Source organism: Eretmochelys imbricata, chromosome 2 (genome assembly GCF_965152235.1).
Source record: "Eretmochelys imbricata isolate rEreImb1 chromosome 2, rEreImb1.hap1, whole genome shotgun sequence".
Classification (NCBI taxonomy): Eukaryota; Metazoa; Chordata; order Testudines; family Cheloniidae; genus Eretmochelys; species Eretmochelys imbricata.
The window spans coordinates 188,682,643-188,826,322 of record NC_135573.1 but is presented as its reverse complement, the minus strand read 5'-3'; the positions used below and the strand labels follow the sequence as shown (position 1 = coordinate 188,826,322).

The window sequence follows — 143,680 nt, the reverse complement described above, 5'->3', positions numbered from 1 at the left end:
AAATGAAAATAAATACCCCCGCTTGCTACGTGTCCCAGAAATGCTGCCGAGGCAGCAGTGTGAGAACTGCCAAACATGACACAAATAGCTAAGAGCCAACAGGATCCGATTCCCACGCAAGGGTAACGGATGTATTTCTCAGTGAACAGCTGGATCCTAGATCTTTCTGAAAAAAATTCCATGCAGCAATCAGTCCTGGAGCCTGAAGCAACTGACTGTAGCATCAAAGATATGAGAGTCTGGGGCATGGAGACAAGGGAAGAAGAAGGTGAAGGAATTCTCTCCAAGTGAGTCTTCCAGTGTGGGGGTAGGCAGATTTGTCATAGCGTTTAAGGTCAGAAGGGATCATTAGATCACCTAGTCTGACCTTCCCTATATCACAGGTCACCAACCCCAGTCAGCACTGGGCACGCTAAACCCAACGTGTGTTAGCTGGGCTCGCACTAGCATGGTAAAAATAACGGTGTCAACAACATTGTGGCACTGGTGGAGGCTCAGACCCACCCTACCCCCTTTGTCCAAACTCAATGGCTAGCCCAAGCCTCAACTTGTGCTGTAGCTATTTTTAGTGCACAAGTGTGAGCCCCGCTAGCTGTCTACCTGGGCTGGGAGGCTCGCTCCCAGCTGCAGTGTAGACATACTCTAAGACTTTTGTGGGCCAGATCTGCAGCTGGGGTAAGCCAGTATAACTCCACTGAAGTCAGTAGCCAAACTCAAGAAATCAGAAGTCAGCGGTGCTACAAGAGTTCATCCCAGTTGAGGATCTGGCCCTGTAACTTTGTCTATACGTACACCTCAGGCTTCACCTTTCCATCAACCTCTTACAAGCCCACAGCCAGCAGAGCAGCATACTCGGCAGCCCAAGGTCTCATGCAACGTCTGCATATTGTTTTAATAGCAGGTGCTGCCACAAATGTTACTAAAATCCGAAGCTCTTAGCTGAAATGTAACTTCCACAATCATTTTACTAGGAAAGAGCAGAGATCTGTGTCTGTTCGCGAGTGCGCCTCTGGTTAAAACTGAGCGTGGTGAACAACAGATGTCTTCTATCAGTTTGGGTGTAAGTACCGTCACACAGCTGAGGAAAGATCAAAAGGGGATGTGTGCATCAACTCCCAGCAGATGGAATACATCTGTTTTGGACAGTTGCCATTAAGCGATTCTCAGTGCAGCCAGGCTTCATGCTTTAAAGTGATCTTGGGGTATTTCATGTAAGCACAGAATCCTGGGCTGGCCTCAGAAATTAGTGACAACGGCCCAGCTCCACAAAGGGATATAGGTGTTGCAACTCTCAGCATCACAGCAGAATCACAGGAACAGCACTGGGATTCACGAAGTCTGAGTTAGGCAGCTGGGCTCCCTATACAGTGAATGGGGGGAGAGAGGCACCTTAGAAGGCAATCCACAAAAGCCTGCAGGCTGGGTGGGAGGCAGCTGAGCTATATGCCAATCAGAGGGGCATAGGCGATGCATATAAGAGGCTTGGGGAGGCTCCCCAAAAGCGGTTGGCAATGCAGAAGAGCAAATGCTATGGATGCCCCGCGAGTCACTTCCCTTTGGAGGCACGCCAGCCCACTACTTTAAGAGTGCTGGAAGCGAAGCTCCTTAAAAGTGTGGGCAGGGGACACCAGCCACAATCTGCCCTGCCCCTGCTCTGCATCTTTCCTCTAGGTGCAGCCTGCCCGCCACTCGCTCCTCTCTGCCACTCCTCTGCTTCCTCTCAGGGGAAGAGGCGGAGTGGGGGCAGGGCCTTGGGGGGAGGAGCCATGGTCTATGCACTGGTGGCCCCCCACTTCTAGGGAGCTTCTGGCGCTCGCATATAAGCCTCCCCCAATGGAAGACATATGTGCCACCTATGCAGAGGGGGAGGGGGATGTAGCTCCTCCCCTGTCTCAGAGATAGGTGCCCATCTCTGCTAGCCATCCACGAGTGAGAACCAGCTGCCCGGAGTGAGGCAACTTAGGCATCTAAGTTGTTTCTTGGGGGAATGAATTAGTCACCTGTCTTTCACCACATAAAATGTCTGGAGGAGGAGGTGGTGATACCCACCTTTTAACCCAGTGGTTAGAGCATTCAGGCAGGAGACCCCTGTTCAAATCCTCCCTCCCCCCCACCCCCCCAGGTAGAGAAGGAAATTGAACCTGCATCTGCCACGCTCCCAGCTGTGTGCTCTAACCACTGGGCTAAAAGCTATAAGGTGGGCTCCTCCAGCAGTGACCAAATTTTGAATGGGTCCTGATCCTACCAGCTTGGGTCCTGCACACGACGTAGGGGCCGAATGCTTGTCTTCCCAGGCTGTGTGAATTGATCCGGGGCTTAGGCAAGCGATAGGCATCTGGATACCTAGAGAGAGGCAGTAGGATGTCCACAGGCAGAAACATAGGTGCCTAGGGACCTTTTACCCTCATAATTTAGTCGCTAAGTGAGTTTAGGCGCCTACAGGGTTTGGCAGGAGTTTTGTGGGATGACAATGGAGCCTAAAACTGGGACTTAGAGACCTAAACCCCAGATTTTGGCACCTAAATACCTTTGTGGATCAGGGCCAAAGTGCCATCAGTGCGACGTTGCTTCTCATCCTCGCTCTTTCCCTCCATCAGTTTTCCATTGCATTTGGAGACACTGGTGGAAGCTCCGTCAGCCGTGCGAACACGAATCATCTCAAGGAGAAGAGGAGGAGAGAGAGGGCCAAAGAAAGGTTGGGAACCTCAGGAATGTCCACACGTCCACCTCTTAGAGCTCAATGACAAACAGCCTTTCGATTGGTGATGTAAAGGGCTTGTCTGGGCCGTTTTAAAGCTCACAATTCAGCAAGTAGTAAAGGTTAGAAAAATAATAAAGCCACAAATAGAGCTATCAAAACCCAGGGCCAGTCCTGGCATCTTACACCCAAATATGGGAAGAGAGAAATATTTTTGGCTTTCAAAAGGCAATATATTTGTGAAGTATGATTTCTTTATGCTAGTATAGCATGCATGCATGCATATGTATGTGTATAGGGAGAGAGAGAGGCGGTGAATTTACTGAGAGGAGCTTATTATCCTGTAGATTTTCACTTCTCTATCTCCTGTGCTCACACACTTTTGGCATCTTCCGTGGCAATTTTTTAAACTTTGCACTCCAAGCAGACAGATGCGCCAAGCCATAAAGTTCAGAACTTTCCCAGAGCTTGCAGTTGTTTGCATCTGGAGCCAAGGGTTTCATTTTTTCCATGTCCAGTTCCAAGGCTCCTTTTTAAAAGACCTAAATTAATTTCCCTGATCATAAATCTGGGCCTGAAGACTTGTCACTTGCATTCAGTCAGGGATCAAGTAAGTTAGCCTTCAAAACATGGACAGTATGTGTGGGTGCGGGTGTCCGAATATCAAGGGAGCAAGCTAAGTCCGACTGTATACAGTGGGGTCACTTATACTGAAGCTGCTTTATAGGGCCTGAGCTTGAGCCATGGTGAGGGTTCTCAGGATCTTGCCCATAATTAAGTTCTAGACTGCTTCAGTGCTCTTGGTAGACTTTCACTCCTCTTGCAGTAAATGGACTTAACTCTATTTTTAGTGAAGTTTTACATCCCCATGCTGTGACCGATACGGCAACTTCCTGCAATATCTTTGCAACTACTCTATTAAGTAGTTATGTATCATTGTGGCCCAGGAATTGTATGTAATGCCATGGGGGAGGGTGACCACAGCTCCTTCAGGAGCTAAGAACAGGTTAGGGCAATTAAGCAAATTCACTTAAGCTGTAACATCTCCAGAGAAATACTGCCACCTGAAGAGGTTCACATTTACTGGTTCAGACTGGGGTCTCCAGAGAGGAACAGACAGACAAAGGACTTTTGGCTAAATAACTTGAGTTTAAGCTGACGCAGGGCCTGCTTTCTGATCCAGAAAACAGACAGGACCTTCGGTCCAAGGAGGGCCTCAATCTGTCATAGGAAAGACTGGAAGGACTGTGGCCTACTGAGGCCCCATCAGACTGAGGGGTGACCTCTGGGAAGCTTTTAACAAGTGTATGGGAACTTTTTTTCTGTAATGTTTTCATGTTAACAATAAATGTGCTTGCTTATAAAGAGCTGTGCGATGCCATAACCTTCGAAGGGAAAGAAAAGTGCAGACTTTGGCCTTTAAGGCAGTCTGGCTTGCTGGGGATAGGCAGGGAACTGTGAAGCCTGGTAAAACCCCGGTCAGGAGGGAGAGAAACATTGATCTTTGCCCAGGAGAGGTGATGGCTGAGGAGCAAGATGCCTAAGTGGATGCCCTCAAGGGGGAGTACAGATGTGCCCTGAACTGTGACACATGCTACTCCCGTTGGCAGTGCAGCAGTTGTTGCCCACCAGGCAGGTGTTCAGTTCTGCATTCTAAGGCGGAATGTTGTCTCTTCTCCACTCAGCTGGAGGAAGGGGAGAAGGAAGCAGCCACTGCCCTAGGAGGGGGAAGCACCAGGAGGAAGTGTTGGTTCCCATTGTTTGCTGCAGCAACTCCCAGTGTGGAAGGAAGAGGAGTTGGCCTTGATAGGGCTGCACCCTCTTTACAGTGAAGACATAGCCTTCCAGAAGCCCCCAGCCAAAGCTACCAGTGCCTCTTGTGACCAGAGGCCCTGCCACCACTCCTGGGGGTGGGTGAGGAGAGAGGAGATAGGTCTTTTGCCGGCAGGCCTTTCTATTGGAGTAAAACTTCTCTTATGGTAAGGGAAGGAAATCCCAGTTTGCTATAAAAGGGTTCACTGAATGTATCCCTGTCTTTGTGCATGTGAAATATATAGTATGTGTATATAGCCTGATAACATGAGAGAATCCTGCAAACCATGCCATGTAATAGGGTTTTTTCAATCTTTAATGTCTCTGATCCTCACACTGGTCTGGGGAGCGGCTCTGAAAGGAAACGCTAGCAGCTGGAGAAGAAAGCATTCCATTAAAATCAATTGACTTTATTCTCTGAGCAAAGCTATATAGATTTATTTTATAGTCATGTGAACAGCAGAAAGTTTGGCAGTAATGGTAGGCTCAGAAGTATGCACTGTCTTCCTGTTTGGCCCTCCTGCTATCAATTCTGAAAGACACCCAGCTCATGTTGTTTATAAACAAAGCAGTGACTTGAAATATTTCTCCAATGGGCTTTAGAAGAACATGTTACATCTGAGGCCTTTGCATGACAGTGCAAGGAATAAGTAACCTCAACTAAATGGGTTATCATCAAGCACAGCAGTCTTAAAGAATCAATGATACATTTCAGCAAACTCTAAGAAAAACAATTTTATCAAAACCTCATTAAACTGTCATGGTCCAGGCCTGCCATTATTTTTCCATCATTGCTTCTTTAAAACAAATATGTCTACTGAAATGTAATCCTCTTCCTGGAAAACAAATACCGAGACCAGATTTTCAGCTGATATCAATCATTATAGCTCCTTTGAAGCCAGGGGAGCAAACAAAGCTACACTGATTGACACCAGCTGAAACTCTGGCCCTGAGTGGAGAGGACATTAAACAAAAGCAACAGATACGAGAGCATTTCAGTTATGCAATCAGATGACAAGAGTCAGCTAGGGCAACACAGTCCATTGCTAAAATAGATCACATGATCCTTAAAGAGGCTAAATCTGATTTTCTTGGGATTCAATTATCTTTTATACCGCTACTATTCCGAAAGAGCCTAGCTAATGGCCATCTTATCAAACTATATTTTAATGAATGAGTTAGTAAATAATCAGTACTTTCTCCAAAATAAAGCTTCCCGGTGGGATTTTTCAGAAGCACCTGGATTAACCACTCCCATTGAAATCAATTTACTTTAGGTCAACTCTGAGTTCTGAAAATCCCACTCTTCTTCTTTATAGATCAGTCTACTTCTTTCTAATTCGCATGAGGATGTCCTATTATCAGAGGGCTCAACCCTGCCAATGTCTCAGTAGTACTTTACTCTGCAAGTAGTCTCTATTGTAAGTGTCAAAGTCAGGCAAGAAGAACTGGCCCTACTGTTTGGAACAACATGTTCATCAGCATGAAACTGACTCTGATCTTGATTATACTGGATTCTGATTTCACTGAATGAAAGCTCAGACTGTCTCTCCTGACTCCAGACTCCCAGAGTAAGGGGATCAGGATTGGGCCATGAATCGGCAGGAGGAAAATATTTGATTAGTTCATGGATAGCTTGATAAAATCAGCAATAATGGAAAGGGAATTGCAGGAAAAGTATCTACAGCAACAATTTAATGAGGCTTACGTAACCTAGTCTATGATATGCAAAGTTGGAGTGTTGCACTGGTTCTTTATTAAATCACATAAGCCATCCTAATAAGTTTCTGATGTAAAAAAATATATCTATAAATCATGCCTTAGTAAGGAACAATGCAGCTGCTACAGAGTTGGAAGTAGCTTTTAGCCAATTAAAATGCAGCATAGATCTAACATGCTCTAATGCATTACCAGGCCATGATGACTTTATTTGCAAACAGTTTATCTATTTGTGTGTGTATATATATATATATATATATATATATATATATATATATATAATGTATTTATGTGCAAATAGATAAACTATTTATATATATTCCTGATGCCAAACAGAATAACCTGGCCTACATGTCAGCAGTAGGAGCCCTGCTGTTACACAATCATGAACTGACACACGTACGGCAATTTATCTTTGCATTTCTTGTCAAACCACTTGCCAATGGCAACCCCTGACAAGGCTGCACAGTTCTCCAGTTTGCCACCATCCGGCTGGGTAGTGATCTCAGTCTCCCAGTTCCGGTAGCGGATGCTGCTGCCTGTCATGTCCACCCATTTGCCCTCAGCTGCCAGGTCATTGACGCCAAGCCAGACATCTGCTTCTGACCCAATACTCTTCCTCATGTACTCGTAGAGCGCGTCGTTTTCATCTCCGTTCTGGGGGGTGCTGAGGGTGCCGCCCTGGGAGATGCAGTCTTCACTGGCCTCGTGATATGTCTTGGTGTCAGAAAACGCAAGGAAGCACTTGAGGTGAATTTTAGTGCCCTTCAAACACACTAAGAAATGACAAAAAGACCAGGTACAAACAGAAAAAGAACATGTTGTAAAGACAGTGCCTGAGAGGGGGTCATCAGTAGCAAATGTTACAGTCGAATTCAAAATTTTATTCTCACACCCTGTATAGGAATTGGGTAGTAGTGTATCACTGACAGCCCCTGGTCATCGTCAGGGGAGTCCAACCTGGGACCTCTGGAGCTAAATGCATGAGCCTCGCTGCTTGAGCTTAAAGCCACATTGCTCTTAGTTAAGGCTGTAGCAGACTCATTAATCTCTAGATGACCTAGGTACCACTAGAGGGCACCACGCCCAGTAGGCATGGGTTACAGTAGCCCTTTAAATAGTTTGGAAGCCCTATAATGGGCCACCCTGTCTTCTATACCCTGTCAGAGCAGCAGTGTATGTATGTCGCGAAGCCTTGTATGGTTGTATATAATTAGTAAACATGGTTATGTGGAACCCCAGCTGTGTCCATGTGCCTTCCAAATTTGAATAGAAAGCAAGAACTCAAATCCCCATTCCCCTTGTTTTAAGTTGCTCCTAAACTTTCCCAAATAAATTCCTTGTGGGCTAAACTTTTTCATCCTTGGTCTCGGCACAACATTGCAGAGTTCTGGAAAACTTGTGCATATTTGCTGCAGCTGTTTGAGTTATGCAAGCATGAAAGAGACTCCCTTTTTCACAGGTTTTGATCAGAAATGTTGCACTTGAATAACTTAAGCTCTTCAGAAAAATTTCCTCCTTGCCCCATTGCTAAGAATTTTTAAACTTTCTACTCTCTCACAATGATATAGTTGTTAGTAGAAATTACACATTTTTAAAGTTTTAAGCACTGAAAGCCTCTGGGCACCTTATTTAAAAACAAACAAACCCTAATAGGAGCCATGTATGAATATTCAAACTGTTTTTTAAAGTCCCATTGAACCTGGACTTGTGTCTGAAATCTAAATTTAATCCATATTCTTTTTCAAAGAAGATCATTAGATATGGGACAAAATTCTCCTCTTTAAGCCACACTGTGGGTCTCAGGTCTATTGCATGATCTGCCAACACACCTTCTACTGATGTCTGTGGAAGTTCTTCACATGATACTAGTGTGGAATACATAGATTGTAAACACTTTGGAACAGGGACCATCTTTTGCTATGTGTCCTAGCACACCAGGACTCTGAGCCCTGATTTGGGTCCCTGATTTGAGGCAATAATGTATTACAAACAATAATAATAGAATATGCTAACGTGATCTGATTGCAATGCGGTTCAGACAGAAGGGTGATGGCTGGCTGCACAGCAAAGAGAAAACTGTGGGAAATATTAAAGTACAGCATCCCGTATACTCTACCCTTCTGACCGATGAAGAAAAAATGACCGTCTGAGTTAGCTTTCTGTGTTATTGTAGCCGTGTTGGTCCCTGGATATTAGAGGGACAAGGTGGGGGAGGTAATATCTTTTATTGGGTCAACTTCTGTTGGTGAGAGAGACCAGCTTTTGAGCTACACAGATCTCAAGAATTGCTCTGTGACATTCAAAAGCTTGTCTTTCTCGCCAACAGAAGCTGATCCAATAAACGATACTACCTCACTGATCTTGTCCGTCTGATTTAGTGCCACTGTAAAACTCTCAATATTTCTAATGAGAAGTTCCAGCATATAAAGAATTATTGAGCCACGTACTGTACAGTTAATGCCATTAAAAGTCTGAGCAGCTCCATCTGTCTGAAAATGTTGTGAAAATACCACACATAGCATTAATCTAATTATGAATGCATTATTAATGATGGAATTCTAACCCAAATACACCAGGACCTCTCTTCACACCCTTGTCAACGTGTACAGAGAGATTGTAACCACGTTTTAATTAGCACCGATCTCAAAGCAATAACTGTGTATTCAACAATGAGCTCTTTACCTGTCTGAAGTGCTTGCTTTTCTTTCAGTAAAGCCACCTCCTGGGAGATGTTGTCAATCAGAGCCTTAAGATCTTCAATCATTTTGAGGCTCACACCATCTGTGGAACAAATCAAGAGATGAACGCAAACATTTCATGTACATCTAATGAATGCAATTGAGGTTATTAGTGTCACCAGAGCTCCTTCTCTCTCCTCCTTCAAAAACTCCTGAAAAGACACTGGTTCCGCAGTGCATTCTTTTTGCAGGCTGACCACCTGCCACTGCATTTATATTATAGTGGCCTATACACTACCACCTTGTGCCTGTACATCATTCCCCTACTGGGGTATGGACTGTGTTACTACTTTGGGACAGTAAAGGGGCAGTTTGTGGAACTATGGACCCGATCCAAAGCCCACTGAAGTCAATAAGAGTCCTTCCATTGATTTCAATGAACTTTGGATCAATTTTCTGGATCAATAATACAAACAGAAGGGAATTGTCGAAGAAGTCCTTAACAGAGTTCTTCTGGCTCTGTCCGTACTCTTTAAAGAATTATTTGATTTGTATGTAATCCTTGAGACACCAAAGGATTAATATGTTCCCAGAAGCTTCTGAGCAAGTGTTCTCTGCCCACTGACAGCATGTTCTAATGGTGTAATGCTTCTCAAGTATGTCTTTTTTGGCAGAGCATATCAGGCTTCAATATCCTTGATGGAGTTGCTTAGAACCACCTGGAATGGGTTCCTCCTGCTTAGAGAACACTGGTTCCTGCTTGTGTGGTTGAGTTGAATCTATTACTAAAACTCATGTATTCTGTTATGTGTTTCACTCTTCAGACTCTTAAAAACTGTTTACTCCATACACTACAACTCTAGTAGGGGAATAGTAAGGTCATACCGAAGTTTGAGTGAGACACCATGGTTACATATGTAGTTAAAGAAACTGAAGAATCCACAAAGTTTTCCAATGAGTGAGAATGAACAAAACTTTCAGGTAGCGAATTCCACACAGCAAAGATTCTTAGGGGAAGAATGGATTTTGGAAACAGTCATTGTGTTCAGTAGGGTCCCTGTAATAGTTTTATCTATGCTTAAGAATCCGTTTTTCTCCCACTGTTGATGGAGTACTGGATGCTCACCAGAGGCCATCAGCACTGTTCTCTGCTTCCATTGCTGGAGAAGAATATGAAGCACTCAGTCCCACTCCACCCCATCTCTGGAGTCGAGTGCAATTTCCCTGCAGCACTCCTAGGAGCCCTGGGCAAGGTTAGATTCTCTCTCTCTTTCTCCTTCCCCACCCCTCTGCCAACTAGTTTATTTTATCTAGTGATCTCTATCTATATACTTCCTGAGCCCCTCCAAACTACTGAACCCTCCCCTTCCAAATCTTGTGCTCTTGCTTTTTTCCCATAGGGACAATGGCTTAGTTTATTTTCTTGAAGTGGGGTGTGAAGAACTTTTTGAGAGAGAGGCAAGTCAGAGAGATGAGTTTTGCATTTAGTCGTGAAGAGACTGAGGCCCGTAATGGTTGTTGTCTCTTGCAAGCCTGGTCTGTAGCTTTGGTCCAGCTCCTGGGAGAGTTTCCCCTGTCACCCGTGATCATGCGCTGCCTCCAACCCCATTGGATGGCACTTCTGTTGCCAGGGCCGGCTCTAGGTTTTTTGTCGCCCTAAGCAAAAGATTTGCCACCCCACGCTCCGAGAGCGCAACTGCCCAAGAAAAAAGAAGAAAAAAAAAGGGTGGCTGGAATGCTGTCCCTGGAATTGTGCCGCCCCACGCACGTGCTTGCTTTGCTGGTGCCTAGAGCCGGTCCTGTCCATTGCTCCAGTGGAGAGCAGTTCTTCCGATAGGTCCTGCTCATGCTGGGAGAGAGGCCTCACTGGTAGCGAGGGCCAGTCCCATTAAGGGCTTTGAATGTCATGACAGAGACCATGAACGGGACTTCGTATTCAGTAGGAAGCCTGTGTCATCGTGTCTTCACTGCTGTTTTTAGAATGTGAGCCTGATTAAAGCTAACTGGAGTATGCCTCCCCAAGCTGCAAATCTCACCTTCAGCTGCTGTGTGGACATACCCAGAGAAGGGCAATTTTCTAGTAGTGGTGGCTCTGCAGGAGCTGGCCTGCCAGAGAGGGGGGAGGGAGCAAGAAGCTATGAGGTCTCCACAGGGATGGCCCCTGTCTTCGGTGGCCCCCTAGCGATCCGTGAGTTTCTTGGATTTGAAGACCAGAAGGGACTGTGACGAACAGCTGGTCTGATCACTGTTCCGGATGGTTACTGGCCCTCACTGTTAAAAATGGGAAGTCTGTTTTTGGAGACAAGATCATTTGGTCCATCTATGCAGATTATATACTTCACTCTCACCAAAGAAGTGATCCAGTGGAGACTCCATGAGGTTTCCCTCCTGATTTTCTGTACCTTATGTGGGGTTTTCTGGGGGTGGGGGTGATCTGGCCTTTAGGAGTGATAAGATTATAAAACAATATTTAGTTCTTCTTTGGTACTCTCCTATCACTCTATTGAAGCCATTTCCCATGTAATTAAATGTGCCATTACCACTAATGTCACTGATCTATGGCTTAGTTAGAGTAATTGCAACTTCTGTAACCAGCTACTAATTGGTACTCTGGTTACTCTCATTTAGAAATAATTGAGCTTTTATCCCTTTGATGTTGCAGCAAACAGGACAATAACGGGGTGGTATTCACTGTATCTATACAGCTGCTCCCAAGAAACTATTTCTATACCTATCCTGCCATAAATGTGGTGGTGTTTCTATGGGGGAACCTAATGTAGTGAAAGCAAATGTGACAATTTACGCATGCAGACCTTAGGCCAGGTCTATCCTGGAAATGCTGGCTCTGGTGAATTGATTAAGTAAGCAGAGTTACTACATGAGATCAGTTGGAAAGCAACATTGAAAGCCCTATAAAAGACGAGCGGTGAAGATTATAACGTGTCATGAATAGGAAACAAAAGCATCAAGAGGAGTGTATTAAACTGCTTTAATCATTGCTCAATTAACTTTAATGGGTTCCGTTAACACTGAAGCATTAGTTATTATTTTGGTACCTTTGAGGAAAACACATTGTGGGAAACTTCTCATTAATACAGCTGCTATTGTAAGGGAGCCTTCCTAGCAATGAAAAGGCTAGTAGCCTTAACCCAACATACTACGACGGAAAGAGGAAGGATGGTTTTATGGCTAAAGCACAAGAGTTCTGGCGTCTGTTCCTGGCTCTGCCACAAACACTGTGTGTGGTTCTTGGGAAACTTACTTGTCTTAACCCTTCTGTGCCTCACTTCCCCCATCTGCCAAGGGTGACAGCAATTCTCCCTGCAGTCATGAGCACTGAGCACCTCTGCAAATCTGGCACCAAGAAAATGAGGAACACTAAACTGGCAGCCAACTGTGAAAAGTTTGGTTTAAGTGACTTGCCCAGCATCACACAGGAACTCTGTGGCAGAGGCAGGGTTAGCATCCAATTCTCCAAGGCACCATTCAACTTCTTTAACAACGGGACCTTCACTTCTCTTCCCGCAATCTTCTGCCTCGTTCACTACGTGCCTTTCCAACTTCTGTAAAAAATAAGGCCCAGACCACAGCCACATTCATTACACAACCCTGATTCAGCCACAGTGCACCATCATCCTCTGTGCTGAATGAGGCAGAGGTCAATAATGTCATTCATAAATGGAAGGGGGAAACTCCGTCAAGGAAGAAAGACTGTGTAGCTAAGGTACTGCAGTGGGAAGCAGGAGGTATGGGTTAAATTCCCAATTCTGGTACTGATCTCCTATGTGAACCTGAGAGAGCTTACTCTCTCTGTGCCTCAATTCCCCATTTGAAAATAGGGATAAGAACTATTCTCTATCTCACAGTGCTGTTGTGAGGATTAATTTGTGTCTCAAAGATAGACAGAGCCTATGGACATCATAGTAAAGCCTATACATTGTTTAAAAAGCGGTCACAGTAACTGCAAACGTTGGTAGAACTTTCCCCATTCCCCTGCCCAAATATCTGTGATAAGCCGTTTCTATGGAACCTGTGTATAATTGAACAGTGAAGACAACCTGTAATACACTCATCTGAACTGAACCCCATGAAGAAATCCATTAAGATTCAGATGGAGACTATTCCTGTTCAGTTGTTTGTCTTTAAATAATCTATCCTGATTTATAGCATAAATAGCATATAACATAACTTATACCGAAGTAAGTGGTAGTGTAGACAATGGCTAAGGGTATGTCTTCACTGCAAAGGGGGGTGTGGTTAAAGCTCAGGTAGGCATAGCCACGCAACCTTTAATCTAGCTACCACAGCTTGAAGCTGTTTCCATCCTATACAGGGTTTAGAGTTTGGTACAATGGCTCTCGGCACCCCCACTATACAAATTGTTCCAGTGTCCCTGAGTGTAGAGTTGATTGGTCATGAATTTTCACTTCCCTCCCTCATTGTTTCAGTTTTGTAACTTTTTTTCCTCCCCTTTCTTTGCTGAAATCTGAAAAATGCTGGCCACTCTTATTAGTGGGGAAAACTTTCCAGAGAGGCCTGGACCTCCAGCTTGCCACTGCTGAAGAGTCGAGCTGGTTGGTAAATGGGTTGGTATTTTTCTGTGGAGAATTTCAACTTTTCATTGAAAATCAAAAAACTCTTGGGCTGAAAAGTGCCAGAGGCTGAAACAATGTTGTGGTTTTGGCCAAAAAGTTTTGGAGCGTGGATGAAAATTTTGGAGGCAAGCAGACATTTTCAGTGAACATTTTCATTCCATTGAGGAAAAGTGTGATGGAAACTTTTTAACCAATCCTACTGAAGAGCCCAGTTGTCAGCAAACAATTACAAAGAGAAAAATTCCATTGCTATAATGAGTGAAGCAAAATTCCTCTGAGAAACACAAATGCACCGGCTGGTACAAGTTGGGGGGGGGGGGGTTGCACACCCCAACTTGTACCAGCAGGTGCACACACACACACACACACACACACTGCACCAGAGGAGGTGAGTGAGTGTTTTGGACCCTTACTGCAATATTTTTTTAAAAATAAACATGATTAGGGACTTCACTGAAAGACCAAGCACAAGGAAAAGCTCATTCAAATACAAACTTCTGAGGAAAAATAACCAAACTGGGAAGAGACTACAGAAAATGACTGCCCAAGTAAATGGTTTGTTTAAACATCTTCTTTCAGGTTTGCTCCAAGATGAAAATTCCATGTTTAAAAGGAATTCAAATATCTGGAGGAACAGTCTGATACAGCTGTGAAACTGTCTTCCCCAAAGTATTGCCCCACAAATTCTAAGGGCTGGAGTGAGCTCACAGTGGTCATCAGTTACTCACCCAAGTCGTCCTTCAATTATTTGCACTGTGCAGAAACAGGGACGGGTGAGTAAACCCCAGTGCATTTATTTTTCTATACACTATCTGCTAATGACAGGTTTCAGAGTAAAAGCCGTGTTAGTCTGTATTCGCAAAAAGAAAAGGAGGACTTGTGGCACCTTAGAGACTAACCAGTTTATTTGAGCATAAGCTTTCGTGAGCTACAGCTCACTTCATACTTCACGGTATGCATCCGATGAAGTGAGCTGTAGCTCACGAAAGCTTATGCTCAAATAAATTGGTTAGTCTCTAAGGTGCCACAAGTACTCCTTTTCTATCTGCTAATGATTACTCTTCACTAGATGTATCTGGAGTACAACTTAATATACACTTGAGGCAAATATTTTAAAATAGGATTTGGAGACCACTGCTGATATTTGTTAATAAAGTTATATAATCATAGAAATTATGTACTTCCTCTATTTCTTGGAGTAAATATTCTGTCTACTCTGTCTCAGAATTTACATCAACTCTTTCCCTTCTGTCATTTTATTTTCCTCTTAAAATGGGATGGGGGAAATTAAGGATCATTAAAATGAGATTTTTATACAGGAAAAAATGGTAGAAACATAGAGATAATATATATAGTATGTTGCTATCTGAATTTTAGAACAAATGGTTCATTATGAGGACATCCCATACAACTCAATAGAAGAAAATAACTTTGGGAGGATTTTTTTTTTAAACAAGCAATAGAATTTAAATTTCCTTGTTATAGAATTCTACAGGATGGTCCAAAAATCCTGTAGGAAAAAAAGCTGATGGTCTGTTAAAGTCTATATGTTTTTAGAATAATTTTGATAAAATGCTGTTAAATACAGGCCCACCTAATGAACCTTCCCAGCTCCCTACCTTTCTTGGAGCCCGCTGTCCTTTGCTTGGATGTGGAGGCTTGCTGGACTGTAACCTGCACAAGGCAAAAGAGGCACAGAAGCAAGCAGGCGCCTCGAAACTTCATTCTGCTGCTGCTCCTGACCGAGTGGATTTGGAGTGGCGTTGATCTGCCCTGAGCCAGCCTTCTTAACACAGGCTTTAATCAAAAATGTCTGTCCAAGAAATCCTTCCAGACTCGCTCACAGCGTTCCAGGGACGAGAGGGAGAGAGAATTCCACTGAGGGCTGGGACAAATGCAGTATCCTGGGCTTAGAGAAAGTTCAAAGAATTCCAGTGGACAAAGGAAAAAAGGGATGATTCTTTTATTTCTTAGGATGTTTGTTTTAAGCATGAGGCAAATTAACCTGGTTAGTGATTTAAAAATATAGATGTTTATTGTGCCCTGAATTATTTCCTGTGGATTTCAGTAAAGCTGTAAGGGATTGATCCTGTGTTCCTGATACATCCCAGACTCCCATTGGAATCACTGGGAGTTTGGGATGCCAAATGAGTGTAAAATTGGCTCCTAAGACTATAGCTGGGACCCCAGATTGTCCCCTCCCATGAGGATCCCCCACAGGGTTCCTTTCAGCAGGAAAACATCAGGAGGGTCTCATCATGGTATTTTCTCCAAATTGTTTGGCATGGGCTGCCCCTTGCCTGCAATAAAGTGAGGGCTTTGGACCCCGGACATTGCAGATTCCCTGATACTAGAGGCCAGGGCCATTCACGTGGAAACCCACTGCCTCCATGTTGTCCATCTCTCCCCTTTCAGCTCTCTCCAACTCTCTGCCATGGCTTTCCCTGCAGGCTGAAACCCTTGGTTGCCATGAGAAATGGGAGTTAGAGGAGAATAGTGGAGAACAAGTATTGTTCCATCTCCTCAGTCCTGGGAACCATCTCAGAAGTTAATATAGTTGGACCAGCTTCTGAGGGATGGGATTCCCCAGGGGGTGGAGGGGAGGAACAATGTGTTTCCATCATCCTTTCCTCTCCTGATCCCACCCCTTACACATGCTGGCTCACTATGTCCTGGAAGAATGGGAGATAATACCATGAAGGGGGCTGGTCCCTTTTCCCCTTCGTTTGGGCCAGAGGAGCCTGCAGCTGCACAAGGTCTGATCTGGCTGTAGGGCATTTAGTATAATTTTCAACATAGTTTTGTATTGGTAAATGATAAAATCATAGAAATGTAGCTCTGTAATGGACCTCAATAGGTCATACGTTCCAGTCCCCTGCAGGGAAGCGGGACTAAGTATTATTCTAGACCATCCCTGACAGGTGTTTTTCTAACTGTTCTTAAAAACCTCCAGTGACACAGATTTCACAACCTCCCTAGGTAATTTGTTCCAGAGCTTAAGTACCCTGACAGGTAGAAAACTTTTCCTAATGTTTAACCTAAATCTCCCTTGCTGCAATTTAAGCCCATTGCTTCTTCTCCTATCCCCAATGGATAAGGAGAACAATTATCACCCTCCTCTTTATAACATCCTTTTATATCCCCCCTCAGTCTTCTCTTTCCCAGACTAAACAACCCCAATTTTATTCAATCTGTCCTCACAGGTCATGTTTTCTAGACCTTTAATCATACCTGTTGCTTTTCTCTGGACTTTCTCCAATTTGTCCATGTCTTTCCCAAAGGGGCCTTATCAGTGCTGATTAGAGCGGAAGAATTACTTCCTGTGTCTTGCTTACACTTGTTAAGACATCCCAGACTGATGTTCACTTTGTTTTGCAAACATGCGTTACGTTGTTGACTCATATTTAGTTTGTGATCCATGAAAAACCCCAGATCCTTTTCTGCAGTGCTACATCCTAGGCAGTCATTTCCCATTTTGTATTTGTGCAATTGATTGTTCCTTCCTAAGTGGAGTACTTTAAATTTGTCCTTATTGGATTTCATCCTATTTATTTCAGACAATCTTCCCAGTTTGTCTAGATCATTTTTAATTCTAATCCTGTCCTCAAAGCATTTGCAACCCCTCCCAGCTTGATGTCCTCTGAAAACTTTATAAGTGTCCTCTCTCTGCTATTATCCATAATTATTTATGAAAATATTGAATAGACCCAAACCCAGGACAGATCTCTATGGGGTCCCACTTGATATGCCAGGGGTGGGCAAGCTACGGCCCACGGGCTGGATCTGGCCCCTCAGGGCTTTGGATCTGGCCCGCGGGATTGCCCCCCGTTGCCACAAGCCCTGCGCCGCTCTCAGAAGCGGCCAGTACCATGTCCCTGGGACCCCAGGACAGGGGGCAGAGGGCTCCGTGCATTGCCCTTGCCTCCAGGCACCGCCCCCCGCAGCTCCCATTGGCCGGGAATGGGGAACCGTGGCCAATGGGAGCTTCGGGGGAGGTACCTGGAGGCGTGGCAAGGGCAGCATGCAGAGCCCTGTGCCCCTCCTTCTCCCAGGGGCCACGCAGGGACGTGGTTCCGGCCGCTTCCCGGAGTGGCGTGGGGCCAGGGCAGGTAGGCAGGGAGCCTGTTCTGGCCCCAGTGCGTGCCGCTGCCACCCTGGAGCCGCTTTAGGTAAGCGGCGCTGGGCTGGAACCTAAACCCGTCCTGCACCTTGCCCCCCAACTCCCTGCCTGCACCTTACACCCCTCATGCACCTCAACTCTCTGCCCAGAGCCCCCAGCTGCACTCTGCACTCCCGTGCACCCCAACTCCCTGCCCTGAGCCCCCTGTTGGACACCGCACCCCTCCTGCACCCCTGCCCTGATCCCCCTCCTGCACTCTGCACCCCTCCTGCACCCCAACCCCCTTCCCTGAGCCCCCTCATATACTCCACACCCCTCCTCTGCCCCAATCCCTTTCTCTGAGCCTGTTCCTGCACACTGCACCCCCTCCCACACCCAGAACTCCCTCCCGCACACACAACCCCCTGCCCGGCCCTGCATACAATTTCCCCACCCAGATGTGGCCCTTGGCCCAAAAAGTTTGCCCACCCTGGATATGCCCTTCCAACTTGATTGTAAATAATTGATAACTATTCTCTGAGTATGTTTTTTCCAACCAGTTGAGTACCACCTTGTACTAGGTTTGTTTAGACTATATTTCCCTATGGTTATGAGAAGCTCATGTGAGACAGTATCAAAAGCCTTACTAAAGTCAAGGTATATCACATCTACTGCTCCCCCCTATGGACAAGTCAAAGAAGGACATTATATCTCTTCAGCCAGTTTCTCAAGTATTCTAGGATGTATTTCATCAGGCCCTGCCAACTTGAAGACATCTAACTTGTTTAAGTAATTCTTAATTTCTTGTTTCCCTATTTTAGCTTCAGATCTTGTCCCATTTACAATGAAGTTCACTATGTTAATTGTCTGATCACTGCTAACTTTTTTTTTGGTGAAAACAGAAACCAAAAGGGCATGTAACACCTTGTCTTTCCCTCCTCATTGAGTAATAGGCCTACTCTGCTTGGTCTTCCTCTTGCTTCTGATGTATTTGTAAAATGTTTTCTCGTTGCCCATCATGTCCCCAGCTAGTTTAATCTCATTTTGTGCCTTGGCCTTTCTAATTTTGTCCCTACATGCTTGTCCCTCTATTGATCCTTTGTAATTTGACCTAGTTTCCACTTTTTGTATGACTCTCTTTTGAGTTTCAGGTCACTGAGGGTCTCTTGGTTAAGCCAGGGTGATCTCTTACCATACCTCCTAGCATCAAAGGAAGTGGAATGCCAAGCGTTCTTTGTGGCTCGGTGCTCGTACAGCACTGTTATGCTGCTGTCTGACCAAAGAGAACCATTTTCTAGCTTGTACATTGGTAATGATTTTCCTCTGTTTGTTTCTTAAATAATTGCTAGTCCAGGACCCAACCTTACACCTCCTGAATTCAACTGGAGTTTTTGACAGTGACGTCAAAAGCAGCAGGACTGGGCCTATGCGTTTCACCGACCAAAAAGACAGATCAGTGTTGTAAACAGCAGCCTCCTAGTGCACTTTACTGGATCCTCACAATTGTCTAGCTTCTGTACTCCAGACCAGATATTGATCCTAGGCTACAGGTTCCGTGTGGCTGCTTTGGGTCTTTTTGTGTCAGGTATTTTCATTGTGAGCCCTTAACGTTAAACAGGAGAGGAGCCCACACAGAGGACAGAACCCAGCTGCAAAGTGGCTGGCAGACTGGAGCAATTGCAGCTGCAGAGAATGAGGAGATTAGCTGCTAAAAAATATAAAGCCTTAGAGGGAGGAACAGGCTATCAGTAGCATACATTCAAAGTGGAGAATGGAATCCCCCAGACAAAGCTTTGTAGAAAAGGTGAGCTTGTTTTGGTTTTGACTCTTTAATAATGTTTCCACAGGTGCTGGCAGGAAAGGTGTAGCAGTAGGAAGGAATGTGGTCTGGAAATAGCTCAATTTAAGAAGTAGCCCACAGTAAATAAAATGTTTGAGACCCCCAGGCCTGTGAGCATGAGTCTCAGCACAGTTCTTAGTAGACAAGTGCTCAAATCGCCCCAAACCAATGCCGTGATCAGCACTGGTGGTGGTTACTCTTGTCTCTGCTGAGCCTGACTACTTACAGGGTGACTTTTAAGGCAGGCTTGAAGGGCAATGTGGGTGGAGCTTTTGCTGGTGCTGCTAATACTGTTCCCTTTCTGTGCACAGGTGACATCAGTCTTCAAGGCTGTCAGTCTGATACCTGCCGCAGGAACAAGACTTTTTCTGTGTAGACTCAAAGGCTCAACTCTCCCAATGCCTCTAGACTATATGGCACCTGTCAGCGTCCCAGACAGACTTACTGTGTCTTACGAGTATCACAAGGATCTGAAACCTGTGATCCCTTCTGATTATTTATATTGTACCTCTGATGATCTCTGAGCCTATTACAAAAATAGGTAATTAATGTTACACCTCACGATATGGAAACTAAATTACAGAAAGAGAGAGAAGGACCCTAGCTAGACTGAAAATTATAGCCAGAGTATGGCTTTTGATGAGAATTTTACAAGGAACCCTACATGTTTCCTTTCAAGACTATTTTTTTCTGATTGCTTTAAAGCCAGCTAAAAGTGTTCGTAAAGCACTAATAGGCATTGGAAATGTATTAACAGTTGTATTTGTCTTATTGTTAATTCCTTATGCTGATTCCTTAGTCCAAGCCATTTTGACTGCTGGCTGCATTTAGTACAGAAATTAAATCAATCATGAAAGAAGCCACCTGTCCAAAATTCATCACAGCTCAATGATTCAATCAAGCTCTCAGGCAAAACCAGGACATGCAGTCATCTCTATTCAGCTGTGAACAGGCCCAGGGCCCACACCAGCAGGAATAATTTACTTGAAATGTATGGGGGAGGAGGGATAGCTCAGTGGTTTGAGCATTGGGCTGCTAAACCCAGCAGGCTTGTGAGCTCAATCCTTGAGGGGGCCATTTAGGGATCTTGGGCAAAAATTGGGGATTGGTCCTGCTTTGAGCAAGGGGGTTGGACTAGATGACGACCTGAGGTCCTTTCCAACCCTGATATTCTATTATTTGCTTTTGCAGCTCTGCCGTTCTGTTCCACAGGATCAGAAATCAAACAATAGCTCTGCATTCTATAATTAACACTGAAAGTTATTAATTGAAATACAATTCAGTGCAGGAAACTGGAGAGAACAACCGATTAACCCTTTCTATTGCGTTGGGTTGAGGATAGAAATGTTGCGCTCTGGCTCACGCTGCCCAAGAGTAGGAAGTAAAAAATCTTGCCTTCATCTCTTTTATTTATGTCTTGACCTAAGAACTGATCAGAGAAGCAGCCAGTAGGCCATAAAGAACCACACTGCTAAACAAAACCAAAATGAAGTGTTTTATGAAAACCCATGTTTGTCCCTTTACACCCTTTGTCCCAAAACACTCTTTTGACCATTGTCTGTTGCCTTGACCTGTATGTTACTGCATCAGTGGCAAGAACATCCAAGACAAAGATGAACGATGAAAAGAGCCTAGAAAATATTCTACCCTCTATTGAAACAGTCTCTCTCTCTCTGAGGATGCTGTTATATCTCTATTCCACAAATATTAAATTCCCAGAATGGCACTGAAACTGCTTTCCTCCTGAGGATAGTGTAGTTCATGACAGTAATAAGCATATCTCTTAAAATCAGCAAATAGAACAGTTTGTTTGGTTTACACACAGGTGAATCCATACCATGGTGTGTATAGCTATGAAACAGTGACGTTTGTTTTTTGTGTACTGCAGCTTTCAGCTCTGAAGGGCGCAGCTGGTCTGCAGAGACAGCACCCATCTTATTCTTAGAGCTGCTGCAGCCTGTTACAGCAGAGAGAGGTGCATGATCTGTGCTCTCTGATGAAGCCTTAAATTTTGGTTTTGTTTTTCTTATTCTGTAATAAAAGTCACTTTAGACTGAAAATATAGGGGTGCTCTCTGTGTCTAGCAAAACACTGCACATAAGGTTTTCATTCAATTTTAATAATATATAGACCAATGACGTCTTATGGGATTAGCTGATTCTTTGGCCCAGACATAAAGTCAGTGAGACCATTATGATCCATACTTTAATACGTGAGCCCTTTCCAGAGATATAATGCCAAGTCTGCTGGTCAAATACTTGGTGACCAACAACAGAGAAAGTGTGGTCTGAGATGAAAAATAGAATTAAGTGAAAAATAAAATGTCTGTGTAGAAAGTGTTCCAGGGCAGGATGAAATGAATAAAGCAATTGGGAGAGAGTGTGTGGGGGTGAGAGAGGACTCGGTAAATAGACCAGGATGCTGAATTTGGAGGGATAGCAAGATAATGACTGGAATAAGACCTATGAAAGGAGGTTAAAGAGTTCTGGTGATGGTAGACGCCTGTGATGTCATGCCCAGCCAGGTTAGGAAACGGGCAGTGAGATCAGAGGCTATTTTGAGCTTAGCCCTAGGAAAGGAGCAGGTATGGATGAGCCAATACGTGATAGAGTGCATCTGGCTGAACAGCAGTAGGGTGAACTAGATGAGTCAAAGATTGGTAACCAGGTAGGGAGTTAATTAGCACAGTTGCTGGTACTCTGAACCAAAATGGAAAGACCTGCATGGGTGTGGAGACTAGGAGAAGAAGAGAGAGAGACAGTCTTTTCGGCACAGTGCTGGGCCAGCGTGAAGAAGCTTGCACTTCGAATCTGCTCTGGGGATAAACAGGATTTCTGTCTCAACAGCACAACATTGCAGAGAGAGAAGTTGCAGCAGACATTCCAAACCAGACAGTGATGAAATAGATTAGGGGAAAATCACTAGAATCGACCATTGTCTGAGCTAAGCTAATGCTGTTGTGTTCTATTGATTGCAATCAGTGGAACTCTTGATTTATACGGCTGCAAGTAAGATCAAGCCCAAAGACAGAGGATTTGAAAATAGGGCAGCTGGGTAGATTATATAAACATAGAATTTAAAGCCGGGGGGGAGGGAGGATTAAATCTGAAGATAAGTTGAACTCCTAAGTGCTGCCCCAATGGGAGAAGACATCTTAAAAAGTATAAATGCAACAGTGTTAAGGTAAATGGGTGGTCTCTGTGAATGATGGTGGAAGATCTGACGTTCTGGTACTTAGTCCAAAACTCTATCCCCAGTCTGAAGGATCTGCCTTGGTGCTGGGGAGCTCTGCAGGCGGGAAGGAATCCTTCTCTATAAATCCTGGAGCAAGCAGTGAAGCCACTCCTGGGCTTCTATTCCAACTAACGGTTGGAGCAGTTTCTATAGCCTACCTATCTCCATTCTCAAACAGGCAAAGGTCAAAAGGATCTGGGCAGAGGGGAAACCTCAGTTCCTAAACTGGACCCACTCATACACTGCCCACAGGGATTCTGCATAGAGCTGGAATCTGCAAAGCACAAGATCTCTGCAACCTCTCAATTCTCCTTGCTTCCAAAGGAGCTGAGCTGATGGAATCCCGCCCCCATTCCTGTGGTGAGGAAGCAAGTTTGTTCTTTCTGCATTATCCTTCCCCTCCTTTATGTGCCTGCTCACCATGTCCTAAAGCTAACAGAAAGCTGCAGTCAGATTTTCTTTTTTTAAAGTCCAACTCTCAAACCCTGGGGAAGCTTGTAGGTTTGAGACACCACTGGAACAGTTAGCCAGGCCTACGATAAAATTCTGTCTCAACATCAGCATAGCCAAATCGTTATCTAAACAAAAATCGACGCCTGAGGCAGAGACCTGGGCCACACCATCACCAACTCAACATCTTAGTATGAGTCTCTCAATACTTGGGGGAGAGGGGGTTCTGCTTAAAGCCCCAGCTGCTGGAGTCAAAAGATGGCAGGAGAATCCCAGCTTTCCATTAAAAATAAAAGTAAGTTTCCAGCCCTTGTGATTATAAAGTCAAGCTTGAAAATGTGACCTAAGTTTCCCCCCCCCCCCCCCCCCCGAAAGTCTCAGAAACCAGAAGGAAAACAAACTTGGAAAAACCCCTCCCAACATGTATTTTTAAAAGCTCATGATTCTGGAGATAAAGGGGGCTGAATCCCAATTTAGTTTTGAACGCTTGGGCTTGGCAATGCTGGTACTATCAAACAAAACATTCTCCCAAATATAGAGAGAGACGCTTTATTTTAATAGGGTCTGGTGTTCATGGGGGTGTACCTGGTGAACTAGCCTGGTGAAAGAACCGGCTCTCCCTTGTGATCCAATAGAGACCCAATGAAAGGGGTCTGTCTTTGACATCCCCAGAAAGCTTACAATGGTTTTGGTTTTCAAGCTGTGGCATTTGAAGCTTTTCTAATAAACAATTGTTATGCCTCAGACAAAACATCAAATCTTAGATGGAATCAATTGATTTGCACAAATGCAAATATGGCCTGACATCTTCTGGGTGTCCATATGGTCCATCTCTTCTCTTTCTGAAGCAGGATGATGGGAGCCGTCAATGAGAGGTGTACATAGAGCTTAGAGGATAACCCTGTACTTATTAAAATGTTCCAGTGGATGGAACTGTGGTTGAAAAATGTCATTTGGGAATCATTAGCAGCTGAATAGTTGAGCGTTGGCATCTTTTTGCAAGGACAGCAAGGATTTCCTTGTTGTTCAATATTCAGAAGCCCGGCTGACTGACAAAAATAGACAGAGCCTAAATTTCCAAAGGTTCAGATCTGGGTACCTAGCTGAAAGTGGTCTCCCTCTCAAATCCCCCTGAAATCAATAGCATCTGCTGATATGGGTACTTCTGAAAACCAGTTACCTAACTATGGATTCAGGAACCTAACTTTTGACTCTGCAGCCTGAAAATGGTTCCCATTTTACCAGCCCTGGAATATTAATTCTTCTTCTTCTTTTTTTTTTTTTTATTAAATGGGATCAATTAGCTAACTTCCTCATTCCCTGAGGTAACCAAATGAGCCCCTTACTATAGGTGTGGTGCCCCTAAGAGGGAAAGCGTGTGGTGTGATTTATTATAGGTGCAGTAGGACTCAATGACCTCTTAAGAAAATTGCAGTCTAGGTTCCAGATTTCCTTTGACATTAGGACCACACTAGTCAAGGTTGTTGCTTCAGTGAATAAGGGACTTTTCTCGTAGGTCTGGACGGCCCTTCAGTGTTTCCAATTCTGCCTTGAAGATAAGATCCAGTCAGTAGTTACAGACAATTGTGGTCTGTCACTGAGGGATTTGAACTTGATCTAGCTTAACTCCCATGTTGTTTAGCATAGGTGACAGGCCTCCTGGTGACTTGACTTGACTTTAATTAGAGTTGTGGGTGCATTGTGTCTTTCAGTAGGCCATAAAGACCTAGACCCATGTGTGTCTAGCTCCTCCATTTGGCTTCAATTACCCAAGTGGTGATTCTCTGCAGAATACAGATTTAATCTTGATTCTGTTTTCAGAAACAGATCGCTCTACCAGCATAGCTACTAGCTAGCAATAAGAAATGTGTGCATGCACTAGCTGATCTGATGTTCTGGTCTGCAGGGTATCTATGACGGGCTCCCCGGGGTGCAACCTGGGACCAGGGCCGCCCAGAGTGGGGGGCAAGTGGGGCAATTTGCCCAAGGGCCCCCACGAGAGTTTTCAGTGGCACTTCAGCGGCGGGGGTCCTTCATTGCCGCCGAATACACCCGGAGTGAAGGACCCACCACTGCTTCTTCCGCTCCGGGTCTTCGGTGGCAATTTTGCGGCGGGGGGTCCTTCCACTCCATGTCTTCGGCGAAGTGCCCCGAAGACCCCAGGCCCCCTGAATCCCCTGGGCGGCCCTGCCTGGGACTGTGGGACCACTGTAGCCCCTTAACTGTCTCCAACCTGGGCTGTCTCTCTCACAATGCCTTGCTAGTGACAAGCAGCAAGCCCCTCCAGGTGCCGTTATCACTCAGCACAACCACATGAGGAGCCCCACACCCAGCTAGTTTGCATGAATGCTCCCAGAGCCACTCATGAATCACACAGGGAAAGGCACCAGCCATCTCCCCATCTCCTTGCGCTACCTCAGGAATATACCATCTTGCACTGCTCAAGATTAGCAATGCAAATGTATTAATTGGTTCACCACTTCATCAATGGAAAATGGATATACACCAGCCTTTGCAAACCTGAGCAGATTTGCCCCACACTTCATATGAACTTACTGGTAAAGATAAACAGTTAAACAAATTTATTGACTGAAAAAATAGATTTTAAGTGATAGGCAAAAAGTCAGTTAGTTACCAAAAGAAATAAAATATAAGCACGCAGTCTAAACTCTCAACCCTATTAGACTGGGCAACCTCTAGATTAAGCAGTTTTTCTCACCTCTCTGGATATTGCAATTCATAGTACACAGATTTCACCCTTGAAAGCTGGGCCAGTCTCCTCTGTTGGAGTCTTAAGTCTTCTCAGTGTCCTTGTTGCTTGCAGCGTAGGTGGGGGCAGGAGAAAGGCCAAGCATGTGGCCCAGGTGTCTGTTTTATACCCTCAGCCCCCTGTGCTTGGGGAGCACAAGGCCAGGCATGTCTGGGGTGCATTGCTGAGTCTCCAGGTAAGGTTGAGAATTCCCCTAGTGCGGCCTCATGCAGGTGAGTCATTGCATTGTAGCTCCCTAGCTGGACAATGGCTGTTGATGGGTTGTTTGACACCCCGCCTGGGAGTTGGTTACTTTCTTTGCTGTTGCCTCTGGGGAGCTAATATCCAGCTGATTCCCCAATATACAGCATGTTTTAGTGACAGCCATACAACACAATTCTCTATCCATATTGTATATCATTAATGCATATGAAGTTATGAGAAATGATTTTCAGCAGATCATAACCTTTCCCCGATACCTCACCTGACCTGCTTTATATGCAAGATCACAATTATATATAAATGAGGAATATGGGGGTTACAGGGCACTCCCCCAAGGTCTAGAATGTCACAATACCCATGGTCTCCAAGGGTAGGAGTCTCATTATCCACAGTTCTGATTGTTTAACAGTAGGTCCAGTTGGATCTAAAGGATCATCAATGTTAATAAAAGGACAGATGGGAAAACAAATTTTCCTGTCCCTCTAGGCTATATTGCTCCATAAGGGTGACAAAAAATGTATACCATGGCATATCTATATCCATGATTTAATGTGCAGTCTGCCTAGTTATTTTGAGGAGTACACCCACCTATCTATAGATTTTTCTGGATTGGTTATTCTGAAGTTAGTATCACAGAAACCCTGATGGTGTTGAAGCACATGCTTCACTTCAAGCACATGGAATGCCATTACTTTCAATGAGATTATCTGTATGCTTAAAGTTAGGCATGTGAATAAGCACCGTGCTGAATCAGGGTCAAAGTTCTTGGTGTTCCAGTTCCTGAGCTCCCACCAGGGAATTCAGGGGGCCTGGGGTCTTCGGCGGCGGGAGTCCTTCCGCTCCAGGTCTTCAGGGCACTTCACCGAAGACATGGAGCGGAAGGACCCCCGCTGCCGAAGTGCCGCTAAAAACTCTTGTGGGGGCCCCTGAAAACTCTCGTGGTGTCAGGTAGTGGGTGAGGACAGCATCCGGTTAAAAGAACTGGTGAAATAGTCTATTAAGGCCCAGATCTTCAAAGGTATTTAGGCATCTAACTCTCACGGACTTCAATGGGAATTCGGTACCTGAATACCTTTGAGGCACTGGGCCTAAAATGCAATGATTACTCTCAGTTTGGAAACATGTCAAGGTTCCTCCCCCACTCTGAACTCTAGGGTACAGATGTGGGGACCTGCATGAAAAACCTCCTAAGCTTATCTTTACCAGCTTAGGTCAAAACTTCCCCAAGGTACAAAGTATTCCACCCGTGGTCCTTGGAATGGCCACTACCACCACCAAACTAATACTGGTTACTGGGGAAGAGCTGTTTGGACGCGTCCTTCCCCCCAAAATACTTCCCAAAACCCTGCACCCCACTTCCTGGACAAGGTTTGGTAAAAAGCCTCACCAATTTGCATAGGTGACCACAGACCCAAACCCTTGGATCTGAGAACAATGAAAAAGCATTCAGTTTTTTACAAGAAGACTTTTAATAGAAAATAGAAGTAAATAGAAATAAAGAAATCCCCCCTGTAAAATCAGGATGGTAGATATCTTACAGGGTAATTAGATTCAAAAACATAGAGAACCCCTCTAGGCAAAACCTTAAGTTACAAAAAAGATACACAGACAGAAATAGTTATTCTATTCAGCACAATTCTTTTCTCAGCCATTTAAAGAAATCATAATCTAACACATACCTAGCTAGATTACTTACTAAAAGTTCTAAGACTCCATTCCTATTCTGTCCCTGGCAAAAGCAGCATACAGACAGACACAGACCCTTTGTTTCTCTCCCTCCTCCCAGCTTTTGAAAGTATCTTGTCTCCTCATTGGTCATTTTGGTCAGGTGCCAGCGAGGTTACCTTTAGCTTCTTAACCCTTTACAGGTGAGAGGAGCTTTCCCCTGGCCAGGAGGAATTTCAAAGGTGTTTACCCTTCCCCTTATATTTATGACACGCCCCCCAAATCTCAGCTAGGGTGAAACACTGGCTGGGATTTCTTCCTGGAGCTCTAGGAAAAACAGAGTTAATAAGACACATGCATCTCTAAATATACTACCAAGTACATAAAGACTAACAATATTTTCCACATCTTAAGGACGATTTTAACCAGTTGATTCTGGGAAACTTTCACGGGAGAGTGCATCAGCCACTTTGTTAGAAGCTCCTGAGATGTGTTGGATGTCGAAATCAAAATCTTGGAGAGCTAAACTCCACCGAAGAAGTTTTTTGTTAGTTTCTTTGACGGTGTGAAGCCACTTCAGTGCAGCATGGTCGGTTTGCAGGTGGAAACGCCGTCCCCAAACATATGGGCGTAGCTTTTCCAGAGCGTAGACAATGGCATAACATTCTTTTTCAGTGACTGACCAGTTGCTTTCCCTCTCAGACAGTTTTTTGCTGAGAAACACTACAGGGTGGAATTCTTGATCAGGTCCTTTCTGCATTAAAACTGCTCCCACACCACGCTCGGATGCATCTGTGGTTACTAGGAACGGTTTGTCAAAGTCTGGGGCCCTTAGTACAGGGTCAGACATGAGTGTCGCTTTAAGCTTGTTAAAGGCCTTCTGACACTTTCCGGTCCACTGAACAGCATTTGGCTGTTTCTTTTTGGTTAGGTCTGTCAGTGGGGCAGCGATTTGGCTGTAGTGCGGTACAAATCGTCTGTAATAACCAGCCAAGCCTAAGAAGGATTGAACCTGTTTCTTTGACTTTGGGACAGGCCACTTTTGGATAGCATCCACTTTGGCCTGTAGGGGGCTGATAGTTCCTTGACCCACCTGGTGTCCAAGGTAAGTCACTCTGTTTAGGCCTATTTGACACTTCTTAGCCTTAACAGTTAGTCCTGCCTCCCTTATGCGCTCAAGGACTTTTTGTAGATGTTCCAGGTGGTCTGCCCAGGAATCCGAAAATATGGCCACATCATCAAGGTAGGCGACTGCATATTCTCCTAATCCCGCTAGGAGACCATCTACAAGTCTTTGGAAAGTGGCGGGTGCATTTCGCAGCCCGAAAGGGAGTACATTAAATTCATACAGCCCGAGATGTGTGATGAAGGCTGACCTTTCCTTGGCAGATTCATCTAGCGGTACCTGCCAGTACCCCTTTGTTAAGTCCAAGGTAGAGATGAACTGGGCCCGTCCCAGTTTCTCTAACAGTTCATCTGTGCGTGGCATTGGATAGTTGTCTGGGCGAGTTACAGCATTTAGCTTACGGTAGTCCACGCAAAAACGTATTTCCCCATCTGGTTTGGGAACTAGAACCACTGGAGATGCCCATGCACTTTCAGAGGGGCGGATTACACCCATCTGTAACATATCCTGGATCTCCCGTTCTATAGCAGTTTTAGCTTGAGGAGACACCCGGTAAGGTTGGACCCTAATTGGGTGAGCATTACCTGTGTCAATGGAGTGGTATGCCCGTTCAGTCAGTCCTGGGGTGGCTGAGAACGTTGGCGCGTAGCTAGTGCACAGCTCCTGGATCTGCTGTCGCTGCATACGCCCAAGGGTCATGGAGAGGTTCACCTCTTCCACACCACCAGCACATTTCCCTTCGTAGTAGACACCTTCAGGCCACTCAGCATCATCTTCTCCCTGGGCTGTAAACTGACAAACCTTTAATTCTCTGGAATAAAAGGGCTTTAGAGAATTAATATGGTACACCTTAGGCTTTCGGTTGGAGGTGGGGAATGCTATGAGATAATTAACAGCTCCCAGGCGCTCCTGGACCGTGAATGGCCCTTCCCACGATGCTTCCATTTTATGGGCCTGGAGCGCCCTTAAGACCATGACCTGGTCTCCTACTTTGAAGGAACGCTCTCTGGCATGTTTATCATACCAGGCTTTTTGCTCTTTTTGAGCATCCTGTAAGTTTTCTTTAGCAAGGGCTAAAGAGGTTCGGAGGGTGTTTTGTAGGTTGGTTACAAAGTCCAGAATGTTAGTTCCTGGAGAAGGTGTAAATCCCTCCCATTGCTGCTTCACCAACTGCAATGGCCCCTTAACCTCACGGCCATATACAAGTTCAAATGGGGAAAACCCTAAACTGGGATGTGGTACAGCTCTGTAGGCAAAGAGCAACTGCTGCAACACTAGGTCCCAATCATTGGAGTGCTCATTTACGAATTTACGTATCATGGCCCCCAAAGTTCCATTAAACTTCTCCACCATGCCATTTGTTTGATGGTGGTAAGGAGTGGCAACCAAGTGATTTACCCCATGAGCTTCCCAAAGGTTTTTCATAGTTCCTGCCAGGAAATTAGTCCCTGCATCTGTGAGGATGTCGGAGGGCCAACCTACCCTGGCAAAAATGTCTGCTAGTGCCTGGCATACACTTTTAGCCCTGGTGTTGCTTAGAGCTACTGCTTCCGGCCATCGGGTGGCAAAATCCATGAAAGTCAGTATGTACTGCTTTCCTCTGGCTGTCTTTTTCGGAAAAGGACCCAGAATATCCACAGCTACTCGCTGAAATGGAACTTCAATGATGGGGAGTGGTTGTAGAGGGGCTTTGACCTGGTCTTGGGATTTTCCCACTCTCTGGCACACCTCACAAGACTGGACATAGGTAGAAACATCCTTGCCCATTCCCTCCCAGTGGAATGACCCCCCCAAACGGTCTTTGGTCCTGTTCACCCCAGCATGGCCACTAGGGTGATCGTGGGCTAAGCTCAAGAGCTTGGCCCGGTATTTAGTTGGAACTACCAACTGTCTCTGAGGATGCCAGTCTTCCTGGTGTCCACCAGAAAGAGTTTCCTTGTATAAAAGTCCTCTTTCTACAACAAACCTGGATCGATTAGAAGAGCTGAGAGGCGGTGGGTTGCTCCGTGCCGCCGTCCAAGCTCTCTGGAGGCTTTCATCTGCTTCCTGTTCGGTCTGGAACTGTTCCCTTGATGCTGGAGACATCAGTCCCTCATTGGATTGTGGACCTAGGCTTGGTCCCTCTGGAAGCGATATAGGGAATGGAGCTGTTTCTGTTGACTGTGCACCGCTCTCCGCTGGTGCGCTATGTTGGGATTCAGGCTCCGGCTGAGCCTCTTGTGTTGGGTTATCAGCTGCTGCCAGTTCAGGGTCGGTGGGGCCCTCTGGTGTTGAGGTTGCAAGTACTGGATTCAGTGCTGACACAGGGTCTGGTGTTGGTTGTTCGGCTGGTTCCGGTTCTGGGACTGGTTCCGTCTGGGTCTCTGGGACTGGATCCACTACTGCTGTTGCAGACATTGGCCTAAGGTCCAGGTCCATCACCTCTGACTGGGTCCTGATAGCAGTTTCCGGAACAGAGCTAGGCCTCACGGCTTGTTTAGCCTGGCTGCGGGTGACCATTCCCACCCTCTTGGCCTGCTTCACATGATTGGCCAAGTCTTCCCCCAACAGCATGGGGATGGGATAATCATCATAGACTGCAAAAGTCCACATTCCTGACCAGCCCTTGTACTGGACAGGCAACTTGGCTGTAGGCAAATTGAAAGAGTTGGACTTGAAGGGTTGAATCGTCACTTGGATCTCTGGGTTGATTAAATTGGGGTCCACTAAGGAAGCATGGATAGCTGACACTTGTGCTCCGGTGTCCCTCCACGCGGTGACCTTCTTCCCGCCCACACTCACAGTTTCCCTCCGCTCTAAGGGTATCTGGGAAGTATCTGGGCCTGTGGACCTCTGGTGTGATTCCGGTGCAATGAACTGTAATCTGTTGGGGTTCTTGGGGCAGTTGGCCTTTACATGCCCCAGCTCGTTACATTTAAAACATCGTCCAGCTGACGGGTCACTGGGGCGAGGAGGGTTGCTGGAGAACGGGGTGGCAGGACGATAAGGGGTCTGGAGGGTTCTTTGGGAGGTAGGTGGGGCCTTGGGCGGCCCCCGGTAATAGGGTGTGGTCTGGGGTGGTCCCTTCTGGTCTCCGCTCCAACTGCGACCAGTTTTCTTCTTCTCTGCCACCTCCACCCATCTGGCTCCAATCTTTCCTGCCTCGATTACAGTTTTGGGTTTCCCATCTAGGATGTATCTTTCTATTTCCTCAGGAACACCCTCTAAGAACTGTTCCATTTGCATTAGGAAGGGCAAATTTACTGGAGATTCAACACTTGCTCCTGATATCCAGGCATCCCAATGTTTCACAATGTGGTAGGCATGTCGGGTAAATGACATGTCTGGTTTCCACCTTAGGGCTCTGAACCTCCGACGAGACTGCTCGGGTGTTATCCCCATTCTGACTCTCGCCTTGGATTTAAACAGTTCATACTTGTTCATGTGTTCTTTAGGCATTTCAGCTGCCACCTCAGCTAAGGGTCCACTGAGCTGCGGCCTCAGCTCTACCATGTACTGGTCAGTAGAGAGGTTGTATCCAAGGCAGGCCCTTTCAAAGTTTTCTAGGAAGGCCTCAGTATCATCGCCTGCCTTGTAGGTGGGGAACTTTCTGGGATGGGAAGTGGTACTTGGAGAAGGATTACTAGGGTTTGTTGGGATATTCTGCTGAGCCTTTATCTTCTCCATCTCCTCCACATACTTCCTCTCTTTTTCCTTCTCCTCCAGTTCTTTGTCCCTCGCTTCCATAGCTCTCCTGTGAGCAGCCGCTTGGTGTTGTTCTGCCTCCCTTTCTTGTTCCTTCTTCAGCCGCATGAGTTCTATCTGTCTTTCATGTTCCCTTTGTCTTTCCTCAGCCTGAAATTTGGCTAATTCCAGCTGTAGTCGAGCTGAGGATTTGGTCATTCTAACCTCTCTGTTTTTAACTAACTTTACACCCGAGGTTTAGAAATAAACAAACAAAACTTGGCTGTAAAATTTTGTTGTGCTGGAATAGAATACCTATTCTCTGATAGTGATTGTCAGCCTACAGAAAAAGACAATTCCCTTGTCTCTGCTCTGGGCCCAACTTAAAGCAAAAAACCTCCAACTACTTGGAAACCTGCTTACCCAGCCCAAAGAAAAAGCAAATGGGTAGAACACACACCCCCTATTTACTTTTAGGAAGAAAAGAAAAAAAAAAACCTCTGGGTTGGAAGACTGTGAATTTCCCTGCAGGAGTTAAGTACCCTGCCTCCAGGCAAAGAAAACCTGCAATTCACAAGATAATCCCCTTTTGTCTCTGCTTGGCCACAAAGCAGACAAAACAATCTGCTTTCAGTTTCAACTGCTTTCTGGACTTCCTTTCCAAAGGAAAAAATAATTTCTTTTTAAAATCTGTATTTCTAGTTCAAAAAATCTCAACTGGATCTCAAAATGATTTCAGGTTAATCCCACCACTATGCCACCATGTCAAGGTTCCTCCCCCACTCTGAACTCTAGGGTACAGATGTGGGGACCTGCATGAAAAACCTCCTAAGCTTATCTTTACCAGCTTAGGTCAAAACTTCCCCAAGGTACAAAGTATTCCACCCGTGGTCCTTGGAATGGCCGCTACCACCACCAAACTAATACTGGTTACTGGGGAAGAGCTGTTTGGACGCGTCCTTCCCCCCAAAATACTTCCCAAAACCCTGCACCCCACTTCCTGGACAAGGTTTGGTAAAAAGCCTCACCAATTTGCATAGGTGACCACAGACCCAAACCCTTGGATCTGAGAACAATGAAAAAGCATTCAGTTTTTTACAAGAAGACTTTTAATAGAAAATAGAAGTAAATAGAAATAAAGAAATCCCCCCTGTAAAATCAGGATGGTAGATATCTTACAGGGTAATTAGATTCAAAAACATAGAGAACCCCTCTAGGCAAAACCTTAAGTTACAAAAAAGATACACAGACAGAAATAGTTATTCTATTCAGCACAATTCTTTTCTCAGCCATTTAAAGAAATCATAATCTAACACATACCTAGCTAGATTACTTACTAAAAGTTCTAAGACTCCATTCCTGTTCTGTCCCTGGCAAAAGCAGCATACAGACAGACACAGACCCTTTGTTTCTCTCCCTCCTCCCAGCTTTTGAAAGTATCTTGTCTCCTCATTGGTCATTTTGGTCAGGTGCCAGCGAGGTTACCTTTAGCTTCTTAACCCTTTACAGGTGAGAGGAGCTTTCCCCTGGCCAGGAGGAATTTCAAAGGTGTTTACCCTTCCCCTTATATTTATGACAGAAACCTTCTGCAGGCAAAACTCCCGTTAATGTTAATGCAGAAGGATTTCAGGATGAAGCCCTAAACTAACCCGCACGCCACCTAGGTGCTGTCTCTGTAGACAGTGGTGCTGTCTGTCTATTTTGTAATAAATTAAGGGTTTAGAGGCCCTAATCAAGTTTAGGACCCTATTGTACTAGGGACTGTAGAAGAGGAAGCTAAGTTGAAACAGCTTTAACAAAACCTAACTCTGCCATTAACTACCACAAAAAGGGTTCATGACCCTGGAGCTGCTACTCTAGGTGAGTCTACTATATATGTACTTTATACCTGTATATGCACAGACATAGAAGCATGGAAATATCAAACCACTCCCTGTTCCACCAAGCCAAAACAAAGAACACTTTCACAGCATTATTGACCTACATTAGGCCCCTCTTCTTTGCTTCAGTGGGATGGCCCCCATGACCTAAAAATCCACACAAGAGAGGTGTGATTTCTAAAGCACACCAACATGCTGGATGCTAACTGGCACATGCAGAGCTTGCTGGCATGCACTAAAAGTTCCCTACTGCAAATAGCACTATGTTAATGAGCACTAGGGAATTTTTAGTGTGCTTCAGCAGGGTCCACACTGGCCAGGTGGTGTCAAGCACATCTACATGCTTTAGAAATGACCTCTCGAGTGTGCAGTAGTATTAGGGTTGCCAACCCTCCACGATTGTCCTGGAGTCTCCGGGAATTAAAGATTAATCTTTAATTATGTCATGTGACGAAACCTCCAGGACTACATCCAAACAAAACTGGCAACCCTACGTGGTATGCTGTGTAGACAAGCCCCAACACTATGCTTGGAGATGGACATTAGATTGGAATACACAGCAGCAGAAAAACAAGGGTCAGCTATTTACAAGGAGAGAGATTGTTTTGTTTTTATTTTACTCATTTATTTTTGGCCCAACCTATGAGGTGCTATTAGAATCCTCTGTTCTAATATGCAGCTTATGGACCATCTACACTCTGAGCAACGGCAATTAAAACTTTCTGGGACAAACACTAACCTCTCCTGCTCCCCAGATGTTTCCTTTTAGTGCTACTGGATTCCTGTCAATGAAAACGTGGCAATATCTGCACAGCAACAGATTGAACTTTCCATCAACCCACATGGCAACTGGCGTTTGTATGAAGAAAATGACTGCTAGTTGGGTTAGGGTGGTGTTTTGTTTTTGTTAAATACATGCCTCAAAAACTGAAGTTGGCAGGAGAGTCAAATCTCTGCAAGGTGTGTGAGGACAAGAGTGCCATGAAGATCTGCAGGAAGAAGTTGCATCCATTGGGGGGTGACATAGGCTAAATATGTCTTTCTGGCTCTCCCCAGTAAGTAAGAAATGTGGTGGTCCATTTGGGATATGACTTTGTACCAGCAAATCTCCAAGGGCAGCAAGGACAATTGGCAGCTGTTTGTAATGCTTTTAGCTATAGTCACTTCCACCCCTTATTTTTGTAGGTAAGGATGTGTCACTGATGCACTGCCTCCAATGAATGTGAATGAACAATTATTCTGTGTGGGGTGTGATTGAATCATAGAATATCAGGGTTGGAAGGGACCTCAGGAGATCATCTAATCCTACCCCCTTATTCACAAAAGCAAAGCCTTTATCAGAGCAGCTCCTTAAAATACTATCTTGGCCTTTAATTTTTAATACAATTTCAAACTTGGGCACCGACACTTGGGAGGAGGTGTGGGGTTTTTTTGTTTAAAAAGGTACCTGAATAAGTGGCCTGATGGTCAAAAGTGCTGAGCTCCTGTCATTCCCATTGAAGTAAACTTGGATTTAGGTATCTAACTTTTAGACAATTTTTCCACAGATGGGTGCCTAAAGTTTCTATTGCTAAGATTCTGAACAGTACCATGTATGGAAACTTTATTCTCTTCTCCAGTACATACTGATCGAAGATGCAAGGACCTGACAACTGTGGAGCCTTGTACACAAGTGACCTGCTGCATTGACCCCTTAGTGCCTGTAAAGCATGTTGAGATGCTACATAACTGCAGACTATCACCGCCAGATTACAAAATTCACTCTGAAAATACCTGTGGGCAACTTTTTGGTACCTTACTATTAATCAGTAGCATAATGGGCCAGTTAGACCAATTGCTGCTGTCATGCTGGTGGCGTGAAAAGTTTGCAGCTAGATTTAGATGCTTGCTGTCGTGTGTATAGCATGGGGCTTTTGTTTTTGAAACCTATTATGCAATACGAACATGGACTAACTGTTTCCCCACCCCTTGTATTTTCCTTCCTACCACCTATAGAATATTCTAGCTTGCAGGCTAAGGAATATGCTATAGCTGCTACTCAGGTCAAATAAATCTTTGCACAAAATAAACCTGCAACTGAATTGTTCTGTCAATGGACTTCATTAATCATGTGTCATAAATTGTAGTATAAGGCAGAGCAATGAGATGAAACATTGTTCTTGTGTTGTCAGGAGTCACTTTTCTTATCATAATCTTCTGCTATCAGGTATTGAAAGCCTGAATGTTATGCTGAACCTGTGTTCTTCAGCCCATTGGGGGGGGGGGCTCAATTTTTACCATCCCAGAACTTCTCTTACAGCTGAATTTCAGTGGACTAAAGAGGCAGCATGTGTGCTAGGGCTGCATTTATATTTATTTTGAGAAGAACTCTTATCCAACAATGGGGAGGCGGGGGGTGGGAAACACAGATATACTGTAAAGGATTCATGGAGCCTTGAAAGTGTGTGTGTGTTTTTTTTTTTTTCCTCCCCTAATCACTTAGATAACAGATATGAATTCTAATTTAACATGGTGGTCTGCAAAAGAACCTACAGCCCACCTCCCCTGAAAGAAACCTCTCTTTCAGTTCTTAATTCTGAGATGTTACACTAAAAATGTTAGGAAGCTTAAATAATGGAAACTGGAAAAAAAGCAACTTGGATGACATGCCCCAAAGCATGTTAATTGCTTTCTGGAGGACAGCGGCCTCAATGTTTATGCAAAAGGATCATTCCAAACAGCTGTATGCTTTTGGCTAAAATATTCAGCTTCTTCAAATTATTTATTTAAACTTTTCCCTCCAGCTTTCTCTTCCTCCTCTCTGTTGAATGCAGCACATCTCATTCTTTTAGCTATGTGTGCTAACAGAAGCTGCACATACATTGTCCAAACTACTCTGACTTAAAGGTTGACGTTGTCCTATACAATTTTATCCTGCATCTACTCTCCTATATGCAGCTGAGTTTTGAGAACTTCAACTAAGGAGTGAAATCAAAACTTATGAACTGATGTCTTAACTTCCTACAAAACCTACTTTAGAGCAGATTCTGCTTTATGAGATCATCATGTAGGGATGAGGAATGTTAGATGTCAAGTGAAGAGTAAAATGCAAAGTTTTCACACTATACAAAGTTAAATCTCTCAAAACTGGGAGAGAATGGACAACAAAATGGCAGATGAAATTTGAATATTATGTGCTAAGTAATGCACCCTGGAAAAAAATAATCCCAGCTACACATATATGGTGAAGGATTCTAAATTAGCTGTCACCACCCAAAAACAATCTTCAGAGAACTTTTGAACATGAGGCCAAATCTTCTGCTCAAGGTGCAGCGGCAGTCAAAAAAGGTTAACACTATGTTAGGAACAGGATAGAAAAATATCGTGTCACTACATAAATCCATGGTGCACCCACACCTTGAATAGTGTCCAGCTCTGGTTACCTCTTCTCAACAAGATACCTGTACAGTGCAACTGGAAAAAGTTCACAGAAGGGAAACAACAATGATCAATGGTTTGGAAATAGTTCCATACAAGGAGAGACTAGCATTGTTCTTCAGGAGTTACACCGTTGCATCAACTGGTGCTGCCTGGTGCAGTGTTAACTCGGACTGGCAGTCTGACAAGCTATTCAGGGGGGAGCAGCAGTTAAACTCCCACTTCACACCTCAGTTTCACATTTGGAGCTTTGGCAGGGGGTGTAGAAAGGAGAAAAGCCAGTCAGAGCTGGAAGCTAAATTTGACACTTCTCTTCACATTAGAAAAGGGGGGAAATAGGACTCTAAAGGTTAAACTAACTTTGGTCTTAAATGCAAATTAGGAATTTACATTTCAGCTATTGTTCATAAGCACAGAGCTAGATATCCAGTTCAAACTAGCTCATGAAATCAAACGTTCTTTGATTAGATAATCCCCTATTACTTCAATTTGTGTTATCTGCATAGTGAATAAAGCAACTTCTACAGCCAAATGCTGACTTCCAGTGTGCAACTGCTCTTGTTTTGTAGAGATGGAAATTTTTTTTTGGCCACACAAACTAATTTAGAAGTGTCCACACAAGGTAGCTGTATTGACTGTTAGATTAGTGCAATTCCTGGGTACAATTCAGAAGTCAGTCTGAAGCATTTCAAATTAATTTATTTTCATTTAAGACTTAGTTAAGTTTCCTTAGGTTTTGCTAACTGCATTTTAAAAACCTCTTCAACGTGGTTAGGACACATGACAACATTAAAACCAAAAATATCCTTTATTTCACATACAAATTGACAAGATCATGCTTTGAAAAATAACTTGAAAATTTATATCTGCATTGATGAAACTCATCATCCTAGGAATCCAACCTTCTGTCGTGTTGTCCCCAGACTCTCTTCTTTGTCTAAGATCTTCTGTAGGGAAGCGTGCAATGTTTTGCCTACCCGTTTTCCTGTCTGTAATGCAAAGAAGGCAAGACAAAGCTGAGGCATCCAACTAACAGGAAGAGAATTTATGTGGAACACTTCCCCTTCTGTCAACTATTTTTTCCCTTAATGAGTAATATACACCAGCTGTTGTAAAGGGCATAGCTGAACTAAGACAAACAGCATGTGGGGGACTTTTAACTTGATCAAAAGTTTTGGAAAAAACCCTCCAAAGCAAAATTGTTCAAACCAGGGGCAAGTGTGCCAATTCATCAAAAACTCAGTGGGCCAGATTCCCTAGTATGAGCTTGCCACAGGCAGGAGCCTCACAGGGGCTAGATTTGGTCTGTAAATGGCTAGGAGAAAATTTTCTTTGCAGCAGGGAACTCTCCAATGGCATAAACACAGAGAAGCAACTCCTGCACCAGCCTCCTCCCCAATATCTCTAGTATAGAGACATATTGAAAGAAAACACACCTGGGAGGAGAGCCTGCACCCACCCTCTGCTGGCAAAGATCTCTTAGGTATCTTATGGCAGTGGTGTAGATCAGAACTTCCCCTACGCCTGGCTGGCACAGGATCATGGAACCATAAGATTTCCTGAGCAGAGAGGAACCCAGCTCACTGTCCTTAAAAGGTCAATGGGCAGCTCAAGCTGTGGGTATTGAATAGAAACTATGGCCAAGTTGTCTGAAGAAAGCTGCTCCTCAATTTTATAACTAGAGACCCATAAAACTAACTACCATTTAATTGGGGCAAGACCAAGCTCTACATGGGGGCATGAAACCATAAAATGAAGCAAATGCTCTGATCAAGGAGCCAGGCTATTGAGAAGGATTCTACAACTCCCCCAGCGCCTTCTCGTTCAGTAATGTTCTGTAGCCTCAAGAAGAGCATTTGGGGCAAGCCTGGGAGAGATGGGGTGGTATAGGACTATGTGGATCCACTGACCAAAACTCCTCATGTAAGGAAGGTGCAGAAGTTGTTACAATCAATGGGCTGGGGTAACGCTGCAGCCCCAGGGGGTAAGATGAAGTATTCTGCTCCACTCCCACACCAGATGTCTAGCCCAGCTATCTCCAACACAAGGCTCCTTTACCCTTGCTTGGTGCACAGGTCCTGCCTTTCGCCCACTGTCATCTCAGTTATTTCTGCCTGACTCCCTCATAGAGGACTTTAATCCAGTAAGAGGTGTAGCTTTGGCACCTTTCCAAAGCTGAGCAGTCATGCTGTTTTCCTAAAAGCGATGTGCTGGCTGGAATGTCTGTTCACCCCAAGGCTGAATGTTTTCTGGGCTGGAGTCAATCCACTGGAGGATATAAGTGTGTCAAGCAACAGTTCTGAAACTGTTCCATTTCACAGACCCTGTGCTTTTGGCTTTGTTCGGTCCATCCGTTCCCCAAACAGGCTGCTGTGTTGGGAACAGGACCAGTCAGACCCCCAGCCAAAGAAAGAATTCTTTGCTTCCCCCCAAAGCCTTGTCTTGTTTATTTCAGTGAAATGCATCATCACTTAAGGAGGAGAGATTTCTTTAAAACAGTGAGGGGCAACATAACATAGTGGGCTACTGAGTTAAGTTTTAACTCTTAGGTTGTCACAGGAGTCAATACTTGTTTGTACAGTAACATTTAGGAGCTTTTGTAAATCTGGCCTTAAGTAAGTTAGGTGCCTAATTGCCTTTTTTCCAATGGGACTTAGGTGCTTCACCTGCTTATGTGTTTTTGAAAATCCCATTAGGCTCCTATCTCCATCATTAGGTGCTAAATACCTGTGAAATATAGTATCTGACCCTTGGAGCATACGCCTTTAAATGTTCAAAGCTCTGGACCAACAGATCCTGAGAGCACACCTGTGAGGCAGGCTAGAAAATACTATTTTCATTTTACAAATGGGTACACTAAGGCACAGAGGTGAAATTACTTTTTCCAGAGCAAACAGGAGCTCAATGGTAGAGCCAAGATTAACATCCAGGCTTTAAATTACATCAAGAGAAAGTGAAGTGTCATGCGTGCTTAGCATGTCATTTCCACTTTAACCAGTTGCTTTCACACCTGGCTCCAATTTCTGCATTCCTCACTACAGCTGGTGAGGAATTTGACAAAAACATTGTTTCGCTGGAAAATGCCTATTTGTCAAAATAAACGTTTTGCAGGAACATACTAGTTTTGACAATAGTTTCAGGTCCAGCATGTAACTGGGAGAGAGAATCCCAAGAATAGTTAAAAGCCTTGTGGTTAAAGCACTCGCCTCGATGTGGAAAACCCAGGTTCAAGTCTCTGCTCTACCTGATTCAGAGCATAGACTTGAACCCGAGTCTCTTACATACCAGCCGCGTGCCCTAGCCACCGAGCTATTAATTCTGGAGCTGGCGTCCCTCTGCTTTCTCATCAATGCTTCTAAAAAGGTATGTTTCATCCCAATGCAAAAGGGGAAAGGTTTTTGAAATCTCAAATTTTCACACGATGGGGAAACCATTTCTGACCTAGCTCTATTTCTCACTAGGGCCATGTTTATGCCAAATGTGAAGGTTTTCAGAAACAAAGCCAATTTTGAATTAAAGTGCAAAGGAAATACACAAAGCTTGTGTACAAATTTCATTTGTATATACTGGGCATGAGAAAGTCTGGGCATGAGAAATTTCATACCAAAGGGAAGCTTCTGAGAGAGGACTAAAGAAGGATTTAAAGTGAAATTCCCAAGTCAACTTGAACTGCAGCCAGCTACCACAGTATTTCTTTATAAATATTTTTATAGAAAGGGAAGAAGATCACATCAGTAAAAGGGACAGATACAAAGATATTAAAACAAAATGTGAAAAGTAAAGTCCTATGATTGTAACGATTACTAGCTAAATAAGTTAATTTAAAAACATGAAAAACAAGCTATGAAAATTAAAAAATATGTGAAGTACCAGTTCACAAGTTCCAGTTCTGTTCTGTGGTAACTGCTGTATGTTAAAGAAGTTTTGTTTTCCTTTGAGTTTCAAAGAGAAATTATCAGACTTGAAACATGTTCTTTATGAATCATAGACTTTAAGCTCAGAAGGGATTTGTAAATATAGGATTTGTAAATAATGTTAGTCACCTTAACTTTGAAGAAGTTTTGCTAGTATGGCACTACTATATAAAAGAAAACCCAGATTATCGCAGTGTCAGAGGGGTCTGCATAAGCGAAATTCATTCCATAGGTATTTCAGATTCCTTGGAAGCTGTCTGGGACCTTCCACAAGTCACTTTTTGCACCTAAGTAAGTTTTCAGTATCCCTTTAATTATGCCCACACTGCAATTTTTCATATGCGCAAGATCCACTTCTCCATTTTGTGAGCAGAAGTTGCGAGTCAGCACTTCTTACCTCCATCATCTCAAAGATACTCTCTGGATCAAGACTACCGTTCCCCAATTTCTTCATACATGTGAAGGTACCTCTGCTGGTCACAGAAAGGAGCAGGCTGGCCAAAGAGCAAGCTTCTTCCTGAAGGGTAGCATCAACCACATGCCGACAACCAATCTGCAGAACCAAGGACATATTTTACTTTTGGATTTTTAAAAACTGTGTGTCCAGCTAATTATGAAAAAGCTCCTTACTGGGTGATGGAATTAAGAGCATTGGAGGTAATGCCACCAAACCACTAACCTGTCAGTTTAACTGTATGCTACAATCCTAAGAAATAAAAATATTGTCTGGTCATTGGTTTTGCTCATGTCCTAAGTCACTGCAGATGTGTCAGTAATTAAATATAGCCCCTTGATATAGAGCATTGTAACTGCTGACAGTGCAACGTTACTGTGTGTGCATGCTTATAAACATACTATGTACATAGGATAAATATGCACCTTTGGCCACTTTACCTACATTCTGACTCTTAATTCATCCACATGGAACTTAGTTTAACATTCCAAACACCTGGCAATAGCGAGAAGCTCCTTTAAAATTTTATACACATTTTTTAAAAAGGATCAACTTTTCACCCCAACTGTGGAATTTTATCCACAAAAGTTACCCATGCCTGAGGCTCAGGAGAGGTGAGATTCAGTCTCTGACTCAGTGACAGCTTTTATTATTATTTATGTAACACGTAGAAAACAGAATAATTTGCATGACAGCATGCAAGCTGTCTCACGACCAAGCCAAGAAGGACAGCTGACACTATGGCAATTGCTGTGTGGCTGGAAAGGTTGAAGAGATGGGCAGATAATTCACTGTTAGAAAAGAAAGTGATGCAAGTGGGATATCCAACACCCAAACAGAATGCAACTGACTTTACAGAATTACAGAAAATAAAGATACTGAGAGGGAGAGTAGACTTGACAGCTATGAACAAGGAGTTCTGCTTCCTGCTCTGAGTCCCTGCTGTGTGTAGGTCACTTAGCTTCTCTGTGCCTTAGTCCCTCTATTTGAGGAACGATGGCAATAATTAGGGCCCTACCAAATTCACAGCCATGAAAAATGCGTCACAGACCGTGAAATCTGATCTCCCACCGTGAAATCTGGTGTGGTGTGCTTTTACCCTATATTATACAGAGTTCACTGGGAGACCAGCGATTCTCAAATTGGGGGTCCTGACCCAAAAGGGAGTTGCAGGGGGGTTGAAAGGTTATTTTAGGGGGATCGTGGTATTGCCATGCTTACGTCTGCGCTGCCTTCACAGCTGGGTGGCCAGAAAGCAGGGGCTGTTGGCCAGGTGCCCAGCTCTGAAGGAGCACCGCCACCAGCAGCAGCGCAGAAGGAAGGGTGGCAATACCAGACCAAGTCCACCCTTGATTCTGCTCTCCTGCCTTCTGAGCTGGGTGGCTGGAGAGTGGTGGCTGCTGATTGAGGGCCCCGCTCTGCCTTCAAAGCTGGGCTCCCGACCAGAAGCTGCCGCTGGCCAGCTCTGAAGGCAGGGCCGCTGCCGGCAGCAGCGCAGAAGTAAGGGTAGCAGTACCGCAACCCCCCCCTACAATAACCTTACAATCCTCCCACAACTCCTTTTTGGGCCAGGACCCCTAGAGGCACAACACTGTGAAACTTCAGATTCAAGTAGCTGAAATCATGAAATTTACTCTGTTAAAAATCCTATGACTGTGAAATTGACCAAAATGGACGGTAAATTTGGTAGGGCCCTAGCAATAACGCTTACCTGTCTCACGGGGTGTTGGTGGGCACGAGGTGAGCTCCATCAACAAAGTTTCTGTTTCTTCAGTGGCTCACCAAATAGGTTTGCAACATTCTAAATGGCTAACAGATATTATGTTAGCATATTGGAGAAACCAATGCTAGTGTCCACTTCACTATGAGCAAGCAGCTGATGGATGGATAGGTAATTGTTCCAGGCCAAGAATACAGCAGGATTAGCTACTGCAGATTTCCACTCCACCGAGACACACAACTAGAGAGGGAGATGGAACACTCTTTCCACAAAGATTTCCTTTCCCGCCTCCCAAGTCAAAAAATAAATTCAAGGATGGAAGCTAAGAACTTATTTTTAGTATGGGGGTATCTCATGGCTCTGGTCATCAAAGAAAAGATGGTTTCTCCCAACCCACAGTGGCAGGTCAATTCCTGTAGCCAAAGTCTATAGAAGAGTCACAAGCTAAATAATTTACAAACTTCTACAGGCTTACTTTGCTTAATGTGATGATACAGGGTACATTATCCACATTAAGTCGAATACAGTCATAAGGGTCATCAGAGAGCTCAATCTCTTTTGATCCTTCTTCATCCTCCAAAACACGCACTTTGGGTATCCTATTGAAACAGAAGCATATGCAAAACTTACTGGATATTACTTTACCACTCTCCAATCTGTTACGTAGGCCTGCCCCATTCCTAGAGAAAATAAAGCTGTTAAGCGTTGTAAAGATAACTTTTCCATGCTTCTTTTTAAAGAAAGAGAATGCAGATGAAAGACTACTAAAAAACACCAAAAACAAACATGCCCGTTTTTAGCACTGAAGGATTTTAGCCTTAATTCTAAAGAATGCTTCTGATCTCCATAGTCACATCAGTTAATGATAAAATGCTTTTTGTTTAAACATACCAGCAAGTAAGTGATCAGCTATACATTGTCAGGGCTCAGGGGAGAAACCAGTGCTTACATGGCAAGAATTAGTTCTTACAAAAATCCATTTCTTCAGAATTTAGATTAATTTAAATACTAAAGCTTCTTGTTGTTACAGTTACACAACTATGCTATGAAGTAATTGTCAAGTGATGCAATGTTGTCATCTAGGGTCTGCGGATGGCAACTTCTTGGGTTCTGCTGCTTCTGCGTATAGTTTAAACAAGCAGGAACAGAGTTAAGCTAACAAAGCTCTGATCTTGTTTCAGTGCTACAATCCATAATCCTGTGAGTGGCAGTGAAACTCGTGCCAATTTTGTGTTGCTGCTAATGCTGGGAAAAGCTATGACCAGAAGCAGACATAAGCACTAATGTTATTCAAGGAGGAAGGAGACTAACTACTGGGGGAAGGCTAGAGTGGCAGAATGCTTTCCTCACCAGTTGAGAGATTCTCCCCCTTCTACAGTAGGGCCTCCTGGCAGCTAGTAGAGGTAGATATGAAAAACAGAGCCATCAAGCAGGGTCCCAAGAGAAGCTTCAGTAGAAATGCCAGCATCCTCCATAAAAGCTGGGATGTCAGAGGGCTGGACCTCTCACAAAGGTGCTAGTTTGACTCTCAACCTTCAAATTTCACGTCTACCTCTGGCTCACAGGTTTAGGCCTTCAACTAGTGTCAAGAAGCATGCAGTCAATTTTTCAGTCCCTGTGCTAGACATCTGCCAAACGGAAATTACCCCCTCACATTCTTGATCAATTCCATTATTCCTATCAGCCACAGCAATGAAAATCAAGAGGCACAAGTTCGGAGAAGTATATAGGATGGGATAACCTTGTATAGGTGAATGTTTTAGGACACATTCCCCACTTAGGAGGAGTCTAATCAAGAGAAAGAAATGAATTCTTTAGACATCTTCATCCAGAACAGATATTACACTTTAACAAAGAAGGATTATATATACTTTTCCCAAACCCTTTGTTCAACAATGCCTGAGACCTTCAATTTCACATATTACTTAAAATGTGAATGTGAAGGATAAGTCTCTATATTTTAAAATTTGTCAGACTTATAGGACATAGTTGGCCATATTATATGCACAGTATGTATAAATTCCATGGAAATTTAAAAAAAGATGAACTTAACATTCTTATGGTAATGAATAAAAGATCAGTTGGAACAGTTTCCAAATAATCACTTGCTTTATTTTTCCTGCCCATAATGTGAAGGCCATGTTCGGCCCTGGTGCAATTCTGATGGAGTCCACTGGTGTGAGAAGGCTGCTTCCCCTCAGGGATGAATATAGCATGAAAGCTCTTATTTTGTAGGCCAGTAAAAAGAAAAGAGATCTCCCATGTCTGTGCACTTTCCTTGAAGATATAACACACCTCAGTGCATCTCTGAAAAATTAGCTTTGGTAACTGGATGACAACTAACAGCAATATTTGTTTATATTAATACTTTTACAGCACAGTGTCGTGTGTGTTACAAATTAGACTCGAGAGACTTATTCTATGCATTCTGTAACATCTTTTAAAGTAAAATATCTGGACAGCTTTAATGAACATTTTTTCCTTACAGGAGCAAAGTGTTTTCTTTTGTTTTTTTAATCCCTGGAAACTATTTTAGTTGCAGTTCATACAGAGTCCTAATGGCAAGTGCTTCGTAACAGCTTAGACATCTGCAGAGAGAAAAGGCATATTCCCTGCATAATACTGACCAACCAAAACAAAAATCTTTTAAAATAAACAGAATGCATCTATTTTGTATAGTCTTACATAACTGCATCTAAAGCACTTTGTAGTTTTATATAGGATGTTTTCAGCTGAAAATTAACAACACTTTATTTACAACTGAGAGGGCAAGACAGTTAGCTGGTTACACATAGGCTGATACAAGATGACATGTTATAAAGGAGAAGGCTCTTGAGCCAACAGCGACAAGGTTGTTTGGAGGAACAGAATCAGAGCAGTGTGCGAGACAAGCAGAGAGGCTAAAAGAAGGCTAAAATCAAGCCCATAGAAAGCAATCTTTAACCCCTTTTCTGAATTGCATAGGAAGTGGAAAGCAATGTACACAGAAGGCAGCAAGTAGTAATGCATCTCCATATGCTGCAGTTGCAAGAGCTAGTATTTGGAAAGTCCCTAGAGGAAGGAGTTGCAGTACTCAAGGCAAGAGGAGATGAAGTCATGGACAAGAACAAACATCTACTAAGACAAGAGGGGACAGCATGAGCTGGGCAGACAGAGAAAAATATTAGTAGCATGAAAGAAGTGGGAAGGTGATTACAGCCACCTTGGTAAATAAGCAAGAAGTAGAAATAGATTTTTGCAGGATCAAGGGCATTCCTGGAAAGCATCAGATTCCCCATCTCTTGTGAAAAGCCTTCTCTCCAGAACCCAGACTAAGCAAATTGTAAATCTAATCATTCTATTTTTGTGCACTGTACTTATTTGTTGAGGTCCCACAATAGTGTTAAAACCTGCAGAAGGTTCATCACTGCAGCAAATGCAAAGCCAGCACATGAGTACCCAGTTGCACACCAGCAATGCTCTCAATTCAGTGCAGGAGGTCTAGAACTGCCACCTGCAAAACTAGCTTTACATCTGCAAGTGGTCTCTACTGGTGCCCCACGGGGGGGAGGAGAAGTGGGGGAGTCCATCACTACCCTGTTATTGAGTAAGGGGCAGAGTGACATCTAATGTTGATATAGTGACTATTTTCAGTTACAAGTGCCTAAAGTCACAATCTATCTAGCTTTTGCCAGAGTTACAATTATACATATGCCATAATAGTTTAATATGCTAAACCACAGCACTGTATTTGCACATTTATGCAATAACTTGAGGAATGTTGTTCCAGGCCCCAACATACAGAGGTTTGTGTTCCAAAACACAACACTGGATATACAATGGGGCAAATTCAGCCCTGGCATATATACAGCTCCACTAAAATACAGATTTCTACTACAGCTGAATGTGCCCTAAGTGCCTTTAGATACCTACTTAGTACTAGAACTGAAGGAATACTATTCAGTTAGTATTCGGTGAGTCATTTAAAGCTGTCTAAACAATGCAATATTTATTAATTAAATATGCCATCATATTAGGTCACCATCTTGGATTCCTTGAAGCCTAAAGAAAGGATTGCCCATAGCTATGATGGAAGCTATACAAGCTTGGTTCTAAGGATAAAATTATTGCTCTACAAGGCTCAGATAGGCATTTGAGAACTAAATGCTTCAAAAACATGGCAGCCAGAACACACTAATTTGGATTCCAGGTTTCAAGCAAGAGCTGGTCTTTTTAAAGCTGATATAAACACCTTTGAAAACAGGTTTATAATGGAAACTTGGTCACGAAATTACTATGAAGGAAAAGTAATATAGCTATAAGAGACAAGTTCAGGACAGTTAGATTTGAATTGTCTGGCATTGATAAAAATACTGAAGTTAGTTTTTAAATGGACTAACATGATTGAAGTGATATTTTTCTGGTGGGCTAGTAGCTGTTGTAGGAAACTTCAAAGTAGTCTGTAAAGAAGTAAATATCTGGAACTAAGAAAAGGGGAAGGAAAGAATGACTAGATTGCATAGTGGATTAGTGCCTTTCACCTCTGAAGGACAGAGCTCAAGTTCTTAGTTCACAAATAAAAGTGAGTTTGGTGGTTTCTTCACGTTCCTCACAACAATAGCTCTTCCCAGTTCATACTTGAGCAGAGAATGCCAGTTGTGCTAAAGTGAAATAAGCAAGAATCTTGTAGGTCAAAACTGAAAGAAGGTACTGGCAGTGGCTTTGGAGAAGCTTAGACAGTGTTTGCCCACACTAGTCCAAACTCAAGCCATTAGTCTCTCACTCTCATAAGTGCAATGAAGCTAACTCAAATGCTAGATGAAAGATATCTAGTTTAAAATGCACTGTTTTTGAAAGAACTATTAAAGCAAGCACGGCACGCATCATGTCCTCCAGTGTTAGCTTGCAATAAGTTTTTCCTAACACAGTGCTGTTCTGTTTTAGTTTTTATATTTTCTTTATATACAGTATCCTTCAAAATAGGACTTCTGTTTAAACTACATTTCAAAAAGCCCAGATATCTTGTACATAAAGCACAAACAAGTGATCTAAAAAAGAACCATGGAACAGCAGCTGTTACAAACTAAACTTAGAATTTAGACTAACAGCATCCAGGCAGCTTTCCCATAAAATCGTTTTGCAACATTTTTTCACCCTTAGCAAGTTCGCAAGTCTTTGGCAGCTTCCCAATGTGTAAGAATATAACTTTTAATGGATTCCACATTACAGGAACACTTTACTCCTTTAAAAAAGCCACCATGGAGATGATTAAAACAGGAGACTGTTCAGTAAAATACCAACAGGAATGAAGTATAGCAGAGTTATTGTCTCAACCTCTCTCCCACACCAGGACTAGAGGGGTGTTAACACATTTCAAGGGACTAATCAAGGTAACTACTTATGCTAAACAACCTGTTCCACCTTATATTTAGCTGTGACACTCTGAATATGCTCCCCAGATCTAAAGAAGAGCTCTGTGTAAGCTTGAAAGCTGGTCTCTCTCGCCAATAGAAGTTGGCCCAATAAAAGATATTACCTCACCCATCTTGTCTCTCTCAATCTCAAGAGACTTTCTTCATGTCTGAACAAACAGATTTTAACAACCTGATATACGTCTTCAAAACCATGCTTTTTTCCTTGTATGATGCTTTTCAACCATAGAGCTGCAATCGGATTGCACTCTGGCATAACTCAGGAGTAACTACTGAAGCCAATGGAGTTTCACTACACTGCTGTAGAACAGTTTGAGATCACCTTCAGATCTCTTGCGCTTGCAACAAACTTTAACTTTTGGAAAGCTATTCTGGAGTCTCACTATGCAACATTTGGCAACTTTTGTTCACAAGATCACTCATCACACTCTTGTTGGAAAGAATTTGCTGCAAAGGTTTATTGACAAACTAGAAATGTAACATTTGCCTATTGGGGACTTTCTTCATCTGGTTGTACATAGAACCTACCCATTCAGCTGAAGTATTGGCTAACTTACTCCTGTAAGTGTGAATCCATGTTGCCAAATTTAGCTATCGCTAGCAGGCAGATGAAGAAATGGCATGGAAAGTGCCTCTGCTCCAGACTCCCTGCCTTCCACCACGCAGAGTAGGTAGCAAAGCAAAATTGATGGTTTTGTTAATGACATTGCACTTGCGCAAAGGTTTGCTGAGCTCTGGCACTCACCGACACTTTCCTTCTCTCAGTCAACAGTTCTGTGAAGAAACTATGAACCAGAATTCATGTTGTTTAATGCAAAAGAAAAAACTCCATTTTTTTTATACAGGAATTTAGAGCTGGTGACAGTCTGACAGCCCTATTGACAGAGGAAGTGATTTTCAGAGGTGCCAAGCACCTGCAGCCTCCATGGGCTTCAGCCTGTCTGGAAATTAGGACATGAAGGTCTTTATAATTATACACTGCCGCCAAAAAATAAGCTTTTTCTGAAGTTGGCCATGTTTAAAGGGGTGACAAGGGTTACCACGCTCATTCAATCTTTCAACGCTTTGCTAATAAGCATCCTTGTCATGAAGGAGGATGCTTGCCCAACAGAAACTGGACCGAAATCACTAATTCATTTCAGCTGGATGTAAATGTTCAGTTTTGTATCTGGATGCAAGTTGACCTAGACAGCCAATCCCTTAATTTTTGTTTTAATGTTTAAGCTTTAAAAAAGTGCTCAGAAAGTATTTATTCTCCCAAGAAAATTAAGAACTGTGCCTTACCTTGTATTAAAGAGAGCTGCCTTCACTGCAATAGAGATTGCATCGAAGAGGTTGCCACCACATTCCAATAACTGAGGTAAAAACACAAAACCCATAAACTATTATAAGAAAATCAAAATATTCCCTAAATTGTTGTGACACTGAAACACTAAAAAACTTTCTATATTTAAAATATACTCAAAGTCACAGCCAACTATACTAGATCAGTTTCTTTCCAAAATTGCACTTTAAAGTGAATGCTTTCAACTTCAATTTTAAAACCATCAAATATAGGCAGCACAGTGCACAGCATAGTGATCACAAAAATGCAGCGGTAAAGATTATTTTTAGAAGAGCATTCGTTACCACTACAGCTACTTGAAAAACTCTAAAACTTTCAGTGAAAATTGAAGGGGTATAAGTTGTTGAAAATAATTTTTTGTCAAATGTGAAATTCAGGAAATTTCAGCCAGCTGTAGTTATGGCAATATTTAAAAATAAAAACTCAGAATAAGAGAGTTATGGCATTCATTCTTAATCCATGTAATTCTTCTTCTTTTAAAAACCTACCCAACGAAAGCACTCGCCCCTATCTCAACAGGAGATGCATGGATGCACCAATCTACTTGGCTCATGTGAAGATAGTGGATTAAGTTTCAGTGTACAGTTCTGAAATATGGCCAATGTAATCAGCATAGAAAACTAAAAAGCCTACGAGAAAATGAACTCTAAATTAACTAAGGGTTACATTTCAGACTGATTACTTGTACCAAGACAGACTGATGACTGAAAGGTGAAACTGACAAAAGGTGAAAGCAAAAGCTAAAAGACACAGGGTGACCAAATTACTGCTATGCAACAAATGCTGGATACAGAGAAATTAGCCTGCCATTTTCAGTAGTTATTGGATTTTACTGGATAAATGCAATAAAACCACTCTATAATAATTAAAACAAAAACGAGATGTGTCTGTACTGTAATTAAGGTTATGTTCAGACCTCCAATATAAACTTTTATTATTTGTAATACAGTAGCTCCTACAGGCCAGGGACCCATTGTGCTACCCATGGTACAACTCTTTCAAAACAGTATCTTTTAAACGAACATTCCTACATGGCGAATGTTTGTTTGTTCAATCTGTTCAGTTGAGTTGTGGGAAGAAAAAAAAGCTACCCATTCCTCTGCAAACCACAATAAACTCAAGAGTGGTTAAATAAAATGCTAAACCTGGCCCAGCCTAATTCTCCTTGAGGAAAAGTCTCCAAGTCAGTAGTGACAGAAAAACCCCTTCTACAGATGCTCAACAGGAAATGGCTAAGATTTTACTAGAGCCTAATGTAGTCTTCCCATGTGTATGCTGTGCTGTTAAGGAGGTGGAAAAACCGCACGCTCATTCTCCCCATCCAGTACGACAGATTGCTGGGGCAATTTGTGTGAAGAGGACTATAAATGTGGCAATCATGACAAAAGCCTCCTAAAAGCCAGTCTTTAGCATCAGCAACAAAAGGAAACTGTAGGTGTGAAAAGACTGCAGATCCATGGCTTAGGGTGTTTCTGTACTCACTGTGCTGCTCTAGGGGTAATGGAATTTTTTGCATCTAAAAAAAATAGAATGATCATTTCTTGAGACCACTATCATACAACCAGAGCATTAGCTGAGAGCCCCTGGGTGGGTTCTGCATGCAAATTTGTAGTCTAATTAACTCCTTTTGGTTCAGTCTACTGAACGTTAACAGTGTGACCGTGCAACCAATTAAGACAAGTCTCGACTATCCTGGAGATAAAATACAGGCCATTAACAAAGAAAGTATCTTTCTTTTTAGATGAGTGACTTCACATCAACACCATCTGTTAAAGAAATCGCTTCTCCCTTTTCTCCTGAAGTTGCATATACTGGTCAAACCTTACCCTCAAATAAGAGCTGAAACTCAGATACTTCTGTGGAATTGTGCACGGTTATATAGATGTCAATAAGAAATGGCGCAAGAACCCACTGAAATCAGATATCTTTCAGAACAAGCTATTTTAGTAACAAATATATTCTATGCACTCTATTGCATATCCAAGAATGCAGGTTTTTTAAAAACTTCTGACAGAAACTTAATGAGGTTTATTCTCTCCTCAACTTACTGTGCAACTCCCACTAACATGAAAAGGAGCTATTCTTATGCATCGAGTGAAAAATGCAGTAAAAAGTGTTCTCTCATTAATTTGCTCATCATTACACTTTCAAAAACAGAAAAGTCCACTTGATATTAGTGTGGACATTACAGATGTCCGTAATGTGCCATTAGTATAACGTTAAAATGTAGTACAGTGAGCACTCTCACAGACAGTGTGGCAGAAATACCTATAAATATTAGACCCTTACTGCACTGTAACATCGTTACTCTATCTTATGGTATTCCCTATAGTTATAATAGGAAATAGCACAAATATCTTGGTCAATTTAAACACTGAGATTTGAAAAGAGCCGTACATTAATGATGCTTGTTGTAGCAATACCAGTAGTCACTCCTGAGGGTATTCTGCACACAAAAAAATAAAAATTCTATGCACAATATTTTAAAATTCTGCAAATTTGGAAAATAAATAAATGTGGAGGCTCCAGCATGGCAGTGGGGAGCACAGTCCACTGGCTGCAGAGGTGGGAGATCCTGCAGTCCCTCCCCAGATACGGACTCAGTGTTGAGGCTGCACCCAATCCTGACACAGTGCAAGGGCTGGGCCTGCCCCAGAAACATGATGGAGCCCTGCCCCTCCATGCAGGTACACCAGGTGTGGGCAGGCAGGCTCGGCCTAGCAGGATCCAAGTGTGGAAGGGCTTAGTGGGGGGCGGGGGGGGATCCAGGTGCAGGGTGAGAGGGTTCTGTGTGGGGCAATCTGGGTGTGGGTGGCTTAGTGTGGGGAGGGAGAATCCGGATGCACAGGGGCAAAGACACTCTGTAGGGGGGTCCAGGTGTAGCTGGTTGGGGCTCAGTGGGGTGGAGGTCTGGGTGGGGGGGCTTGTTGGGGTGGTCCAAGTGCAGGAGAGTGGGACTAGTTGGGGTGGGGGTTTGGGTGCATGGGCCTCAGCTGGGGGTGGGGTGGGAGCAGATCCAGATGCAGAGGGGTTGTGGTTCGGGTGTGGGAGGCTCCAGGTGCAGGAGGTGAGGCTTGGTGGGGTGGGAGGTTCTGGGTGCAGGGCGGGTAAGGGTATGGTGATGGGGGGGTGGGGCCCAGTTGCATGGGGGTTGAGCAGACAGGGTAACAGTTCCCCATACAGTGTCCCCTCCTCCATGGCTGAGGAGCGATGGGGGCACAAAGTCTGAGGGGATGGAGCTTCCTGCAGCCAGGGGAGTTTTCTGGGAGTGGATCTGACCCAGACCTGGCTGCTCCTTGCAAGGGAAGGAAAAGAAGTCCCGTCCTCTCCGCTCCAGCCCACTTGGGACTAGCAGCTGAGCCTGGTGCAGGGTCGGAGACACAATCTGGGGCGTCCCCAGCCTCACCACTCGCCCCCAGCTTCCTGCAGTGATTTACCTCTCTGCTGGCTGTTACAGGCGCCCAAAACGATGTGCCCAGGGGCGTATGACTGTTCTTGTGGCTTCCCTTTGCTTCCCCATCAGAAAGTCATTTTTCCACGGGGAAGCAAAGAAATCTGCGGAGGACATGAACTCTGCAAGTGCACAGTGGTGCAGAATTCCCCAGGAGTAAGTAGTTCTTCAATGGTACACACCGCTCAGCCCCAAAAGAAACAATAGATTTAAATACAATAAATCTTATCATCTGAGTTCTACCTTTGCACTCTATGCAGCACAAATCCTAGTCCTGAACACATTTCCATTAGACTTACTAATAAAATTTTCAGTTGGGTGAAAAGTATAAACCTGACCATGTAAGAAAGTATGTGAATCAACAAGATATATAACATAAGGAGCTTTGAGATACTGATATATTTAACAATCTAAGATAACTAAAGCTATACAGAAGTAAGTGTGGGAATCAATTTAAATTTGACTAAGAAAAAGAATCAAAATGCCCATCATTAACATTATCTGCTCACCCATGGAGGTTTACAGAATTACTGCTAAGGTAAACTTGGCAGTATCATAAACAATTCAAACAAGAAGTTTGAAATATTGTGCAGTAAGAGACACATGAGATTTTAAAAGTGATTTACTGATGCATATTGTCTAATAATCTGTAGCTTTGTTCACGTTTACCAAATAATTGAAGTTCCCAGTGCTACTCTTCAAAAACAGCCCCTCATTTTCAATTAAATTATTTTAGGTTCTGATAAGCTGGCTGTAACCAACTGCATCAGTACACATCTGATTGTTCTGTACAGTTAGTCACAGTAGGCACATCCCTATATAATTAGACTAATGCCTTTTTTTTTAAAAAAGAACAATGAATTTGTATTTTCATACATCATTTATTTAGATATGTCTGCATTTGAATGTTCTTGTTTGTTAACACAGACCTAAATTTGACTTTGGCAACTGTACTTATCACTGAGCTTTACATCTTCAAAGCACTTTAGAAACATGAACTAATCCATCTGTTGGAAGAAGTTATCAGTTATTACCCATTTTACAAAATAGGGAAATACTGACTCTCTGTTTTAGACAAATAAGTGTCAGAGTTGAGAATAGAGCTCAGGAGTTCCTGGCTCCCAGACCTGTATTCAAGTCTTGCTGTCTCTCCCTCTGAAAACTTTAAGCACATTATTTTGATTTAGCAACTCATTAGGTTAACTTCAGAAAATGGACAAAATTTAGCTTCCATTCTAGAAAGAGATCAAGTATTCATGCTCTCTACACACACTTCAATAATAAAATCTAAACCTTCTAGGGGGGAGGAGGGAGAAGCCCCATCACTTCGATATAAAGCTTTTGTTCTGTTCCAAGGATCCACCAGCAATAATACAGTGTCAAGAGATATATGGTGTGAGTGGTTATGTTAGCCACCCTTCTTTCCTCTCTTCCCCCACCCCACACAGCATTACAGTGGGGCATGGACATGCAATAATATTTAAACTGTGTAAATATTTTAAAAATATTACTGAATTATTCTTTTTAATGTTCTGTAGCTCAGTACCTTGAAGACTCCCTTGAACTTAAATTACCTGTTCTTTGCTTCACTTACCAAAACATCAACATAGAGAACCCAGCAGTGTTCTCTGGGATTAATACAAAGGGATTTCACGTCTATGGTGCTCTCACTGCTAAATATTCTGTAGAGCGTATTTACTATCTCTGTGGCAAGCTCTTCTCCTCCCCGGCCTTCAAATTCAGGAGTGGCATTTGCTGAACTGGATGGGGGTAAAAGAAAATAGATACTTTTCATTTCTAAAGCAGCCTTTATCCAAGGACTCAAAGCATTTCACAAACAGTATGCCCATATCATCTCCACAAAGGAGGTATTATTTCCACTTTACAAGGGTGGAAATGAAGGTAACACACAAAATTAGCATCAGAGCTGGCAAAAGAATACAGAAGTCCAGTATCTGTTTTAGTCACCAGACTATACTGGACGGTTCCTTGACTTTCTGCAGAAATGTTTAAGACTAATATTTAATTACCTCTGCCCTTCATGATTAAAAAAAAAAAAAAGAGAGAGAAAATTACCGTAAGTTCCAAATGGTTAACAATACAGCCTGTTAAAGATGAATGGGACAAAAGACACCAGTGAGAAGAGGGGTGAAAAAAAAGACAAGAAAGAGACTTTTTAGAACGGCATGACCTTAATGATGAATATCTTTACTGGATACTCTGTTATGGGGTTGCTTGCAGACAGTGTCTCATTATCTCAGCAAGCGCAGTTTATGGTGAGTACCAGCTAAAGAGTATCTTTTTTTAAAAAAGATCAGAGAATAGCATGAGCCTTCACTTTCCTAATTCCAAAACAAAGGTCCGTTTATGGGTATCCATGCAAGAAGATCCCTAGCTGCCTTGGGCCTTACACACAGCTAGAAACTAAAGGTGTTATCTAACAAAGGCAGCTATAAAAAATAAATCCCCAAACCAACTAACATTCTGAATCTTGTTCTGATTCTACTCTCGTATATACAGAAGGAAAAACATGGGTGTGCTGAACTAACTAGGCCTATAACAGGGGTGGACAAACCTTTTGGCCCGAGAGCCGTATCTGGGTGGGGAAATGGTATGCAGGGCCATAAATGTAGGGCTGGGGCAGGGGGTTGGGGTGTGAGAGGGAGTGTGGGAGGGGGTGTGGTGTGCAGAAAGGGGCTCAGTGGAAGGGATGCATGAGGGGGCTCAGGGCAGGAGGTTGGGGTGCAGGAGGGGTGCGACGGGGGCTCAGGGCAGGGGGTTGAGGTGCAGGATACAGGAGAGGTTTGGGGTGCAGACTCTGGCCTGGTGCTGCTTACCTGGAGCGGCGCCGGGCAAAGACAGGCTCCCTGCCTGCCCTGGCCCCGCACTGCTCCCGGAAGCGGCCGGCACCACATCCCTGCGGCTCCTGGGGAAGGGGTGGACAGAGGGCTCTCTGTGCTGCCCTTGCCCGTGGGTACCTCCCTCAAAGCTCCCATTGGCCGGGAACGGGGAACCGCGACCAATGTGAGCTGAGGGGGTAGGTGCCAGCCGCTTCAGGGAGCGGTGCGGGGCCCATGGCACCACAGGGGTGACAATCCCGCGGGCCAGATCCAAAGCCCTGACGGGCCAGATCTGGCCTGCGGGCCGTAGTTTGCCCACCCCGGCCTATAAGCTTACCCTAATTGTGAACTCAATTGTGGGAAAGTTTACAAAATGTTTCAATCACATAATGATAAATGTTGATGGGAAAAGGTGCAAAAGAGAGGCAGACTGAATTAGCCGCTTTCTCCCTATCCACAAGGCTTGTTCCCCTGTCAGAGAAAGCTATTAGGTTGGTTTGACTCTATTTGTTCTTGACAAAACCATGCTGACTACTACCTATTATTAACACCTTATTATCTTCTAGTTCGGGGAGGGCAAACTAAAGCCCAAGGGCCAGATCCAGCCTGTCAAGGCTTCCAATCCAGCCCACAGGATTGCGAGCCCTGGGGAGGGGGACAGAGAGCACTGCACACTGCCCTCGCCTGCAGGCACTGCCCCCCGCAACTCCCATGGGCTGAGAAAGGGGAACTGTGGCCAATGGGAGCTTTGGGGGTGGTACCCAGAGGTGAGGACAGCTCACGGCGGAGCCACCTGCTCCCCTTCCCCCCCCGGAGCCACTGTCAGAAACTTCTGGGAGCGGAGCGGCATGGGGCCAGGGCAGGCATGGAGCCTGCCTTAGCCCTGCTGCACGCCGCTGCCACCCCGGAGTCTCTCAAGGTAAGCAGCACTGAACAGGGACCCACACCCTGAACCCCTCCTGCACCCCAACCCCCTGCCCTTAGCCCGTTCCTGCACTCTGCACCTCCCTGTACCCCAACCCCCTGCCACACCCCACACCCCTCCCCCCTGCCCTGAGCCCCCTCCTGCACACCGCATCCCCTCACACACCCCGCACTCCAACCCCCTGCCCCAGCCCTACATTCATGGCCCTGCATACCATTTCCCCACCCAGATGTGGCCCTCAGGCCCACTCACGTTCTAGGTGTTTGCAAAGACATTGCTTAATAATTTGCTCCATTATCTTTTGGGATACTGAAGTTAAGCTGACTGGTCTATAATAAAGTCAATGAACTAAAGTTGTTGTGTCAGAAATTAGGTCTAATTGCTGGACAATATAATGAGAAAACGGGCTATTCTGCCAATCATTCCCTCTGGGGTCCTCAGAAAGAGACTTTGGGGGAGGGGAGAAGCTGGCTATCGCAATGCTGGCTGATTAAAAGAAGGGGAATGAGCAAGCTTCCCCATCATGGCTGCCATCCCCAGAGTCTCCTGAGATCCCAAGATCTGGCATGACACCATTTTGCCTTCATCATAATCCAGAGAGATGTCCTGAGGAATCCAGATGATATTGCCACCTCTGTAGCATTCATACAAGGTTCATTCACTTGGCAACATTCAGGGCACACCCGCAGTGTTGTGTAGGAGCAGTGCACACACGGCTCCTCTCAAGGGCATGAACCTTGGAATCTCGCCCAGATGACATGAACCGTGGGAAGCCTCCCAGGACTGGGCTCAAGGCCCGAGAGCAAGGAATGCGGTAGATAGAAATTGGTAAATAAGAATATTAAACAAAGCCAGTGTATTCCTTTTATCTGTTGGAGAATGTAATGCGCGGGGGGAGAGAAAGAATAAAGGAGAGGGTGGAAAGCTGACAGGAGCAGCCCGTTGGCAGACCAGCCTGCTTACTTGCTTAAAGCTTTGTGCTGTCTTGTATTTGAACCGCAACAACTGGCGCCCAACGTGGGGCCCTCAGCACTCACCTCGCCCAGCAAGGGTTTCAGACGCGTCACTCATCCGCTTCGCGGATCCCAGTGAGTATTTTTCATTGTGGTAAGTATGGGAAGCTCCTTCTCTGCTTTGCAAGTGCAACACCGCAATGAGCTACAGTATTTGCTGCGTAAGGCTCAGCATGATTGCCCCACTCGAGAACTCACTCTCCTGCTACAAGAGGTGAGTGCCCAATGCCCGTGGTACCCTGAAGCCGGAACCCTTAAGCTAGCGGACTGGGAGCGGTTGGGCCAGACACTGCACAAAGAGCCTCGGTCGCCCGTGCAGGCTTTACATGCCTGGCACCTCTGCTGCGATGCGATACAGCGTGTCGCCTCGGAAAGGCCCTCCCTCGCTCCAATAGAGAGGCCGGTGATCTCGCCACTCCTGTCTGCTCCTGCAGCCATCCCCCCTCCTGGCGATGCGACACAGCGTGTCGCCTCGGAAAGACCCTCTCCCGCGCCAACAGAGGGGCTGCCGATCTTGCCACCCCCGTCCGCTCCTGCAGCCATCCCTCCCCCTGCTTCGCCCCCAGTGCCTCAATTACTGCTGCCTCCTTTGTCTTCCCCTCTGGAGCCGGTGAGGGGTCACCATCCCCCCGTGGGGTCCCATGCTCTGGGGCCCCCCGGGGGGTCGTCCGTGTCTGCTCAGGGGCTTTCGCTGGTGCAACAAATGGTTCACGTAGCGAAGACTCGCCCAGATCTTACAGCAGAGGAATTAGCTGATCTGGTCTCAGTTTGCCCGGTGACCTAGCAGGATGATGGCCAGGGCAACCAGCTTGCAAACTGGGTCAGTTTGCCTTACTCGGTGATCAGAGACGTAAAGAAAGTGATTCGCGAGTTTGGCCTCACTAGCACATACGTACGTGGTCTCCTTGAAGGGCTAGGTACTGGGTACACCCTGGTCCCGGAAGACTGGAAAGCGCTGTTGCGCATGATGCTGACGCCCAGTCAGTATGTTATTTGGCTTAGTGAGTATCGGCAGATGACGGAACGCCAAGCCCAGGTATAGAGAGCAAGGTGTCATTTATGAGCACTTGGCAGGGGACGGCCAGTTTGCTACTGTTCAGATGCAGTCTCAACTCCAGCAGGCTGTCTTCCCCATTATTTCTGCCTGCACCCAGCATGCTTTCCGGAAGGTCCCGGATTCAGGCAAGCCTACCAAAAGCTTTGCCAGTATCCGTCAGGGTGCATCAGAGTCCTTTATGGATTTTACCAACAGATTGCAGGAGGCTATCCTCCGACAGGTGGATAACCCTGCGGCAGCTCAGAAGATTCTGTTAAAAATGGCGGTTGAAAATGCAAACGAGGATTGCCGCCGTGCTCTCCAGGCGGCACAAGCCTCTGGAATTCTAGAGCTGTCGGACATGCTGCGGGCGTGCCAAAACATCGGAACCCAAGCACATAAAGCTGGAGTTCTGGCCGCCGCCCTGCGGAAAAGCAGGAAGGAGGGGAAGCGTTGTTACCGCTGTGGTAAGGAGGGTCACTTTCAGCGGGAGTGCCGCTCATCGATGGCGCCCGCCCACCCTCAAAGAAGTGCCCCAAGTGTCGGAAGGGCTATCACTGGGCTAATCAGTATCGTAGCGGGTCGGGAAACCGCACGACGGGTCCCCCCCAAACCCAGGACCAAACGGGGGTGTTCCCCACTCAGAAAACTGTTCCTCTGCCTTAAAATCCATAGACTCCATGAGGGCGGCGACTGCTGGAAGTGCAGGGCTCGATTTGATTATCCAGGAGGACCGGGGGAGGTTTGCGCCATACCTACACAGGTGACGGGACCTCTCCCTGCCGGATTTGTGGGTCTGGTTCTCCCTCGCTCACACGCTGGGAAACAGGGTTTTTTTGTCATCCCAGGGGTCCTTGACGCCAATTACACTGGCGTTATTAAGGTTCAGGTGTGGACCCATCTTCCGCAGTCGCTCCCGTGTGGACGGTCAATTGCACAATTGATTTTAGTCCCCTGTCAGGTGCCAGCCGCAGAGGATCGAGCCCAGGGCGGAGGCGGCTTTGGATCAACGCTGTCTCAGTCGCCGCCTCACGAAACGTCCTCTCCACTTGCTCTAACAATGTTGCTCCGCCCCTCGAAACCTCAGTTAACACTTCTTTTAAATAATTTTCCTTTACAGGGCTGGTGGACACTGGAGCTGACGTTACGGTGATTCGTGATCAGGACTGGCCGGTCAGTTGGCCAACAGTTCCTTCTAAAGAGTTGTGGGGGATCGGGGGTAGCAAACCCGGGCGCCAAAGTTTGTCTTGGGTCACGGTCTCTAAACCAGTAGGCCGTGCCCTTCCTACGATCCGCCCTTTTGTGCTCCCCGTCCACCTCAATATTTGGGGCCGTGACTTACTTGTAAAGCTGGACACCACCCTCGATATTAATATATAATGGCCCAAAACCCTCCCCCACCCACCTTGCCCTCCGCATTACCATTGGTATGGCAATCCTTAGAGCCCGTATGGATTGACCAGTGGCCCCTCCCCCTAGAAAAGCTGAAAGCGCTTCATTCGCTTGTGCAATAACACTTGCATGCACAGCGCTTGGACAGCTTCACTAGTCCTTGGAACTAGCTGCTGTTATTTTGGCCTTTCAACTTTTTGCTGATTGTCCCTTTAATTTAATTGTGGACATCCATTATATTTATCAGGTAATTGATCATTTACCCCTTGCCCTCATTACCCCTCAGGTCGATGCGGACCTTCTTCGCCTGTTTTTGTCCTTACAGTATCTCATCACCACTCGTAATTTCCCTTATTTTGTTGCTCATATTCGCAGTCATACCCCTCTGCCTGGGCTACTTATTGAGGGCAATGCGCGCGCCGATCGCGCATTACATGGTCAGGTAAATTCCCTTTTTTCTGACCCCATCGAAAGCCATTCTTTTTTTCATCAGTCTGCCTCTGTTTTGGCCCGACAGTTTCACATTCCTGCTGATCATGCACATTCTATTGTTCGTTCCTGCCCCCACTGTGCCGCTGCTGCCCCTACCTTTTCTTATGCCGTTAACCCCAGAGGCACCGCAGCAAATCAGCTGTGGCAAATGGATGTCACTCACGTGCCACAATTCCGCCCCTATTCATTTTTACATGTTTCCATTAATACCTATTCGGGATTCCTCTGGGCGACTCCACAGCGTGGGGAAGCCACTCCCAAAGTTATTCACCATTTGCTAGCCTGTTTTGCTGTTATGGGTTGCCCAAGCCAGATAAAAATGGATAATGCCCCAGCCTATTGCTCCACAGCCCTCTCCACCTTTTGTGCCCGATGGGATGTCCATCTCAAATACGGGATCCCTTATAATTCCACGGGCCAAGCCATTGTTGAACATGCAAATCGCACGCTAAAAACCTTGCTCGACAAACAATTAAAACAAGGGGAGCTGCGTCTCCGAACCTTAGGAGACATTCAGCAACAATTGCATGTCCTTTTGTTTCCTTTAAATAATTTAACACTGAATACAGATCAGCAGACCCCCGCGGATTGGCATTTTCATAAGTCCGAGGTATTGGAAAGACCACGTGTCTATTACCGTCAGCTGCCCGATCCGCAATGGCTGGGCCCAGTGCCTTTAATCACTTGGGGTCAGGGATATGCTGCTGTCTCTCTCCCTGCAGGACCGTTGTGGGTTCCGGCCCGGTGTGTGCGACCGGCACTGAAACATCATGGCGTGGCACCAGGGGCTGTCGAACCCCATACCGGAGTTTCAGCTGACCTTGGAGGAGAACGCGGTGCCTCCTGGGTCGACAACGGCGGGACGGAGACGGAGGAGACGTCGCGTCCCAAGCCAGCCCGTGACATGGGGAGCAGTGAAAGCATTGGTCGCCGCGGCTCAACGAAGACTGGCAGCAAGCCAACAGCCAGAGACTCCTGAGACTCTGTTTGTGGCCATTCTCGCCCAAATCACTGCTAATTCTGTATTGATTGTATGCCTTTTGTGCCTGCTATTTCCTGTAGGGGTTGACTCGGGAGCGCCTCCTCCGTTACGGGCCCAAATGACATATAACCTATGGGAAAGATTGGCTTTAATAGTAAATGTTACCCACTTTTGTTTGTCTGATTTTGTAGCACCTGACGAATTGTTAGGTACGTGCCTTATTCCAGTATGTCATCACCCTGAGGAAATACGGAATGAGATGATGCTCGCTGCTTATGCGAACCTCTCTTCCCAGTACTCTAGCATGGCTACACCTAAGCTGACAGGAGCAGCCCGTTGGCAGACCAGCCTGCTTGCTTGCTTAAAGCTTTGTGCTGTCTTGTATTTGAACCGCAACACACCTCCACCATCATTGGTTACATCTTGAATACACCTGGCATGTAAGACTTTGTCACAGACACACTTTCCCATCATTTGTCCTCTTTCCCCACCTTATTTCTTCTTTTTTCCTTTCTCTCTTCCTTTGCCTTCTGTTTAGTAAGAGTCTGGCTTAACCGGCTAAGACTGTGTATTTTGCAACACTGCTGTGAGCCTCTGATCAGAAAAAGGCAGTCAAAAGTAATGCCTTAAACAGTGCAACATTGTACAACTTTGCCAGGTCTCAGAGTGATGGATAAGACTGTGTGCTGGGCCTGTGTTTTTCCAGCAGTGAGGTTGCAAGTAATAGTTAACACCAGAGACAGAAAATGCACTTTCTATCTTTGCTGTTCTCTTCTCCCCACTTGTGTGTGTGTCTTGTTTTGTCTTCTACGAAACAGGATCAGACTTCAACAAGAACAGCTCCAACCAATCTCAACTAATTTCTCCTTTTTCACCTAAAAGACTGTCCATTACGCTGTGGGGTTCCTTTTAAAAATCTCTCTCCAGAGTGACAGAGAGAAAGAAAGGAAATAAAGGCTGTTAAAAATGAAGGCCTTACTTAATACTTTACATTTCAAACGCTTTAACTGTTTTTCCTTTTCCTCCAGGTCCCTAATAAAAGGCAGGATGTTATCATTTGCAGATGTATAAATGCCACATTGTAATAAGATTACACAATTAACGATGAGCCAAAATTATAATCCCACGCAGAAGAACTATAATCAAATTTAAAAAGAGCCTTATCACCAGAATTATTAAATTACATACCAATGAAGGGCTCACTTCAGCAAATGTATCTCCCATTTAAGCCAGTGGAACCATTCGTGTCTAAACAGGACTGCAAAACTGAACCCCAATTTTGCTTATTAAAATTTTGCAGGTCTCATAATGCAGGTATAAAAACTATTTTTTCAAAACTTTAGTTTTTACTTGCATTAACTAGGAGTCAAATGCTGAAATTTTTACTTGGCCAACTGGAGTATTGTCCCTGTAAGAAATGACAGACTTACACTATAGCCACTACAGCAATGCTGCTGGAGCGCTATAGCATACACACTTCCCTACACTGGCAGAAAAATCCCCTCTGCGAGAGGCAGTAGCTAGGTCAACAGAAACATTCTTCCGTTAACCTAGCTGCATCTGCTCTGGGGGTTCGGTTGACCTAACCACAGTGCTCAGAGCAAGATGATTTTCACAGCCTTGAGCAATATATTTAGGTCAATCTAATCTGAAAGTGTAGACCAGGCCTTAGCGCATTTGATCTGGATAACTGTGTCGCTGAATTTTATCATAACCTTTATCATTTTATTAATTGCAAGGGACTAAGCCTTGATCTACACCTAGCCACGTCACTTCCAAATACATGGTAAATACTGCCACCCTAAGGTCACTGGATATCACAGTAGTGTAGTAGCAGAGATGTTCACATTCACTCATTTGAAATACTTTGCCCACTGTAAAAATCTCAGAAGTAGAGTTCAGAAAAACTTATTTGTAGAACACACACAGATCTAGCAGGGGCCAAAGGGAGTGTGCTATTCTTATTCCTGAATACTACTTAAAATAAAATCTCCAAAGTTAAGAAACAGCTCTCAGCCACATTCTAGGAGAATCAAGAGTTTCTAGGGAATCCAGCGTAAGGAAGCCTCCATCACAGACTACCTCTCCATGTCAGCAGTCCTGAGGTTATCAGTCCAGCTGTTTCCTCTTGAATAGCTTAGTTTATTTCATCTCCCACTGACTTCTATCCACCCTCCTGTTTCAGGCCTCAGGTAGTTAATAAAAACATTAAGTTTTCATTATATGATTAAATAGGAACATAGGAAGCTTCTAAGGACAATTTGCGTATACAGAGATATTAATGAATACATCATTTATTTGCACCGTACAATTTAGTCTTAAATTAAAAGCAAACTGGGTTTGTAAATTTTGATGGAGTTTAACAGCTAATTATATGCACATCAAAATAAACCTACATTCCCAATGCATTCAGGATGAAATTTTCATTGTGTGGAAATCAAGAAATTCAGAGCTGGGGTTCCCACTGCAATTTTCAAATCTGCTTTCTTGAACTTTCATATTACATTGGCACCTCATTAAATGATCTCACTACAGACCATGTACTTTCTGCAGTGATAAGTACAGACTTACAAAATAAAGTACCTTAAGTAAATGGTCTAGACGGGCACCTCCTTTAAGCTTCTCTACCCCCATCCACAGGCTGGTAGAATTGGTTAGAACATCTTGCCATCCTTCAAGGAGGCACTCTCATTATTTCCATCAGCAGCGAGCTCCAGACCTCCCCATAACTCTAACATGCAGATAGCACCCAGAAGCTCTCTTAGCACATTTAGAACTTTGATGAGCTAAACTGGCTGAAAAAGCCAGACATGTGGCATTTGTTTGTGCCAGACTGATGCAGTGAATCCCTCCAAATGAAAGCACTTCTATTCATAAAGAGTTTAAAAAACAAAACAAAAAAAACCCCTAAATGTGAGCTTCTACAGCTTAAAAACAGTCATCTAGCTGCCCATCCTGTCCCTCCTCTCCCCTTCCTTCCTCCTGCTATGGCCAGTTCCACTAAATCAGGGGTTCTCAACATTTTTTAAAATACATCCCTCCAACCTCTCCGCTCCCGACCCCTTTTCTTGGAGTGCCCACCCTTTACAAAATGGGAATTTCGAATGTAATTTAGATGGAACTGGGGTTATCAATATATTGATTCCAACAAATGGGATTCTCCTTTCAGTAAATCAGTCCTCTGATCCTGTTATCTAACTGGTTTCAGAGTAGCAGCTGTGTTAGTCTGTAACCGCAAAAAGAAAAGGAGGACTTGTGGCACCTCAGAGACTAACAAATTTATTTGAGCATAAGCTTTCGTGATGCTGTAGCTCAATATCCAGCATGTACTCTGAAAGCATCACTGCATACAGATTCAATTGTCGTACGGGCTCTCTCTCGTTACTATTTTATACCACAAAAAATGACAGATTATTATAGTCACAAAACCAGCAAGTCAATATTTTACAAAAGTTATAAGCAAGAAAAACGTCACTTTTTTTAAAATGCAGCTATCCTGCTGATGCAGCAGCATTCCAGTGTGTAACAGAGATCTAGGACTCCCACTCCCTACATTGCTTTTGGGGAAAACAGAACAAATTCCATCATCATCTAACAGTGCACCCAAATCGTCCATTCCAAGGAGTGGCACTGTGCATAGTTTAAAGAGGTATAAATGTTCCTCTCCCTGTTCAGGAGAAGAGAGAAACAGAATAAGGGGATAGAAAAAAAAGGGGGGTGGTGGTGCAAGAAAATGGTATGGAAGATGATTATCACATATATCTGCATGGCTAAATCAGCTCTAGTAAACTAGATTTTAAAATCTACAACAAGCCAAGAAAGAATCTCAGATAGTAACCATTATAAGGATGGCACAATCAGCACTGAGAAAAAAATCTTAATTTGAAAAAATAAAAACCAAAAGCACCATATAAGCGACTTCTACAATAACAGAGACCCAGTTGTAAAATTATGCACAATTACCACCATCTAGTGGCAGCCTGAAAAAGTGTCATACATTACAACTACACATAAAAGGTTACTGGTATCACCACATTTGGATATACCATACTCTACAGGGAAAAAAAGGCTTATGCCAAAAACTTCAAATTTTATTTTAAAAATCTTTCTGACACCTAGACATGCATGTCCTCTGATGACTTGGGCATTCTGAAACTCAACATTCAGGTCTCCAGAGCCAGACTCTTACCCTTATGTTATTACCTTGAGGGAAAACCACCTTACATACAGGAGGTCAGCGAGGACTGCCAGTTCAGGGAGAGGTTCTCCAATCATCCCAGCCCTCACATCTGCCTCTATCTCTTTGGCAATTATAAAATAGAATCTAAAACTAAACTAATTTAAGAAACATTTGATGATTTGTAATATTAGCTGTTGATGAAAACAATGCTACAATGAATTTCTGTGGCCCCTTAGGGTACTTGTTACTGGGCATCTCTCCAAACTAACTGATGAACAGCACCGGACATTTGTTAACACACACACAAAACTCTCACAGGCAGTTGGTTTCATTCAACATTACTGAGTGACAGAAGGCGGGAGTAGGAGGTAGCAGCTCTCAGCCTTGGGCTTCTTCCATTTAGTATTGGTCAGGACCAGCCTTGAAGCCAAACAAAACAATTTTGGGCTCTTCAAGTTTTGCAACTCAGAGGCCAGACCTCTCCCTCTCTCTGGCAGCTGGACCAGACGGGGAAGAAAAAGCTCCCTGCCAGACACTCCTCTACCAACAACTGCAGAAGAAAAATGAACTTATATGTTGATGTTCTCCTCCAAACACAGGGCTTTGATCCTAACTTAGATCTTGCAATTTGGAGAGCCAAAGGCTCTGTGACATGTGAGATATGTGAACATTATGTGAATGTAGTATTCCCGCAGTGTCAAAGCTTTGGCTGTGGTGCAATGAATTAAGTTTTTCTTTTTTAAAACAGAAAAATATGGAATAACATGAGACTCATGTGATGGACAGAAGGAGTAAGGGACCAAGTCCTAGTGAGGGTCACTGGAGCCAAGAATTGAGCAAAATTCAAAAAGGGATTGGCCATTTATAAGGATAGCAATATCCAGAGTTTTAATAGTAAATACTTAAACACATAATTTGGAAGTGATAAAACCTAATTCTTCAGGGCCAATATTTCATTATTAAAGGTAAGAAAGACTTCCCTAGGTCAGAGGTGGGCAGAAATTACCCATATCTGCCTACTGAAAAGTTTTGTGCTCCCTCCTCTGAAACAGTTGGGTGCTGGCCACTACCAGAGAAAAAGAAATGGGACTAGATGGACCCCAGGTCTTATCCAGTCTCTTAGTTTCTATATTCTTATGAAGGGAGTGGAATGGAATAGAATGGAGATTGAAAATAATTGGAATTCCACACCCCAAGCAATTCTTGCACTTCCTCTATGTACTAAAATCTAAACTATAGAAGACCGTCAAGGAGCCCTATACTTGGGGAGAAGAAGTGGTGCTTCCAGTTTGGAGTGAAGAAGTTTACCAAACGTTTACAAATCAAAGCAACCCACTAACAGTTCTTTTATTTATATTACAAACAGATTACCGAGCAGCTAACTCAAGCAGCGTCAGCACTTCTATTATAAAACCTCTAGAGCAGGGGTTCTCAGGACAAATTATTTGATGGCCTCAGAGTGCGCCCACCAACTCTTGCTTGTGGCCACTCTCACACTTTTTCCTAAAATACTTAATTAGCTTTAGGAAAAATAAATATGCACATCTGAAGCGCTGGAATTTATTTATTACTAGCTACTAAATGTGCTATGAAAAGTGATATTACCATACATACAAGTATCACTTTTCACAGCAGAATTACTCAGCCCCGCAAGTCTGGGAACAAATTAAGCCCTGGATGGAAGATCAGGGGAAGCAGCAGAGGCTAAGGGCATGTGGCGGGGGGGGACCTGAAGCCTCGCAGGGGACAGAACCCAAAGCCGCATGGCTGGAGACTGCCTCCCCGCCACCCCCGGGCTAAAGCCCAAAGCCTGAGCCCCACCACCTCTGAAAAGGTGTGGAACTCACCGGCTGCCTGCTCCTTCAGCATTGTGCCCCAGGTGTCTCCAGAAGGGGTTCAGGCCCAACCCCTGCTGGAAGCCCCAGTAACCAACACCAAGGCAGTGCATCCAGGAACACCAGGAAGGGGAAGGGGCTGCTGCTTCTTCTCTCCCCCCCCCCCCCCAATAACAGCCCAGGAAGCTGTGGCCGCAAGAAAAGCCCCTGGTGGCTGCATTTGAGAAACGCTGCAGTCTAAAGTGACCGTTCCGTAACTGAAGTAGAGCTTTGGAAAGTCTACCTAACATGCTCCATGCTCCCACCTGAATTGCAGCATGTGTAACCCTTAATTACGCTAGGTGGTGACTGTGACAACTCTTAAAGCAACCTGCAAGCTGGGGCTCTTGGACTCCCTCTAGCTCCTTCCATAATCCTGCTCACTAGAAAGCTGTCCACAGTAATGCCTCATTCAGGGTCAAGAAAGTCAGAAACATGCTTAAACATGAACCCTGGTTCATGTAAATAAAATGTTATTTTCAAGGCAGGTAACTGTTGTATCTAGAATTCATAGGGTTATTGTGTTCAAATAAAAAAAAGGACAACTTCTAATTACCATAATGTTTACAAATCAAAGCAACCCACTAACAGTTCTTTTGTTTATATTACAAACAGATTACCGAGCAGTTACCTCAAGCAGCGTCAATACATCTATTATCAAACCTCTAAAGCAGGGGTTCTCGAGACAAATTATTTGTACACTTGAAATCTAGGCAATCCAATCAAAGAAAAAATAGTTTCAGGTAGCATACCCAACCCTGAGCGTATCTATCATTTTTTTAAAAATGGATCTTCTCTCTCTCTCTCATTTTCTTTTTGTCAAAGTCCCAAAGAGAACAGGGGGAACTGACAAACTCTCTACAAAGTTCTGAAATGCACGAAGAGTAAACAAACTGGAAAAAAAAAAATTCTCTCTTCTAATCTTTTCCAGTTATGATAATCTTGGGTATTTCAGCAAAAGTCTGCTTACCAAGTTGACACTGTCCCTTTATTTTCTGCTTGTCATTTCTAGAATCAAGCAAAACAGTGATTCTGCAGGAGTAGCAGAGCATTTCCCCAAATTTTACCATCAACTAAAGCAAAAAAATAGCTTATTTCTACTATGTAGACCACTACAGCAGGCCAATGGAATTAAGGAATATACTTTAGATCAGCAGCTTTTCAAAACTCATCATTCGCTCAAAGTACTGGGCTTACGGTACTCTTCCTTGTTGTACCTACCAATCAACAAAAAATTCAAGGTATCCTTCATTTGGATTCTCCAACTTCGGTGTTCCCATTTCAGCTTTGACTCCTACCAGGATGTCCGTATGTCCCTGTTAAAATACCAGCATCACTCAACCAGAAAAATATTCTATGCCATAGTTTGTACAATTTATCCACATGGGGTCAAACTTTTATTAATTTTTATCTTTATGTTATCTACACAAACTATTCTGCCAAATAGCATTTTGAGAATGACCCAGTATTTAATAAATCAAAGCTTTCAAAGAGACAGTGTTAAGCTTGAGAACGTTTCCTGAAATAAACCCTATGTATGCACAAAATTTCTCTATGCTAACAGGACATTCTAAATATCCATAACTTTATAAATTCAGTCCTGGAATAAAAACATATGCAGAACTATTCTAATATCCTGAGCGATAGCCACTGTCTATACATACAACAGCCATTAAAGCAGCAGTTTTACTTTATTGTGATATGAACACTGAAGAATTATTTCTCTATTTATTAGTCATACTACTGACTTTACTTTCACAGGTTTACATGGTGGATTATTTCAGCTTCCCCTGGCCTCAATGTACTTTGTCAATAGATCTCGCTCACCGCAAGGGCTTGTCTACACTTACAGCACTGCCAGGGTTCAGCTACAGCACTTAGTGAAGACATTACCTATACCAATAGGAGAGTTTCTCCTGTCAGTGTAAGTACTCCACCTCTCTAAGACGCAGTAGCTATGTCGACGGGAAAAGCCCTCCCATCGACATAGCGCTCTCTACACCGGGAGTTAGGTTGGTATGATGCGTTGCTTGGTGGTGTGGATTTTCTACATCCCTGAGCAATGAAGTTATACTGACATAAGGTTGTAGAGTAGACCAGGGCCAAGTAACCATTCTTTATGGACGGTGTCACAGTTTCAGGCTCAATCCACCTGTATTCCCCTGCCCTACACAGTCCCTTGAGGGCACTCACTTAAAAATTTTTGTCTCCCAGCCAACATCTCTCATGGGCAGAAATCTATGTTGCACGTTCTCCTGACTGGAGTTTTAAGGCTGCACAGTTCCGCAGATTACACTATACTATCCCCAGCAAGCCAGACGGCCTAACCAGGCCAGTGCCTGGCTTTCTTTCCAAAGGCTATGATCAGTATATTGCCTGCAGTTATAAGTTAGAAGGAGCTGTGTGCTAAGCAAGCATATTTATTCTTAAAACAAAAGCATTACAGAGAAAACACTTCAAAAGCCATAAGAGTTCCGATATGCATGCTAAAAGCTCACCAGAGATTACCCATTAGTCTTATGGGGCCCTAGTAGGGCAAGTCCTTCCAACCCTTCTGCAAGGCATTCTGCCCCCACCTCCCCATCCTTCAGGTCAGAAGGTCCTGTCCATTTGCTGGATCAGAAAGGCAGCCTTGAGTCAGGCTCTTTATCCAAAAGTCCCTTCTTTGTTTGTTGGTCTCTGGAGAGTCCAGTTTGAACCAGTATATGTGAGTGTCCCCAAGGAGGTTGTACTTCTCTCCGGGCTTACAACCTGGCTGATTTGCCTTAATCACCCCTCTGTTGTTTAGTTCCTGGAGGAGCAGTTGTAGCCCACCCCCATGGAGCAGAACACAATCATACATAAACCATTCATTTAAAACAATGGATCCCAAAGACACTGAACAGGGTTGCAATATCTGTCACAGACAGTTAGGAGGTGGTGTAGGGGAATGAATGGGAGCTTCAGTTTGTGCTACATATCATCAAAGTCAAATTTCTGATAATACTGTAGTGTATATTTCAGATAGTAATGATACATAAAGTGAATACTGTTATTGTGTGTATTTTTATGTTTGTATTAAAAAGTGTTAAAAAAGTATTAAAAATACAAATACAAATAAAAAAGTATTAAAAAATACAAACACTGTGATAAGGTCTGGACTTGACCTACAACCTCAAATTCATGATAATTTAGGAGCTTCAACTAGCAATACATAAAAACTCCTCGTATCTGTACTTACAAGCTTCACTCTTGCAGATCCACTTGTGTTTGATACAACATCTGTTTCCACTTCAATACATCTATAGTCTTCACAGCCACGGCCATCTACCCGAAGATCCTCCTAAGCATAGCCATCACCATAGTTTTGTTAAGCGATATAACTGATCCATATTAACAATAAATCAAATAGAAATTTAAAATAACTTCCACATTTTTATCTGGGATTAACAAAGCTAAATGGAGAAAAACAGATGGTCTTGTAGTTAAAGTGCTGGAGTACGACTTGAAAGATCTAATTTAATTCCCAGTTCAGTTACTGACTTCCTGCATGAACTGTAAAATGGAGATAGAAAGTAATAATTTTATTAAGATAACGTTGAAGTAAAAAGAAAACGGTACAGAGTTTAAGCATAGAAGTTTCTGGTTATCAGGGATTAAGGTACAGATTATCAAGGGGTGCAAAATCCGGTTTAGGAACGGGTGGCGTAAGGAATACATTAGAAACTAAGTCCAGAAAATGAGTATTTCAGTCTTGATCCTGCAACAAGCTCCACGTGGGCAGATGCCTTTCAGCTTCAGTGCAGCTCCCTATGCTTAGATGGAAACCTGTGTCCACAGCTCATTGCAGGATCAGGGCCTTCAAAGCTATTGCCTTAAAGAGGTTAGCATTTTATTTTTGTAGCAACTAGCATAATGAGGCTCTGATCATAGTTGGGGCCTCCAGAGAATACATACATAAATTGATTATGGAGAAAGAACTGGGTAGTTTGAATTGCCAGCCAAAGTTACTGGTGCCTTTAAGCAAAATAATAAACTGTCCATACACCTTGCCTTCACTTAAGAGGCTTGTTGGTAATAGCTATACCAGTAAACCCTCCTAGTGTAAACATACTTTATACCAGCAAAAAAGTTATTTTGCAAATATACCTTCTTCCCTGAAATACAGGCACAAGGCTTTTTTTGATGATATAATCGGTCTCTACCTTGGCTTTTACCAGTATAAATATGCTGACCAAAAAAAAGCACCCCACCCAACTACGTGGGCAAAACTTTTAAGTGCAGACCAGACCTAAGAGAGCAACTCCAGTTAAAAAAAAAAAAAAATCCTGTTGCAGAAAGAACATATCTAGGAACTTTCATGGCTTTGTACTATCTGAGATGTGTACTACAGACAGGAGATCAAACCTTACTATTTGTTACATAGCTATAAATCCCAAACACCTCCACCGCAGCGTCAATGGAGCTGCACTGGCAGAAAACCCAGGATCAGAATCTTCCCTCTCACGGGAGCCGCTACAGGCTGTTTCTTTAAGGATGCTGTGCCGAGGCCGGTCAGAGGACAGGGATCTCGCTATGAGCAGCGGCAAAGCCAGAAGGACACAATAACTGGCTCTCGCGCCCCACTGGCCCGATCACAGCTGCAATCTACACACGGCGCAGATCGCAAATCTCGCCTTGGCCAAACGCGCACAGGCGAGCGGCTCTGCAGGCACCCGGCCACAAGCAGCGCGGGCGGGCGAGGGGGGGAGGGGAAGGGCGGCAGAGGCTAATCACTACCACCCCCGTCCGCCCCACGCCCTCGGGCCCCGCCCCCACGGCCCCGCCCGCTACCTGGATACCGTGCACGACGTAGACCTTCTCCGCCTCGCTCAGCACCACGGACGCCATGCCGCGCGCCGGGCTCCAGGCACGACGCCGGCCGCCGCCCGGTGATGCCGTCACCCAAACGCGACGAAGCTAACTCCCGCGACGTTTCCTTTCCTTCCTCCACCCGCGCGTAATTACGTCATCCGCGTTGTGATGCCTGCCTGAGGCCGGGCGCGCGAGGACCGCCTCCTCTCCCCCCCGCCCTCTTTGGGTGATTCTGAGTCCCGGCCCGGTTGGTGCGCGCGTTACGGAGAGAGAGAGAGAGAGAGAGGGGCTGGGCGGGCCCTAGCGTGTGACGCCCAGCGGCGGTCGGGGAGGGCGGGGCTTGAGTGGGGGGAGGGGAAGAAATGGTCCCACGTGGGACTAGTAGAGGCGCAGAGGGGAGTCCCGGGGTCCCTGTGTGAACGCGCTCCGTGCGTGCACGTGCGTTCTTGCCTGTGAGCCTACAGGAGTGGCGCGGTGTGCGTGTCTTGCATGGTGCCCGGATGTGCATCCTGTGGGTAAGGTGTCACCTCAGAGGCACGGCTCTGTGGAGGACCAAATCCCTTCTGTGTTATAAATACATTAAAAACAGATGAAAACTCTCAAGAAAGGACTGAAATGTTAACTGACAAAGCACAGAGTGGGGGACTGAGTTCTGTGGTCTGTCTGTCTTTGTTTTGTCCCCTGGTTACACAGTGTCACACAGCAAATTGCAAATCTTCAACAGATAGTGCACATGAAAAACTATGTTAAATTGCAAAGTCAGGCTGTCAAAAATTAGGAGATGTCAGAGCTAAGGTTACCTGTGCAACTAGGGTTGCCAGCCCACCAGGATTGCCCCAGAGTCTTCAGGAATCAAAGATTAATATTTAATTAAAGATGATGTCATGTGATGAAACTTCCAGGAATACAACCAAAATTGGCAACCCTATGTGCAACGTGAATTTGCCCTCTCTTGTGTGTCTGCACTATGACTGTCTTTAATTACATGAGATACCATTTTTCCTAAAGGATGGAAAGTCCTTGAGTGTTTTAACATTTCGGTTTTTTGCTTATAATTCAGTGTGTGGACCCATGCCTTATTTAATGCATGCCAGTCAATTTTATGTCCCTGCTCCAAAACAAGAGGGTACCTGAGCTTCTCAAATAACAGGTTGCCAGAATTTTTTAAGATGGGCAAAGCAACATATATTTCTTTAACGATGTTCTCTGCGGCATGTAAAATTCTGCCCCAAACAGTTAAAGTTATAAGCGACTGAAAACAGGGTCAAATAATAGAAAGTGTCCGGCAACCTTAATAATGGGCCGTGTGCTACCTGCCCATATAATAAGGAGTGAGTCAATGGAAGTGACTATAATTCCTGCTATATTCTGGCATGTTTTATACTAGAGCACTTTGGACGCTCACAAGCCACTTGGCCTGGCTTAAGCTGTAAATACAAAAGTGCTGAGCAGCTGCAACTCCTGCTGCATACTCATATATATATGTAGTGACTAGTGTGTACCAGTATGTGAATACACAAGGTGGATGTAGGACACGTCTTTATATGCATGTTATGAAAAATGTGCGTATAACACATAGACAAGGTGAGGTAATATCTTTTATTGGACCAACTTCTGTTGGTGAAAGAGACAAGCTTTTGAGCTTACATATACATATGCTAGTCTTTTTGTTCTTCTTTTCTAGTATCACGGAAAGACCCCAAATCAGGGATAGGCACCAAAGAAACACCATAGGCCCTGTCCCAAACATTTTGCAGTTTAAATAAACAAAACAGAAGAAGGGGAAAGAGGTTGTAACATATAAACTGAACAATCCAGATATTGGGTGGGAAATGTCTATATATGTAATGTGTGCACATATAGATGCGTATGCATCCTGCACCAGTGCGGTCAATGGGAGCAGCAGCAACCCCAGTGTGTGTGTGTGGATACAGCAGGTGCTTAACGAGTGCACAGAAACTGTTGTACGAGGCCAATGCATTGCAGTATATTGCGCGCCTGGGCTTCCCTCAATAGCCGGACCGGAGTACGTGCTTTGCTCAGTCTCTGTGGGAGGGACCAGGTCCCGAGGAGGAGATGACGCTGTGTCGAGGAAGTGAAAGTTCTCCGTGCTGCTCACTTCCTGGTCTCGCCCCCTCCCAGTAGCAATAGGGGGCAGCACGGGTAGCCACTGGCGCCTGCTGCCGCAGCAGCCCCGGGGCGTCGCGCGCTTGGCGTCCCTGGCTCGCGAGGCGAATGGAACGTTGCGTTGGGCGACGGAACGTTGACCCGGGTGGCTGCGAGGTTCGGAGCTCGCGCTCGCTGAGCTGGACCAGCAGCAGCTGCGGGGACCGGCGGCGGCGGCTCTTGATGCGGGTAGGTTGAGCCCCTCGGGAGCGCGGCTCGAGGGGTTCTAGCTCGCCCTGGGAAGGCGGCCAGCGGGCGGACCGGCAGCGGCCGCGCACACCTAGCCAGGGCCGGCAGCAGCCGCGCCCCCTCTGCAGGGAGATGCAGGCTGGCGACAGGCGGGTCAGGAAGCTCGAGGTGGAGCTTGGTCTTGTCTCGTGCCTGGGTGAGCAGGGGGCTCCTGCAAGATGAAGCCGGTGTCCCCAAGGGCAGGTGTGGCTCGGGCCGTGCAATGCCTGAGCTCCAGTGGGATCCCTCTCCGCTTGGCTGGGGAGATGTAGCTGGAAAGGGGTGGGGGCTGAAGAAGTGAGTCAATGCACAGGCTGCTGGGGGGAGAGAAATCTCGGGGAGTATGTGGCTAAGGAGAATACAAAACAAACAAGTGCTCCATGCACATCGAGGGTCCCTTTCCACCCGTAACGATAGTCTTTTTGGCGTATGTTCAGAGCATATAAAGAACTCCCACAGGCGGCCAGGACCCCATTTCCACACTCTTTGGGGTCCTCAAACGTCTACTGCAGTCCATGGAAATTTGAGGGAGTTGGGGTGTGTTCAAACAGCACAGGATCAGGCCCCAACATGTCATTTACTAGAGCTGTTTCTGCCAAGGGAACATACATTTGGTCTCTGCACCAGTCTGATATTTTCACATTGGCACTATTTAAAAGGTAAATCCCATGCAGCAGCCCTGGAAGATGTCTCGTTTTAAATAGGTTTCAGAGTAGCAGCTGTGTTAGTCTGTATCCGCAAAAAGAACAGGAGTACTTGTGGCACCTTAGAGACAAACCAATTTATTTGAGCATAAGCTTTCGTGAGCTACAGCTCACTTCATCGGATGCATTCAGCTGTAGCTCACGAAAGCTTATGCTCAAATAAATTGGTTAGTCTCTAAGGTGCCACAAGTACTCCTTTTCTTCATGGGGAAATAGTTTTACTTTGTGTAATGACACATCCACTTCCAGTCTTTATCCAAGCCTAATTTAATGGTGTCCAGTTTGCAAATTAATTCCAATTCAGCTGTCTCTCGTTGGAGTCTGTTTTTGAAGGTGTTTTGTTGTAAAATTGCGACTTTTAGGTCTGTAATCGAGTGACCAGAGAGATTGAAGTGTTCTCCGACTGGTTTTTGAATGTTATAATTCTTGAGGTCTGATTTGTGTCCATTTATTCTTTTACGTAGAGACTGTCTGGTTTGGCCAATGTACATGGCAGAGGGGCATTGCTGGCACATGATGGCATATATCACATTGGTAGATGTGCAGGTGAACGAGCCTCTGATAATATGGCTGTTGTGATTAGGCCCTATGATGGTGTCCCCTGAATAGATATGTGGACACAGTTTGCAACAGGCTTTGTTGCAAGGATAGGTTTCTGTGGTGTGTGTTTACCAGCAACCACAAAACAAAAACACTAACCCAGGAACCTATCCTATTCTTTTTAAATAGACTTTTACCTATTTTAAAAAAGTTTATTTTACTTCATTTAGGCCTTCAGCATCCCAGCACTGTTTGTGTTACTGAACAATGCTGTTCAAAACAGTATATAAACACATCCTTTAATGAGGTGCCATGGGATTTAAATTCTGCAACCTCAACAGTTGGACAGTGCCTTGGAAACCTAGAATTGAATTAAAATAAAGAAGTTTGAATGCCGGTGAGATCTTTAACAAGTATTTGAACAGTTAAACACTTGCACTCATCTGAAAAGTGCTTTGTACATCATTTGATGTTTAATTGGGGCTTATAACGGCATACTACTGTATAAAAGTTATGACCTCCACTTTTATGTATAAGCCATCCTAAAACTACGATGCTACAAGACAGTGGCTCTCAACCTTTCCAGACTACTGTATCCCTTTCAGGAGTCTGTTTTGTCTTGCGTACCCCAAGTGTCACCTCACTTAAAAACTTGCTTACAAAATCAGACATAAAAATACAAAAGTGTCATAGCACGCGATTACTGAAAAATTGCTTCTTTCTCATGCTTACAATATAATTATAAAATAAATCAATTGGAATATAAATATTGTACTTACATTTCAGTGTAACTTATATAGAGCAGTACCAACAAACCATTGTATGAAATTTTAGTTTGTACTCACATCACTAATGTAAAACTAGGCAAATATTTAGGTGAGTTGATGTACCCCTTGGAAGACCTCCGCGTACCCCCAGGGGGGTACATGTACCCCTGGTTGAGAACCACTGCATGTTAGTGAAAAGTAATTCCTATTGATTTATTTTTAATACTTTTGAATATTTCTAGAGCTCTTTCAACATTATCATAAAATAATTTTTCCATAAATATGTAAATTTGGTATTGTTCACTAGAACTCTTCAGCATTTGAGAAAACCTAGGAAAATAAATCACAAATACTCATCTTTCACCTGCAATCCTTTTTTGAATCTGTTCCCAGAGTGCAGATCAGAATTCTGTTAGATTTTTCTTGGCTCCCAATCCAAATAAGGGCAAGTATATTTTCAGACACACAAATGAGACTACTGTGCTGGACATGCAAGGTGATGAAGATGCAAATAAGCCAGAGGGAGAGAGGCTTTCACTCAAATTATGACAGCATATTGTTCCATTATGAGGGTAACATAGAGAGTGTGTTGATATTTTACAGCAAATGACTGCCATCTACAAAAAGACAGTAGGATCTTGAGGCCAGTTTCAGTGAAAGTTATGTTTTTCAGTATTTGATGAAAGCAACAAAAAGGCTTTTTTAAAATAAGTTAATGACTGTCAATGTTGAAACTCTTATGTAAAAGTGAAGCTACATGTTTGTTTCTGTCATTGCCTTTAAAAGTGCTTTAAAGAGCCAGTCCTACAAACACTAGTGCTGTTTGACTGTAGAATTTACTACCGTGAGTAGTTCTTATTTCATCTGTGGGACTGATCATAATAAGAAGTATTGCATTTGGACAAAATGTTCACGGAAATTTAGAGACAAGGACCCCAGAAGTTTGATGCAATTGCAGATCTTTTTTGTCATAAAATAAACTTTATTTTTCCAAATAAATGGAAGGTTTTCAGCATATTAATTCTTACTAGAAATATTTTGCATCATTTTTAATAATAAAGGTTCTATTTCAATTCTTAGTTTTTATTTAAATGTTGCAGTTATAGATAAACTACACATACCTATTTAAAAACTTGTTCAATAAGATAAGCCCTTCACAAAGAAGTTTTCATGACAATATTTGTTTTATTAATCCAGCTGTAGGAATAGGGTTTAAGAGGAATGCTTTTCACCAGGCATAATAGTGCAGTGAAGACAGAATTATTATGCTGCTCTCTTGGGTAGAAAGTTGTCAATTTCTCGCCTTTCCTATGGACCGTTCTCTTTACTCTGATGAGGTTAAGAGAAGAAACTGTGACTACAAATCTTAATAGGTTTCTGTACGAGAGATGTGGGAACTTGTCTTGTGATGACATTCTTGTTCGCTTGTTTGCATTTTTAATGACTAGTTTTTCTTATCTTAGGGCAGGTCTACACTTAAAAAGTTGCATTGGTGTGCCGCTGTTGTGCTTAAGTGAAGACACTGCTATACCAATTAGCACAGTTAATCTACCTCTCCGAGAGGCAACAGCTATGTTGATGGGAGAGGCTCTCCCGTTGACATAGTGCTGTCTACATGGGAGGCGAAGGTCGGTATAACTGCATGCTCATGGGTTATATGACATAGTTATACTGACATAGGTCTGTAGTGTACACTTGGCCTTAGTGTAACAAGCATCTTAGTATAATATCTCGGAATGCTACTTTCCTGCCCTTAGTTGTGAAAGAGGTATAGTAATACATCTTACTTGATCATTCTGTTGAAATGAGGACAATATGAAAAATTTGCTCTATGAGCTGACCAGGTAAAGTAGTCCAGATGTGACTAACAGTAGCTAGTGAATCCTCTTTGTTCTATGCTCTAGATCAGCATAATCTCAATGTTAAGGTCATTTCAGAGAAGATTAGAAATTAAAACTATCCTAATTGTAGTTGAATATACTCCAGGGTGCATGAACTCAAGGAGTAAAAGGTTGCTTGCAATCTCATTAATATTGCAGTGCAGTAAGTTTTATCAGCAACTCCCCTTATATATCCTGCACTAGGTCAGTGGTTCTCAACTAGGGGTACGCAGAGGTCTTGCAGGGGGTACTCAGCTCATCTAGGTATTTGCCTAGTTTTACAACAGGCTACGTAAAAATCACTAGTGAAGTCAGTACAAACAAATTTCATACAGACAAATTATACTATACACTGAAATGTAAGTACAGTATTTATATTCCAGTTGATTTATTTTATAATTATATGGTAAAAATGAGAATAAGCAATTTTTCAGTACTAGTGTGCTGTGTCACTTTTGTATTTTTGTCTGATTTTGTAAGCAAGTAGTTTTTAAGTGAGGTGAAACTTGGGGGTATGCAAGACAAATCAGACTCCTGAAAAGGGTGCAGTTGTCTGGAAAGGTTGAGAACCACTGAGGTAGATGACTAGTCAGAATACTTGCTACCACAGGCTTTGGGATAGCCGAAGCCTCTAGAAAATCCTTAGCATATAGCAGTATTGAGGAGTAGACTTAGAGACAAAAAAGATTGTGTTAATGCTCCATTCAGATGAATGGAGGAGTGTAGAATGGGGTGCTGTGGGCACTTGTCAGTATTTTCCTCAGTGACTTGGATGATGAGGTTTAAATGCAGTACAGTCTTCAGAAATAAAACTGGCTGAAATCAGTACACTGAGATTCTATAAAGGTAAGATAAGGAAGTGCACATAAAGAACGGATATTCAAATGCGCAAATATAGAATGAAGAAAGAATGGGAAGGTAGTAGTACAGTGCCAGAGAGAGGAAGATCAAGGTGTTATAATGGGTGATAAATCGAGAGAGCTATCAATGTGACGCTTGTTGCCAAAGGAAAAAAAAAAATCCCAACCCAGCTGTGATATTCATGTTGTTAAAGCACAATATAACATGCAGCGTAACTATTCTGGTTTACTCTATATTGGTTAAACCTCACTTGGAGTACTGTGTTCACATTTGGGCTCTATACTTTAAAGGGTGATGTTCAGAGGATAGCAACTAAAATTATTAATATGTAATATGTAAAGGAACATTAAAATGAGCACAGGGATTAATTATTCTTGGCAGTTAATCTCAGCAAACAGAACAAGAAATACCAGGCTTAAACTGCAGTAAAGAAATTCTAGATTAGAGATGATATTTTAAAATTAATTTTGGGGTTAATCTGTAGAATTTTCCTTACAACTTCAAGAATATCAGATTTTTCTATACTTTCTAATAAGAAAGTAGATTCTCACAGTCCAACTTGATATAATGAAACAGGCCCCCTTGCTACGAAATAATAATTTTCACAGCAGCTTCATTCTTTGAATAGAAATGAAATAGTGAGAGGGTATATCTAAAAACTGTTTAAAGATATATATTTTTAAAATGTGCATGATGTGTCATGGTGTATCTATTTTAGGTACTGTACTTATATGGCTCCCATCACTTTAGTATGTGAGTGTATTTAATATATTTATCCTCACAACATCCCTGTGAGGTAAATTTTCTTCCCATTTTACAGATGGGGAATTGAGGCCTGGAGACACTAGTGACTTTTCCAACATCACACAGGAAGTTTGTGGCAGACTAGGGAATTGAGCCCAGGTCTTCCAAGTCCCAGGTTAGAGGCCTAACCGCTGTATAATTTTCTCTCTGGTCCAGTGTTTTAACTCCAAGTGCCCTTTCTGCCTTAACACCTTGTCTTGGACACTATTGAAAATTATAGTTGTAAGTTCCAGCTTCTTATTTACGATCAACACTAAAAATTTACTACTGTGGTTCTCTGGGTAACACGCTCCTTACAGCATTATGTTTCCCAAAATGGATACTGAAAATTGTATTCACCACATAAGCAGGCTTTTTCATGATGACTACCTTTTGGCAGCAGCGGCGGAGTGGAGGAATATTGTGAATTAAACTGGTCTGGAACTTGCTATTTTAAGTCCTGGGCTAGCATCAAAATAGCAAAGCTGGTCTAAAAGACCAGCTTTATTTCTCCTGTCCAACATCTTGTAAAGCTTTATAGCCAGCAGCAGAAAGCAAGATGTCTCCATTCACTGTTTTGGTCTTCAGCTCCTTTGTGTTTATATTTCCAGGATTTATACCTCTCTCTTTATGCAGCTTGAGTAGCTGATGTTTCTTTAGCCCTTTCTAAGCCCACAAGATCTTAAGAAACAAGAAAACTTCAGACCTCTTTGTGCCAGTGGCAGTTAAAATGTGGTGTGCGTAGGGTTTCTTTTTCTTAAATGCTACTGAATGTTCTGAAACTGTCGTAGATCTATTCAGGTGCTTAATCAAAAGTCTATTGACATCAATGAGCTTTGGATCAGGCCCTTAATCTTTTTTATGTCCCGTCGCCTGCTACTAGACATGGTTCACCCTGATCCAATGCATCCTTACATTTGACAGGTCGCCCAGCACAGACTTCGCCTTTCTTTGTTACCTTCTTCCTGAACAAAGCAAGGTGGAAATGCTCTTAACAGATGGTGATGTGGTTAGTGCTTTAAACAATGCCAAATACCATAAATTGATTCTTTCTGTAAAATAACTTTTAGTGCAAGGTAAACTCATACAGAAATTATATAGATTTCAAACAAAAACTGTTACCATCTGCTCTGAAAAATAGTGTACCACAAACAAAGCTCTTTGTTACTTAGGACAGAAAATATATTTATATCTCTATATTTGAGAAACCATGGGCCTCATTCTCCTTTCACTTACACTGATGTAATTCCATTGACTAGTGGAGTTACTGCTTATTTACACTGTGTAAATGAGAGGAGAACTGGGTTCTGTGTCTCTTAAGCAACCATATCTCCTCATTGCCTATTAGATACAGCCCCATCTGCTGCTGTCAGAAATGAGTCTCCAGACCTGATTTTCAACCTCACAAACAAGCCAGGCCTGCCTTTGAAGCTGGCTAATTTCTACCTCCCCCTACTCCTTGGGGAAAAGTTCTCTTTACATATACTTATCCTTGCTCAACTGCTTTCTTCAGAAATATACAACTCCAATTAAACCTCCACCCAAAACCAGACGCTTCAAATCAAGAAATAAAACTCTGGCCTCTGATGTATTGGCTAAGAAGAGTTGATTTTCATAAAGCTGTTAGCTATAGCCCCATGTACACTACACAAATAACCACATGAATACAGTTTTTCATTGTGTTAGTGCATAAAGACCAACTGGATTGGGCCCCATTGTGCTAGGTACTGTACAGATACAGAGCACTGTAATAGGTAGAAGAGCTTACAATCTAAATAGACAAGACAGGCACTGCGTGAAGAAAATGGGTAATAACATGAAAGCAGAGTGAACAATGTGATTTTAAATTTTTTGTTTGGTGGGTTTAGTTAGGAGGGGATAACATAAATGGAAAGGAAAAAGGGGAGAGGGGATATAAAGGGGTCAAAGGGGATGGGGGATAAGAGGGGCAGGTGGTGGAGTAAAGCTTAAGGTGAAGAGACTGTGAAGGAGAGGGCTAGACCAAACAGCCAATCAGCACAGGGCAGAGAAAGTCCAGTCAGAACTATACAAAGTTCTCTGAATGCCCAAACATTTGGCTGTTGCTCCAGCTGGGGTCCCTGGCTGCTTTTTCTCTGCAGGTTTTCCCCAAGACCCAGTATGGAGGGGAGGCACCATCTGGGCAGTAGTGTGGTGGAATCTCACAGTTGTGCATCTGAGGAGGTGCTAGGGGGAGGAGCGGCCCTGGCTTGCGACCATTTTACCCCCTTCTCTCCCAGTGCTGCAGTCCCTGGTTTGGCTGCTTCTGCAGCTGCTCCTACCTAACTACTGTGCTGTGTTTTGTTAAATAGTTGAAGCATTTCTCCCCAGCAGTGGATGCTTTGCAGTGGTGGGTTAAGGGATTCCTATGTATAATTTATAAGTCTTCTGATTAAAGTTTGAAAAGCACTTGGGCTCCTTCTGGACAAGAAGTTCTATATAAACTTTAGTTTATCTCTAAAACACAGTTTTATGTTCATTGACTTTCTTTTTGGTTTTCAGCTCCCTTTCTGCAGCCTGGAATCTTCTACATGCTTCTCACACCGTTATGTAGAAGGAGCTTTCTGAGTTTCATTTGTAAAGCAGGAGACGACTATTTTTGATTCTTTTTCACATGCAAGTATGAACATTATAACCTATGATGATTACTCCAATCCACCGCTTCAGAGATATTGAGAGGAAACCTGAATACCTCCAGCCAGACAAGTGTGTTCCACCTCCTAGCCATAGTTCCTTGGGAGCAATGTGGTTTATTCGAGACGGCTGTGGTATTGCATGTGCTGTGGTGACCTGGATGCTTGTCGTCTATGCAGACTTTGTAGTCCTTCTTGTTATGTTAGTTCCATCAAGAGACTACATTTATAGTGTGATCAATGGGATATTGTTCAACATGTTGGCTCTCCTGGCTTTGGCTTCACATTTTCGAGCTATGCTATCAGATCCAGTAAGTATACTGTTATGTTTTTCTTGCCTGTCAGATGTGGGAGAACTTGGGCCCTTGGTGAATAGCAGATTTAAATAACTTGTCTGTCATTATGATCAGTAAGCTTGGTGTTGTGGTATGCTAATATATCATTCTGTTGTGTCAGATTGACTCACCAAATGTAAGGGACCAAATCTCAGATTCTCTTGAGCCTGGTATGAACAGCTTCCTATTAGTGTGAAAGGGGAGAGAGAGAGAGAGAGAGACTACCACCCTTTTACTCACCAGTACTAGATATAATGTTTTTGGCTTGTCATGACCTGACAAGCCGGAAAGCTAGAAAAACTTGTTTCAATTGTCTATCTCATCAAATGTCACTACAGCGGAATGGGATAGGAAAAAAATTACAATGACTTCTGTAGTGAAAAAGTTATGATTCTTTTTCACATTAATGATTTAGCTGAATTTCTTGGATTATACCTACTAATTTGTATGTCTGTTTTTAGCATTAAATCCCTCTAATAATATCAGCCCATATCTCCATGGCTTCAAAAATGTACCAGATTCCTTTTAACTGGAAGGCTAAACAATCTAAGGTTAGATTTGAAACACAAGATGGATAGTGCAGTATCCAGGGACTTTGCTTTGGTCAAAAACACAGTCCTACCCTCCTTTCTCCTCTCATCTCTGAACTATTGGTAGGGGATTTTTATCAGAGTGCTATCCCTAAATCTTCTTTGATGGCCCTGTCTTTCATATTCGGCTAGTAGATTAAATTTAAAGTTCTTGTTCTTCTAGCTGACAAAAAGGAGAGTAAGTTTTGTCTCTTCTGCCTTAAGAGTCTAGTGGCTGATGTTGGGAATGTTGAAAGAGTCTCTGACACTCTGATCCCTCCCCCAAGCTCCACTTTGCGGGTGAAACCCCCCATCATGAAAACTCTAATGCCTGTATTTATTGCTTAGCTCGCATCTTATTCAGGAACAGCAGCAGGGAACTTACCTAGTTCTGGGCAGTTTCACTGCAGCTTACTGTAAACTTGGTCAACTATGAGCGGTAGTGGAGGTACTGAAGCTTTTGTCGTCAGACTCAGGAATACAGCACTGCAGCAATTTACATACAGTTCGTATTTTGAAGGATTTGTTTTTATTGTAAATTATTTGAATTACAGTAGTGTCCCTAAGGGGTCTGATTGTGCTAGGCATTGTATAGAGATAGAGTAAGAGACAGTTCTCGCCATAAAGAGTTTCCAATCTAAATAAAACAGGCAGACAAAGGGTAGGAGAAAGGGACATAATGCAGAAGTAGAGTGATAAATAAATGTGGAACTAACAGGACATTTACTTATTTATGGTGGCTGGCAGAGGGGCTAATGGGTGTTAAGGTTTTTTTTCAGTTATTTGGTTGGGTTTTGTTATGAGAGTATCAGCTAAACAGAAAGACAAAAGAAGGGGGGCATAGAAAGGAGATGATGGGGACAGAATAGGTGCAGTGAGGCAGAGGTGAGGAAACTGTGAAGCGGTGGGGCTAGAGCAAAGAGCCAGTCACTACAAGGAAGAGCATGTCCAGTGTCAAAAATGTAGTTGAAAGCATTGTTGCTATAAAAACTCTTCCACCAAAAGTCAATTGCAATGTTGTTTTCCTAACACAAGATTTATTTTAATATGTACCTCCACACTAGCAGTCATTCGTGTGGTATGTTTCAGGCTTTTTTAATTAACGTTTTTACAGTGAAATTGTTAATATTAAGGTTGGAGATCTTTAATTTCCTATCTTTTGAGAGTTAAGGTTCCTTCAGTAACATTAACTCAGCAATATTAAAGATGCATATTTAAGGGGAGACTTCAAAAACTGCACTGTCACAGTGAGTGCAAGAATTTTAGCTAATCTTATTTCTTTTTCTGGGCCTTATTTTTAAAGTGGTATTTGTATACTTAACATCTCTCTAAAAGTTCTCATTTAAAAAACCCAAAACAAATTGGCCGTTTATGAACAGATGCAAAATATGTTTGTCTGCAACATTTTTACTTACATTAAACATTTCAGTTGTGTAACTTTTATGAGAACACATGCATATGTCCAGTTTGCTGTGACACAAGGTCAGATGACAAGTCCAAGTAAACAGATAAGGATTACACCCTGCTTATTATTTACGTACTATAGTATGGCCTTACAATAGTGTCCTTTCTGTATCTTTTCTCTTGTTCAATCAAATTGTGAAATATTATGGTTGATGTTAGGGAAACGTGCATCTCTCTTCCCTTCCAAGAGCTTGAACTGGGTCTCTTGATGTTATTGGTGAACACTGTGGGTACTGAAATCTTTGTTTTCATTTCCAGGGTGCTGTGCCCAAAGGTAATGCCACAAAAGAATTCATTGAGAGTTTACAACTGAAGCCAGGACAGGTGGTTTATAAGTGTCCAAAATGCTGTAGCATCAAACCAGACAGAGCACATCACTGCAGGTACAGTCACTTGTGTGTTGTGATTTAATGATGTGATGCTGTGGTTCAAGGTTAAAAGAAAGCACTTATGTGGTGGATCAGTGTACTGTTGTAGAATGGGATTTCCATGGGGGCTTAAAGGATTTATGCACCTAACTCCCATTGAACCCTAATGTGAGTTGGGTGCCTAACTCTGTTAAGTTCCTCTGAAAATCCCAGTGCTCAATGAAGACCATAAAATGTAGCATGTTCCAGAATACTTTGATATTGTGCCTTTTGACATTATGTCGCATCCTGATTGTGAGGCACTTCGCTACCTGCCCTTGTCTATGCCTTGCCTGGCGTCAGCTCCTTGACCCTTCTGGCAACACAAGCACTCCCCTCCAGGCCTCGCGCTCTCTTTACAGGTTAGCAATAGGGATACACCAACCCCTGAGTCCTGCGAGAATCCCCTTTAGTGTCCAGCCCCTGCTTCATTGGACACTCCCAGAATTACCAGGCCTGCTGTTCTCAAATGAAAAGTACACCACAGCTTACTAATTCACCTTAGAACACAGCTCCACTTCACACACAACCAGGGTCAGCCTTATGGGTGGGCCACCCGGGTGACTGCCCAGAGTGCCATGGTCGGGGGGGGAAGTTGGGGGTGTGCCGTGAGGCAGTGCAGAGGTGCATGCTGCTGGCTGGCAGGGGAACACCGCAAACTCGCAGAGGCGACACGTGCGGGGTGCCCAGATTTCTCCCGGCGGCGGCGGAACATGGGGCAGGGGTGTGAGCAGTGATGCACAGATACTACTTGTCCCCTCCCCACAACGTTCCTCAGTGTCCCCTTAGGAGGCTATGATGTGAGGAGCAACGCCAGGGCTCCCTGCATCCAGGTCACTTTCCCCACCTGGACTGTGCTGTGAGGCGAGCATCAGAAGTTGATGCTCTCCTGCCCTCCCCTTACACAGCCCAAGTAAGTTCATGGAGGATAGGTCCATCAATGGCTATTAGCCAAGATGGTCATGGATGCAACCCTATACTCTGGGTGTCCCTAAAACTCTGGTGGCCAGAAGCTGGGACTGATGGTCAGAAGCTGGGATTGATGATAGGATGGGTCACTTGATAAATTGCCCTGTTCTGTTAACTTCTTCTGAAACAGATTTTAAGCTGTTGTGGGATAAGAGGAAACATCCTCTCATGGATTGGTAACTGGTTAAAAGATAAGAAATAAAGGGTAGGGATAAATGGTCAGCTCTCAGAATGGAGAGAGGTAAATAGTGGTGCCCCCTAGGGGTCTGTACTGAGACCAGTCCTCTTTAACATATTCATAAATGATCTGGATAAAGGAGTAAACAGTGAGGTGGCAAAATTTGCAGATGATACAAAACTACTCAAGGTAGTTAAGTCCCAGGCAGACTGCGAAGAGCTACAAAAGGATCTCTCAAAACTGGGTGGTTGGGCAACAAAATGGTAGATGAAATTCAATGTTGATAAATGCAAAGTAATGCACACTGGAAAACAATCCCAGCTATACATATAAAATGATGGGGTATAAATTAGCTATTACCACTCAAGAAAGAGATCTTGGAGTCATTGTGGATAGTTCTCTGAAATCATCCACTCAGTGTGCAGCGGCAGTCAAAAAAGCAAACAGAATGTTGGGAATCATTAAGGGAAAGATAATAAGACAGAAAATATCATATTGCCTCTATATGAATCCATGGTATGCCCACATCTTGAATACTGTGTGCAGATGCGGTCGCCCATCTTCAAAAAGGTAGATTAGAATTGGAAAATGTTCAGGAAAGGGCAACAAAAATTATTTGGGGCATGGAACCAGGGCTTTGGAGCTGTGCTCCGGCTCTGCTCCAGCTCCAGGCAAAAACCTGCTGCTCCACTGCTCTGGAGCTGCTCCGTGCTACAGCTCCGGGCTCTGCTCCAAAGCCCTGTATAGAACAGCTTCTGTATGAGGAGAAATTAATAGGACTGGGACTTTTCAGCTTGGAAAAGAGATGGGGTGGGGGGGAAAGAGGGGATATGTTAGAGGTCCATAAAATCATGACTGGTGTGGAGAAAGTAAAAAAGGAAGTGTTATTTACTCCTTCTCATAACACAAGAACTAGGGGTCGCCAAATGAAATTAATAGGCAGCCAGCTTAAAACAAACAAAAGGAAGTATTTCTTCACACAACGCACAGTCAACCTGTGGAAGTCATTGCTGGGGATGTTTTGAAGGCCAAGACTATAACAAGGTTAAAAAAAGAACTAGATAAATTCATGGAGGATAGGTCCATCAATGGCTATTAGCTAGGGTGCACAGGGATGGTGGCCCTAGCCTCTGTTTGCCAGAGACTGGGAATGAGCGACATGGAACAGATCACTTGATGATTACCTGTTCTGTTCATTCCCTCTGGGGCACCTGGCACTGGTCACTGTCGGAAGACAGGATACTGGGCTAGGTAGACCTTTGGTCTGACGCAGTATGGCCTTTTTTCGTTCTTATGTAACAGTCACTGTCAAATGACAGGATACTGGGCTAGATGGACCATTGGTTTGAACCAATATAGCCATTCTTATGACATATAGAACATATATTTTTAAGCATATATACATAACTCTTCAAATATTTTCTGTACATACATCAGTCAGTGATTATGATGACTTGGCTTTCTTTAGAGACCTTACATTACATTCTTTGTCAGACTTGTATGTAGATACCAGACCCAGGGGATCCCTCTAACCCTTATGTACCCCTGTCTGGTTGAAAGAGATCCCTGGGTCACAGACACATTTGAACCAGAATTATTCACCAGTGGTTAAAAGCAATTGAAAATGACATGTGAGTCGTGCACAGTACTTTCTTTGTCATTGTTTATTTGTGGACCAAATTTCTCCAAGCATGTCAGTCACTTGTCTGTTACAAGTGTGGAGTTTTAAAAGGCATAAAAATATCTTAATTATTTTTAAATCACTTTTTCACAGATATGAAATATAATATTAGTTAAAGGAAAGTATGTTTTCTGGGAGAGTGGTGTATAAATACAGGGAAAGCTGTTGCACACAGCTCAGCGGTGAGCACATGAAAGTTATAGTTGCAGTTATAAGCAGCAAGACTGCAGAAGGTTGATATAGCTCTTACTGTATTACATCTTACTTTGATAGTCTGCCACTGGGTCCTCTGTTGTCGGGATAATCAGTGAAGTATGGTATGGGTATGTGGGAATGAAACAGGTAGAGAATGAGTGAAAGAGAGCGAACTGAGGGGAAAGACCCAGAGAGGACATATAAATAAAAAGTCATAGAAGTCAGAAATCAAAATGTGTGTAAGTCCATAAAAAGTGACATGTCTCAAAACACTAGTATCTTCATTCACGGACCTGATGGCATTTGTGACTTTGGCTTTAATTAGCCCTTTTATTACTACTAAATTAATTTTAAAACTTGCTTTAAATAGGTAATTTAATTTCAGATTTCCATATTTTGATTTACAAAGGACAAACAAAAATTATGGGACCTAAATTATGCATGTGGTGGGGAGTTCGGGGCTCCCCCCCCCATTCCCTCTCTTGTTTGATATGACAAATATCCTTGGGGGAGCTATTCACAATAAGCTTTTAGTATTAAAACAGTTACTTAGGTCAGTAATTTCTAATGATTCTTTTTTTTAGTATAAAATAGAAAAACTTTGTTTCAGTGGGTAGTTAAGTGATCTGTGTGAGCGTTGTCATTCCCCCTACCCCCCCGTGTATTCCTAGAGGATTTGCATGAAGGGACTGCAGTTACTTTCTGGGGGGTTAGGCTGCTTTGTGTAGCCATCTGTCTTTTTAGATTTGGGGGAGCTATAGCTACCATTAACAACAACCCTCTTCTGCTACCTAGGGATGTAAAATGTTAACCCGGGGTTAACAGTTAAGGTGGGTTAACCGGTAAGACTAATGCTTACTGATTAACTGGTTAACATTTTACGTCGCTAGTTCTCAGGCCATCTCCAATGCCCATTGAGGTCCATGGGAATCCTTTAAAATAAATAATTCGCTGTTCTGTGTGTGGGTGTTTCTCACAGCAGGAACATACGCATGCACAGCAGAGGGTGTTGGTTGCCATGTGCATGAGAGTTCCTGCTGTTCACATGCTTGTATGAGGGAGCTGCACCCAACTAACTGCTCCTTCTGGCCCTGAGTTTCTGGCTGTGCCCCTGGGAAGGAAGCAGGGTGATCCCTACTAACCTTTTGGCCCTGTCTCTGCCATCTAGCCCCCTGGAAGCATCTGAGGGTGGAGGGTCTTTGCTGCTTCCCAACTCCCTGCCTTGCCCTAGTCTCAGCTCCTGGAAGTTACTCCAGCTCCAGTTCTCACCCTGTCCCACCATTGGCTCCTGCAGGTGATGTCATAGCTCCAGCCCCTTGCTGCCTCCCATCCCTACTCCTCAGGACTCCTGTGTGGGCTACAGTCTCTGTCCCCCCTTGGCCTGGCTGCTCCACGTCATCCCTCTGGAGGGGACTCCTGCCCCCTCTTCTCTCAACCCAATGTCTCCAGGCTTCCCCCGAGTGCTGCAGAGAGTAGGTGGTAGATACCTACTTCCCAGCTAGTCATCTTCTCTATCTCCAAGATCTTGTGGAGCAGCCTGGGGAAAGGGTACCCGTTCCTCCTGTGGTATGCCCTCTGGCTCATAAATGGATCCAAGGGATAACAAAGAGGACGACTTACTCCCTCGCTATGTCTCCTGGTATTCCCTAGCTCTGTGAATGGGTGTAGGGAAAGAAAGAGGCTTCCCTTACTCTCCTTGTGCTCTCCTGCACCCACATGGGAGTTCATTAATGAAGGTACTGCTGGGCATGCCTTGTTCCCTACCTCTTTCTGATAGTGCTCTCTTGCCCCCTGCAGAGGTTTGGGGAGTAAAAAATAGTCTTCCTTGGGGCCATAGCCAGAGGTCCAGGGAAGAGGAGAGCCTCTCTAGCCCTGGACTTATACACAGGACAGTCTCTACTGCTGTGTCACTCTTGCAGAGATGGGAAGAATGTGCATGTGAGCTACTGGCAGAATAGTGCATGAGACAGGACATGAAACTGACAAACAATAAGACGGCAAGACTGATTATACCCAAAGGTGCACGTGCACACCTAATAAACTGACAGAAAACAATAGTTTTTCTATCTTAGTCACCATAGATGGTGTGTTATCAAAAGGACAATTTTAAAGCAACTAATTCTGTTTTTAAGTTAGGGTGCCCTTTTAAATATGCATGCTTTAAAATCACAATAATTTTAAGCTTCTTCCTGCAATACAAAGCTTCTTGTGTTAGTGATGACTATTGAATCTGGGAGCAAATATTGACCTGAGTAACTTTTTGTCTGCTTGAAGAGAAAAAAAATCTGACGTCCCAATCCTGCAAAGCCTGCTGGTCCTGAGCCTGCACAGTCTGACGTTCAAGATCTTAGTTGTTTATTTGCATCTTGGGAATTCTGTTTCTTGCCTTTGGGGACTGCGTCCTTCCAGGATCTGTATTAAATACTCGATTGTTTCAAAATAAGGATGTTAATATTTATTAACTTTTTTTTTGTTTTATTTTTATTGTCAGTGCATTCTTGTAATTAGTTTCTTTAAGAGTTTGAGTTTTTTCTTTAAGGTCAAACAGTTTAACTTTATAATAAGAAAAATATAATAAGCAGAACCCTCCATTTCTCTGTTTAAATCCTGTGAGGGTTGTTTTGAATCCACATGTTCCTGGTTTTCATATTTGGTTTTCATACTTTTTTGTGCATTTTAGTACCAGGGGGACTGGCTTTCTTCACTGCTTTATCAGATGATAGAAGAGTAAAAAGCCTTTTATGATGTTAGTTGGAGATTTAAAATGCCAGTGAAGCAGCAGTGACTAGTAAGCTAAGAGATACTAACATTACAATGAATTAATCATCTTTGATTGTTTGACTCCTAAGCACAATATGCATTTGCAGGACTTTTATTTTTTAGAATTTGTAATTAAAATTGTTACATACACTTGAGTGCTTCTGCCCAGTTTTGCTGAGTGCTTAAAATCTAATTTTTTAATTGTGGTGATGTTGTCTCAGTGAAAGGCACTGGTAAATTAATCCAGTGCCTGATTGACTTCATTGCCAGGTATTTTTCTGAAAAATTAATTTGAATTTTCCATTTTTTTTTTTCAACAAAGCTCCTGTCAGAGTAAATTTTAATAAATTGTAACAAATTACTGAAATTGTACCTAAGGTTATTCTGAGAAGTTTATCCATTGCAGTATCCTATGATTTTATTTTTTATTCTACTACACTGAAACTCTCACAGAGCCCAGCGGTCAAACCTAGACTAGATTTAAATCAATTTCATTTCATTTGCTTAAATATAATATATAATGTTCAATCTCTGTATATTAGTGGAACCATTAATCATAACGTTACTTTGTTGTGATTTGACATTTACTTTTTGTATGACTGCAATTTGGGACCATAGGTTGGTTGACAATTTTGAACAGAAGTAGCCAAATTAACGTACGTACGTGTGTGTGTGTCTCCAGGTGCCCAATATTTTCTTTGTACTCTTGCTGTATTTTCTGAAAACCACAAACTATAAAGATATTCTTTATTGCAGTGTTTGCAAGAGGTGTATTCGGAAAATGGATCATCACTGTCCATGGGTTAATAACTGTGTAGGAGAGAATAACCAGAAGTACTTTGTACTGTTTACAGTAAGTTGTTTATTGAGTAAATTTTTCTGTCCAAGCAGAGACAATGAAATTCCAAGCATGACTGTTAAATGGCTGTGAAGATAGGTGTTTGTTTGTTTGTTTGTTTTTATCTTAGTATAACCAAACTGGGAAATATGTTACAAATTAGCAAAATTTAAATAATTAGGGAGAAAATATTATAAAAGAGCAGGAATAAGTCATCACAAAATGTACTTTGCTATTTATTTTGTCAATTTGTGTAGTATTGGTTAGTATAATTCATAGTGTAAATATACCTCACAAAATCCTCCACAGTAATAATAATGAAGTCTCAATCAGCTCTTTGGGGGAGGGGCTGACTTTTTGTTCTGTATTGATATTTTATTTATGCAGCACTTTGCACAATAGAGGTCAGGTCCATGAGTAGGGCTTTGAGATGCTACAGTAATACAAATAATAATAATATTGTGCCTCATTATTGCATCTGCTGTTACCTCTTTGCTGCGAGGGTGGAGAGAAACCTCATTTTTTTTGGCAAGGATTACAAGGGTTCTACTTGTAAGTAGCCAATGTTGGCACTCAAAAATCAGGCAGAAATGCTTCTGATTTTCTGACGGACTGTGTCCTGTATCTACTGTATATAGAGGAAAAAGCATGGGAGTGCAAACTTAATTACCATATTTTCCATGTAAGCAGTGAAATCTGGGCTTTATTGAAGTCAATGACAAAAATCCCAGGATTTCACCCAAAAAATTCATGTCAAGAGAATATTACAGCTGCACAATTGACTTTTAGTGTTGTTCCATTTTATCAGTAATCTTTTATGGTAAGTCTCTGGGTGGAAGATGGTCTGTTATGATATTAGGAAATAGGTGCAAGTCTTCAGTCAGGCTTGAAGTAAGAATTGAAAATAAATGTATGAACCCTTTAATTTGCTTTTCACTTTATGGTGTATTCTGATTCTAAGCAGAGGCACAGCTAGTTAGCTTTCTTTTTGAGGCACAATACCTAGTTTAGTTGAGAAAACATGAAAATATTTATGCCGGGTACTTTTCCACTGGACTAGTCTCTTCTCCTCCATCTGATTAAGCCTGTAGTATCTTAAAAGGGAAATGTAAATGAATCTCTTCTTTCAATAACCAGATTGGAATACCATTCCTAGCTGGTTCATCCCAAATGTGGGATGTTGGATTTCAGTTTCAGTTAAATTTGACAAGTCTATATTTCAAAGTGGACCATATTAAACACCTAATCTGTCTGAGGAAAAGATTAAACAAGTTTTTCTATTAAGCTCTTTTTAAGGGCTCAAGAGGCGGAAGGATGGTAGCACATAAAAGTGTCAAAAGAAAAATATTTTTCCACTGTCTTTCACTTGCACCTCATTTGGAAGATATTATGTTCCCTAATTCGTTGGTATTTGTCTCATTCTGTACCACTACAATGAAAACCTTCCTACGTACATGTGTGTATGTTGTAAATGGTGGGGGTAGCAATGCCTGTAGTTAACAATTTAAAATTTTCCATGCTAAGTGTCTGCCTCATGTTGATATTTATTTATTTAATTTTTAAATTTACGTGAAAATGGTTCAGCTATTTTTCAGAATGAGATTAAGGAAAAACACATTGTGCCAATAGTAAAAATAAAACCAAAAACCCAGCAAACAAAAACTTACAACTGTTACATTGAAAAGCCCTAGCACTTCCATGCTTTGGAACAGCGACTTGAAATTTGGCAGTGTTGTCCTGGTATCAGGGATGTGCCTTTTGCTGTCCCCCCTGAAAATCAGGCCAAATTTGGCCAAGTTATGAGCCTCTAAAAATCTCATTTTACATATTATCAGTAGAGACTACAAATAGTATATGATAAGCAACATGGCCTTGTGGATAGATAGCTGAACTGGAATTCAGGAACTCTGGGTTCTGTTCCCAGCTCTGCTGTTGTCCTGCTGGGTAACCTTGGGCAAGTCACTAAATCTTTCTGTCTCAGTTTCCCTATCTGTGATATAGGAATGATGATACTGACCTCCTTTGTAAAGCAGTAAAGATCTACTGATGAAAAGTGCTATGTAAGGGTGAGGTGTTGTTATCATATAACAAGATTGTATCAGAATGCATATGCACAAGGGGGCCAAATTAAGATTGTCTACCTTAGTTTTGGCATTTCCTAATTTTTGAGTGCTCGACTTTGCAGCCTTAACATTTTTAATGTAGTTTATTTGGACATATGTGTATAAGCAGCTTTTACAGCTATGCTTAAAAATATTTTAAATACCTTGTTGTTTCAGATGTATATAGCACTAATTTCCATGCATGCCCTAATCATGGTGGGATTTCACTTCCTGTATTGCTTTGAAGAAGACTGGACAAGTGAGTATTGACACAGTATTCCTTTCAAATACCAAATTAACCTGTAGAGACAGCATTGTGATATAGTTTAGGGGAAAGGCAGCTTTTTTTACTGCTTGTTGCCAGAGAATGCTGTTAATGTTATGAGCTACTTTTTATTTTTGTGACCATTCCTGGAGTTTTAAAATTCCACCTATCCTGTTAGGAATTTTCTGTCCTGAAGGGTTAAGTCCTGTTTAAACACACACCATACATAGAATATTAAGGCTCTATCTCAGTACATAGGAAAAGATTAGTGTATACATGAATGTATCACTGATAATTCCTGCATGCTAAAGTGAGATGGGGAGAATGCATGGGCTCTTTTACAATCACATAATAGAAACCAGCCCTGCAAAACTGTTGAGAAAACTGATCAGCTCAGATGCAAAAATGCACTCTCAAATGTTCAGACAACTCTCCCTGCCCTCCAAAACCTAAAAACACCTCATGCTCGAAAAGTCAATGAGTAGAATTTTACAAAGCTGCTTTAAACCATCAGGTTTAATCCACAGTAGTTAGGTAGATTGATTTATTTTTAAAAAGAGCCAGGGCTTGATCAATCCACTTGCCAATACCAAGTAGAAAAGTTTATCTTAGAGGTGGGTGGGTGTATGTGCATGTATTTGCATGCAGGAGGATGAGTTTCAATTTTTGCAGGATTTAAGTTTTCACTTTGAAATAATTACAATTTTAGTCATTAGAACTGTGAAGAAAACCTTACAAATGGGAACTAATGTATTGCAAGCCTGCAGCTCATAACTTTGCCAGGCAGGCACAGTGTTAAACTGATAAAATCTGCAGCTGCCCACAGTGGGCAGAAGGAGGCTGTGGGAGTGGTAAAATAAAGGAGGGTTCCTTTCCCTCTCCAAAATAATCAGGCTCTAGAGAGCTAATGAAAAGCGAGCTGCTTCTCTTTTTCAGGTATGGAATCGCTGAGCAGGATTCAGGGGCAGGACCCTGGCAGAAAGCAGCTGGGGGGTGCATCTGAGTTTCTGTAGTTACTGCTGACCCTGGACCCTATTGATGGGGTCCTCATCTTTTCTGTATTGGCCTCTGGGTATTAGGTGTCTGGTAAAATTTAGAATCCTTGGTCACGGCAATATCTGCAATTGGTGTACTTGTGGGAAAAGAACTGTTTTTAAGCAGTTCTCAGTATTTGATTTCACAGAATTGAGAATATATTAGAATTAATTCATAAGCTAGTAATTAAATATTGTTTGTATCATTTTTCTTTTCTCTTATTTCCCCCTCACTTTCCTAGACTCACAGAAATGCAGGGCTGGAAGAGACCTTAGGAGGTCATCAGGTCCAGTTTCCTGCACTGAGGCAGGACCAAATAAATCTAGACCAGGGGTTCTCAAACTGGGGGTCGGGACCACTGAGGGGGGTCATGAGGTTATTACATGGGGGGTCATGAGCTGTTCGCCTCCAACCCAAACCCTGCTTTGCATCCAGCATTTATAATGGGGTTAAATATATAAAAAAGTGTTTTTAATTTATAAGGGGGGGGTCACACTCGGAGGCTTACTATGTGAAAGGGGTCACCAGTACAAAAGTTGAGAATTACTGATCTAGACCATCCCTGACAGGTGTTTGTCCAACCTGTTCTTAAAACCCTCCAGTGATGGGGATTCCACATCCTTCCTTGGAAGCATATACCAGAGCTTAATTACACTTATAATTAGAAGGTTTTTCCTAATATCTAATCTAAATCTCCTTTGCTGAAAAGTAAGCCCTTTTCTTCTTGTTCTACCTTCAGTGGACATGGAGAACAATTGTTCTCCTTCTTTATAATGGCCCTAGCATATTTGAAGACTATCTGGTCCCCTCTTTGTCTTCTTTTCTCAAGACTAAACATGCCCAGTTTTTTAAAATCTTTCCTCATAGATCAGGTTTTCTAAATCTTTTATCAATTTTGTTGCTTTTCTCTGGATTCTCTCCAGTTTATCCATATCTTTCCTATAGTGTAATGCCCAGAACTGGACACGCTAATCCAGTCCTGCAACGTGCTTGTAACCCCTCCCAGTTTATCTTCCTCAAATGTTATAAGCCTACATTCCTCCATTATCAAAATATTGAATAATACCAGATCCAGGACTGACCCCTGCGGGACCCCACTAAATATGTCCTCCCAGTTTGATATCAGACCATTGATAACTATTCTTTGAGTACGGTGTCTCAACCTGTTGTGCACCCACCTTTATAGTAATTTAATGTAGACTGCATTTCCCTAGTTTGCCTATGAGAATGTCATGTGGGACTATATCAAAGACTTACTAAAATCAGGTATCATGTCTACAACTTCCCTTCATCCATTAGGCTAGAAACCCTGTCAAAGAAGGAAATTAGGTTAGTCTGGCATGACTTGTTCTTGACAAATCCATACCGGCTATTCCTTATAACCCTGTTATCCTCCGGGTGTTCACAAATCGAACGTTTAATAATTTGTTCCAGTATCTGTCCAGGTATCAAAGTTAGGATGACTGGTCTATAATTCCCCCCTGGTCCTCATTGTTCCCCTTTTAAAGATAGGTGCTATGTTTTGCCCTTCTCCAGGTCTCTGGGATCTCACCCAACCTCCATGAGTTCTCAAAGATAATTGCTAATAGTTCCAAGATTGCTTCAGCTAGTTCCTTAAGTATGCTAGGATGAATTTCACCAGGGCCTGCTGACTTGAGTACAACTAACTTATCTAAATCTTCTTTTAACCTTTTCTTTCCCTACTTGGCTTGCATTCCTTCCTCTTGTTGCTCATCATTGCCCTATTTAGTGAAGACTGAAGCAAAATAGGCATTAAACACCTCTGCCTTCTTGGTGTCATCAGTTATTAGCTCTCCTTCCCTGCTAAATAGGGGACCTACACTTTCCTTCATTTTTTCTCTTGCTCCTAATGTATTTAAAGAACCTCTTTTTCTTTGCCTTTTATGTCCCTCACTAGGTGTAACTCATTTTGTGCCTTTAGACTTTCTGATTTTGTCCCTACATTCTTATGCTGTTCTTTTGTACTTCTTCTTAGCAATTAGTCCATGTTTCCACTTTTTGTAGGATTCCTTTTTGATTTCAAGGTCATTAAAGAGCTCCTGATGGAACTATATTGGCTTCTTACTATTCTTCCTGTCTTTCCTTTGCATCAGGATAGTTTGCAGTTGCACCTTAAATAACGTCTCCTTGAGAAACTGTCAGCTCTTCTGAACTACTTTTTCCCCTTAGATTTTTTTCCCCCATGGGACCTTATATACCACTTCTCTGAGTTTGTTAAAGTCTGCTTTTTTGAAGTCCATTCTCCTCATTTTGCTCCTCTCACTCACTCCTTCCTTTCCTTAGAATCATAAAGGCTATCATTTCATGATCACTTTCACCCAAATTGCCTTCCACATTCAGATTAGTTACCAGTTTCTTCCTGTCAGAATCAATCTAAAATGGTTGTTCCCTCCCTCCCTCCCCTGGTTACTTCCTCCACTTTCTGAAACTTTGTCTCCAGTACACTCCAAGAATTATAGGAAATGTTGTGTTTTGCTGTATTACTTTCCCAACAGGTGTCTGGGTAGTTAAAGTCCCCCATTACTACAAGGTCTTGTGTTTTGGATATTTCTGTTGTTTGTTCAGGAAATGCCTCATCGATCTTGTCTTCCCGATTTGGAGGTCTATAGTAGACCCCTACCGTGACATCACTCCTACTTTTTTATCCCTTTTATCTTTACCTAGAGACTTTCTGCCTCTCACCTCCTTGTGGACCTCAGAACAGGTGTATATATTCTTGATACATAATGCAATACCTCCTCCCTGTTTCTCTTGCCGGTTCTTCCTGAATAAGCTATATCCCTCTATACCAATATTCCAGTCATAAGACTTTCACAGCTACCCTTTTAAACCCTGCTTAACCTTGCAGGGACATTTCAGTATAGATAAACCTTATGGGAAAAAGGGGATGGGTTTGAGAGAACCAAGAATATATAATCTTTCTCGGTCTTCAAAAGTCAGTTATGAAAGGAACATGCTATGCTTTTTATAATGGACAATTGGTGCTACTGAAGTAATCTTCTCTGGTTTCCTCTGTGTCCTGAGCATCAACTTGAGGTGCCCCTTCCTAATGGATTTAATCATAGAGAAAATTAGTAAAAACTCTACGGATAGAATGTGCGAGTGGTGGGGTCCAGGTGAGAGCACTCGAGGGGGGCTTAGTTGGAAAAGAAAATTGCATGCCATACATATCACAGCACAAGTTTCTTTTTCTTCAAATTAACTACTAATTATCTTGGTATCTCACTTCCTTGGGAATCACATACCCTTTCTGTAGGCCTCTGATTATGGAAGTCATGTCAGTTTCTTATTTTGATAGGAGAATTTTGTTTGACTAACTGTTGAGAACTTGAGATAACCTGATATGTAATATCAGTGGCAGAATTTACTGCTTAGTAACACGTGTTTGTAGTTTTACATGTGGGCTCTGTTCCCTAGTCCCATATTTTTGAGTATTCATTGTTTTGTCATGCTTTCACAGAATGCAGCTCCTTCTCTCCACCAACTACAGTGATCCTTCTTATCCTCTTGTGTTTTGAGGCTCTCTTGTTTCTTATCTTCACATCTGTAATGTTTGGGACCCAGGTACACTCCATCTGCACTGACGAAACGGTGAGTTCTCCATGGTCGTGCGTTTCCTCGCTCACAGTTGTAAGATCTATGAAATGTCATGTGGTTCTCCTTCACTGCTCTAGCATGCGTTGGATCTTCTGAGGCTGATATAAAATAAACTAAGCCTGCACAGTGGCTGAGTTCACTCTAGATGGCTAGCATAAGAAGTTGAGTAGTGTGAGGATATTGCAACTACAGCAACAGTGAGTGATATTTTTATCTTAACCAGCGTAAGGCAACAATGTGGAGGTTACAGAGACTGTGGAGTCCCTTATTCAGCACTGCATCCTGCCCTCCTCTTCTTCAAAGGTGAAGTCCCTGACTTGTAATAGTACTTTTACCCTTGAGAATGGTATCAGACTTCACCAGTCATGCTCAGAGTGTCTGTCATAGCTTAACAGAAGTCCAAGATCTTCCTTAGGTAACCTAATTGGGTAGGTTGGGGGAAGTGATAACCTTAAAGGGGCCACAACTGAGTGTCTTAGTGCACAACTGAGTGTCTTAGGGTTTCCCAACTTTTTCCCCCTGAGGCCCACCAGGGCAGCTGCAATGGGCACTGCGGCCCTCTGTCAACACGTGTCTGACAGAGAGAGGGGCACTGCGGGGTCCCTCGCCTCAGCAGGGACCAGGGCCAGCAAGAGGGTGAAGGGGCCACAGCCAGCCCCTGCCGACACCCTCCACTTCAGCAGCCTACTGAGTGCCTTGAGCTTGTCACCTGGCAGCCCTGTCACCCACCCAACACCCTAGTGTGCCTCACAGGCACCCCTTGCCCGGAAACAAGGGAAGGGCTTGGGGGCCGCCAATCTCAGGCATAGGCAAGAACTCAGGCTGGGCCCAGCCATTACCTGATTGTCCCGATCACGGCATTGTCCAGGTGGGAACAGAGCAGCACTGCCAAGCCCCAGTCCCGGGGGCGGAGGAGAGGGTGAAGGCCTGATTCTCCAAGGGGCCCGACAGTGACGGAACCCGCCGGTTACCTCTCAGAGCCGGCCCCTTCTCTGCACCCTCTGCCCATTGCCTGGTGTCTCCTCTTCGCCTTCTGCCATCCACCGGCAGCACTGGGCTCTTCCGGCCCTGGGCAGGTGCCATCACTGGCCACCACTCCATCAACGTATACAGTTTGCAGGGCAATGCCCTCCCAAACTCCACCCATGGCAGACCGCCCGGGACTGTCAGTGGCCCGCAGCTGACAGTATGGGAACCCCTGTGTTTAGTGGGGAAGTCTATGGAGAGTTTAAACAAAGTTAGAATCTGGCATTCAGGACCATGTGAGAGCAGTCTGCTTCTCTCAGCTCTTCATTCCCTAGCTAGCTTCATGATACTTGCATTCAGGTCTACTTTGTTCCAGGGAAAGTTGCAGATATTTTCTGCTGAGTAGGGTCCCAGGAGAGTATATTGCTGAACAACTGGCTCCTACCAAGACAAAATTTATCAGCTTACATAAATTAATGGTGGTTTCTCTAAAGTCATTACTGAATGGGTGCCTAAAGCTAGGCACTTTAAATAAGTGCCCTGATTTTCACACACGCTGGGCATCTTTAGAAATAGTCACTTCTATTGTTTATGTACATATGGATATAGGTTCCTGAATATAGGGTCCTGAGGTTTTTAAAGGCAGGGGGAGGGCTTTTATTCTTTTACAACTTCCTTCTATGTCACCTGTGTTACACATCATTTGTTAGCACCAAGGCTGCGTCTATCTGGCATGTGATTCTTATGTTGAGGAACACTTTGAAAAGAAATGCTATTAAATGTGGTCTTTTTTACTTCTTCTTTCTCCTTGCATTTTGTTGGACTGGAGTAGGTTTCCTCCAATGCAGACTTGAGCTCTGAGAATCTCCCCTCCTCACCCTACCCTCTCATATGTACCCCACAGTAGTGATTCTCCTCTGCTAGAAGAGGGCTAGATCAGTTTCTGACAGAGCCTGAAATTTTGCTCCTTGTGTTTACCTATGGAGATGGCATCATCAGTGAGCAGGGCAAAGTGCTTATTCCCTCTTTGGAGCTGCCCATACTCCTGCTTGCACATAACTTCCAGGACTGGGAGTTGAAGACTCACACTTGTTCTACAGTGCACTGAGCTGCAGTGCAGGGGATCCATTTATTAACAATAGACAGGAAGAAGAGGATTTTGCAAAAAGGCTCTAAATTAAAGACTGAAATGGTCTGCCCATTACAGATAGCTGGAATCAAGGATTATCATTCTCTACTCAAACCAAACAATGCATTTATAGCAACAAGAGCTGTATGCTTAAGACCTAATTTATTTTATGGATTGCAAATATTATAAGGATTTTTTTACATGATTGATTAAGGACTGTTTCAACTGATTGCTTGAAAGCTTATTTTTGCTCTCCCTCTAATCTTTACTAAACCAATATCAATTTTTTTCTCTTCATTCAGTATACTTATTTAACTTTCTCCCTGCTGTCTGCCCATGCATGTTTTGGCAGCAGTTTTAAGAGGCACTGGGTACATTCAGTCCTGCTGAACAGAGGACATTTCCTGAACTTGCATGGTGAATCTGGGAGCATTATAGGGATTCTCTTGGGTTTTTTTTGTCTGCAAATATATAAATGGGTTCATATAAAACTTTCCCTTATCCAACATAGGCATATGGAATGCTTTCATCCAATGAAAGTACATGTTGTAATTCTGTTTTAAAATTGACATATGTAACAATTGTAGGGTATTTAAGAGGTTTGAGCATATTTTTAAATGTGATCAAAAATGGCAATTTTGTTTTCCAAGGAATATTTCCTATCCTTTTTTAAAGGAGAGGCTCTCTATAGGTAAATTTTGTATTTTCTTACTCCATCCATGCAATAAGGGGTAATTGAGAGATCCTTTTCCTGAAAGCAGAACCACAGCAATTAAGTGCTTGACTGAAAGTGTGATATTTCTGTTTTCAGGGAATAGAACAATTGAAAAAGGAAGAGAGAAGATGGGCTAAAAAAACAAAATGGATGAACATGAAAGCAGTATTTGGCCATCCGTTCTCTATAGCATGGCTTAGCCCATTCGCTACTCCAGACCAAGGAAAGGCAGACCCCTACCAGTATGTGGTCTGAAGAATTCTTGACCAGAATTTCCACTAAAATAAAACCACATTTCAGCACTACTGTTATATAATTTTTATATGAATGTTTAGAACAAAATGGAAAACAGAAACTCTTTTTATGTCTGTTAAAGGCTGTTCATTGCAGAGAAAAAAAAAAGAAAAAAAGCCCTGTGTTCGGCAATTTTAGATAATACTATGTCTCTGGTGGCTGAAGCATCTTCTTTTCCCTGTGTTTTTTTAAACTTGTTAACTTTACTTGCCTTTGTTTCTATCTGCTTTCTGGTATGGCATAACTAATGTGAAGGAGACCCTCTTTCTCTGTTGTTCCTGTCTCTGCTAACTCAGTAGACTGTCCTGCTGTCTCTAGACTGCGAGGATATCTGTGTAAGTGCCAAAGGTGCCACATTCCTACACAGATCTCTTCAGACCTGCTAATGGTGTGTACAGCTCTGACTGGGCAGTGAGTTTCTTTCGTAAGAGAGGACTTCAGCTAGGAAATAGATACTTGGCTTATTGAATACTGAAAGGTGGAAGACGAGGGTGGGATGCTATGCAAAAGCCAATGAATACTGTGGTCACATGCAGTTAAAGTATTTAAAACAAATGTTGCCAATACCACCTTTTTTGTTTCCAGAGACAAAATTGATTCCGTCTTTCTGGCATTATTTTGTCTGCTCCCTCCCTTGTAAGCAGGTAATGTTGCCCTCTAGGGAAAATATGGCCGCTTTGGTGGAAGACTTTCTCAATTAAATGCCTTACACTTAGAGGAAAAAAGAAATTTCATTTTAAAACTCTTAAGATCATCTTGTTTCTATATGTCTGTCGTTGATAAACAAGCTGTTGAAGTGATGCCTACTCAACAGTGTTAACATGTAGAACATGACAATTTGCCATAAAAGCTTAGCACTGATGGTTTGTGTAGGTCTACCTGAGAATTAATTTTCTGTTCTTAGGACTACCCATCTTTACAACTTTGAAAATCTCTTCTTATGTTCATACGTATAAATATGTTAAATTGGGAAATGTCAGTGTTAAGGAGTATGCATGCCTACTGTCATGACTGTGTGGATAGTAACCTCTGTGCTGTAAACAGTTGACAGAGGGACAGAGGGCATTCCATCAAAAACAAATTCAGGTAAAACCAAATCTTATGTGACTGAAACTAATGTTTTTGTATCTGGACAGGAATTTTATTATATTCTGGATCATTTTGAAAAGGGGCAGTTAGCATAGTGCCAGTGGGACCCATCAATCAATCATAAAGGAAAAGTGTAAATAAGTTGTATCCATAGATTCTGGTGTAACCTTTCCTTTTTTTAAAAACACTTTTATTTTGTAAAATGACCTATTAGGCTGAATCGAAGCCATGGGGGCAGAGGGAGGGAAGTACAGGGAGGAAAAGGCTAATGGATCTGTCTCACTTTGAAAGTAATGTGAATGCTGCATCTTTTCAATTCTGTCAATGCTTCCATATGGAAAACAAATGCAATAAAACTTTTCCAAAAACTGTTTCTGCTCCTTTCCTACTCTAAATGTTTGCACAATTTAAATGTCTTTAAATTTTCGTCTGCAGCCAAGCTGGGAGAAGCATGAAGGTGAAATAACTTTGGTGCTCCAGTTTTTAAGTTTAAAAAGTAGTTAATCAGTAATGCACTGTTAGCTATTTAACCACCTAAAGGTTAACTACATTTACTACATCCAGACCCCATATTTTTCTCCTGCTTGCTGAGGAGTAAATCCACAGTAGTGTGTTCATATATCTCAATCTGTTGCTCTAGAAATGCACACAGAGGCTTCTATGACTTCATTGTATGCTTCAACAGGAGACATTGGTGGAAGAAAGATGCCTTTAGCATGCACGCAGTTCTTAAGGGACAGTTACAGGACCAGAAAGACTTTTTATTTTTCTTTATTATCAATCTCTACTGGGAAAGCCATTCTCGTGTGTGTGTGTTTGAAAACCCCAGAATATGTTTACCTCTTTAATTCTAATTTGTGGTATGATAGAGGATTTAATGAGTGATGCTGTCTGGTTAAAAATCATGGGCCAGATCCTCAGCTGATATAAATTGGCTTAGCCAGTGAGAGCATGGAGCTATACTGATTTACACCTGCCTACACTCTGGTCCTGTAACATTTTAAAAACACAATCCAGTATGTTAATCCAGATTATTAAAACTGAAAATTAAAAAACGTGTATTTTTGCTATATTAGTTTACCCTTTAACATTTCTCTCACTGGCAAATTCCACTGTTTCTAGTTCAGGTTTCAGAGTAACAGCCGTGTTAGTCTGTATTCGCAAAAAGAAAAGGAGTACTTGTGGCACCTTAGTTTCCACAGTATGCATCCGATGAAGTGAGCTGTAGCTCATGAAAGCTCATGCTCAAATAAATTGGTTAGTCTCTAAGGTGCCACAAGTACTCCTTTTCTTTTTGTTTCTAGTTCGTTTGTGGTCTGCCTTTCTCATGCATTATAGCAATTATATTTACATACCACAGGGTAGTTTACATGAGTAACTAAAATGCCAGAACATTTTATTGGTTTTACATTTGGTAAACTTTTTTTCCTCTCAAATCCAAATGTTATCAGACAATGGTTATTTGGAGGATAACTGCTGTGATTACATATAGTCATTTAAATATTACATTGTATATTTTTTCTAATATAGTACACTTTTCTTTTAAGTGAAATTTCAAAACAGCTTTTAGAAATATCCGTGGTTTTCTCTATTTCCAGAACTGTGTATATCTGACAGTGACCAATGGTCTGTCATTTTACTGATACTTCCCAGAAGGAGGTACAGTGAGATGCAGCTCAGTATTTGAATGTGTGAGAGGCAGACTTACCAAATTGTGTCAAGGTAAGTCGTTGGTTTTTTTTAATTCCCAGAAGTGATACATGACTTGACTTTATTTTTGAAATTCTCCTGCCTTTCTCATGCATTCAAATGGTAAGCAGCATTTCCTGTGTTTTCATTTGAGAACTAACTTTAAATGAGTACTCGTGAACCAATGACTTTGGAATATTACTAACTAAGCTTTGTGCAAGGTGCTGTTTTTTCCTAGTTTTGTATCACTATTTCTCTTCTTTTTAGAGTCTTTTTTTACATGTCTTAGACACTTTTCCTTCTTAAACCATCCCCTCTCTATCTCTTTAGACCGTCCTGACAGCAGCACAGGTGACACCATATTAGAGCAGGACACAGTTTTAATAGTCCGCAATCTCCATGTCCTGAATACATGTTAAATGGATTGCTGGGTACTGCACAACGGGATTATCTGATTAACTGCACTCTGTCTAATTAGCACAACCTCCTGTTGAGCTTGTGTACATGACAGCCTAAATTCCTAGATAATGTATGGGATCTAAAATTTAAAAAAATGCTACCCAAAAGTTATAGCGCTGTTACTCCACTTCACCATAGAACTGTGAAAAAGGAATTAACACAATGGTGAACCAGGCCTATAGGCTCTGCTGTTTGGGAATCAGTTTAAGCAATAGAAAAAGAGCTTTGTTTCCCATCTCTTCCCTTCCTGTTACACACACTTGCACTAGTTCTTAAAAATAACAGCAGTGAGGATAGTAATGGTTTGTTTCTAACTGCAGATAGCTTCCGGGTTGGCTAGCAAACTGCAGAGAACCTAACCTGCTTCTGTGCTTTAAGATGAAAAGTGCTTCAAGCTCACCACTCCAATAGTGCAATTGCAGGACTCAGAAGCAGACTTGTTCATGTCCCTGTGAGAAACTAAGCAATAGTTTTAAACAGGGCTAGAAAGGCATTGTTTTTGTGTGTGTGAATATTGCCTGTCTCCAGTACTGCCTGACAGAAGAACAGAAGCTGAGCACCATACTCGCCAAGCAGCAATGATCGTAATGGTGCCTACGTTTGCAAGGGTTTCCTGTTAGAGTGTATAATATGTTGTCAAAGCCACGCAGTTCCTCATCCCTTCTGGAAGCTGTTTAGGCTATGGGCATTCTCAAAAGTCTTTTTTAAAATTCTGGCTTATGGACTTGTGTGAACAAATGGAAAACTGCTCTAAATGAACTGTGAAAAAGGTTCCAGTTTAATGCACAGAACTGCATGGTGCTCTTCCTCTCCTGCCTGCCTATACCAAATCCAAATCTCTATTTTGAAACTACAACTGCCACTATCTGAAAACCTATATCAAATTATTTATCAGGCCTCCTACTTGTAAAGTGGTGGTTACACTCTGATCAGATAAAAGCAAAGCCTGGGATGATTTTTCAGCCAAGTTCTCCTTAAAGAATCTATGGATAATTAGAGAACCAGTAGAATTATAACATCACAATAATGAGAGGAAAGTATTCTTAGACTCTGTTCCTATTTAACTTTAGCAGAATTCCGAGAAAAGATCTTTATTAAAGACCCAATATTTTTAATTAAGGATGGAGGAAGTTCTTACTCTAGATTTATTTGTTACAGTAAGCCCAGGCTGCCCATTTATGGACCAGGGCCCTGTTGTGATAGGCACTAAACAAACACACAACAAAAAGACAGTTTGTGGTGCAAAGAACTCACAATTCAAGGCTATCTCTACACTAGAGAGCTTACAGCGGTACAGCTGTACCACTGCAGCTGCGCCACTGTAAAGTCTCCTGTTTAGCCGCTCTATGCCGACTAGGGAGTGCTCAAAAAATTAAGAAGCTTTTACTGCAAGAATTACATAGAAAATTGTTGTTCTCTGAAGATTTGTGTGTGTGCTCGCGCCAAACTTGGAAACTTGATTCAATCGGTAAAGTATAAAACAAAACATTTTTGCCCTGCCTTAAATGGAGATTACGACACAATCATTAGTATGGATATAGATATTATGTATGCATATGCATGCGCCCCCTCTATAGTAATGGGTGCTGCATAATTGCCAGTAATAAATGATAAAAATCTCTTCTTTTTCATCTACAGGGTATCGAGCGCCTTAAGAATCAGACACCTACTTGGGAAAAAGTCAGCAGCTGGGAAGCGATGAAACTGGCTTTTGGTGGTAATTTCTCCCTGAGCTGGTTCAATCCTTTTTCAGGCCTGAGTTGCAAAAAGGCTCCACCATCTGGGGTGGCAGCAGTCACTCCACCTGAAATAGTGACCGAAGAGGCTCTTGAGCAATTCTTGGAACAAGAGGTTGCTGTCCAAGTGTTAAATGAATAAGCAAAATGCTCTCCAAAATGTCAACAAAGGCTCTCTGTTTTTATTAAATGTTTGCACCCCAGATTTAGCTTTAAGGGACCATGGTGCAGAAAACATCTGGACATATTTGTCCAGAAGTCAGGTGCAGTACTAGTAGAAGCAATGCAAATCTCTACTGACTGCCCAACCAATGATGTAAAACGTATAAGCTCCATTTCCACCACTGGAAAGGTTTTATTAAGCAAAGAGCAACTGCCCAGCTTTGCACAGTTCCTAATTGTTTGTTCAAGGAGTAACTCCTTTTTTGGCTCACTAGGTGCTGATGCTGCCTTTAACCCAGGAAGCTCCCAGTTCAGATTTCAGCTGTCTTAAAGTTCAGGGCAGATCCACAGATGGGCAAATTCATCCTGGTGTAACTCCATTGATATCACTGGAATTGTGCTGGGGATAAATTTAGCCCAGAGTAACTCCAGCTACTGCCTGAGATTCTTCTATTTGAAGGCCTGATCCAATGCCCATTCAAGTCAACGGGAGCCATTCCACTGACTTCTATGGGCTTTGAATCAGGCCCTAAGTGTGATGGTGACTGACTCACTGGCAGACATAACAGGTGAATCTGGTATATTGCTACTGTTTAGTAAACAAAACAGATGAATACGTGAATCTTGGCAGCATGGTAAATCTGCCAGATCAAGTCTTTATCAGTGTGTCATGAAATTCTATTTGCTGTTAATAGCAGGATTGTTTTTAAGAAGGAAACCTGCTTAGTTACAGTAGCTTCCATTAAAGAGTGTGTCTGACATGCTGTAATATTGCCTTAAATGTCAATATCTTAAAATATTCAGCTGTCAATTCTTGGTTAGAAGTGGACTTTTTAAAGGTGACCACTATTGAATATTTTAGATAGTTACACATTTATAGTTAGTAAATGTTTACATGAGAATATATGCTAGATATAAAAGTTTTATTACCATGGGTTGGAAAGGTTACACAGCTCATGAGTGGCAAAGTCATAAATGAGTTATATGAGTCATCCTAAAAGGAGGCCAATACAATCTTTTATATCAAACGACATTGTCCTACACAGATTCTATATTGCAAATGAATACGAATGAAGAAAAGTTTATTTTAGGAATATTTTAGCCTTTTTTTAATAGTCTTTTTCGGTCATCTTTTCCTTGTAAAAACAGATACCTTAGCTACCATCAATTTAATTCTATAGAACCCAAGAAAGCCATAGTTTGGCCCTGCCACTGGCCTGTCAGGTGACCTTGGGCAAGTTGCTTCCCCTCTCAATGCCTCAGTTTCTCTAACACAGGGATAATGAAACCTACCTCCTCTCTGAAGAGCATAGAACTCTATGGATGAAAGGCATTATGATGTAAGAGGTAGGTGATGATTTTATTTATTAAAGAGGTTCCAGATGGAACCTGTACTAACCAGCCTCATTTGAAAAATGTTCAGAATTTAAAATAAAACAAAACCCCACAGCCTTAGTGTGTAATGACTTGACACACAGGAGTACTGAAAAGAGACTATCTTTGTTCCAGTCCCCTGCCATGGGTCACAATAAATAAATCCCCTTATGATCTGATGTGGGTTAGCATGCACTGACTCTGGCAGCGGCTACAAGCAGTTTGTTGAAAAACAGGAAAACTTTTTGAGCAAACATTTCAGAAAAATTGCGCCCCCTCCCCCCTTTTTAAATTGAGAAAATCTGAAACTTTTCTAGGTGCTCTAGTCAACAGGAATTAAGAATCAGGTTTGTTCCTATATCTACAGCTTACTTTAAAAGAAAACCTGTCCTATATACTAAGCTGTTGTTCTGTCATCAGAAACAAACAGAACATCTCTTCTGTAAACTGCTCAGGATGTAGTTGTATCTGACTATAGTAAAGTGAGCAACTGTCACTCTTCTGCACCCAAAGTGCACTTTTATCTAACAGTGTTTCAAAGCAAGAGGGCGAAGAGGAACACTTAAGAAACTACATGGGGGAGTTAGTATGGGGGGGGGGGGGAAGGGAACATTTAAGGAGGGAAAATAAGACTGGACCTTTTAACTCATGTATTCTAGTTCTGTCTTGGTGTTTGGCCTGAGGTAAGTCATTTAACCTCTCAGCCTTAGGCCATGTCCACACTTACAAGCTTACAGCAGCACAACCGTACTGATATAGCTGTGCTGCTGTAAGAGCGCTCGTGCAGCTGCTCTATGCTGACGGAAGAGAGCTCTCCTGTCAACATAAAAGCTATGTCGATGGGTGAGTGTCTCCCGCTGACGTAGCGCTGTTCATATCAGCACTTATGCCGGCCAAATTTATGTTACTCGGAGGTGTTTTTTTTCACACTCCTGAGTGACAAAAGTCTTGCCGACATAAGTGCTAGTGTAGACATGGCCTTAGTTGCCCTAGCTGTAAAAAGGCTGGAGCAACACTGGATTATGTGAGGACTAATTAATGTTTGCAATGTAAATTACTTTGAAATGCTATATCAGGGCTAATTATTAGAATGGGAAATAGTATCTGTTTTGCTTGGGGAAAAATAGGAACAACTGGCACACACGTGTTACATATTTGCTGAAATAAAATGATGGCAGGGACTGTATATTAATTATTTGTTAAAATACATTTTTTTGGATAAGCCTCTGACTGTTCTGATACAAACCATTCAGCTTTTTTGAAGTCAGAGTGGGTATCATATAAAAACAGGCTTTCGTATTAGATTTCAGCTACTGTTTCTGACCTGCCTGAGAATAGCAGGGGAAAGTAGAATGTCCGTTGACTTCAGTGGAGCTAGGATTTCACCATGTGAGAGAGACTTATTTGTTTGTTGCATTCCGATGGTGCTGCTGCTTCTTGGACATGAGCACAATCACAGCTTCTTTGGGAGTGCTGACCATTTGAAGGGGATATATTCCCCCTCTCCTTTTTTTATTTTCACCTGTTCCTGCTCAACGTGACTGCAGGACTCATGTATTTTACTAGAGCTGTCAAGCAATTAAAAAAATTAATCACAATCATGCGATTAATGGCACAGTTAATAATAAAATACCATTTATTTAAATTTTTTGATGTTTTCTACATTTTCAAATATATTTATTTCAGTTACAACCCAGAACACAAAGTGTACAGTGCTCACTTTATATTTACTTTTGATTACAAATATTTGCATTGTAAAAAACAAAAGAAATAGTATTTTTCAATTCACCTAATACAAGTACATGATAATCTCTTTATCATGAAAGTTGAACTTACAAATGTAGAATTATGTACAAAAAAACCCTGCATTCAAAAATAAAACCATGTAAAAATTTTAGAGCCTACAAGTCCAATCAGTTCTACTTCTTCTTCTGCCAATTGCTAAGACAAACCAGTTTGATTACATTTGGAGGAGATAATGCTGCCAGCTTGTTATTTACAATGTCACCTGAAAGTGAGAACAGGCGTTTCCCTGACACTGTTGTAGCCAGTGTTGCAAGACATTTGTGCGCCAGATGCGCTAAAGATTCGTATGTCCCTTCATGCTTCAACCAGAATTCCAGGGGACATGCGTCAATGCTGATGACGGGTTCTCCTCGATAACAATCCAAAGCAGAGCAGACCAATACACGTTCATTTTCATTATCTGAGTCAGATGCCACCAACAGAAGGTTGATTTTCTTTTTTGGTGGTTCGGGTTCTGTAGTTTCTACATCGGAGTGTTGCTCTTTTAAGACTTCTGAAAGCAAGCTCCACACCTTGTCCTTCTCAGATTTTGGACCGCACTTCAGATTCTTAAATCTTGGGTCGAGTGCTGTAGCTATCTCTTTAGAATCTCACATTGGTACCTTCTTTGTGTTTTGTGAAATCTGCAGTGAAAGTGTTCTTAAAACAAACATGTGCTGGGTCATCATCCAAGACTGCTAGAACATGAAATATATGGCAGAATGCAGGTAAAACCAAGCAGGAGACATACAATTCTCCCGCAAGGAGTTCAGTCACAAATTTAATTCACGCATTATTTTTTAACGAGTGTCATCAGCACGTCCTCTGGAATGGTGGCCAAAGCATGAAGGGGCATACAAACGTTTAGCATATCTGGAACGTAAATACCTTGCAATGCTGGCTACAAAAGTGCAATAGGAACGTCTGTTCTCATTTTCAGGTGACATTGTAAATAAGTGGGCAGCGTTATCTCCCAGTAAATAAACTTGTCTTAGTGACTGGCTGAATGAGAAGTAGGACTGCATGGGCTTGTAGACGCTAAAGTTGTACATTGTTTTGTTTTTTTGAGTGCAGTTATATAGCAAAAAAAAAAAATCTACATTTGTAAATTGCACTTTCACTATAAAGAGACTACACTATGGCACTTGTATGCGGTTAATTTAAAAATACTATTTCTTTTGTTTATCATTTTTATAGTGCAAATATTTGTAATAAAAATACTATAAAGTGAGCAGTGTACACTTTGTATTCTGTGTTGTAACTGAAATCAATATATTTGAAAATGGAGAAAAAGACCCAAAATATTTAATAAACAACAGAATACCAATTGAAATTTAACTGTGCGATTACAACTGTGATTAATTTTTTTTTAATTGCAATTAATTTTTGAGTTAATCGCGTGAGTTAACTGCGATTAATCGACAGCCCTGTTTCCTCCTCCCCTTATTATTTTTATGTGGTTGTGTCTGCTTCTGGGCCTACCTGAAACTAAGAAACAAAACGAAGAGGCACACGAAAGCAAATAACCCAAATGGAAGGTGATGTAAATGTTTTCAAAGCCAGCTGAGATTCTGTTGAAGAAGACCGCTAGCTAGTGATAGAATGTCTTCACGGAATCTGTCTCCTACAATGAATAGGAAAGTCTTGTTTTGCCTCAGCCTGTACTTTTATTATCTGGCAATCTGAGACAAATTTTTGTTGTTGTTTTTACCAAATTGTCCAGAAACACTCATGGTTAACCAAAAAAACCACAGGCTCTTATCAATGTAACCCTTTTTTTCCCTTCCCCTTCCAATGTGTATTACCATCCCTGTCAAGTTGTGTCTTAACTTGGTGCCTGATCCTTCAAACCCTACTGAGTGTATTGACTGCTACTGAGACTAGTCCCCTTATAATCTCCAGATCTACTCTCCGCAAGAAAGCACTATGCCCCGTGATAAGCATGTGCAGGATCTGTCCCTTAAATTGTAAGGTCTTTGGAGTAGGGATGTTGTCTTTTTTCCTCTGAAAAGCCCTACTGTATATTTACAGTGTTATAAAAATACTGATTAGCCTATGGTAATGATCTATTCCACGAACAATGTGTTTTTAAATGAATGAGTTATACAGCTTTCTGGGTACATGAATGAGAAAAAAATGTTAGATCTTTCAGCACAAATGTTTAATTTATTAGGGACAGGGATAACACAGCAGGGTAAAGTACTCTTATATTTTATATACATCTGTGGGTCTTGTTAAGCAGCTGTTCTATGCAGTTAAGGAATTTATATATTTTAAAATGTTCTGTTTTGCTATTTGTAACTCCATTTTGTGCCTTCAGTAGATGTTATACTTATTAAAGAATTAATATTTCCATCCACCTCAGACTCTGTTTTCAAATATTCTAAACCATTGAAATGCTGCCTAGAGAACCTTTCCGCTCTGTGTGTCTGGGGAGGCACCTCCTAGGCATAGTTTGGATTGCAGAAGTAGGAAGTGGTCTTTCAACTAGATCTCTCAGTTCACAATACAGAACTGGTTTGCAAAAAATTTTTCTTTTTTCAAAATTGACAATTTTTTCCATGGAAACTACTCTGCATTTTTTACCCATTTCTGTACACAATTTGGATTCAGTGTATCATTCATTCAGAAGGGCTCGATCCACCACTCTTTCAGACAAAGAGAGATGCCAACCTTGCTCTGAGACTTCTAAGGACAGGGGCGTGTGCAGGAATTTTAAATGTTACTGCTTTTCGTGGGGGGCACATTAAACACACACATTTTATACACATTACACCATGTCACACGCACATAATTCATATTCAAAGAAATAAATGGCAGTATATTCACCATTTCAATGAACTGTACCTGTAAGGCACCCGGAATATAGGTTCCTTAACCTAATGGGGGGAACATATGCAAACCGCGTAGGCACACGTGCATCCATAACCTCATGTTATGGGGTTACATGTATGAGCTCACTGAGTTTGCATACTGCATGTTAGTAATCAAAAACACAGTAGAAAAAGGGAGGGGAGCAGAGAGCTCCTCCAGACACAGGGCCCAGGTGCAGAGCCCAGAACTCCTCCCACCCCGGGGCGAGTTCCAACACCGGCAGGGAGAGTGAGCTCCTGCACCAGGGCCTGGTGGGGAATGCAGAAATCCTCCACGCTAGGGGCACAGAACTCCTCCAGCCCTGTGGCTGCAGTGGGCAGAGCTCTCTCGCTCTCCCCACCACAGCCCTGGGAGGGAGGAGTTCTGCATCCACTGCTGATTACTGGCGGGGCCATGCCCCTGCTTGCCCCCCTTTGCACACACCCCTGTCTAGGGATGTTCATGAATAAAATTAGGGAGTTTGCATGGACCTCTCTCAACCCATCTCTCCTCCTGCTGGAGAAACAGGGACCTCTTGCTCCTCCCCTCTGCATCTGTGGCCAAGAGGGGACCTACCCCCTCCTCACTGCACCCCTGATCCTTCCCACCCTCAAACAGGGACATGGGGAGGAGCAGCCTTGGGAAAGCTGCCCTTCTATGCCACTGACGGCCTTTAATTATCATGGCCAGGCCTAGGTCCTTCCTGGGATGATCCATCTCTTCTCCCTCCTCTGTTTTGTTCCCTCTTTGCCACCACCGCTCCTCCTGCCCCTCCAGCTTCCTTTCCTCCTCTGCAGTCTGTGCAGTGGGAGCTGAGCCAGAGACAAACTGGTGAGCGTCAGCAGGGGTTAGGGCACTTGGTACCTAGAGCAGGTTAACATAGTCCAGCAGAGTCCACTTGTGGCAGTTAGAGCACAACACCACAGCCTGTGACGTGGGTGGTGAATCCAGCAGTGCCCCAACCCATTCAAGATTGCCATAGCTTGCCTCCTATCAGACCCTCACTGTGCAGTCTGTGCATGTACCACAGGGGCAGTGGAGAAAGCGGCCTCCTGTGGCACTATTTGCTGTTTGTTGGACCCCAGGGGTAATGAGTGACACACATTTTATTTCTATATATTATGTATATAAAATGTGTATGCTCTTGCTTGCAAAATGAATAGATCTAAGCCTCAATTAGTAATTTCATAACTACTATGTAGAAACTGGAAGTATTATGGGACGTTAGGGAGGGCTGGCATCTGTTACAGGATCTTCTCATGGAGGTTCCCCCAAACTATGACTCCAACTCATTCTGGGGGTGGCAAGGTTTACCTACCTGTGTGCCTCAGCTGAATGAGTTGTGGTTCCGCTGCAGAACTCAGCAGATCCTCTGGAGTCTGCAGGAGGCGAGGACCAGCTGGGTGAAGACCTTATGCACCCATACACATTCCAACAGCTCCTGTCCTCCACTCCTTGGCAGTCCAGCCTCATTAGAGCTGCTCTACCAGAGCCACATCTGACTGTAGCTCTCCTTGGATCCCCCTTTACAAAAGTGCAGTGCAGAGGGTTGCTACAGCAAAAGCAAAGAGCTCTACTGCTTTTACTGGGTAATCCCCACAGGGCTGAGAGGGGAACAATGCCCCTTCTCCCCTTTCAGAAAGGAGAGACAGTTCCATGAGGACAGCTGAGCTCTATTTCAATGGAAGAGCCATTATATCTGCACACAGAGAGGAATTTCTGTTTAGAGAGATAGGGAAATGAGCTGGGCTACATTTTTGTTTTAAGACCTCCACAAAATTGACTGTGGTTATTCTGGCCAGTAAACCTACCACCTCAGGTTGTGAGCCTCTCATTTCGCAAGCTAAACAGAGTGGGACCTTGTCCGTTCTTCTCAAGGAAAAATTCAGTGCTGTAGGTAAGTAGGTGGTGCTCTTTGCTCGCCTTGTCTAAAATTGACATGATACAATAATACAAACAAAGGGGTGAGGAAAAATGGGGGAGTGGAAAACAACAGTAGAATAATATGGCTACTCGGGTTAGTTATGTGTTTCTTGTTCTAATGTATGTTCTGTATTATATCTGTCTACCAGAGCTGGTGTGCTGGAGAGAGAGGAATATTATTAGTAATTTTTAAAAATTGAAATTTCAAAATTCAAAAGATGTTGATCACTCTCTTCTACATACCCTGCCACCCATCCACATGCATATAGTCTTTGCTATCTTGTTTGCATCTAAAAATTTTCCACCAGACCGCTGAACATTATATAAACCATGAAAACTGACTCCTCCCCACAACCTATGCCCTTTATATATTTGTTAAAATGTGTGTATATTATATGTATATAAACACAACCCACTAAAATTGTAAAAAAAAAATATATATATATATATATATATAGTACTGAACCAAAGCTCTAGTGTGAGGCACTGTGCTGTTGAAGTTGTCACTTTGTGCGTTTGCTGTTAACTCAGTATTATGACAACTTGTGGTCAGTGAAGACTTCCTTGTGCTTTTCATAAGGGTATAATCTTACCTTCAGTGTCCTAGGATGGCCCAGGAAGGTAGAGGGGCGAGGTGAGCTTAATTGATCTTTCCTATTTCTAATGTTAATGCATGGCTGAAAGGTCTCCATGTATATAAAAAGAAAATATCAACATGCAAACAAGCCACACACAAAAACAGCATTGGGGTGTATTAAACTTAGCCTATGAGTGAGTACTATTAGGCCATTATCACTGCCTTTCAGGCATAACTTGATGTACAGGGAAACAATTCTGGAATATGTGTGATGGTCCTTATTTACAACAGCAACACTCTATGTTCAACAGTGCCAATGGAAGCTCACAAAGGGAGCATGACCAAGATTGATCATTGGCCATCAGGCCCCAGCTGTCACTGACCACAGATCTGTCACGTTAGCAGTCTTCATAAAGCAAAGTAGCCTGGAAGAGGTCCAGAACCAGATTGTCTCATTATGACTCAAGCTGAAAAGCCACCAATACTTTTTTGTATTTAACCTTCCCTAGAAACGTTCAGCCTAGAATTAGTCAGCATAGTGGCAGCCAAGGTAGGTTTCGTGAGCAGGGGCCAATGTGAGAACACATGGACTGCTCCTCTCAAGTGAAGTATTTTATTTTCCCCATCAGTAGAGCTCCGTGACTTCTGCGGGGGCCAGTGTGGCTGACCCCAGGGCCGCCCAAGCAGCTGGTTCTGGGGCCAGCTGCTCAGGTGGCCCCGGGGCTGGGCACATCAGCCACTGCTGGAGGGGCTCTGCAACCAGCTGTTCTGGCGGCCCCGCAGCCAGCCGCATCGGCCGCTGCTCAGGCAATCCCCGGGGCTAGCTGCCAGGAGCCTCCCAAGCAGTGGCCGGCGCGGCTGGCCCAGGGGACTGCCTGAGCAGTGGTCTCTGGGCGGCCGGTGCAGCCACTCTCAGCAGCCCCCAGTAGCAGCAGCCCCCGGCTTCCCCCCAGCAGTGACCCCCTTAAGATTTAGTCAAGGGTATTCACAGCCCCTGAATTTTTGTGCATTGCCCGTGACTCTTACTAAAAATACCCTTGACCAAACCCTAGCCTTACTCATCAGTAATGAAATGATCCAGCTCCTCTGGGACCTACACAGGCCCTGATGAGCAAGGACACCTCTTTCAACAGCTGGGTCCCAGAGCGCCACCTACCGGACAAGAGCTGGTTGGAACGATCTCAGCTCAAGCGCAGGTCGAGCCGCTGCAGCAGCAGGAGGCTGCAGGCCCCGATGTGACTGGTCGTAGCGGCGCGTGGGACGAAGCCCGGCAGACTCTCTCCCGCGCAGAGGCGCTCGAGCAGGGCAAAGCTCCCACGTGCCCAGTCAGGCAGTTACTCCAGCCTCACTCCCACAGCCGGCTGTAGCGCGTGCGCAGAGTAGTGCAGGGGCGGGAGCAGCGGACGCCCCTCCCCCAGACAAGGAAGCTTGGAGCGGGAGCGCTATGCAGCCAGCAGGCGGGGCGGGCCGTCACGTGACGTGAGCTCGCCAGAGACCCGGAAGAGCCGCCGGCTGCCTCGCCACGTGGCTCCGCCGCCGGGCTGGGGTCGCGCTGCGATGCGGGCCGGCTGGGGCGCCGCGCACTCGGCCGTGGCCGGCCTGCTGGGGGCGCTGGCCGCCTGCTCCGCTAAACTGGCTCTGGGCGCCGGTTACCTGCGGGAGGCGTGTGCCGCTGCGGCCGGAGGGGAGGAGGCGGCCGCCGGCGCCTGTGTCTGGGTAAGAGCCGGGCAGCTGCTCCCGGCCTTGGCTGGCCACTGAGCGCCGCTTCCCCCATCGGGGGCGGCGGCGCGGGGAGGCGGAGAAACCAGCCCCTGCGTGATCTGCCCTGGAAGAGACGCGCAGTCCGTGCCCGAGCCGGTCTCCCCCCGCCCCTCCCCTCCGCCAGGAGCCCCAGCACCGCTGTAGTTGCTCTCCCGGCTGCCCAGAGCCACGCCGGCGCGCACCCGTCCCGGCGCCGTCAGCCCCGAGCCCTTCCTTGTGCCTCGGGGGAGCTCAGGCAGAGCTCCGATAAAACGTGAACATGCTCCACCGACCCTTGGGTATGGCTTTGTCAGGAGCAGGGTAATATCCAAAGGTGCTGGCTGGGCAGCCTTCCCCTTGGGAGTACGTAAATACCTGTCCCCTCTCCTGTGGATGTGCTTAGGGGTAAAGTTTTTCCATTAAAAGGACAGGCCATATTTTGGATGAAGCTGTGAGCCATCCTTTCAGAGAGAAAAGAAGGACATTGCAAGACCCTTCAGTGTGCACCCTGTGTCCTATATGGCTGCCCCAAGCAGTTCTGTTCTGTGTCCCTCTTCCCTTGTGAAAACGAAACTGACAAGAATTTAAGTCCCAGGGCTTGGCTACACTTGCAGATGTAGAGCGCAGTGCGTTAAACCTGCCTTCTGAGAGTGCAGCAGGGAATGCACTGCAGTGTGTCCGCACTGACAAGCGCACTGGCCTGGCCACATTTGTGGCACTTGCAGCGGCATTGGGAATGGTGCATTATGAGTAGCTATCCCACGGAGCCCCTCTTCCCATTCTGGCGCTGTGGCTTGTGGAAAGGGGACGGGGAGTGTGGGGCATTCTGGGTCCTGTCCCAACGCCCCTGTGATGCATCGGTTTGCATCCCAGCATTCCCTTTGCTTCCATCCACATTTGGCGCCATCTTTCAACGTTTTTTGTATTGCGCGCTCTGTTTTCCCTTTCGGTCTGCGGGAATGGATCCTGAAGTGCTGAGGAGTCTCACCAGTATGTCACATTTGGCAGTGGAGTTACTCCTTATGATCCAAAGTGACAGTGAGGACTCTGACGATGACATTGACTCGAGTAACGCTTATGATGCGAGTTTGCTTGTAGCATTCACGGACATGCTCACCACCGTGGAACGCCACTTTTGGGGTCGGGAAACAAGCACTGAGTGGTGGGATCACATCGTCATGCGAGTCTGGGGTGACGAGCAGTGGCTGCAGAACTTTCGGATGAGAAAAGCCACTTTTATGGGACTGTGTGAGGAGCTCGCCCCACCCTGCGGCGCAAGGACATGAGACTGAGAGCTGCCCTGCCAGTGGAGAATCGGGTGGCTATTGCAATCTGGAAGCTGGCAACTCCAGACAGCTACCGATCGGTCACTAACCAATTTGGAATATGAAAGTCGACCGTTGGAATCGTGTTGATGCAAGTTTGAAGGGCCATTAATCACATCCTGGTCAGAAGAACCATGACTCTGGGTAATGTGCATGACGTGGCTGACTTTGCACAAATGTGTTTCCCTAACTGCGGAGGGGCGGAAGTTACTAGATCGCAGGCCCTGGATCTCATGGGAGACTTCAATCACCCTGATATCTGCTGGGAGAGCAATACAGCAGTGCACAGACAATCCAGGAAGTTTTCGGAAAGTGTAGGGGACAATTTCCTAGTGCAAGTGCTAGAGAAACCAACTAGGGGCAGAGCTCTTCTTGACCTGCTGCTCACAAACCGGGAACAATTAGTAGGGGAAGCAAAAGTGGATGGGAACCTGGGAGGCAGTGACCATGAGATGGTTGAGTTCAGGATCCTGACACAGGGAAGAAAGGAGAGCAGCAGAATACGGACCCTGGATTTCAGAAAAGCAGACTTTGACTCCCTCAGGGAACTGATGGGCAGGACCCCTGGGAGAATAACATGATGGGGAGAGCTGATTGTATTTTAAAGAACCCTTTTTGAGGTTACAGGGACAAACCATCCCGATGTGTAGAAAGAATAGTAAATATGGCAGGCGACCAGCTTGGCTTAACAGTGAAATCCTTGCTGATCTTAAACACAAAGAAGAAGCTTACAAGAAGTGGAAGATTGGATAAATGACCAGGGAAGAGTATAAAAATATTGCTCGGGGATGCAGGAGTGAAATCAGGAAGGCCAAATCACACCTGGAGTTGCAGCTAGCAAGAGATGTTAAGAGTAACAAGAAGGGTTTCTTCAGGTATGTTAGCAACAAGAAGAAAGTGAAGGAAAGCGTGGGCCCCTTACTGAATGAGGGAGGCAACCTAGTGACAGGATGTGGAAAAAGCTAATGTACTCAATGCTTTTTTTGCCTCTGTCTTCACAAACAAGGTCAGCTCCCAGACTGCTGCACTGGGCAGCACAGCATGGGGAGGAGGTGACCAGTCCTCTGTGGAGAAAGAAGTGGTTCAGAACTATTTAGAAAAGCTGGACGAGCACAAGTCCATGGGGCCGGATGCACTGCATCTGAGAGTGCTAAAGGAGTTGGCGGATGTGATTGCAGAGCCATTGGCCATTATCTTTGAAAGCTCATGGCCATCGGGGGAAGTCCCGGACGACTGGAAAAAGGCTAATGTAGTGACCATCTTTAAAAAAGGGAAGAAGGAGGATCCTGGGAACTACAGGCCAGTCAGCCTCACCTCAGTCCCTGAAAAAATCATAGAGCAGGTCCTCAAGGAATCAATTCTGAAGCACTTAGGGGAGAGGAAGGTGATCAGGAACAGTCAGCATGGATTCACCAAGGGCAAGTCATGCCTGACTAATCTAATTGCCTTCTATGACGAGATAACGGGCTCTGTGGATGAGGGGAAAGCAGTGGACGTGTCGTTCCTTGACTTTAGCAAAGCTTTTGACACGGTCTCCCACAGTATTCTTGCCAGCAAGTTAAAGAAGTATGGGCTGGATGAATGGACTATAAGGTGGATAGAAAGTTGGCTAGATTGTCGGGCTCAACGGGTAGTGATCAATGGCTCCATGTCTAGTTGGCAGCCGGTATCAAGTGGAGTGCCCCAAGGGTCGGTCCTGGGGCCGGTTTTGTTCAATATCTTCATAAATGATCTGGAGGATGGTGTGGATTGCACCCTCAGCAAGTTTGCAGATGACACTAAACTGTGAGGAGAGGTAGATACGCTGGAGGGTAGGGATAGGATACAGAGGGCCCTACACAAATTAGAGGGTTGGGCCAAAAGAAATTTGATGAGGTTCAACAGGGACAAGTGCAGAGTCCTGCACTTAGGAGAGAAGAATCCCACGCACCACTACAGACTAGGGACTGAATGGCTCGGCAGCAGTTCTGCAGAAAAGGACCTAGGGGTTACAGAGGACGAGAAGCTGGATATGAGGCAGCAGTGTGCCCTTGTTGCCAAGAAGGCCAATGGCATTTTGGGAAGTATAAGTAGGGGTATTGCTAGCAGATGGAGAGATGTGATCATTCCCCTCTATTTGACATTGGTGAGGCCTCATCTGGAGTACTGTGTCCAGTTTTGGGCCCCACACTACAAGAAGGATGTGGAAAAATTGGAGAGAGTCCGGCAGAGGGCAACAAAAATGATTAGGGGACTGGAACGCATGACTTATGAGGAGAGGCTGGGGGAACTGGGATTGTTTAGTCTGCAGAAGAGAAGAATGAGGGGGGATTTGATAGTTGCTGTCAACTACCTGAAAGGGGGTTCCAAAGAAGATGGATCTAGACTGTTCTTAGTAGTAGGAGATGACAGAATAAGGAGTAATGGTCTCAAGTTGCAGTGGGGGCAGTTTAGGTTGGATATTAGGAAAAACTGTTTCACTAGGAGGGTGGTGAAACACTGGAATGCATTACCTAGGGAGGTGGTGGAATCTCCTTCCTTAGAAGTTTTTAAGGTCAGGCTTGACAAAGCCCTGGCTGGGATGATTTAGTTGGGGATTGGTCCTGCTTTGAGCAGGGGGTTGGACTAGATGACCTCCTGAGGTCCCTTCCAACGCTGATAGTCTATGATTCTATGATAGATGGCATGCATATTTCAATTCTGGCACCCCCCCTGCCTGACCTCAGAGTACGTTAGTCGGAAGGAGTATTTCTCTATGGTTCTCCAGGCGCTTGTGGGTCACCGTGGGCGTTTCATTGACTTTAACGCAGGCTGGCCTGGAAAGGTGCATGACGCACGCATCTTTCGGAACACTGGCCTGTTCAGGAAGCTGCAAGCTGGGACTTTTTTTTCCAGACCAGAAGATCACCGTAGGGGAAGTCGAAATGCCCATTGTGATCCTTGGAGACCCAGCTTACCTTTAATGCTGTGACTCATGAAACCCTACACAGGGAGCCTTGACAGCAGCAAGGAGCAGTTCAACAACTGGCTGAGCCAGTGCAGAATGACTCCTCCTGTATATTCCTGATATTGCGTCACCTAGGGACGGGGCCTAATGCAAAAAAGAATTAAGTGTTTTCACCAATAGTGAAGTGTTTACACCCACACTCGTGGGAGTGAGAGCTATAGACAAAAGCTATGGCCTACAGCAAGAGAGATGGATAGCCCTGGGATAGTTGCTGTAATCACTGTATTTCTAAATAATGTGGTCATCCCTCTCTCTACTAAAGCTTTGTAATACATTCAAATCGTTATCATCAGTTCCCAGGATTCCTTCATGTATCCACTCTGAAACCACTGGCTGTGGCGTTGTTCCTTCAGCTGTTATGGCTTTTCTTCTCATGGTTCGTATCTTTATGACAGAAAATAAATTGCTTATTTGATTCTTTGCCGCAAATATCTCCAATGGCTGGTGATGCACCACTGGATGGGGAGGGCTCTGAGTTACTACAGAGAATTCTTTCCCACGTGTCTGGCTGGTGGATCTTGCCCACATGCGCAGGATCTAACTGATTGCCATATTTGGGGTTGGGAAGGAATTTTTCCCCGGGTCTGTTTGGCAGAGACCCGGAGGGGATTGGGGGTTCGCCTTCCTTTGAAGCATGGGTCACTGGCAGGTCTAAACTAGTGTAAATGGTGGATTCTCTGTAACTTGAAGTCTTGAAATCATGATTTGAGGACTTCAGTAACTCAGCCAGAGGTTAGGGGTCTGTGACAGGAATGCGTGCGCGAGGTTCTGTGGCCTGCAGTGTGCAGGAGGTCAGACTAGATGATCATGGTGGTCCTTTCTGACCTTAAAGTCTCTGAGGTCCCTCTTAGATGTAGCATCCCTGCACCGATTCCTCAGGAATGCCTGGGTGGTTTTCCTCTTAGATGAATGCCAAAATCATTCCTTAGCATGCTATACTGTAACTCAGCAATTCATAGCGCAATGTCGTTGTAGTTAACATGAGACTGACAAATGCACAGCAGTAACTGTGAATATAAAGCCAATAAATAGGATCAAAAGTTTCTGGTGCCATTTTTGATAAAACTGTACAAGGGAGGAAGCTAGCGTGATATGGGAAATGGCTGCAGTCCAACCCAGAATGATCTTATTTGTAGCCTTATTCCATAATTTTTCATGTAATTGGTGGATATTATTGCACTTCAAAATAAACAGGAAACATTTGTTCTCTTGCTAAGAGCTTTCTCTTCTCCTTCCAGTTCTTTTTCTCTTTCCTTTTCCTTTCGTTAAAAAAAAAAACTAGATGCAGTTATTGATTTCCAACATGCCTCGCCTCAGATTCTGTGTTTAACTTTGTTCAGTGATCAAAGGTCTTTGCTGTTTTACATTTTGATTTCCTATTTTAGTTACCACAATGTTTACAAACAGAAGTATGTATCACGTCTGGTTTGGATTTGCATACGCATACAGTAAAAGATTATTTCTGATTTAAATCAAGAGGTGTAGGCAATATGAAAAACCACATGGGGAGAATTGTTTAGTCACGTAGCAAACATTATCGACAGATCCAAAATTGTACTTGCTGGATTACAAATGCCAAGAGACTACAATTATTTTGCATCACGTAAATAATGAGCAACTATGTATGATGAGGTTAGTGAAGTTTTTAAAGCACACACCGAAAAGTATGTCAGAGAGTCTAGACACTTACACAGGCTAGAACAATTTGAGGTCCAAAGGAAAAACCACAAAAAACTGGATTGGACATATCAGGCCCTAACTCAGGAAATGGGAAATTTACCCTTTCTAATTATTAGAGCTGGTTAATTTTTTTTTGCATATCCTCCTCCACCCTTTTTAATTTTCAAAAATATTCAAAATTTTGAAATTCCAAAAAACGCTGATCCTCTCCATAATGACGGGAAAAAAATTAAAAATGGTGACCAGCTTTGCTAATTTTTATTTGAAGCAGGGATGACCAGCATGTCTGTTTTGTGCAGTGGAATGCTAAACGCTAGTGTACTGTTCACTTGCTAGGTGCCGCTCTGTAAAATACCTTATTTAGGCTAACCTTAACCATACCTGGCAGAGCATTAAAGGATCTTACAATGAACACATCCGGTGTGTATAAGGAAGCTCTGTAGCCAGTCCATATCTGTACAGAAGTACATGACAGATTTTCTTTTTTAAAAGCAAGTTGTTTCTCCCAATTGCCTGTTTCTAACTCCATCTTGAACAAGAATTTAGAACTTACATTATTTAGAATTTAGATTATTTAAGACAAAAAAGGGACCATTATGATCACCTAGCCTGGTAATGAGAAGTATTTTTGTTACAGGCACATCTTGTTGGGCCCTTTTAAAATATAAAAATAATATGTTGAATTTAGTTGGGTTTTTATTTCTAAATTCCCACACCCCCCTGCCCAGCAGTAACACTATACAGAAATGTAACACTCGCCTGAGAAAGCTGAGACTGTCTGATACAAAGGGGCAGAGGGCCAAGCTATGAAGAAGGGGCTAGCACAAAGGGAAGCAAATTCAGCATCGTCAGGCCCACCCCAGCACTCACTGACCCAGGACGCAGCAGGAGAAACCCCAAGAGGCAGTTGGTGTCTGAACACAATCACCCCTTGTGACAAGGCTCACCAAAGAAGTGGTGCGTATGGAGTGGGAGGACTCACCCCGTTAAGGACTTTGAGGGAGGGAATTTCAAATGTGCTCAGCTTTAGCCTAACTTGGTGTCCGTTGAAGTCAAGGGAGCTTTACCACTAACTTCAGTGGGAACAGAGTTAGGCCAATGCTGAGTCTTTTCAAAATCTCACCCTAGTCGCCTACAGTCAGCCCACTGGAGGACACAGTATAAACAATGGAGCACAGGTATAAACTGGCTCACTGGGGTGGAGTAGACATGACCAGTGTGCAGTTTCATCCCGAACAAGCTGTATGCAAAGACCTGCTGTAAAGTCAAATCAGGGCCTGTGGCAGGGCAGGGGTAAACCCCTTTAAGGCCCTGCCAAAATGCTGGCTGCAGCCTGCTCTCCGGCCAGGGGTACGAGACAGGTATTCAGGAGGGAGCCCAGCTGCAAGCCCTAATGAGGGCTGGCTCAGAGGAACATGCTGAGCTAAGTACTGACAGCTGGGCTGAGGCATGAGAGGGTATTGCTGTCTCCTTACCAAAGAAGGAAGCCTCAAAAGCCAGGAGACCCTGGGGAGGGTCTGTGGGTCACTAGCTGTTGGGGGATCTGGGAACTGCACAAACACTGTAAGTAAAGACACTTGGACAATCCAGCAAAAGAAGGCGTGGAAGATTCTTTATTATACCAGCCTAAACACAGGGCGCAGGCTCAAGAGGGAGGAAGCCTGCGGATACCCTGTGGCAGGGCCCTAATAAGAAAAACGTGTAGAATTAAGCCAGTCTCTGAATTTGCTATGTGGGCCATTGTCTTTAATCTTGACCACCAGGTATTGTGTGCTTCACAAAATCCAATTGCCTCCCCAGGCTAGCAGGAAACAGTTTGTCCCTACCATGAACATAGGCCTCCTCCTGGGCCTTGCTATTTAAGGCACCAGAGCATGAGGCAAAGAGCAGTTAATCCCCATGGAGAAGGCAACACCTTCCAAGTGTGTTTGTTCAAAGGCTCATACACCAATATCAATTAAAGATTGATTTTTTAGGTATTTAGTTGTGTCTAGCATAAGGTATATACCATGAAGGCTTGGCCATTAATCTAGCGCACAGAAAAAAACTGGTTTTTTCTACCCTCATGCACTCATGGGATGTTTGCAGGGCTTTTTTGCCACTGCAGTTTCCTCCCTCACCTCTCTATATTCTTACTTCAAGGACATAACATACAGCAGATTAGGGCATGAAACCCAGGTATATTAATGGGGGAAGTGGGAGATTTGCAAATAATGTAAGGTTCTTAAATAAAACAAAACTGCAGCCTTTTTCCAGACCGAGGCCCTGATCCTACAACAAGCCATGCACAGAGAGACGGGCCTGTCCACCCAGAGCTCATGGCAGGATCACACCCTGGGTTTTATTTCTAATCACACCCGCAGGTTCATTTTGTCTTAGAAACTTGCTAGTGTTGGAAGGTGCTTGAATTTAGCAGTCGCCGGATTACACTTGGATGTTTGCCTTGTAGCGCAGAGATCTCTCTCTGGTGGGTCTGCTCTCCCTGGAGTATGCAGAACCATTTACAACACAACTTTGTTCTCTCAAATGCCTCTCAGCAGAAACGTGATTTGCCTCTGCTCTAATGTCTCCCTGCAAATACTGTGTCAGAATAGCTAGCAGAAGGGTGGTAAGGAGCAATGGTTTGATCCTGAATTGGTTTCTATCTGATTTTCGTATCATGCTTTGGACAGGTTCTGGATCAAATTCAGCCTTTCTTAAACAAGCACAACTCCAGGGTTCAATGCGCTCTCTTAGGCCAGGACTGAATTCGGCCCATTGTGTGCCGCAGGAAATAAGTGGTTTAGACGCATTGAAGCCTGAATCGGAGGGCTTTCTAGATTGTTTTGTTTTCCTTAGCAGTATAGGACCGTTCGTGTTTTCCATACGTTTTGTAGTCTGAGCTAGCCAGAGGGGCTGGATTTTATCGCATAATCTATCAGTGAGTCATTCTCCATCTGTGATTGTTACATCCACATTCCAGTTGCTTCCTTCTGTGGTGGCATTAGTTGTCCCCTGCAATTTAGTATGTTCTTTTACTTATTTGTTTAGTTTGAGACACACAATTATATGCGGCTCGTTTCCCTTTTCTATTTTAATGTAACATAAAGTGGGGAGTTATTCTAGTGGTCATGAAAAGTGCTGATTGACAGCCACAAAGGTAGAAGTCCTCGTCTAGTACAACACTACAGGCAGTGGCAGTGTAGGATCCCCTACAACCACGCCTCCGCAGTATTGCTCTGCAGGATCCACTGCTAGCAAGGCAGAAGTTCACTCTGCAGGACCATTCATCCTTTTGGCCATTCTGCTGAGGACTCAGGTTGTGGGGGAGATTTGGTGGAGCGGCCATCTGTTCTCTAGGAATTGTGGAAGACCAGCTCATTTCAGATTGGTAACTGAGCAAATGGCCAGAAGGTAACAATTCATACGCAGGTTTCAGAGTAGCAGCCGTGTTAGTCTGTATCCGCAAAAAGAAAAGGAGTACTTGTGGCACCTTAGAGACTAACCAATTTATTTGAGCATAAGCTTTCATGAGGTGAATGCCCTCATGAAAGCTTATGCTCAAATAAATTTGTTAGTCTCTAAGGTGCCACAAGTACTCCTTTAATTTATACTCGGTATAGGCCTGAACTGAACTGATTTCCTGAACAGCTGCTGAATACTGCTGATTCCCATGAACAATCCCCTGAGCTATCTAGTCTCCTAACAGCTTTCTCTTCCTTCTTTATCACTTGAGCAACAGCGGCAAAGAACAAGCACCTCCATATGCCAACATCCCACTGCCTCTGCTCCAGCGACACCCCCCCACACCCACATACAGCAGCAACTGGCAGATGGGCACAGGCACTCAGTTTCCTTTCTTCTCCTCGCGGCCCAGAACAGTCAATCCGGGGACTGAGATTTTGAAGAACTTTGGCCTCTGGTTCCTCTTTGGTAGCCTGAAGCTCAAAGGCTGAGAGCAGGTCTCTCAGATAATGCATTTCTAAGGGATATTCCAGCAAGGATAGATCCAGTTCTGAGGGAATTTTCCTCCATGAAGCAGTCTCCAGTTCACCCCACCCCACCCGAGGAACTAGAGTCTGATCACAAGATAAAGAACATGTGGAGCTTGGATGCAGTTGGAGGGTACTTACTTCTCCAGGGTCTAGGCCAAGGAAATTGAGAAACAGAAGCTCCAAGTCTGCTCAGAAGCTCAACATCTCCTACAGCAGAGGTGGGAAAACTATGGCCCGGGGCCACATCCGGCCCGTGGGACTGTCCTGCCCGGCCCCTGCCCTGCTGTGCCACACCGCCGTGTGGGCAGTGAGGCTGCAAGCTCCTGCCACTCTGAGCGACATGGTAAGGGGGCGGTGGCGGCGTGCACGCAGCAGTGCTACAGTTGGGGGCGGGGGGTCCTGGGGGGCAGTCAGGGGACAGGGAGTAGATTGGATAGGGCGGTCAGGGGGTGGGAAACGGGGGGTTGGGAAGGGCGTGGGAGTCCCAGGGGGGCCTGTCAGGGGGTGGGAGTGTGGATGGGTCTAAGCAGTCAGGGTACAGGGAACGGGGGGGTTGGATAGGGGGTAGGATCCCGGGGGAGGAGTGGTTTGGGTTGGGGGGTCCCAGGAGGGGGCAGTCAGGGAAGTGGGAGGGGGCGAATAGGAGGCAGGGGCCAGGCTGTTCGGGAGGCACAGCCTTCCCTACCCGACCGCAGTGGTGAGCTGGAGCCGGTTCGCCAGAACCAGTTGTTAAATTTAGAAGCCCTTTTAGAACCGGTTGTTCTGCGAGGGACAACCGGTTCTAAAAGAGCTTCTAAATTTAACCGGCCCAAAGTGGCACCTTAGGTGCCGACTTCACAGGTGCTCCAGTCCTGGAGCACCCAAGGGGAAAATTTGGTGGGTGCAGAGCACCCACCGGCAGCTCCCCGCCCCACCCCCGGCCCCAGCTCACCTCACCTCCACTCCGCCTCCTCCCCTGAACACGCCGCCCCGCTCTGCTTCTCCGCCCCCCAGGCTTCCTGCGAATCAGCTGTTCGCGCGGGAAGCCGAGGCGGGCTGAGAAGCAGGAGGCGGCTTCCCACTCAGGCCCAGGGAGGTAGAGCGGAGGTGAGCTCGGGGGGGGCATGAGTCGGGCCACCCATGCTGCAGCAGGTAACCCGGGGTGGGGGGTGCACAGGGGAACTACTCACCTCCGCCACCGTCGGCCTGAGCGGGAAGCTGTGGCCTGCTTCTCAGTCCTCCCCGGCTTCCCGCCGAACAGCTGATCGCGGGAAGCGGGGGTGGGACGGGGGCGGAGAAGCAGAGCGGGGCGGTGGGTTCAAGGGAGGAGGCAGAGGTGAGCTGGGGCCAGGCGCGGGGTGGGGAGCTGCCGATGGGTGCTCTGCACCCCACCAAATTTTCCCCGTGGGTGCTCCAGCCCCGGAGCACGCAGGGAGTCAGCACCTAAGGCGCCACTTTTGATGTGATCAGTGGCGGGAGCGACCGCTCCCCCTGCTCCCCCCAGCTACGCTCCCCCGCCCCTAGGAGCCAGAGGGACCTGCCGGATGCTTCCTGGGAGCTGCCCCAGGTAAGCACCGCCGGGACTCCCCACCTCGTCCTCCGGCAGGTGCCTCTGGCTCTTAGGGGTGGGGTGGGTACCCACTATGGTGGGCCACGAGACCCTCCTGCCCGGTTCTGGGGGCAGTCAGGGGCCAGGGGAGAGGGGTTGATGGGTCAGGAGTCCTGGGCGGGGGGCGTCAAGGAACGCCGGGGGGTTGGATGGGGCAGGAGTCCTGGGTGGCGGGGGGTGCACAACGACCCCCTCGTGGGGTGAGGAGGGAACCTGTTGTTAAGATTTTGGCAGCTCATCACTATCCGGCCCTCCATACAGTTTCGCACCCTGATGTGGCCCTCGGGCCAAAAAGTTTGCCCACCCCTGTCCTACAGGGTTATGTGCTCCATCAAATGCTTTTGAAGCTAATAGGAGTTGAGGGTGCTTGGTTTCTTGTAGGATCAAGCACTTACTGAGGGATTCTCCTTCATTCAGTGGTAGGTGGTAAACAGAAGAGCAACCGTTCTGTTTTTCCCACGTGTGTCTTTTTGTTTTTCACCTCCAGATTTTCTTTCTTTTGTGGTGTGGGAAAAAACAGGGCATCCTCTGATGTATCATCCATTTAAAATGTCAGAACAGTCTTCATAATTTGCCTCCTTTTTATACAGCATATTGGCAAATGTAGAAACACAACAGTTGAGATTTCACAAAATAATGTTTGTAATTCAGGTCCAGGCCATTTCACAGTTTGTGACATTTTATTTTGCATAAAGTGTTTGCAAAATAATTGGGAGAGTCAACTATCAGTGAAAAAAATCTGTATTTCCACCTCCCCCTTCTGCAGTTACATGTGGTGCTCCGAGTAGGATGTGTCGGTCTGGTGTTTGCATGCAATGCTGTCATGTGGACCTTCTTTGCAAAAGCCCTGCACTACTCCTCTTCCTCAGCGACTGCCACGGTGACAACAACAGCCTCCAACTTCATCTCTTCGGTGAGTAGAACTGACGTCATAGATTTGAAGGCCAGAAGGGACCTCTGTGACATTGGAATTGCCAGCCTGGATCAGACCCCCAAGGGTCCATCTAGGCTAGTATTCTAACTGAGACCAGCACCAGATACTCCTAGGGTGACCAGACAGCAAATGTGAAAAATCGGGACAGGGGCTGCGGGGTAATAGGAGCCCATATAAGAAAAAGACCCAAAAATCAGGACTGTCCCTATAAAATCGGGACATCTGGTCACCCTAGATACTCCAGAGGAAAATGTAAGAACTCCAGATTAGGCAGATGTGGGATAATCACACCAAGGATCATCTAGTCTGATCTTCTACATGACACAGGCCATAGAATTTCTCCTAGTAATTTCTGTAGGGGAATTATTCTTCCCTACTACATAACCGAACGCTATCTTGCTCAATAGCTAGTGGTTGGTTTAGTGTTTATCATAATTTTCTGATAGGTGGAAACAGACTGGCCTTGTCACTGTGCATGCTTAAGACCTGGAGAGGAGAGACACTGTGAAGGTTTCGCTTTTACTTTGCATCACTCTTTACCAAGCCCCAAGCCAAAACCATGATGCATTTAGGAATATGGGGCGTTTTACACTTGTCCCTGCTTACCTGTAACTCTTCAACTGATACATTAATCTCTTTTTCCCTTCTTTAGATAACTCTTGTCGAGTTTTTAGCACTATGGGCTTGGTCCAAAGTCCAGTGAAGTCTTTCCGTTGACTTCAGTGAACTTTAGATCAGTCCCCTTGTTTCCAGAAAGATATTGATCATAGAAAATATTCAGAGATTACTGAGGAGACCAGCAAAAAAGATCAGGGTCTGCAGCATTGATTTGCAAGGAAGGTTTAAAACCGCTCATTTGGCCAAGAGATGACTTAAATACGAGAGGTGACATCCTGGGCACACTGAACTTGATGGGAATTTTGCCAAGGAGAGAGAAAGGAATTTAGGGACTATAAGTAAGAGTAATGGGATAAAATTAAGAAAAGGAAAATTAAAGTCAAATATGAAGAAGATATTCACATCTTAATCTGCAGAATAGTGTTTCAGGATAGTCTCATCCCTTGGGACATTTAAGAGAAGGCTTGGAAGGATCAGTAAATCAGTAAATGTCCGTAAACGTCAATTTTGCCATACACACACGAACCACTGAAATATATTTCCATCAGGGATCATTCAAATTTACAGCTGGGCAAAGTAAGAAGAATGTTGCTTGAGAACATATTTAAAGTTTGATGTAAAGATATTTATTTTGTATATTTTGACGTGATGTTGACAGTTGTGTGTTTTAATGATTATAAAGCTTTAGCTGTTTGAATCTCAACGTCTATTGTCATTAAATAATTGTCTTGACACCCCATAATTTCCCACAGCTGTGAATATGTAAATTGGGGTGGGGGAATGCTTAAAAGTCAACATTATCTGTCAAAATTATTAATAAAACTCAAAAATCAGCATCTGCCAAGTCTTTCTTTTGTACTGGGCTGGACAAAGCAACAGGGATCAATCTTGTATTGGCTTTACAGTGGATTGGATGACCTGGTAGGTCTTTTCCAACTTTAACTCTGGTGATTCTAAGTAGCAGCGGATGTTCCTGTTGGTGCGGTTGGAGTAGTTTTGTTAGGCAGGCTTTATACTAAGAATCACGGGTCAGATCATCTAGTGGTGTAATTCAGTGTACACACCAGCTGAGGATCTGCCCCAGGTTTTGTACTGGAGAAGATTTCTTTGCAACTCTGCCTTGTGAATGTATTTCTCTTTCCTTCCCTCAGGCTTTCCTGGGCAGGCTGCTCTTTGGAGAGACTCGTGCACTCTTGTGGTGGGTAGGAATCAGCGTGACACTCTGTGGACTCCTGCTGCTGCACACAGCTTCACCTCAGACAGAACAGCAGCAGTTTGAGAAGAAGGACAAATAACCTAAACCTGCTGGGTTAGTTTCTATGTCAACAATCTAATAACAAAATCAGCCTTTGGGCCTTTATGCTGTAAGTGGGTGATGCTCCACAGACTTGCTCCTTGGATGATTCTCCTTGGAATGTTGCTGTCATGGTTACAGGGCGAACTGTGCTTCGATTTTTTTTTTTTTTAACTCCCTCCCCTTAAGTGACAGCCTGACTTCCTGCTCCTCACTCCGGGTGGAACCGTGCAGTCCAACCAGTCTGGCTCTGAGTGTCAGACTCCTTGTTTCCCAATCATGTGTACCAAGGCCCAGCTGAGTTAGGCATCTGTAAGCCTTTTCGCTCTGGGGACCTGCGACCAGCAAAGTGGTTAAAAGTGACTCAAAACAGCTTCTTCAACACAATGCATTATGTATTCATTCCCACAGAGCAAAGGGTACAAACATTAAAAGGCTACATGCAGATTTCCCTTTAGCCTAAGCCTTAATCTTTCCTTGCCAGCTTTCATGTGTCTCAGCCAGCCCTCTTGTTTCTGTCTACACTTGTGAGAAGCTGACTGCCCCTGCCGCAATTGCTGTGTCTCTGTGTCCCCTTGCCAGTCTGTCAGCTCTCACTGACACTCCCAGGGCAGCCTCTCGCCACTCCTGTGGCCCTCACCCTTTTCTAGGCCTAGGGTCCTCTAATGGTTTAGTATCCTCCTTTTGATCCTTGGCTTAGCCTTAGGAAGAACAATCCATTCTAGCCTGGCTGGAGTCTGGTAGGGGTTATTCCCCCAATAAACAGCTTCTCCATTGCTTCTTCAGGACCCTCATCTATGTTATTGTGTTACCTTTCCTGCTTGGATCCTCTAACAACCCTTTTGCTCTAACTCCATGGTAAGTGACCCATCATAAACACACACAGCCGTGCATTGTATTTATAGAAAATAGTACAGCTATTTCCCGGTTACAGTGTCTGTTTAGAATCTCAGAGACTGTGACAACAGGGCTGGATTAAGGTGAACTAAAGCATTTGTACTGTACCATGAAGTAGAACAACACAGAAACTGTTTCATTTCTGTACACTGGTGGCACCTAGCACTATGTTCTTGGTAAATAATATATGCTACAGTGTTGCCAGGTGGATATTCAAGGAGTCAGATGCGAACTCTTGTCTCTCCAAGCCAATGGTACAATTCTTGGAGCAATTCTTGTTTTACATTTCAGCAAGGCAAAGGTGGGATATGGCGTATCGAATCATTGGCCCGAACTCTGCTCCTGTTCATTCTTATGTAAACTCTTTGACGTCACTAGGGTTGCGTGGATGTACTGGAAAGCAAGATTTGGCTAAGAGTCTGTAGAGATGGAAAAGACCTGTCAATTCATCTGCTGCAGTCTGTTCACTGACTGGGGTGGATTGTTCCCCTGTCTAGTTCTAAATGTCCCAAACAATGGGTGTTCCACCGCTTTCCTTAGAGGCTCATCACAGGATACCTCACTGCTAGGAAGTTTTTTCTATATCTTTAGCCTAAATATTACTTGCATCCTACGAGCCCCAGTCATATCTCTGTCCTATTCAACACACTAGAAAAAATTCCTCCCCCTCCTGGGTGTTTACATTCGTCATGTATTTATAGCCCGTTATCATGACTCCTCCATTTTGTCAATGCTTAACCGAGTTCCGTGCATTGAAATCTTTCCTCATAAACCAATCCCAGTAGACTCCACATCAGTTTTGTTGTTGAATTTCCTCAAATGTGTCAATACTGTATCTGTCCCATAAGGTGCCCTGATCGGAGTACGATATTCCTGGTGTAGTGATATCAGAGCCTTATGGACCATGACTGTTTTTCTTTTTCTATGACAATAGAGCTGTTTGGGGTTTTGGAAAGAGTGTTAAATGTTAACAGTGGTGTCCTTTTACGTTTTCTATGAGTTGATAAGTTTACTTTGCCACTGGAGTGGATTGCATACAGGTCAGAAACAAACAAAAAAATGGAAAACAAAACGATGAAATGGGGAAACTTGGGGTCCTTAGTATTTCTGTAAATATTTATAGGCTCGTAAGAGCCAGAGCAAAAGGACCATCGTGTCTATGCTCCCTGTAAGGGCCGGCCATAATCCTTCAGAAAGGAAGGAGTCAATGGAAAGTCAGAGGAGTCACTGGAGTCAGGGGAAAGACTTTGCGTACGGGATATTAAATTGATACTGCACCTGCCCTTTGGCAGAGTATCTGGACCAAAATTCTGCACTCAGTTATACCAGTGTAAATCTAAAGAAACTTCACTGACCTCCATAGTTAGTTCGGATTCATGCCAGTATTGCTGAGTATAGACTTTGGTCCTCTAGGTTTCTGAATGTGTATAGGTTCAGTACATCACATTCTGCAGAAAGTGTGACTTATAAGGTACGTATATTCTTTTTTCACCACATCTTTTATGAAGGCAATTTTAACAATAATCCTAATTCAAAGAAACAAAGGTACAAAAGGATTTGCACCTCTGTGCTGGATATTTCATCAGTTTGTTCTGGGATCACCAGTTCATCAGTATTTGCTTGTAACTATGGGAACTGAGGCCTTTAGCCATAATTTTAGCATTCTGCATGTTTGTAAGAGATGTGAGGCACCACTTTGGCCAAACATTAGGGTTACCAAGTTTATCTAGTCTTCTAGATCTTCAAGTGATCATACCAACTCTAAAAATATATCCTGCTCGTCTTGAGAGGCCCATCTGTAATGAACATTTAAAATGATTTTGGTTGACGTCCGCAAATTCAGAGAGCCAGTTCTCATCCAGGGCCCATCTGAGTCACCTGCATTATCAGAACCCTGGCCAGTGAGTATCTTTGGCTTGTCACCACTGGCAAATCTGCTCAATATCTGCCAGACGTCTAAAGGTAACCTGCAAAGGCGGGGTGCAGGTGGACGTTACGCTTGCACCATTTGTCTCTTCTTGCTGGTGTCTAAAATAAGCTTGATTTGGTTTGGTTTTGTCTTTTAAATGTTTTTTGGGTGTGTGTGCTTTTTTCAGTGTGTTTTTCACATTGGAAATTCAGGTCTTGTGTAACCTGAAGACTCTCTTGATAACTGCAGAGCTAACAGGATTCTGACAAACAGAGACCTAGGAAGTAGAAACCGACTGGCTGAGGGGGGAGATGATTCTTGTTTGCTTACATTGGTTCAAAGCTATTGAATGGAGTAGTCTCAACCTATTTAATTCAGACATGCGGAGAACATGGGAATTGCCGGGCTGGTCAGACCACTGCTAGCTCCAAAAGGGGCCAGCACCAGCTGTGTCAGAAGTTGTAAGAACTGAGCAGTAGGCAGATGTAAAGAATGGGAAGATGGCAAAAGGCTGTTTGCGAAAGTTTCGGCACTTCTGTCCTTTCCGCTGAAGGCTGAAAAAAGCTGCCTCTCCATATTTCTGAGCCATCCAAGAAGTTCTCCAGCAAGAGCCAGGAAGGCAAGACTTGGCATTCCTCATATTTCTAAGAAAATCACAATTGTGGAAAAAGCTTGTTTACGGAAAACAAACCTTCTTGTGCCTTCATACATCATAAAGAAGTAAAATAAGAACATACCCAGTGTATATCCCTTTGTGTGTCACCTTTACAGTATTATGCATTCTCAGTCAGCTGTATGCTGTAGCCACCTTATTAAGAAGTTCAGGAGAAGACCTAGAGTGTTAAAATTAGAGAGGTGTTTATCTTTATAAAGCCTTAACCCTCAGGTTGCCAGAGGCGCTTGGCACCTCTGTCCTATGGCATTCATGTGGCTGGCAGCCATCCCTTCCTCTCAGGAGAACTATGCAGCATTGTTCTTTGGTTCCTTTATCACCGAGTGTCTGTTTATCGAATAAGAAACAAAAAGTGTAGTTTCTGATACATCCAGACAAAGAAATTGAAAGCCAAGACTGACACGCTGGGTCAGATCCTCAAGGAGCCACACTGATTTACACCACTTGAGAATCTTCGCCTCTTCTCCTTAACTCACAACTGCCCTGCAGAAAGGGGAGGAGTTATTGTTCACATTAAATTGATCCCTTTGTTTGTTTGTCAACTCACTGGTTGACAGAATTAGAAAACAAAGAGGAGAAATAACTGGACTATGATCAAGATGGAAGGAGGTTTAATATAATATAATATATATTTAATATATATAGGTTTAATATAACAGTTGCCCTTTAACTAGTGGTGCAAGTAAGCTGGTACGGTCAGGACGCCATACCATTTATTGCTGGAATGCCATACTGGAAAGACACATTTTCAAGAATGAATTGTAGAGCCCTGCACAGACACAAATTTATACCCGGGGATGTGGATATCTGCAGATAGAAATCTGTATCTGCTGAACTGCAGGGCTCTCCTGGGAACCACAGTGGCCAAAGAAGAAGAATGTGGGGCCGCCGCTCCCAGGAGCCAGCGTGCCACGGCTGCAGCTCCTCTAGCACGGCTGTACCGCTCCAAGCCCTTCCACGCAACCGCATCTCCTGTCTGCGGTCTGTACAGCCCCGCTGGAAGACAGGGCTGGGGGCGGTACAGCCACACCGCAGGAGCTGGCGGCATGGGGCACTGGCTCCTGGAATGGCGTCCCCACTCCTGCTCCTTTTGCCACTGATTTCTATCTGCAGATATCCGCATCCCCAGGTATAAATTTTGTGTCTGTGCAGGGCTCTAGTCACGGAACATTTTTGTGAGCGGGGTCAGGGGCCGGTACTGTACCTGTAAGAGTTAAACTCTACTTGCACCACTGCCTTTAACATGTTTGTTAGTGCCTGGGGAAAGAGAGTGAATGGTGATGTGCTAAAATTTGGGAATGAGGCTGAATTTTTTAGGTTACTCAAGGCTAGAAGCAGGTGTTAGCTTCAGAAGGACCAAACAAAACTAGACAATGTGATGAGAAATGACATTCCATGCAGATAAGGGCAAACTCAGAAGAAACAATCAGTATTCCTTCACATTGTGACCACTCTGAAAACAGATTTGAGTCCTCGTTTGTACAGAGCGGAGCACAATGGGGTCCTGGTCCATGATGAGGGCTCCTCGGCATTATGATAATACAAAAAATAAAAAAGTTGCCTTCTACTGCTATAATTCTTCCCCTTCCCCTGTGAGAATAGCTGTACCTGTATAAAGGACCTTTATACGAAGGTAGCAGGATCTATACCGCTGGGGTTGTACTGCTTTAACTAGACTGAGAGAAGTTTTAAAAGTGCAGCTTTCTAGTGTGGACTAGCCAAAATTGTTCGGCTGTTTTCTGAAAGAGAGGCTGTAGTGCAAGACCTGATGGTTGCAAAGCTTAGGCTCAGCCTGATCTTTATCAGTTGCTGTTTCACAGCCAACCCACAGACACTGGGCTGCTCACCCATTTGAGTCTAGCCTCCCTGGACTTGACTAGCCATAGTGTTACTCTGAATGCAGCTGCTGGGAAGCAGGGAGGGGAGAGAGAGTTGGTGTTTGAGAACACAACAGAACACTAATCTACAATCCTACTAACGCCTGGCATTTAGAGAGTGTTCTCCTTTTGCTTTGCTGTGCTAACCGAGCAGTGAGTAGTTTGTTATAGTATTGATTCAATTCTTAGAGAAATAATAATCAATTACTTTCAGATCCTGTAAAGGAATGTGTAATTCTGTTCTGGTTTCCAAGTACGTTTAATAATCCTGATATTTTTTGTTCTCAGTGCACAGTGATTAAGGAAGAGTGCTTGCTGAATAGTAATAATAGGTCAGGCTTGACTCAGAAGCACTGAAAATATTGTATCATTTATACCAGGCATCAGAAGTCTTCAGGAATCTGCTTCTGAATGATGAGGTATTATTGGTATTGATATTGCATTAGTGCACAGAGGCCCGGCTCTGGGATCAGCACTGTACACATTCATAATAAAAAAGATGTCCCAGCCCCAAAGAGTTTATAATTTAAGTATGAGACAAGGCACAGAAGGCGGAAGTAACAAATGGGAAGGCGGACAAGGTAACAGTGAAACTATCGTGATTGGTGTGGTAAGCAGCAGTCACAGCGTGCCCACTGTCTAAAAAAACATTACATTTTTTACTATAAATATTGCAAATCTATTCATGCAATGTCTAGATTGTTTTCATTGAAAGCAAACAAAGAAACTTGCTAACCACTGAATCAGCTCCTATACGTTCCATATTTCAGTGTAGTACCCTGTTTTGCAGCTTCTGATGGCTCATGGCCATGTGTTTCTTAATCTAGGAGTTAGGCTGGTTGAGTGACTTTTTTTCTTTTTCACTACACTCCTACGTCACAGAACTTGAGACCATTGATAGCTTTCCACTCTGAGTTACTGAGCCAGATTCTGATCTGTTACACCAACGGGACTCTGGGTAGATTTTTTCCAGATTTTCCACGTTACTGAAATCACAGTTTGTTGTACTGCCAGTAAGTGCAAATACCATCGCCCTGAGCCTGCAGAGATGTACGAAGGTGTGTAATTTTACACTCATGAACAATCCAGTCAAATTCAATGGGACTGTTCACCTACATAAAATCACACGTGTGCTAGTTGCTAGGATCAGGGTCAAAGGACCTGAACCTGCAATAACATGGCCACCTAAGTAACTTTATGCCGTGCTATGGGGCTGCTCCCCTATACAAAGAGGCCCAGGCATGCACATCTGTGCAGGATCATCTCCTTGTTTGCTTATAACTGTTAGTTTGAGTTTCAGTGTGGGTTGGCAGAGATGCAGTTTTCTTAAACTCACGTATATTTTCTTATCCTGTATTAATTTTGTTTAATCTAGATACAAAAGAACCCTAATTAACATGAAAGACCATTGTTTTTACTGTAGAAAAAAGAAGGGAGGCCTGAAAAAGGAAACATATTTTTCTAAAACACCGATTTTGAAATTCCTGTTTTCTCATGCACGCGCGCACACCTCTCGTCATTTGCTGAAGGTGGAGAGGTATTTGGTCAAGTATTTTCCTGGTTTTCCACTGCTATAGTTTTTTGCATGTGGATAAACCATTTTACCCCTGAATCAATATTTGCTCTACTGATTTATTTAACTCTTATCAACGCCTTTTATGATTGTCAGAAAATGATTGTTTGCTTTAGGTGTTGTCTGTGTTTTGAAAGTAATTTGTTGCTGCAAACTCGGAGAAGTTTTATGAAATGCAGAAATACATAATATAAATATATACGTTGTGTAATACATTGAAAATTATAACATTTTATATCAAAATCTTTATTCTGGTGCAGCAATATTTGGGCCATAGTTAAGACTGAAGCTGCCATTCCCCTGGAAGCATAATTTTTACTACCACCCTGAAAAGAAATTGATTTTCCTGAAATTTTGCATATCACGTCTCATCCCTGGGTAGAGCTTTTTTGGAAAGTTTGGTAGGAACCAGGAAAGAAGGTTTAAAGTTATGGCATATTGGAAATGTACTTGTCATTTGCTTGTTTCAAATATTTTTTTTTTTTTTGGCCTCATCAGATCTTTGAGGTGGCTTGGCCTATAAATTCATTCATCTGTATTCGTTGTAGGCAGGGTGGATTTGATTTAAATCACTAGTCAGGAAGACTCGATTTAATCATGGATTTCTACATAAAAGTGCATTCTTGTTGGTTGTTATAACCTTAATACATATTCTTCACAACTCAGAGATAAATGTAGTTTTCATTTTTAGAAGGTACGTACTATACACTTTTAAATTGATTTATATTGAAAACTTTTCAGATTAGTTTTACAGTTATATCAGAAAATGAATGATTGTTTGGTTATTTCAGTTACCAAAGGTAATTGAAGCAAATATTTATGAAGTCATTGGGAGGTGAACTATCTCCAATTCAACAGGTTAATCATTAATATTTGGAGGTTTTTCTTGCCATGCTATATTAGGAGGAGAACATCACCAGACAGACATTTAAATTGTTTTATTTAACTAAAACAACAATGTTATGTATTCTGGATTTTTTTCTTCAACAGCAAACATAATATTTTAACAAAACAAACATATGAATTTTTGAATTTAGTTAAACATTCAAGTTTTTTAAAATCAGGTTTGTTTTTAACTAAAATAGTTAAATGAAATATTTAAAAACAAAAATTAAATAGACTGTGTCAGCCAGATCAACATGAGAAACTTAAAATATTGGCTTCTGCAGCTAACTCGGTCATCTTCACCTTCGTTTTCCTGTTTGTTCATAATCTGGAAAAGAAAAACAAGCTTTCCTGCTTTTTCAGCACCCAAACGGTTTCTCAACTTGGAATGAATTAGTCCAAAGGAAGAAAATATTCTTTCTACACCGGTAGAAGAAGCTACTGCTGTTTAAAAGTGAGATCATCACCTCAAGAGTCTCTGAATCAAAGTGCTTAAGTGACTTCCACCAGTTCACTGGGCTGACTTTCTTTAAAACATCATCAGCAAACATATTACTTGAATGGTTCACCCTTAGCTTTGAAGTTTATTATAGTTGGCATTATGGAGGGATGATGGCTGGATGTCCATGTCATAGCCAACTCCTCTTCTTCAGCAGTTAAGGTCTGACCCTAGTACCTAGTATTGAGAATATTTGCAAGAAAATAAGCTGGAGATAGTGCTTACCCCATTTGTTTTTTTTAATGCTTGTAATTTAACTCTGTCATTGCATATTTCTCTTTTTAAGCTCTCATTCGGTTCCTTCCAAATTTCAACAGCGTCAGCAATAAAACAGCTATTTCCCTGCATTTTGTTCAAGGCTACAGAAATAGGCTTCAGGGTACTCAGCACGTGTTCACCGTTTCTCTTAAGCCCAATGTTGAGAACTTTGGCTGTGACGGTGCCATCTATTTTCTCACGATTTTGTTCACAAACTGTCATCAGATTTGGCCAGTTCTAGACCTCGTTCTCAAAACAGTTCTACTGAGTTCTACTACTGCGTTCTATCGCATGTCTTGTGGGAGAGTTAGCTTGGTTCCTTCCACTTTTTTCAGAGCAGCTGCTGCAAAGTGGTTGTTACAGAAGTATATTGCAATTTAAACATTAGCCTTTATTTCTGGAACACTGAAGTCTTTGGCAAGGAGGTGCATCAATTGAGCACTGCAACCATATGTTATTAGCTTGGGACTCTTTTCTAAATAATGCCTTCTCATTTTGGATACATTTGCAGCATTGTCTGTGACCAAGCTGCATCCTAGACATTTGAATTTTTTTAAACAGTTTGTTATAGCTTTTACTGCTACTTCTTGTAACTATTCTGCTGTATGTGCATTTCCTGCTATATCAGTTGTTTCTGTAAGGTAGATATTCCCTTCTTCTGTTGTCACACAAGTACATACAACAGGATCATTGTGGACATTGCTCCACCCATCAAGACTCAGGTTAACAATTTCATCCTCTAGACCTTTTGCACACTGCTCAATTTCTCTTTGATACACTTTATCCAGCAATTTGCCTGCGATATCTGCTCTGTTGGGTGGACTGTATCCTGGTCTTAATGACTGAACCATGTTAATGAAGTGTGGGTTCTCAGTCACACGGAAAGGAGAGTTTGTTGCGATAAACAAACCGGGCAATTTTTTCATCAATTACATCTTTTTGTAATCTGCTGGTTCTTATCACAAATTTATGGTTGTTTCTGGATTATGGAGATTTTTTTTTCTTTTTGCTACAGGTGATGTACTGTGGCTATGTGACATACATGAAGTGACTGAAACACTGTCATTGACAGATAATTCTGTAACTATAGAAAATGGTGATGATCTTGAAGATGGATAGTCTTCAGAATCCTGTATGTTGAGAATGGATTCTCCTAAACAAAATAAGTCAATGCAGTTATTTAATTATTATTCCCATACTGCTCACTTAGTATTACTCATTGCATTCACTGACACTCAGTACTACTTTAAAGGTGAAATTGTAAAAGGAAGATCTGCCTATTTCAGCTATTTATTTTTTTATCACAACTGCATCTAAAATGATAGTACCATAGAGTAACAACTATATTTTTTGCTCAAACATGAGAATTCAAGAATAGTCCAGAAGGAAGACAGCCAGCCCTTAAGAAAGAAGTATGAAATAAAAAAGTTTACCAACCTGAAGATCCTGCGCATTCAGACATGTTCCTTTCATCATCTTCAATATATATTTGGAGCTGTTTAGAGGTGCTA

The 143,680-nt window shown here is 43.6% G+C and overlaps 4 protein-coding genes across 5 annotated transcripts; 2 read left to right on the top strand and 2 right to left on the bottom strand.

The window, feature by feature from the left end:
* Window positions 1-6,604: 6,604 nt before the first annotated feature.
* Window positions 6,605-15,230, bottom strand: CLEC3B (C-type lectin domain family 3 member B). 2 transcript variants are annotated; one of them, XM_077809281.1, is made up of 3 exons: window positions 15,125-15,230; window positions 8,915-9,013; window positions 6,605-7,005 (listed from the first exon to the last, which is right to left on the bottom strand). In XM_077809281.1, the coding sequence occupies exons 1-3, from the start codon at window positions 15,228-15,230 to the stop codon at window positions 6,605-6,607; spliced, it is 606 nt and encodes a 201-aa protein (XP_077665407.1). The 2 variants fall into 2 exon arrangements, with proteins under 2 accessions (XP_077665407.1, XP_077665408.1); XM_077809282.1 differs by having other exon boundaries at window positions 15,137-15,230.
* A 23,409-nt stretch (window positions 15,231-38,639) lies between these two features.
* On the bottom strand, window positions 38,640-73,852 carry EXOSC7 (exosome component 7). The gene is made up of 8 exons (XM_077811132.1): window positions 73,692-73,852; window positions 72,100-72,201; window positions 70,101-70,195; window positions 55,740-55,905; window positions 50,634-50,704; window positions 44,414-44,537; window positions 42,162-42,317; window positions 38,640-38,839 (listed from the first exon to the last, which is right to left on the bottom strand). Exons 1-8 carry the CDS (start codon window positions 73,746-73,748, stop codon window positions 38,735-38,737), a joined length of 876 nt encoding a protein of 291 aa, XP_077667258.1. The 5' UTR covers window positions 73,749-73,852; the 3' UTR covers window positions 38,640-38,734.
* A 1,988-nt stretch (window positions 73,853-75,840) lies between these two features.
* On the top strand, window positions 75,841-105,272 carry ZDHHC3 (zDHHC palmitoyltransferase 3). The gene is made up of 7 exons (XM_077811130.1): window positions 75,841-76,067; window positions 84,162-84,603; window positions 86,919-87,043; window positions 93,607-93,703; window positions 95,968-96,049; window positions 100,572-100,702; window positions 103,615-105,272. The coding sequence occupies exons 2-7, from the start codon at window positions 84,298-84,300 to the stop codon at window positions 103,771-103,773; spliced, it is 900 nt and encodes a 299-aa protein (XP_077667256.1). The 5' UTR covers window positions 75,841-76,067; window positions 84,162-84,297; the 3' UTR covers window positions 103,774-105,272.
* Window positions 105,273-119,014: 13,742 nt separating this feature from the next.
* On the top strand, window positions 119,015-135,151 carry TMEM42 (transmembrane protein 42). Its single transcript, XM_077809279.1, has 3 exons — window positions 119,015-119,175; window positions 131,519-131,665; window positions 133,456-135,151. Exons 1-3 carry the CDS (start codon window positions 119,017-119,019, stop codon window positions 133,597-133,599), a joined length of 450 nt encoding a protein of 149 aa, XP_077665405.1. The 5' UTR covers window positions 119,015-119,016; the 3' UTR covers window positions 133,600-135,151.
* Window positions 135,152-143,680: the final 8,529 nt, after the last annotated feature.

Excerpts from the sequence above, each read along its gene's own strand:
- CLEC3B (XM_077809281.1), bottom strand. The coding sequence starts at position 15,230 with ATGAAGTTTCGAGGCGCCTGCTTGCTTCTGTGCCTCTTTTGCCTTGTG. Across the intron at positions 9,014-15,124 it reads GACAGCGGGCTCCAAGAAAG|ATGGTGTGAGCCTCAAAATG; the intron begins GTAGGGAGCTGG and ends TTTGTTCCACAG. Across the intron at positions 7,006-8,914 it reads AAAGCAAGCACTTCAGACAG|TGTGTTTGAAGGGCACTAAA; the intron begins GTAAAGAGCTCA and ends GTCATTTCTTAG.
- EXOSC7 (XM_077811132.1), bottom strand. The coding sequence starts at position 73,748 with ATGGCGTCCGTGGTGCTGAGCGAGGCGGAGAAGGTCTACGTCGTGCAC. Across the intron at positions 55,906-70,100 it reads CTTGAATTTTTTGTTGATTG|TTCAGCAAATGCCACTCCTG; the intron begins GTAGGTACAACA and ends ACCCCCATCCAG. Across the intron at positions 50,705-55,739 it reads TTCTCTATGTTGATGTTTTG|TTATTGGAATGTGGTGGCAA; the intron begins GTAAGTGAAGCA and ends TTTTTACCTCAG.
- ZDHHC3 (XM_077811130.1), top strand. The coding sequence starts at position 84,298 with ATGATGATTACTCCAATCCACCGCTTCAGAGATATTGAGAGGAAACCT. Across the intron at positions 84,604-86,918 it reads GAGCTATGCTATCAGATCCA|GGTGCTGTGCCCAAAGGTAA; the intron begins GTAAGTATACTG and ends TTTCATTTCCAG. Across the intron at positions 93,704-95,967 it reads AGTACTTTGTACTGTTTACA|ATGTATATAGCACTAATTTC; the intron begins GTAAGTTGTTTA and ends TTGTTGTTTCAG.
- TMEM42 (XM_077809279.1), top strand. The coding sequence starts at position 119,017 with ATGCGGGCCGGCTGGGGCGCCGCGCACTCGGCCGTGGCCGGCCTGCTG. Across the intron at positions 119,176-131,518 it reads CCGCCGGCGCCTGTGTCTGG|TTACATGTGGTGCTCCGAGT; the intron begins GTAAGAGCCGGG and ends CCCCTTCTGCAG. Across the intron at positions 131,666-133,455 it reads CCTCCAACTTCATCTCTTCG|GCTTTCCTGGGCAGGCTGCT; the intron begins GTGAGTAGAACT and ends TCCTTCCCTCAG.